Source organism: Pelecanus crispus, chromosome 3 (assembly GCF_030463565.1).
Source record: "Pelecanus crispus isolate bPelCri1 chromosome 3, bPelCri1.pri, whole genome shotgun sequence".
In the NCBI taxonomy this organism is placed as follows: Eukaryota; Metazoa; Chordata; class Aves; order Pelecaniformes; family Pelecanidae; genus Pelecanus; species Pelecanus crispus.
In genome coordinates, this window is record NC_134645.1 from 125,688,443 (window position 1) to 125,832,621 (window position 144,179).

Below are 144,179 nucleotides of genomic sequence, written 5' to 3' on the forward strand. Positions count from 1 at the left end.
TAGATCCCCATCTGAAAGCATTAATGCATTGCTACAAGAATGATTAGATTAATTAAAGCATTAAGATTCTGAATGGGTTTAGTATGAGCTGTGGATTGTCCCAGTCCTGATTACACTCAGCCTCATGTAACCAGCCACACAATCAGTAAAACATTTTGCCTTCTTTCCGAACAACTGCATCCAGACCAGGGAGCTACACAGGAGGACCAAAGTTACAAACCAGTTTCAGACTTTCTCCATGGCAAACGTATTTTTTCTCTCTAAAGAACAGACACCGAGTTTTCAGCAGCTCTACCTGTGACCATTTCTGCTGGTGCCCATAGTGCAGTACATCCAATGTTAAATTATGCACTCAGACTCCCCACGCATCTCCTCCACAGAAGATGCCAGCCTTAGAGCTATTCTTGGATACAACCATACATACTGATTTTAGAAAAGGAGGTTTCAGGCTTACATCCCCTTCACTTCTTGAGGTTGCCCATGAGAATTTACACAGTGGAAGAAATTAGGACTGACCGACAGCAGTTAATCTAATCTCTGTAGAGAGATGACTATTCTGTCACCAGATCAATTATGTTTTAGGCATATTTCAGCTGAAAGTCATGCTCATTTGGCTTACACAGCTTTCCTTAAAAATTTCTCGCTTCCCTGCAAACTAGTGTTCATAGAAAAGCTGGAAGCAACAACAGTGTTTCTCACTCAGCCAATCTCCTGTCTCCCCTCTGGCTCTAAACTTCCATTTTCATAAAGCACGTTTATTCTTAAGAACCTTGTAGTAGCTCAAGTGATCAGGAACACATGCCAGATCTTTATACAGCTCTATAATTCAAGTCATTTAGGACTTGTGGGGTTGCACAACTTAACAGGGAGCCGCACAACATCACATACTCTCTTGAAGCAGCCTGATGGCCAAAACCCTGCATCCACCTACAGTCTGGTTATCACAGCAGGTCCCTGATGGAGTTTCAAGGGCTGGTTGCTGAAGCACAAAGCCTCCCGTGAGCTAGTCAAAAAATCTAAAGATTTTTAGCTTTTTTTTTTTGCCAACATTGCAACTGAGTTGTCTCATACCTGTTTCAGATGTCAACGACTAATTTTTATGAATTTTATTCCAGTATTTGCAGCTTAAGTCTCAGTAACCAAAAATCTCATCTTGACTCTCCTTTTTTCTTGCAGGTTTTCACACACATTCATTAAAGGAAGAAGACCCAAATTCCTATTAGTTTAACACAACTTGTAACCTGAATGATCATAGAATCATAGAATAGTTTGGGATGGAAGGAACATCTAGTCCAACCCCCCTGCAATGAGCAAGGACATCTTCAACTAGATCAGGTTGCTCAAAGCTCCATCCAACCTGACCTTGAATGTTGCCAGGGATGGGGCCTCCACCACCTCTCTGGGCAACCTGTGCCAGTGCTTCACTACCCTCAGTGTAAAAAATTTCTTCCTTATGTCCAGTCTGAATCTACACTCTCAGTTTAAAACCATTACTCCTTGTCCTATCACTACAGGCCCTACTAAAAAGTCCATCCCCATCTTTCTCGTAAGCTCCCTTTAAGTATTGAACGGCCACAATAAGGTCTCCTCGCAGCCTTCTCTTCCCCAGGCTGAACAACCCCAACTCTCTCAGCCTGGCCTCAGAGCAGAGCTGCTCCAGCCCTCGGATCATTTTGGTGGCCTCCTCTGGACCCACTCCAGCAGGTTCATGTCCTTCTTGTGCTGAGAGCCCCAGAGCTGGGCGCAGGGCTCCAGGTGAGGTCTCACCAGAGCAGAGCAGAGGGGCAGAATCCCCTCCCTCGACCTGCTGGCCACGCTGCTTTTGATGCAGCCCAGGGTACGGTTGGCTTTCTGGGCTGCAAGCACACTTCTGGGCATCCTGGCTCATCTCCAGGATGCATTTGTGTACTAAATTAATTCTTCTGTCTGCTAGCAAAAATGGAAATCAATACAAATTCAATACTACAGGTCCTCTTCTGAAAGGAAAAAGACAGGTCAATCTATCTAGCTTGCCCAAAAGAAGGTTGAAAGGTGGTTTGATCACATTTGAGAGGAGGAGGCTCTGGTTAATCTCAACAGTTTCTTCTGTCCTAAAAAATAAAAGCTTAAAAAAAAAAAGTGTCAGTGAACATTTTCCCAAAAGCAGACATTTTCAAGACACTTACTGCTTGGCAGTTCATTTTAGAGTCAGTGGGAACTTTACTAATCATAGAATCATAGAATGCTTTGGGTTGGAAGGGACCTTGAGAGATCATCGAGCCCAACCACCCTGCAGTGAGCAGGGATTGAACCTGTGATCTTGGCATTATTAGCGCCATGTTCTAACCAACTGAGCTAACCCGGCTGGTCTAATCAGCACTCTTCAAAGTCAGCCTTCAAATTTTGTCTTCAACAGATCTTTTGGCAGATCCTGACACACATTATACTCTAGTAGCTTTACAGCTTATTGATAAAAAGGTCAAAATCCCCTATTGCACTGCCCTATTCTTGCTATGCCCAGCAGTGCCTATACTTGCAGTACAGGAGATAGAGAGAGGATTTCTGCTGTACATCTCCAGCTGGCTAGATGAATATCTTGGGCTCTCTGCAGCAAGCAGAGATTAAGATAACGTTTTGTAATAATGCAGAAGCTAAGCAAGAAATCCAGGATGCCCCAGAGCTCCCAAGCCAACTGTCCCAGCAATGTGGGAGATTTTCAGATACAACACGACAGAAAAAAAGATTGCATGAGTAAGTGTCATTACCCAGGAAAAATTAATCCCTTACTGTGTGTTGTGGTTTAACCCCAGCCGGCAACTAAGCACCACAGAGCTGCTTGCTCACTCTCCCCAGAGAGAATCAGAAGGGTAAAAGTGAGAAAACTCGTGGGTTGAGATGAAGACAGTTTAATAGGTAAAGCAAAAGCCATGCACACGAGCAAAGCAAAACAAGGGATTCATTCCCTGCTTCCCATGGGCAGGCAGGTGCTCAGCCAGCTCCAGGAAAGCAGGGCTCCAGCACGCCTAACGGTGACTTGGGAAGACAAACGCCATCACTCCGAACGTCCCCACCTTCCTTCTTCTTCCCCCAGCTTTATATGCTGAGCATGATGCCATATGGTGTGGGATATCCCTTGGGTCAGTTGGGGTCAGCTGTCCCGGCTGTGTCCCCTCCCAGCTCCCTGTGCACCCCCAGCCTGCTCGCTGGTGGGGTGGGGGGAGAGGCAGAAAAGGCCTCGACTCTGCGCAAGCACTGCTCAGCAGCAGTGAAAACATCCCTGTGTGATCAACACTGTTTCCAGCACAAATCCAAACCACAGCCCCATACTAGCTACTGTGAAGAAACCTAACTCTATCCCAGCCAAAACCAGCACACTGTGGAAATAGCAGTCGTTCAGTGAGACACACAGCAGTGTGATGAATCTGATGTGATTTAAATAGGCGAGTGGTACTCCAAGTCCAGTTCTGCTCTCTTGTACCACAAGAAGTCAGGATTAACCACTGACATCAAGAGAGTATTTCTGGAAGAAAAACACTCTTCCAAAGAGGGTCAAAGATACTACTAATGAATAGCAGGGTTTATTAAGAGGGTGGGCACCAATGCAAGTATACTGATGCACCTACCCCACCCTCCTTTTCCTTACAATTGCCATCAGAGAGCTCTGCCTGGGGTTGGCCACCTATAATACTTGAAATTCACATTTGGCTACTGATAGCAATATTGCAATGGAAGGAAAGGCCTGGGATAGTTATCGAGTTTTAAGGCCAGAAGGCACTATTTCACAGGCTGGAGAACTGCTTTCACACCAATGTACAGATCCCAATAATTAGTGTTTACTGAAAGCCTGATTTAGCAACACTAGAGAAAGAAAATCCCTCTGCTTCTCAAAATACTTAGTTCTACTACTAACTTATCCTTCTTAAGGAGCAGTATTTAAAGCTGAACAAATTCAAGCTAAATATAGCCTTGATTTTCCAATAGCCCGGTAATTGTAATAGTCTGCCTGTTCCCCGACCAGAGGCGCTGCAGCATGAATAAGTAGTAAATTATAAAACTCAACTTGCAGTCCTCAAGGGTCAGAATCCACTCTTTAACACTTCAAACAACCGAAATAGATGATTTATTACTAGTCTCAACCTGAAACAAAAGTACCCAAAGGGGACATGTACTTCTTTCATGTGGGTTGAAGAGCTATAATTAAACATTGATGCTTAAGCAAGCAAGAGAGCACTGGGCTCTTCAAGTTTAGCACCACTGAACAAATAAAAGTGCAATTCCATTTACTGGCTGCAGTTAAGTCAATAAATTGACCAAAGATGACATTTTCCAGTTGTGAAAAAGAACGACCTTAGCACGTGGCTGCAGTAATTAGTGACAGATGAACTATTTTTGTAAAATCAGAAGAGGCATGCACCTTTTCCCAAAGCTTGAACTAGCCTCAAGGCGTCTCTGAAGTCGGGCTGGATTTCAGATACAATGGGAATCCGAGGGCCCAAAGGTACACGGTGTCCAACCAAATTTGACCTGAAACGTAGATGGCATGTAAACACGTTTATAAACTTTACACCACTAGAAAGGTTTCTCTCTTACATCCGGATGAAAGCTGTTCAAGAAAAACACCTCCAACTACAGTGTTCAGAGCAAAAGCATGGAAAGATTTGATTACATCAAAAGATAACAGAAAAGTTAGAATTATATACAACTGTAATGGTGTTTGAAATTGATTATATCCCCCTTTGGAGAATGAAAACAAAAATATCTGTTTATAGTGCAGAATACATTAGAAATCGTAAACTAAGTCATCAGCATCACTCTGCCTACAGGACACAAATGGGACATCTGACCTGGGGGTCAGGGAGGGGGAATACTCTTGGTTTTATAATTTTCACCCGATCATGTTCACAGATGTGCTGAAAATACATTCTCATAGTACTATTAGTCTAAACAAAACCATTGAAACTGGATCCAGAGATGGAGGTAGTGCTCCTGGTGGGCTTTCTCCTGGGAGCACACCCACCAGAAATTTTAGGTGCATCTTCAGTGGGAGGGGGAAGAGGTGAAAAAGTGCTGCATATCCAAAACTGTGCTTTCCCCCCACTCCCTGACATGAGATTTAACTTTGGGAGGGACTTTACCCTACAAACTCTGCTTGTCCAGCAACATGTACCGTTAACACCTAAACCAAGCAGACTGACCACAAGGCATCACAACACATCTCAGCGAAGCAAACCAGAGAGCCAGACCTAGAACCACGCGATGCTTTTGTGAAGTACCACAGGTCAAGCACCCGCTGGCTCTTGGAGCCGCGGGCAGCAGGCTGGAAGCGTGCCTGGAGCCAGCAGAGCTGAGCCTTGCAGTGTAGGCGAGCATCAACCACAAGCAAATTTTATGGGGCAGCCCAGGAGTCTTGTTAACAGCCTGCCAAGACACTGCTGGTTTGGCATCTTCCTCTCTTTTGATTCACTGACTGTGAAAGAGATGCTTGCACTAGATAGAAAAAGAGGGGAAAAATTGCCTGGCTCTGGAAAGGCAATGTAAAACTTGAGGTATTTGAGGTAAATTAATGTTCTGCCCAAGAACTTGTTTTGGTGCCAAACTTGACACAAGAAAATTCAAATTTTACCTGCCTGGCCAAGGAGCTCTCAGATGTCTCCATACTTGGCCATGCAACCAACACTGTAAGTTTATGGAAAAAAGAAAAAATGGCTTGTTGCATTAATTGTGACATCTTGTAAAGAACAACACTTGGGGTTTTCAAGTCTCACCACTTTGGCAAGCAGGGTGGAACAAGCTCCTGCACATCAAGGGGTCTATCTGACCCATTCAATACTGACATTATTAAGCTGTTGTTACATTGATAATTTGGGAAACTGGCAGAATTCCAACTCTAGTGATTTTACTTTTTTTTTTTTTTTTCTTTTCCGCCCCTCTAGCTGCAATTAGAACTGGGCCATCAGCCCACCGCATTTAAAGAAACACCAGTTCACAACCTGTAGAGGACAGCTACAGCTTTCAGCTCTCAAAAACATCTATTCATTAAATGTTCCCAGTCAGTTTAATTTTGGGGTATTAAAAATAAAACTTCATTGCTCATCCTCACCCTGTACCATTAACTGGTTCTCTGTAAACCCCCAGTTATTTTTAAATAGGTAAATGATCATAAAACACAGGGTAAAACACTCTGCTGTGTGCCAGCTTCTGAAAATAACCACTGTACTTCAAACAGCCTTTGATAAACAGCTTAGATGCTTTTCTCAGCAAACTGCAGATGAAGCACATGCCTTTCACAGTGCTATTGCCTGGGAAAGACTTCTGCTGAATTTCTTGGGATTTTGGAGGGGGTGTGTATAGTACGGGAAGCCTCATCTGAGACTGTCTATAAATCCAGGGTTGTAATGGACTGTGGTTTCACATGCACGTGTGTGCACACCTGAGTGAAGGGTAAGGTGCTAGGTTGAGGCAAGTTTTCTTAAATTTTCAGGTGCTATCAAAAAATCCCATCATTTCATTAATACAATTTCACTGTTAGCAGTAGATCAAATGAACAAAAAATACCAGCTGAATTAAATGTGGTCCTGAAGAGTGGTGGGAAACAGAGGTCTCTTAAATATATTGCGGCAAATTCAGGTGCAAAGCAGCTGTTTTCTCCACGCTGCAAAGGGCACAATGTGGTCCCCTTCCTTCAGAGGTGACAGAGGTACTGTACAAGGGTTCATGGCTGCGAAGGGCACACGCTGAACACTGACCACCATCTTCACCTGACACTACACATCCCGTGTCAGTCTTTGACCTAGTCTTTAAGATACAGTAGCTGATTCATAAGTCAGGTGTAGAATACCACCACAATTAAATAAATCCCTCGAGTACCAGAGGTATGTAGCTCTGATACTACATTGAAAAAGGCCATGCAGGGACTTGGAGGAGATGCCATTGATGCTGAAAAAGGTTTAACACAGATGACTCCAATATACATTTAACTTACTAAGGGGGGAAAGGGAAGGAAAGAAAAAACCCTCTAAATGCTTCAAGGAGAGAAAGAAGGTAAAGCACAGAAGATGCTGCTTGACATTAAGAAGCAGACTTTGGGGTAATGGTCTGTTTAAATTTATGTTACAGCAACATGTAAATCAAATTTTATCTCCGTTTGATCAAAAGCTCTTCAACACGCAAATCCGCAGTATGAAAGGAGCAGGGATAGTCTCTTATAACAAGACTACAGTCTATGCACGGAGAAAATAGGAGAGGAAAACACAAGGAAGCAACAGAGTCCTGGGGACAAGAACCGATTCACAGCCCAGGCCAAAGCTCTGCCTTCCAGATCACCCCCTCCAGAGCTCCAGCTTCTCCCCGAGACATCTGGCTGTGCGTTTTTCCGTAGTACATATCACATATGCCCCACATCCCACAGTTCACCTGCCAGGGTATTTTTCTTCCTCTTCAGTAAAGGGGTGCTGATGACATAAACCAATATTATTTTGGTTATATCTTCTACATTTCAAACACCACAGGGGAATGAGTGATTTCTGACTTGAGTAATACCAGCTAATATTACAGGGCATTTATTTACTTTTTTGGGTAGAGGAGGATAAGGACCACTTATTAGAAACAATGACAAAAATTTCAACTTTATTTCTATTTGAAAGCATCAATTTGTCCTGACAAGAGCCAATAACATTTCTATTAAAGCTTTCATTAGAAAGGATTTCTCAGATGAAGGACTGATTTTCTAATGAAACCAGATACACCATCTCACATGGACAAACCATTTCCTTTGTTAGCACATTGCACGGGACATGGGAGATCTCCATCCACTTGATTCAACTTTGAAGCATATTCAAAGTTTGCTTTCCCACATCTAAAGAGGGAAACTAATTATTTGCAGAGTGCTTGCTCTTGTTTCTCTCTGTCGCCATCTTGCAGTACTGGAAAAAGAGTGAAAATTCTGTCCTGACAGACCAAAAAAGGACTTTGTACCATTCCTCTGCACACAAGTACTGAGATGTAGAGAACTAATGCTATGGAGAGAACAGCTGTAATGCAGAAATAGAGTTATGTTGTCCATCAGTCTGGGAGGACAGATGGAAATGATGAATGTGGTGTCACCTAACAGAACCACTCATGATAAAGGACAGACAAAACCAGCTAGATAACGCCCAATATTTGCACATCACATTAAAAATTAAATAATTTTAGAACAGTCCCACATACTGTACAGTTCCTTATTGCACTGACATGAAAAATAAAGAAATTGCAGCACTGAAATGGCAAACGAGGACAAAATCTCCTCACAGCAGTATTCACAAAGGTAAGAAACAACCTTTACGTATCAGTGTTTCCTCCAAGGGTTGCAGCAACACTGATGGTTTCCTGGTCCTGACAGCAAGTTCAGGGCCTTTTCTCTTCTGGTTTTCATGATGCTTCCCGTGGTTGTGCTCCAAGACGGTGCTGTCCACGCTCCGAGCTGCTCAGCCACTTCGGTTCATCTCAAACCAGGATTTCTGGGTAAGAAGTGCTCCTTTTCCTCTCACTGGTCAGATCCACTGAAGACAACTGTCCGCTGCTATGACTAGGAGAAAAGAAATCAGCAGGTCAGATTAGATATATCATCCATGTAGGTGGAGGTTCCATTTCAAACAGGAGGTGCCTCAGAGTCCCGAGAGAAATGCCACAAGATGGTCATATTAAAATTTGACCCAGAAGAAAGGCTCTTATGAGTCTGGAGAACATTTCCCTCCTCTCTGTTATGCAATGTTAAACACCTACATGTGGTGTCTTCCACCCAGGTGAGCGACAACACCAACACAAATTCTTGGGCACATGCAGCCATGGTTTCCACATCAAGTTTTGCCCAGTGTGATCCCTTAATACTTTCAGCAAACATTGCTATGTCATGGGATTTAGTGAAATTTCCACCTGTTTTTCCAGAATATGACATTGGTGGTGACTGGAGAGAATTTTAACTTTCAAAGTTTCAATCCTGACCTAAAAACTGATAAGAGGTTTCACATCTTCACTGTTAATTGGATCCTGGATCTGTAAAAGCAGGAATTGTAATCTCAGTTTATTAAATTTGTAGCAGTCTCAAGCATAGAATCATAGAATGCTTTGGGTTGGAAGGGACCTTGAGAGATCATCGAGCCCAACCCCCCTGCAGTGAGCAGGGATTGAACCTGTGAACTTGGCGTTATTAGCACCATGCTCTAACCAACTGAGCTAACCGCATCTCCTACTCTTCTTCCTTTGGTAGGCAGAAAACAGTTAATTTTAGCAGAAGTTTGGGGGTTGGTCTTTTTGTTTGTTATTGGGGTTTGCGGTTTGTTTGGTTTTGTTACTTGGTTTTGTTGGTTGGTTGGTTTTTTTTAAAGAGAGACCCTTCTGCACTGCATTTAAACTTAGCACGTAACAGCAGTGCTGGATGCAACTGAAGACTAAATTGGAGAGGAAGGATTCGGAGGAGTCAGAAGTTGCACAAACACGCAGCCTCTCTTGCGCCAAATGACCCAAAGCACACCAGGCAATGCTGCTAGCAGAAGGGGCGTATAGTTTCCCTAAACCCTCTATCTTTTCCTCATAAACCAAGTACATTTGGACACACTGTCACTGAAAGACACTCTGCAGCTTTCCTAGAATTAGGACTGGTTAATAAATAGACTGTAGAAAAGCAAGGAAATAACTTTATTTTTCCAAAGTCCAAACTGAACTGACAGAGTTTCTTTTGGTGGATAGCAGGAGCACTGCAGATGATTCTTGTGAGACAGATAAAGGGGATTCCCTTTTACAAATACAGCGTGAAGCCATTAAAGCATTGGTACCAAAAGAAATCTAACAAACAGCAGATAAAAGTTTTCCAGCAGAGGTAGGAACCACTAACCCAGTGATGTCAACACATGAATTCTGCCAACGTTTTCCTAGGAAGCTGCTGAAACACAGCAGTTGTTTCCTTAAGGTTTAAACATTTCCTTTTAATGAATTGCCCTGATATGTAAAAAAAGCCTCAAGCTCTTTTGAGTACACAACGTTAATTAGCACCAAACATACTGGCTGGGCTCTGAGTGGTTTCCATCGTCAGCTGACATTCAGCTGGGAGCAAAAAAATCCTCTGACATCCTAGAGCAGCCCCACTGTCATACGGATCCATATTTTTGTGAAGGCAGCACACAGGTTATTACAACGGGATTTTGGATTCCTAATCCTGTTCCTTACTTGTCAGTAACCTTAAAGTAGATCTATTTTACAGATGGGAAAAGTCATAGGCATTCTCTGTCTAAAGGGCTTTGATATCTACAGGTCAAGAGTTTAGATTAAAATACCATTTTTAAATTTTGTAACAACAGCAAATGTGGAGTTCATAAAAATCTACGGATTGCAGCTTCTAATATTCAGAAGCTTAAGCTCAACATACTTTTGAGATACCTGTATTCCCTTCAGCAAGCATGTGCCTTCGAAAAATGTTAAGCTAGGTAAGATCTAGTGGATAGTTCCATTCTCTCCATGTACAAATAAGAAGGTGTGTAAGTTGGTACAAATTTCAAATTAAGCCATTGGGGGGGGTGGGAATCTTTACCTTTGCTAGACTACACTTCTGCTTTGATGAAAGGCAGTTCATCCTTAAGGCTTCTCTTGTCTGTAGATTTAAAAAAAAATATTAAAGAGAACAGTTTCTCAAACTGTAGAAAATGTTCCTATGATCCAGAATAAGTGCTGAAGTGACCCAAGTACCTTTCTGTCCAGAAGTGTCCCAAACAACAGGATGAAGAATCCCTAAAAAAAATTGCAGAAACAGTTAACAAAACCAGCATAACCACGTTTCTTAAATGCTTCTACATGTTATTTCCTTAAGGATTGGTAAAATAATGTTTTTGTCAGTGTAACAGATCTCATCACCTATGACTCAGATAACAGCAATGCTTAAAATGAGTTTATCCACCCAGGTCATACCGGCTCTCTGAGCATGTCAAGAATGGATATATAACCCATGCTAATTCTCATTATGAACTGGACTGATGGGTTACATACCAAGACTTTCTCAACTCACTTAGTAGCAGCAGTAGCCAAGAAGAGCTAAGGCAGACCAGGTATACAACAGCATGCCAGGTAACATTAGATGTTTATACTGATGAGTTAAACAAAACCATCTTCGATGGCAAGTGAGAATTTTCTGTGTTTTTGTTAACTGATAAGGATGAGACATCTTTACAATTACTGGACATCAACCAGTGTATTTTGTTTAACATAAATTCATCATCTTAATTCTTCATCACACTTTACACCAACTAGTTTTTTCCATTATCCATCTGCATCTACTCTGTCAATGCAGGATACCTAGCGCACGCATTGTGTACAGTAGTTAAGCTGAAAGGAAAGCTTAGATCCAGTTTTTCATGCACAGCTCAAGCTGCCAGCCCCTCTTAGGTCTGCTACCTTTTCCCAAGTTCAGCAAAGTCTGAGTGCACACTATTCCCAGTCTTACAGGATTTACCTGGAAGGCGTTCAGTAGTGCAAATGTAATGTGGAAAGCCAGAGAGCAGCTGTCGACAATCGTTGCTAATCCAAACCCCCAGGTGAGACCCAGAAGAGGTGTCAGAAGGGCTACGTTTTTGCTAATTCGGATCATGTTGCTCAAATCTTGTGACTTGCAGCCTTCTCCAACAGAGGATCTCCCAGTCTTCACCACAACCACCACCACCACCACCATATTCACAACAATGATGCTCAGAGCAGGTACAACAAAGGCCAAAAGGGCTTTCGTCTCATACCAATTGAGCCAGCAGGCTCCACTCCTTAAATACCCATTTTTTGGTTCAGTAATAGCAACGGTGAGGATAGATATGACCAAGGGACATCCGTATCCAATGGAGAATGCTGTAACTATGAATACAGATCTTGTTATCTTAAAAAAAATCAGTAATAATCCATAGAGAATCAAGAGGCCCAGGGTAAACATCCAAAAAAACAAGGCAAGATAGAAAAAGTGAAGGAAAAAAGTGGCTGCCACACACAACTGGTAGTTTAAGGCTGTATTGTGCACAATAGCTGCCAAGATGAACAAAACGTCAGCAATGAGAAGCGATGTAGCAATGTTGACCAAACAAAAATGACGCATGTAGGTTATTTCAGTTTTTGTAACATGATGCCAGACAACAGTCTCGATGATAAGGCAGAGAACCAAGCTGAAGATGGAAAGGCCTAACCCTACACGTGTAATGTAATCCAGCACTGCATTTCGCAGCATGGTGGGGGACATCAGAATGGAGAAGGATCTGAAAGTCCGGTGGTGATGCTTGCAGATGCAAACAACACTGCTGATGTTGTCAGACTTCAGTGTGCATGCCCTGTTATCCCATCTCCTTTCAGTAGAGTGCCATGCAACACACTGAGCCTTGACGTTCTCCAGTTTATTCACCTTTTCGAAGGTGAGCAAAATATGCCGGAGCTCTTCTGGCAAAGACACCGATAACACCATTCCATTCACAAAACCAGGGTCCAAACGGCTGGTTTCTATAATGGCTCCAAGTGTTGGAAATGCAACGCTGATGGCTTTGGAAGTCTTGGGTAACTTCAAAAGCTCTTCTTCTGGAATGACTATGTGCCCAGTGATATTGCCTGTCTTATTGAACTCCATAGAAAAATCAAAGCTCTTCCCTGAAGTATTTTTATGTATGCTATAGCCTTTTGTAGAGATGAAGTGTTCCTGTATACTTTCCGACGCATTCCTTAGAAGAAGTTTCCCAGCAAATAAATTCACCGAGTCCAGTAATATCGAACTGGCATTTCTGTCCCTTACAAAAGCCCAGCTGGAAATGATGGAGCTGTTCAGAATATGGTTTGCTATCCTGCTGTAACTCTGAAACAAACAAGAAAAAGAAGTTAATTTTTACGCTAAAAGAAACCAACTGTTATTCCACTGGCAGAGCCTCCAGAAAGGCTCATGTAATTCAAGAGTGATTTCTATAAGGGGGATATTCTTCTTTCACAATAAACAGGTTCCCATGAGCCACCCCAGTCAAACACAAACATCTTGTTGGCATGAGTCACGAACAGAATTATCCTATCCTTTTCATATCATAGCTCAATAGGTGCTTGGAGAAGCAAGTATAAAGCAAAAATCAGGACACCTAAGTTCTATTTCAGACACTGACCCGCTATGCAGGTCTGCTTTACATCTCCCTCCCTACATTTCTTCCCCCGCCTCTCTGATTTCCGAGTTCATCAGGGGAAGATTTTAGTTTCCATTGTGCAACACATGACAACACAGCTGCGGGTCAGCATCTCCATGGCTACCTTCCCTACAATGTCATACTTTAAAAATTAATTCTTCCTTCTGCTGCTCTCCCATGTCTACAACAGCAGTTCCTGCAAACTTTTCATTTTAAAGAAAGCAAATTCCACTCCTGGGTGAAACAGAGGATTTCCACCACACAGACAGGTTAAACAGTTTCTCTGACAACAAATCATGGCCCTCTCTGGAAACTCTTTCCAGGTGATCTCCATGTGATTTGCAGCCACCACTTCATTGGACAGTGGCAATAAGGATACAACATTGTATGGATGCTCTGGCAAGCTCAGAAACACCTCTTGAAGCCCATAAAAGTAAATACCTGCATTTTTCTTCTATTGACATTCTCTGATAACAGCAGGGAAATCTTCTTTAGAAGTTCCACTATATCAGCAATGTTTCCTGGAATGGCTGGTGAAGACAGGATATCTGGGATGATGCATGAAAAATCAGTTTGGCAGCTACTACTCCCATGGTCATCAGCACCAAAATGTTTTGCTCCTTCTCCAGGCTTCCCATGTACTGGCTTTCCTTCCCCTATAAAAGGAAGGTGTTCTCCAGCAACACTAACATGTCCTCCAGAGCTTGGAATGAGCTTATGTTCAGAAATCCTCTGGAGGGAGGAAAATAAATTTGAGAAAATTAATGAACAGAATGGAAATGAAGCTACAGCTACCACCAGGCAAGAGGTACAGTGCTGGGGTGTGCAATGAATGTGCCAGATGGCCTGAAGCCCAGGACCAAAGCTCACTTGAGAAGAATGTCTTACTTAGAAAACACATGAAGGAAGGGCCCAGAACTACATACATTGCCTTATGGTTGAAGTGACTTGAATAAGGTTCTTTATTTTGTAGCTGAGGGAGAATGTACCATGAATCGATTGATTTACAGATATTTGTGTTGCTTTTTTCTAAGGTTCATCCTAGTGTATCATTGTCTTGGTTTAGATTCACATAAAGAACAAGTGAACAAGGCAATTTTATTTCTGAATTATGTTTCCACACAGGAATTTCCCAAATTCATTTCCCATCACTTGATTTAAGACGAAGTCAAAGCCTGTTACCAAAGTAATCTGTGTTTTAGGATCCCATCTTCTTCCCTTTGCTCAAATTTTAAAAGGTATGGAGGAAGGGGGTGTCCTTGCAAGAAATTATGAGCATAGGCTAAAGATGTGTAACGGTTACCTCACCTGAAAAAGGGACTGAACATCCAGGCTTGCACAGGTGTCCATGAACACTTGCCACTTTCCGTCTTCACAGACAAAGCTTGTCTCCCCATGGAAGGGGGGAGAACAAGGCTGAATACAAATAGCTCCGTTACCTTTGCAGGGAATGAGATTTATACACCCATCTGGAAAACAAGTCAAGCAGATATTATTATAAGGTATAAGACAGCATACCATGGTCCATGAGGTGAGTATCAGGGGTGTAAAGTATTGATAACTGAAAACATTTCACAAAGAATTAAAAATACGCATCGCTATTCACTGTACCTTGCTGATTACCAGTCTTTGATTCCTTACTGAGAACCTGAAAAATAAGGAAAAATGGAATGTAGATTGAATGTTAAGCAAGTAAAAGATGACTCCTTGGCAAAAAAACAGAAAGGTGTTTTCAAGGGCAAAATAGGCCTTTTGAGGTCCAGAAGTCTTTTCGAGGTCCAGAATGCAGAGCTCATGGCCCCGTGCTCATACAGACCCGTTCAGAACTCTCCACTAACAGTTTGTCTCTCTACATTAAGCCTTCAGCTGCACCCTTCTACTGAAGTGACATACTGAGCTAGTGGACAGGATCACGCACTCCTCCAGTAGCTATTCCTCAGTCAAAAAGCCTGTATTAGGCTTAAGTTCTCCAGTATTTTCATGTTGATGAGACTATGTGACTTGTTGATGAGACTACGTGATCTACATGACTTTTACCGTAAGATAAAGCTGTAGCTGTGCAAATACCAATAGCCACTTTGTTCCTCTCCCGATTGGGAAGCGACCCCAAGGCAGGCACTCTGGGCTCCTGCAGGCAGGACCACTTGCTGGGACTGCGTGTTGTACAGCCAGGAGCAATCCAGAACAGATTCCATCACTGCTTGGCCAAATGGTCTGTCATCGACAGCCAAGCAAACGCTGTCAGTCTGGAAGCAAAGTCTGACCACACGATGCCTTGCAAATCGCACTGGGTAGAGCAGGCTGAAGAGCAGATTTCTAACACTCCAAGAGTTGTGCTGGAGGTTGCTTGGCATATCGAACATATTAAATACTTTTAAGTATTTTCTCCTGTAGTAACAGGAGAAGGGGCAGTGGTTTTAAACTGAAAGAAAGTAGATTTAGATTGGATAAGAGGAAGAAATTTTTTATGATGAGGTTGGTGAGACACTGGAACAGGTTGCCCAGAGAAGTTGTGGATGCCCCATCCCTGGAAGTATTCAAGGTCAGGCGGGATGGGGATTTGAGCAACCTGGCCTAGTGAAACTTACCCTGAGAGGAGCGCGCGGCGCGGCCGGGAAGAAGTGCACAGCCCAAAGGAGCAGGCAGTGGGCTACCCTCACATCCATCGCCTCGCATTTACTGCTTTCCTCCTGGAAGAAAGATATGTTAAAGAAGTTTAGACATCTCTGTTTTCACTTTCAAACACAGTTCAGTTCCTAGTAAGCGAGCAGCTAAACCCATGCCAAAGACTGTCCTTACTGGGCTTGCAAGTTGATTTTCAGACATTTATCAATTTTTTTACTGAGAATAATTTACAAACCTTTTCTTTAAAAACCCCAACAAATAAAATCTGTCCAACACTGGAAGTTACTGCATTGATAATTTACTGTAAACTGTGAGGTGGAGAGCTTATAAAAGCAGTTCAGCCTGTGGATCCCTTTTGAAGTGATTTAAGACAGCCTCGTCTCCGCTGGGTTCAACGCTGCTACTCTCACTCCTCGGGCAGTTCCTGATGAGACCTGACGTGAGGTAGAAAACTCGGGCCCTCAGGGCTCAGATATTAACATCTGAGAATCAAGGACCAGACTGAAGCAAAGTGCTATTTGCAGAAGGATGCAGGCCTCTGCCCCTCCATGAAGTTTCCCCTGGTCCTTGGTAAAAGCTTAATATCCTGGGATGCCACTTGTTACAGGCATATTTGCTGGAGGAAAATAACCCAGTAAAGCGAATGAAGGAAAAATAATGCATTACATCAAATCCAATTTTTAGATGCCATACATGTCCAAAGCAAAAGCAACAGCTGCTGTGGATTCAAAAGAATTGAGACACTGATCTTCTATCATTGGGCGTATAAGTAGATTGAGCCACGTACTAAAAAAATAAAATCCATAAAATGAATGCCAGGTGACAAAGCAGGCTGATGGCTGATTTTCAGAAAATGCACACTGGAGAAGGGTCATCAAATCACCATGCCTTGATAGGAGCCACTGAATCTTCCCCCGATATGTACTGATCAGCACAGACGATGCTGAAACAGAAGGGGTCCTGCACTGACGGAGCAGAGATGTGTTTTCCTATCCAGGAAACTCCACAATTTGACAGCATCAAAGGACCAGGCAGACAGCTGGCTGCCCCTTTCATCTGTGACATTTGCTCGCCTTACTGTATTTTTAGACCATAGGTTTATTACTTAATCATGAAAAGGACATAAAAGGAAGAGCTAGATTTATGTGCTGAATTTTTAAGATAGCTCTAAAGGAGAACGTCGTGCCAGCCTCTTGAACTCAACTGGCGTTAGTAGAAGCATTTTCTGGGTTTAAAGCTGGTAATCATTAGTTCTTGTAAGGAATTAAAATGGATAAAGAGAAGTGAACTCAGATCAATATTGCCAAAGAACTGGAGGTGGCTGGGAAACACCTACAGGTTGAGGCAAAGGATTGTATTGAATTCTTTTCCAATTTCTGCAGTCATTAAATGCTTATTGTATGCTTGTAGCCCTAATTCCATTTCACACCTGGGAATCCTTGTGCTCATCATGTTTGATCATTAGTAAGTTCATATTCATTTTGTATTTAACCACTGATGTAACTCCACCTAGGGCTGTTACCTTTAAGTGAGGTAGAAATCTGGGACAGCTCCAGACTCACCGAGACACTGGCCCACGTTACCAGTGAAACACTCATCTCGCTCAGTTGCATCGCTTGACTCATCACGGAAACTACCCAGTCTCACCACTGCAAGAACGAGCCAAGGTAACTAGTATGGAGCAACAGAAACTTAGAGCAAAACAAGCAACGCATCAGCAAGTCACTGTCACTTCAGGGAAAAAACATGGATATACTGACATAAACCCATGTGAAAGCATATACAGCTATTCCTCTCCCTCCAAAGCATCCAATTACGCTACTTTAGATAGAGGATGATCTATATCTAATCATAAACTATCTACTGCCATTAATAGGAACACACAGTGTGAATGCAGGGTATAAGACAGCGATCTCCTGGTCCAAACCCAGGCAACACACTTTTTCATAGAATCATAGAATCGTTTGGGTTGGAAAAGACCTTTAAGATCATCCAGTCCAACCATTAACCCACAGTACCAAGTCCACACTAAACCAATCAAGGGTAGACTAGACTAAACCATGTCCCAAAGTGCCACATCTACCCGTTTTTTGAACGCTTCCAGGGATGGGGACTCCACCACCTCTCTGGGCAGCCTTAACTGGGCTTAAACTTAAAAGGGCTTAACTACCCTTTCCGTGAAGAAATTTTTCCTAATATCCAATCTAAACCTCCCCTGGCGCAGCTTGAGCCCATTTCCTCTCGTCCTGTCGCTAACTACGTGGGACAAGAGACCAACACCCACATTCATTTTGGAGAAAGGTCCATAAGGAGCAACTGAGCTGTTAATCCAAGACACCACCGTTAGAAACTTGACACTTTTTGAAAGTCATCCCCGGGATGAAGAACATCTTGCCCCTCCATGAACCCATCCTTGCTGGGATTCATTCACATGTGAAGGGTAATGGCAGGAGCACTAGGTTATTAACTTCGCCTCCTTTTTCAAGAAGCTGTAAACATGTTACTCCTCTCTTTCAGAAGTTTCTGCTCCGTCAGGGCACAGGCAGACAAGCAGCTAAGTTGTCAAAACCCTCTCACGTGGAAGGGACTTTCTAGTAAGAAGACACTTCCATATCCTCAGGTATCTCCCACCCAACTCAGGAGACTGTTGCCTGCTGCTGATCCTCCTTTGCCAGCTCATTTCATTTGGTCACAGCACCCCAGGGGAGGCAAAGCCCTCAACAAGAGGGAAAGAGTGATGAGAGAATGGCTAGACAGTGGTTACAAGAGAGGAAAGAACCTCTTAAAACAGTAAAAAAGTATAAAATAATCATGCATTTGAAAAGTAATCCATATGTTGGTTAATGTATCATAGCCTTAAATTCAAAGCCCTTACTCTGCTACTTTTGTTGATTCAAAATCAAAACATTTTGTAAAATCCTGCAAAACTACCCCTCCTTCCTCTACCCCAAGCACTCTCTTGGTTTTCATTCCTGGCAGGATGCATTGCAAAGGAGTCCGGTCCCGTGTGGTCACAGCTACAAGAGGGCTGAGCCCAAGCAGGGACAACTGTGGGATCTACACTCCCGGGCTGGTGGACCCAAGGTCTCTGGCCAAAGGGTTCTCCATCACCTTGGGGTTACAGCTTTCCCCTCTCCACTAGTCCAGAAGAAAAACTATAGTTAAGCTTATGAGGAAGGGCATCCTGCACAGAAATTACAAGCACATATTGTACAAAATACAAATTTACACTGGGCTTGCCATATTAGCTAGACAGATATATTTCCTCCAACACTCACTGCAATCTTGCACTGTGTGTATTTAACATTTTTAAAAAATATTAAATCCTTTGTTACGGAACCTAATTTATTATTTTTAGGACTTGAATAGCCACATGGCTAGCTTAAAACCCAAACAGTTCATAAACCACCATGATGTGATCACATGCCACTGCTACTTGTTAAAGGCTGCATCAGGAGCCTTAAGAGCCTTCAATGTGGCCATCCAAGGATAAAAATTAAAGCTCTTAATTATACAGAATGGTATTAGCTGTATTTTTAAAGGGATCACACTTGGAAAATGTGAATTTAACTTTCTTTAAAAGTTCTGAGAGAAGTTTTTACAGTAACTTTAGCTATAAGAAAATTTCAGATTTTCTTGAAAGTGACAATACTGTGAATTAGAGACCAATTACAAAACTACAAGCAAAAAGATAAGAGGATAATTAAGATGTCTAAGTATTTCCACAGATGTAAGGAGAATATAAAACTGAGGAAATACGCACAAAGTAAATACAGCCTAAGCACTTAGGTGCATTTTAGATTATGAATGAACCAATTTCACAGACTGGTGATAATTTCTAAGCAGCTCTGGAAAAATGTTTTGTGATAGTACTCACTGTTTTCAGAAGTCTGGGTTCTACTGTAAGCAAAACTAACACAGCCAGAGATCCTCAAGAAATCACAGGGGAGCATCTAAACCATTCATCTGCTGCCATTGTGCCCCAGTCTCACTCTTAGAGTCTTACCCAGCGCTGCTTGGGTGCTGTGATTCATTTGGAGTTTTCCCATAAAGAAATAACCTTGGGCACCAGCCCGCTTCTTTTCTTGTCGGACTGGATTAACGTTGAGGAACCTGCAGATGATGATAAAGGTATTGCCCTGCAAAATGACAAAACAAGTTACAAACACACCCACAAAACTGCCAGATTGCCACCTTTGCCAGGAGTCCACACAGATGAATCACGCCTGCGTGGTTTGTACCCTTCCTCCTGGTGGAGGAGGTATCTTCTGCTCTTCTGTATTTAACAAATCTTCTAGACTTGAAAGAAAAAAAACCTCATGATCAAAACCTGGTCAGGTTAATGCATTACCCTTCATAAATCAAAGATAACGCTACTGACAATATCTTGTGCAGGTAAAAAGCAATGAGCAAGTAACAGTATCTTCTTCAAGGGCTGCCCCCATGGTAAGGGGTGAGAGTTGTCTCATCTTGTGCCATGTTCAGTGTTGGCTCTCTTAATACTGGCTCAGCTCCATTCCTTCTTTTTTGACAATTTCCAGAAGCCAGTAATTTACAGCAAGTAGTTTATCATAACAGAAGAGCAATTCCTAATGCTTTCTTACTCATGGGGCTGCTTTGGAAGAACTTTGGTCACTAATTTTTTCCACAGTCCTGCAATGTTTGTCATGAGCTTATAGGGTTTCCTGAAGTAATGTCGTTTTGTCTGCTACCATAACTTCAGTCGATCCTGAGCCACAAGGTAGGTCTCCAGTTTTAGCCTCAAGATAGGTATTATTTACTGTTCTGTATTGATATAGCCAGCCTTGCATCTCACATTGGTATCAAGTAGGAATTAAGCCAAGCACAATTAGACATAGCCAACACAACTCACCTGGGAAGGTTAAATGACTTGCTCTTGATACAGTACCAGGTAGAGATGAATTAAAAGGTGACACCCTAGCAACTTTTTAAGTCAGAAAAGGGCCAAAGACCAGATCATGTCAGTATATGACACCTGTTTTAAAAGACTTTTTCCCCTAGGCACTTGGAGTTGTGCTTCTACATGCACACCCCCCGCCCCGAACCTCTGCTATGATGGCAAGACTGAATACCCCTCAATCTTCAAACACCTCCTCAACCTAAGCAATAGCCTCTGAAGGACACAAAGGCTGGCACACTCCAGACACATGCACATGCTTCTCCCAGAAGGAAGAGGTGCAATCTGCGCTTCGAAAGATGTCCAAACCATGGCTTCCAACAAGCATGGAGGGCACTCCAAACCGTGAACCAGCAGCATCAGTCTCACACTTTACAAGCCAGCCATAGCCGTTTGCATTCTTCGAGCTGGGAGATATGCGCCTAGGCACCCAAAAGGGAGTGGTCTGTCTTTCCAGCTCTTGCAAAATCCAATTACCCAAGATATATGAGCAGCTGCTTTGACACTGCTCTGAGAAAGCAAACAGTCAGCAATCAGGAACATCTCAGAGACCTTTAACAGCAGCCAAAAGTAAGGCAGCTGTGAAAACCTGTTCTTACCATTTCCTTTGGAAAGAGTTAACAAGACTTACACTAATTTATTACTTTAATGAATACAAGGTATTTATTTAAAAGTTCAACAGATACTTTGCTACACAACTCAAAGTCAAACCTTGCAATGCATTACAGGTTTTCATCAGAAACTTCATTCCCCTGAAGCAGTATTAATGAAAAACGTTATCTACATGGTGATTTCTAAATAAATTAAAGAAAATAAGACCTGGGGTTTTTTTAAAAAAAAAAAACCCTATACCTTGTATGCAAACAAAAGCTTTTTAGAGAATGTTATGAAGACTGAATAAAAACCTTACAGTTTAAAAAAAGCCCTTCTGTTGTTCTGTTCTTCATTTGCTTTTTCCCTCACCCATATCCCTTTTAAACATGCCATACCCTCAGTCCTCAGTTCTTCAGTATATATTTAAGAAGTGATTCAAACATGCATTTATCCATGTGACTGGGTGGCAAGAGGGATCTTAAAAAAAGGCTCTAAAGATGCACAGTAAGGTCAGTTCAATATGCACCAACAGGAAAAAAAAAAAGGTAATAAAGAGATACTGAGAAGTTAAGACTCCCACTCACACTTGCAAAGAAAACCAGTAAGCTTTCCCACTGTTTGGATCCTAAGCCATCCTGAGAATCAGGAACCAGAGCATTCCAGTGAGTAAATTAAAATCTGAAAGCCTCAAAGGGGGACTATATAAATAACAACACACTTTGCTCCCACCCCCCAAACTCCTCCTGCAAAGAATTTAATGGCATACAGAACATTCCTGAACAGAACTGAGCAGACATTTCAACAGGTTTTTAAACTTATTTTATTTGCTGAGTTTGGATAGCATGCATCATTTTACAGCACCGGTAAACAAGTCAGTGAAGCATACTGCTTTTAGGAACGTGTACTGTGGAATGTCTTCAAAACCATTACCCTCTCCCCCTCCACTCTAGTACATAACACTAGCTGAAGACAAGACAGACATGTATCAGGACAACTTCCTTATGGCTAAAAATACTCATAGCAGCGACTTTTAAAGGAGGGTTTTACTAAATCAAGTCATTGCACTTGGGTCATTTATTGCTATAGCGAACAAAGGCCATTAACAACGAACACCTTTCATTTGTGGTTTTAACTGATTGTCTTGTTCTGTTCATCTGCTACAAGTTTACATGCAGACACGATTTCTGTAGAGCACTCCATTCTAAGATTTGTTTCATACTCTGATCACAGTGAAGAGCTTGTATAACAAAATTGGCTATTCCATTAGGCTCAATTCTTGCTTTTCATCACCTGACTTAGAGGCATGAATTCTAAGCAAGAGTTTAGTGTCTGACAAGAAGTATTACTCAGCACATTATTCCTCAATATAAAGATCTGGCTCAAGTCTTCATTTGTGATGCATCTAGGCAATTAAAACTTAAAAGCATTAATATTGAATCAGCTTATTAGCAATGTGACTAGCAAATGTTACCTAATACTTGCATAGTATATTAATCAAATTTTATGAACAGTTTAAATCAGCAGCTGACAAACATCCTCCAATTGACTTTGATGTTTATATTTTATGATGCATCAACTGTGGAAAAAGTATACTCTCAAGAAGTAACACTTCCATGTCACTTGCTCAAGCGACATACTAAAGAATTACTAGATTTATGACTATTCCCATGAATAGAAACTTAAATAGTTCTCTTACCGGAGAAGTTGCCAAACTATGTGGCATATTTTTGTCATTTAAATTCTACTAGACCAAAAGGAGATAAAGTGATTATTAACAGAAGTAATGCATTTGACTGGCTTCTAAAGCTGTATGTTTTTTAATTCTTTAATCAAATGAATAAATATCATTGCTCCCATCAGTTTGCGTATGATTTGTAGATTATTCTGGTGCACTGTGTTGAGCTCAGGGGTTAAAGATAATGGCAATCCACAAGATTTTAACCAACAGCACAATGCTGTCAAAGCAACTGTTCCAATCACTCATTAAAATACAAAGATGTTATTAAATTTAGAGGTACACAATATACTGATAAAGTTTATGGCATAAATATATAAATATTGAGACCTTTTGAGACTATCAAAGTTCCAAAGGGATTTATTTGGAGACATATTATAAACAAAACCTGACTATTGTAAAAACAGATCAAGATGCAAATTTAACCACTAGAAAGACTGACAAGTTCAGTTTAGATACACAGAAGCACAGACGTTGTGACTTACGGTTTACTTTTTCATGCTGTAATATTTTAGGCACAACAGGTTGAGTTAAGACTGGATTCTAGTCTTATTTCTGTATTTCTTGCATTTTGTGGTTTTAAAAGCTAATTTTGTCATAACTTCATGATTCAGTCCTAAATCCCCTTTTAATCCAATAGTGCAAGTGACAAAATGTTCTGCTAAACAACCCAGATTAGATCATTCATTCTTACTACAATGCATAGGAGTTCCACCTGCTTCATTGCATTAACAAATTCCTATCTCATTACTCAACTTATAAACAGCATATTATTAATATTCTCACTGCAGACAGGCACAACAGCATAACCCTGGGTAAGACTGCCAAAATTATACAAATATCCTTTATTCCCTTTTGTGTGTAGGGGAAAAGTAGCAACCACAATTATGATACAGTTATTCCATCCTTCCCAATAGACTATTTTACAGATTAATTGTAAAGATAGATCACCCTATTTATAGTATAGATCTCTTTAAAAATTAAGCTACAGGTATTCAGTAAAAATCTATTAAGAATTCCCTCTCCTTTCTATACAGATTCAGTAGTATTTTCAAGCAAACCAAAAAATAAGGTCTGCAATTCCAGCACAGTAAGAAATAAGGCCTCTTTTATATTGGCAAAAAAATTACACCATTATTCTTGTTTTCTTATCTCTCTGAATAAAAGACTATATTCCTTTTTTTTCTATATTTTTTTTCTTTAAGACTGTAGAACACCAGCATCCATTATTATGAAATAAGAGTCAGTTCTCCTTGTGTTCAGCTTTGAATTCCTGGCGAATTAAAAACATTGAGTCCAGAGCTGTTTCATGTAGACATCACTGCTTTCTTCAATTTTTCTATTTCAAGCTGGAAAATGCACATTTTGAAAAGAAAAAGAGTCAGTATTAAAGTATTAAAGTAGCAATAGTCTTCAGAACTTTCATCAAAATTCTAACCTTTATATTTCAAAGACACTTAAGTGAATAAAATCAGAACACAGAAGCACTTGACAGCTCAATATTTACAGCTGATTTTATACTACTATATTGCTAACAAACAAGAATTTAAAATCACTAAAAAACCCGCCTATAGTTCTGGTACATCTTATTGGAGAAATCCACTCCGAATAAAGCAGTCAAAGCTGGGTTGTGGAATCACTTGACATGTCCCCACATAATGCTGCACCATCACCTCAGACTAACCTCCTAAAGCAGCCTTCATGCAAAAACCATGCCATGATTAATTTGTGTTTCTTCAAATAGATTTAGAGGGTACATGGAAGTTACCTCCTCTTCATCCCCAGTGCATATTTAAGGCAACTTCATTGATTGCTTTAGAGATGTATTAAAAAAGAGGACTCATGAGAAGTTCTTCTTAAGTTTCAAAAGTAGCTTTGTAGTCAATAAGAAGTACTATTTCACAAATAAAATGCCCTTTTGTACCAGAATGAAATATTTTTCTACAATGAGCTCATCCTATTACTTGCATTACGATATGATGCCATTAAGTAATTAGCTTTCTCCATCAATAAATTAAGGAGTGGCATTCATTCATAAGGAAATTTTTCAGATACATTCTGTTCTTTCAGCAAATTATCCGCTTAAATATTTAAACAGTTCATCAAAAATTTAGGAAAGTTTACTTTACATAATCAAAAGAAAAACCGGGCAAAAGTAAATTTGTCCAGTCTTACAAAAGCAAAGTATTAACCTTCTCTCTTGGAATGTGTCCAGTTGGACATATTTCTAGCAAGGAGCAGAATCTAGCAACACTAAACTGAACTCACGTCCCAACACCCACCCATATTGTTAAAAGTAATTTTCCAGATAAAGAAAGCTAAACTCAGATGAACTGTGAATCTTCTATATACATCCAACTGCCTCATGAGGCATTCATTCAACCACACAGTAACACAGCAATAAAAAACCCAAACAGTTGAGCAGGTTCATTAACACTTTCCTGTGGCATCAAATTCCAGAACACTGCCTACATACTTATAAACTTCACCCCCCTCAAATTGCTAATATTACCTCCAGATTATACCGCAACAGCTTCTCTTCTTCCAACTCCTTCTTTAGTTTTTCCAGTTCTCTCCTAATAGTAGTTAAGATATCAGAAATACAGGTTAGAAGGGGAAAAATAATTCACATTACTTGGAGAGTTGAATTTAAACCAAAATAACCTGACAAATTCTACATAAAGAACAGAAATTCTTTAGAATAGAAAGTTCCTACAACATGCTTTATTTCATAACTATGTTGAGGCAAGAAAGTGCTAAAGAATTGTCATCAAGTCACTGAAGAACTAGTTCAATAATCTCCAGAACACATTATTTACTAGTTTGCTTTGGAGACCAACTAATCCTGACGCTTTATAACCTCTCAAGAGGTCACTCTAAAAGCCAGTTTGGTTAGCGCTAGTCATCATTTAAAGAGTGCCAAAATGAACGTCTGTGCTGTAAAACTAAAACCAGGAAAGGTCAATTTCCCGCAGATTGGTCTTTACTATGTGTACTCAAACACCACTTACATTTTCCTTCTACAACATTCCCAAACACAACCCTACCCACATGCACACAGGTCATGGGGTGACCACGATCACCAATTTGAGAAGCTCAGTAATATCTTTCCTTACTAGCAGTCATGTCAATGCTGCAGTTACTTGTGTGCAGTGTTACACAAGGCCAGCACGTGTACTTATGTTAAATACCATGCAGAGAGGGAATTAGAAAGGCAGAAGTCCAGCTAGAACTCAACCTGGCCACTGTTTTAAGAGATAATAAAAAAATGTTTCTACAAATACATTAAAAACAAAAAGAAAGACAAGGAGAATCTCCATCCTTTATTGGATGCGGGGGGGGAACATCGCCACCCAGGATGAGGAAAAGGCTGAGGTACTTAATGCCTTCTTTGCTTTTGTCTTTAATAGCCAGACCAGTCATCCCCAGGGTACTCAGGCCCCTGAGCTAGAAGACAGGGACGGGGAGCAGAATGGAGCCCCCATAACCCAGGAGGAAGCAGTTAACGACCTGTTATGCCACCTGGACACTCACAAGTCTATGGGGCCAGATGGGATCCACCTGAGAGTACTGAGGGAGCTGGCAGAGGAGCTCGCCAAGCCACTGTCCATCATCTATCAGCAGTCCTGGTTAACCGGGGAGGTCCCTGATGACTGGAGGCTTGCCAGTGTGATGCCCATTTACAAGAAGGGCCAGAAGGAGGACCCGGGAAACTACAGGCTTGTCAGGCTGACCTCGATGCTGGGAAAGATTATGGAGAGGTTCATCTGAGTACACTCAACAGGCAAGTGCAGGTCAACCAGGGGATCATGTGCAGCCAGCATGGGTTCATGAAAGGCAGGTCCTGCTTGACCAACCTGATCTCCTTCTGTGACCTGGTGACCCGCCCAGTGGATGAGGGAAAGGCTGTGGACGTCATCTACCTGGACTTCAGTAAAACCTTTGACGCAGTCTCCTACAGCATTCTACTAAGGAAGCTGGCAGCTCATGGCTTGGACGGGCGTAGTCTTCACTAGGTAAAAAACTGGTTCGGTGGCCGAGCCCAGAGAGTAGTGGTAAATGGAGTTAAATCCAGTTGGCGACTGGTCACAAGCGGTGTTCCCCAGGGCTCCGTTTTGGGGCCAGTCTTGTTTAACATCCTTATCAACAATCTGGATGAGGGGATAGAGTGCACCCTCAGGAAGTTTGCAGATGACACCAAGTTGGGTGGGAGTGTCGATCTGCTGGAGGGTAGGATGGCCCTGCAGAGGGACCTGGACAGGCTGGACCGATGGGCCGTGGCCAACTGTACGAGGTTTAACAAGGCCAAGTGCCGGGTCCTACACTTGCGTCACAACAACCCCATGCAACGCTACAGGCTTGGGGAAGAGTGGCTGGAAAGCTGCCTGGCCGAAAAGGACCTGGGGGTGTTGGTAGACAGCCAGCTGAACATGAGCCAGCAGTGTGCCCAGATGGCCAAGAAGGCCAACAGCATCCTGGCTTGTATCAGGAATAGTGTGGCCAGCAGGAGCAGGGAGGTGATTGTCCCCCTGTACTCGGCGCTGGTGAGGCCGCACCTGGAATACTGTGTCCAGTTTTGGGCCCCTCAATACAAGAAAGACATTGAGGTGCTGGAGCATGTTCAGAGAAGGGCAACAAGGCTGGAGAAGGGTCTGGAGCACAGGCCTTATGAGGAGCGGCTGAGGGAACTGGGCTTGTTTAGCCTGGAGAAGAGGAGGCTGAGGGGAGACCTTATTGCTCTCTACAACTACCTGAAAGGAGGGTGTAGTGAGGTGGGTGTTGGTCTCTTCTCCCAAGTGGTCAGCGACAGGATGAGAGGAATGGCCTCACGCTGCGTCAGGGGAGGTTTAGGTTGGATGTTAGGAAAAATTTCTTCACGGAAAGGGTAGTCAAGCATTGGAACAGGCTGCCCAGAGAGGTGGTGGAGTCACCATCCCTGGAGGTGTACAAAAAACAGGTAGATGTGGCACTCTGGGACATGGTTTAGTAGGCATGGTGGTGTTGGGTTGATGATTGCACTGATGATCTTAGAGGTCCTTTCCAACCTTAATGATTCCTATTTTTACTTTCATTAAAAAATAATCCAGCCACCAAGCCAGGAAATATGAAATTAATGCTTACTCTACCCTTAATTGGTTTAGTGGTGGACTTGGTAATGTTAGGTTAATGGTTAGACTGGATGATCTTAAAGGTCTTCTCCAACCTAAATGATTCTATGATTTTACCACAAAGATTATCCACTTTTGTTCCCCTGTACTCGGCGCTGGTGAGGCCGCACCTCGAATACTGTGTCCAGTTTTGGGCCCCTCAATACAAGAAAGACATTGAGGTGCTGGAGTGTGTTCAGAGAAGGGCAACAAGGCTGGTGAAGGGTCTGGAGCACAGGCCTTATGAGGAGCAGCTGAGGGAACTGGGCTTGTTTAGCCTGGAGAAGAGGAGGCTGAGGGGAGACCTTATTGCTCTCTACAACTACCTGAAAGCAGGTTGTACTGAGGTGGGTGTTGGTCTCTTGTCCCATGTAGTTAGCGATAGGACGAGAGGAAATGGGCTCAAGCTGCGCCAGGGGAGGTTTAGGTTGGAAATTAGGAAACATTTCTTTACGGAAAGGTAGGTCAAGCACTGGAACAGGCTGCCCAGAGAGGTGGTGGAGTCACCATCCCTGGAAGTGTTCAAAAAACGGGTAGATGTGGCACTTTGGGACATGGTTTAGTCTGGTCTACCCTTGATTGGTTTAGAGTGGACTTGGTAGTGTAGGTTAATGGTTGGACTGGATGATCTTAAAGGTCTTTTCCAAGTTAAACAATTCTATGATTCTATGATTCCTTACAATGAAAGGACTAACTGTCTAGGAAGTATTTTCAAAAAGCTGTAATGAATGCAGGAACACAAATTAGGAAGGAAAAACGTGTACAAATTCCAAAAATACTCTGACATCAGATTTGCACATATTTAGGACATCTAGTTGGATCAACTTCAAGAAAGAAATTCTGAATTAATATTTTAATATAGAATAGGTTTGTGTTTTTAAGAAGTTTGGCATTAAAGATATTGGAAGATGTCTATATATCCTTTTGAAGACTGAGAAGGAAAATATTTACCCATGTTCTTTCTTCAGTGCATCTACTCGACACATCAAATCATTCATCTGAGTCCTGAGCTCTTCCACAGAAGTTTTTTCATCATCCGTTTCTTCTTTAAGTTGTATGTCTCCAGGAAAAAATACAGCAGAACTTGGTCTCTGAGATGAAGATGGAATTGGTGGACTGAATGCAGATGGCTGAAATAATAAATCAGTAGAAAGCTAAGAAATGAAACCTTTATGAACTCACCACTTACAGCATACATGTTTTACTGGTATGGGAGCTACATGCACACAAGTTTCCTTAATTTTCTATCCAAAAGATAAAAAACAATGTCCAGTTCAAATGGACTAGTATTTTCCTGAGGTTCTTGTAGTCACGAAAAAAAAGCACTCACACTGCAGCTCTCTACACTTTAAAAAAAAAAAAAAAAAACAAACCACCGTGATTTAGTGGAGCCCGTTACTTCATTACAAACAATCTTTTGTGCACCTTTCTGATCTTCTCAGTTGTTTTGTGTGTCAGGAGACTAAAGGCCAAGCAGACATGAAGCTTATTGGGGAAATACAACCATAGTTTCATGCTACCTGATACAATACTTCTCATCAGAACTGACACACTTTTATACTAAAGTATAAATGAACTTTATACTAAATAACATGGCTCACTTGCATTTAAATACAATCATTTGTGTTTAGATGGTTGCATCAATTTAAACCGGCAATACAAGCAAGATGAACAGAACACCTAGCTGCCCAGTACTTCTCGAGCTCCTTGGTATCATACCTTTTTTGTTTCAACTGGCTTTGGTTTGGCACTTTCGTCTTCTTTCTGCACCTTCAAATTTTTTTCTGGACTCACACTTTGACTTGCCTGGTGAACCATTTTTTCAGAGTTCAAAAAAAAAAAAGTAAAAAAGTAAATAAAAAAGAACTGTCACATGTTTTTAAAGATGCAATAAATATTAGTAAGTAAAATAAGTAAATAGAAAGTAAAGTAAAAAGAAAAATAACCAAACTTAAATTGCTAGACTACCATAGTTTTCTTTCCCTGCCAGTCAGAACTTTCCTTCCCCCCAATACTCATTCAGCTATATTTAAATCAAACATAGGAATCTTGGGCAGGATTTTCAAGCATCTCTGCAGTACTTAAGAAGTTCTTGACGCTTTTGGGAGCCTGTAGGTGCTTCTGTGGAACACAAACATTAACAGGCAGTAACTGTAGATAGTAACTGGCATGACTGAGCTATACAACATCTGATGATATAATTTCATTTCAAGGACTCTGCAACACCTGGTTCTCATGGTCTGACAACCTCATGTCTTAGCAAATGAGATCACAACTCCTGCATTACAGCAACATTAAATTACAAATTTGTTGTGGCCAAAGACTATATATTGTTAGGCTTGTAAGGCTCTGAAGACACTTTCAGAGTTGCGTGTATGCACAACACCTATTTCATCATCAGCGACGCCAGAAGAGCTGGGTACTTACTGCAGTAATACCCCACAGACCAGAAAGACTCCTTCAGCTGCAATGCAGTCACACTGTTTCTCTTACGTACACTTCCCTCCTGGGAATGGATATTCCTGTAGACAAAGTCTATAGGAACTGAACCTCTGTGGCATTTTGCATTTCACTCTTAGGTAAATGGTTCATGCCACTGTTTACCAGTTCAACCCTGTTTCCTGGGAAGCTAGTTCTTAGTTCAGTACTAGGAAAACACACCCAATATACTCACAGGACTACTGTTAATGAAACGTGTAGGCAGCCTCCTACCAGGCATCTTGGGTCGGTTTGCAGTAGGGTGCGATAGATTATCTGAGGTAGCTATTACATCATCAAAGCTTAACAGATCTAGAAAAAGATGAAAACACAGACCACCGTCAAGACCAGAAGGTTTTGCTACATTCTTTTTTATCACTTTTTTCCTTAAGACAAAGAAAAAAAAAAAAAGAAAAGAAAGAATTTATCAGATTTCTTATTGTTTCAAAGATTTTCAGCATATACAACACATGAGCCGTATGAAACAACTACATGACTGTGGCATATCTGGAAAACCACATTTTCCCCCTTGAAAACAATTAAAGAGTTAATTCAACTAGCATTTAAATTCAAGTCCTCAACAGAAGTGCTGTACTCACATGGCAGCATAAACCACACCTAACAAGTATATGGAGGAAAATATATTTATGACTCTTTTTTTGAGAGGAGCCATATTCAGCTATTCAAGAAAGCATATTTTCTTCTTGCTAAACTTGCATGAAAAGCATGAAAATCCAAGTTTAGCAACTAAGACAAAAATAAAAGCAACATGGTAAAGTACATGTCCACAGGTTGGTGAAAGTTAAGTTAACAAGACATTAACTGCAAATAATTCTGTACAGGGTATTTTTTTCCTGCACAGTACTTTGTCTAAGGAAAATACATGACTTCATAAAAGTCTGTAATAAAACATTTCAAAACTCTATTCTCATACTTTATTAAATCATGCAGATCTCTCTGCTTATTAGTCTCTTTATGCTTATAGCTCTAGGTAAACTCTCTCTTAGATCAGTAGAAATTCTTTACATCCTATGGGAAAAGACAACCTTAGGGAAAAAAACTATTAATAGGAAGAACAGAACATGTCTAATCTAATAATATAAGTAGTTCACCTAGCTAACAACTCTACTTCTTAACCACTTCTCCACAAAAATAGTAATACTACTTACCTGCCAACAGATGTGCAATGAGATAGGTTTTTTTTATTTAAGCATCGACATAAGATTATGGGTATTTTATATATATGGGTTTATACAACACAAATTTATTAGACTTATTCTAGAGACTCTAAACGTTTAACTAAAACACCATACAGCATCTACTATGGGCACCAAAAGTAGCATTCAAGGTTTGGGGTTTGTTGTGTGGGGTTTTGGGTTTTTTGGTTTGGTTTTTTTGAGGAGGGGTGGGGGGGGTGTTGGGGCTTTTTTGGCAACCTCTGATTTTTACATGACATTATGATTTATCAAACAGAAGCTATGATACTTCTTTCCCTATTTTCTTGTTCATTTTGAAGCTGTAGCAAGAGGTCAGGTAAGAAAAAAAGCCCTAAGAACACTGAGCCAGAGCATTCATACCACTTCAGTGTTCGGATGACTTAAAAGCATCTGAGTAATCCAAGTTTTACTCACGCATTGTGAAAACTAATTTATACCTGTAGGAACTTATCAACTATCCTTGAAGTCCTTAAAATATTCACATCTTTTGGACATCCCTGAATGTATCTACTTCATCATCCGTTGCTTTCTTGAAATGCAAGCTTTTATAACACTGTTACCAATCAGTTTTGCTGCTTTTTAATTTTACTAAAGAGAATGCAAAGACAGTCTTTTGTAAACATGTAATCATATGTACAATTTAAAAAAGCAGGAAAGAGAAACAATGAAGGAAGAAACAGAAGCGTGATGAATGGCAAGCTGCTGATGGAAAAGAGGATGAGGGAGAAATAAATAACTACAAAGGTATTTCTGTTGTAGTCCGTGCCAATAAAATATTTAACTTACTAGAAGTCAAGCAACAGTGACCAAGGGGTATATGTCATGTTCTTTACTCAATGGTCAGTAGTCCCAGAGCACTAACCCATACCAAATGTAAATCAGGATTTATGTTAGTTAGGTGTTAATAAAAAGGTAACAAGAAGGCAGGAAAAAACTATATATGCCCTTTCCCCCATCTCAGTAATTTTTGCCTTTAAATGATCCTCCTTTTGTCATTCTGCAGAAATGACAAATCATTTGGCAGTAAATTTAAGTAAGAATTGTAAACTGAGTTTCTAATTATGATTGTAAAACCAGCCCTGTCTCCACAAAGTAAACATCAGGCACACTAAGAATAATGTGTACTTCTGAAAAAAAAAAAAAACCCACCCAGTATTTGACAAGGCTTGAAGATGAAGACTGCTACAGTCTTGAATTGTATATGACTTAAATACAGATGGTAGGATGACACTAAAGCCAGGGGCTTTCTGCCCTGCCCCCCCCCCCCCCCTTTTGTAAGAGCTTTAAAGGAAATTGCTACACCTGAGACAATTGCTCAGCATTAAAATATTACCAGCACATTACAGTCACAGGGAATTCTGACTGCACTTGCATTTTCCTTTTTACCTTTCCATTTTGTTGCTTTGGTATAGGGAAGAAATTAAACACAGGCTGGTGGGGATTTGGGTTTGTGGTTTTGGTGGTGGTTTTGTTTGTTCTGTTGTGGTTTTGGGGGGTTTGTTTGTTTGTTTCTAAACAGCATTCTTAATTATCTTAGGAGAAAGCTTGGCCCCACTGACACCAATAGAGACATCAGTGAAACCCTCTGAAAGTTCACAATTTACACCCATTTCGATCAATAAAGCGATTTATCGATCAACTTTCTTACAGACAGCCTGTGAGTAATCGTTAAAAGGAATCCCATCATAGTGCCAAATGAGCAATACCATACAACTGGGGATAATTTGAGTCAAAAAATTATTTTAAAGCTGAGTGAGAGCACTTTTCCTTCTAGAAAGATGAGTTAATTTAAGCAGTTACTTAGGATAGACAATTAGAAACGCCTCTTCTGCAAGCTTAACATGGACCCATACATAACTGCTAGAAGCTTAACAGATACAATTAGGTGAGAAGTTTTTGTTAAGATTTGTGAATGCTTCAAGTGCATTCATACCAGTTTGTCTTAAAAAGCCTTCACAAAAAGAAGCAAAGCTGAAGGGGCGTCTAAAGAAATTATGGTTCCAAGATCTCATGCGGCTGGGGTTTAAAAACCCATGACAGAAGTGGAACATATCCAGTATTTTAGAAGACAAGACCTCACAGTAATCTGCAGAGTAAAAGAAGATGGCAGTCCTTTCTCTTATTACTCATCTTGCTGATATTGCACCCCCAAAATTTAGGGGACAGATACAAGCTTTAGAATATTAAAATTTGCAATTGATCAATAGTAAGGTATTTGCTACAATTAAGCATGTGCCTAATACACAACTTTCACAAATACTGTTTTACAAGACTCGGGATACTACGCAACTATGAAGTCTATGGCTAATATGCACTACAGAAAGATAAGGCCATTCAACCTAAATATACCACAAGTCCTATAGGTGTTGAACACATTTCACTGTAAACACTGTTTGGCTTACCAATAGCTGAACTGTAAAGTTTTTCTTGGGTTTGTGGTTTGGTTTTTTTTTTTTCTCCCCCCACCTCTACAAGTTCCTAATTGAAAAGTATACTTAAAGTAACTTCTTGTTTAACAGCTAAGGCAAACAGGCATTCAAAGAAACACAAAAGCATTTTAAATTGAAACCCCAAAATTTTAGTATCAATAACTGCAACTGAAAATTACGCTTATGACGTTAAGAAGAGGCTATGTGTATGGCATAAAGCATTTGGATTTCCTTATAGATTGTTATCTTACCAAAATGGAGAAGGGTAGGGTAATTTCCTGACACGTAAGAAGGGAAACATGGCAAACAGGATAGGAAACAAAATCTGGAAAGAAAAGTCAAGGAGAGGAATGTCTAGAAAAAGATTCTGAACAAAAAAAATTATTTTACAAAGCAGGAAAAAGAAACATTTGTAGAAGAAACAGAATCGCTTTACATGTTCAGCATGCTAGTATTACAGCTTTAGTCTTTTACAGTACTTTAATTCTAACCGAACAGAGAAACATTTACGCAATTTTTCAAATAAAGCTTTAAGAGGAGGTACTTCAACACGATCAATGTTTCTGAATTTTTTTTGTCCTTATCTGATGGCTGAGGGCCTAATTTTGGTCTGGGTTGGGTTGGGTTTTCCTATAGATACAAAATATTTACAGCTTTTCCTCAGGCTAAACTGAAAGTGGCTGAACCTACACCACACTCCATGGACAAACAAAGTTGAAAAAAAAAATAAACCTATACTTAAAGAAATTGGTTTTCTAAAAATTAATTCACTTCAGGATCTCAAGCTAAAAAAAGAGAAGGAGGAAGGAGGGAAAAGGAGGAAGGAGGGAAAAAACCCAAAGAAAAAAGAGAAGTGGAAAAAAAAAGAGACCCTGGTAATGGAGTTGCCAACCCCAGCCATACATTTCTCCCCATGTTTTAGTATCTAATCTAGTTCTTGTAATATTTAACAATCTTAAACTTTTATATAAGGACCCAGCATTTTTGGAGCTTTATATAGCATTAGCTGCTGCATGGAGTATTACATCTTTAGCAGCAGAATGCATAGAGACATAAAGCATGAGATTCGTTAGATTTTACTGGCAGGAGTTTGGACTAGACCCCTTTTACAAAAGCAGTAAAACTACAAGTGACTTATGCAGATAGTTTTAAACAAGGGCAATTTCACACAACAGAGGACTTGAAACTTTCCTCAAAGAGCAGCTCCTTGACACCGTCAGTGCTGCACCTGCACGTGGGCTGCCTGAGCCTCCTTGGCGTGCTCTGCACCAAACAAGGACCACCGAACACACCCCACCCACTTGCTGGTTCCCCACTCCCACCCCCTGCCCCCCACCATCAGATTTCTCTGAGACTGTAAAATCTTATGTCAGCAAATAGGAATTAATAGATTTTTAAAAAAAAAACAAATTGTATTAAATTAGGTTTCTCATATATATATATATATATATCTCCCCGAATATCTGATACCACAGCTACTATGCTGGTACTCTGGTTATTAAACATGTCAAGATAATTGCACCTAAAGAAAAAGTTCCATCTCTTCATGGGGAGCTTTTTCCTGGGGATAAACGATACTATGCTATACAGTAACACATCTAGCACAACCCTAGAGATAAACATCCCAGTAGTAGGACAAGGCTTACATTTTTAAGGCTAGGTTGTGCATCGCTATCTCATCTCTTGGCTTACTTTGTCTTGAAAGTGTTTGTTCTGCTCCCTCACTCAAACTCATCTTTAAATAGAAGCAATAGTTAAACTTCCAATTCAAAACCTTTAAAACAAGGCATATCACACAATATGCATAGATTTTACTGGGGAATAAAAAAAGAACTTATAAATACTTTAGGGCATTTATAAGTAACACTGATAGTATTTGTAATATTTCCAGGATATTTTAATACCTACTGAAGTCCAGCTTTTTGTGGTTCAGAAAGATGTAACTTCTGTATTAAAAACACACATGAACTAACCTTTCCTCATACAAAGTGTTTGAGTTTAGAAGCACATTTTAAAATTCCTAATAGAAAAAATCAGCACTCCTTCCTATTCATATACTGCTTCAGGTTTTTACTGTGTTATTTTTATCTTGCAGGTGAATTTATTACACTTTAGGATCAACTATTCTACAATATGAATATTGTGACTGGCCTTAAAAAAAAATGAAGTTATGCTACAATTTCAAAATGTGTTATTACTAAAACCTCTTCCAAGATGAAAGGTTGCATTTGAGATACGCAAGCCAAACACTGCAGGTACAATTCACTACAGCTTTTTCTGCAGCGGTTAGTCACACAATAAAACCAATTTAGAGTTTAAAAAAAAATACGCCCACAGCAGATGATCTCTGCCTAAGGGGCACACGGCGGACTGAAATCAGTTGCACTGTCAAGTGAAGGATGAAATGTAACTATATTATAGCTCAGAGAGCCTGATAATCAATGTGGGTGCTTTAACCAGTATCAAGGTTTTTACCGGACAAATTCAGATTTAAAGAGACGCCAGGTATGGCTCAAGCTGCATTAAGCAAAGCCATAAGCATGAAATTGAAATGTCCAATATAGCATGCTGGCCCAAATTTAAGGTATGATAAAGTCATAATCTAGAACAGCTATGAACTTAATCAAAAAACACTGAAGGTAATGGTACTACTAAAAAATATACAAGTTAGCTCGAAAGCAAAAGTTATCTGAAATGCAAGAGCAGAACAAACGGAACCAGTCAGCAAGGAAAACAATTTCATAAAAAAGCAAGATAAAAGTGGAAGCAAAATAACATGCTTTCAAATTAGAAGAACAAACCACTACCTATGTTTCTCCCTTCCTGTCATCTGTTACAACACAGACCTCATCAACTACCTCCAAATAGCCTACTGACATCTGTTCATCACTTGCTGACTTGTACCTTCAGCTACCTACAGCAGTTCTTAAAAAAAAAAAAAAGAAAAAACACCAACAAAAAAAAAACACCCGAAAAACTTTCTACTGAACAGGCATAATTGCACTTCATGGCATGGTATTTTGAGTAAATCACTTAAACAGCTTATTCTAACCTTGAAAAATAATGCAATCCAAACAGAAAAACCTAAAAGAACTTTTTTTTTTCTTTTCTTACCTGATTCTTTAGAGCTCTTTATCACAAGTGAATCTACCTCTACTGATTTTGGTCTAAGTGGTAATGGTTCAGAGTCTAACTTTGGTTTTGCTACTGGCTCAATTTCTGATTTTGGTCGAAGAGAAACAACTTCTCCATTAGATCTGTAGTAAGAAAAAAAAACGACAAGAGTGAAGAGATTAAACAGTTTACAACTAGAACAAACCAAGAATTAGAAGTAAATGGAAAATTTTCAGTAGATTTTATTGTTTTCTAAAGCCTTGCTTAAAATCAAGTCTTTCAGAGAGCAATTCTACTCCTATAAAAGCCAATTCTTCTGTTCCAGCTCTCGCAGAGTTGTCAAACATGTACAATCCCCTTGTAAAAATAATCCAAGACTTTTACTGCACAGCACATTTTGGCACTTTAAATCTAAAATATTACACTTCTGTGCAACAGAAAACAAGAAAGCTGAATAGCACCTTCAGTAATATCTCTTGAAATATTCAGAAACACTCAGACTCCTTGACATCAAAATCTTCCTGTAAAGAAAAAAGCTGCCAAAACCAAGTTATTTCTTTCTGGGTATAGAATAAAGTACCTTGTATATATGGCTTTTATTCTACCATCTATTCTTTGTATGTCTGATCACATCATCCAGGGACAAAAAAAAAAATCCACCAAAACAAACAAACAAAGGAACAGATTACATTTTCCTTTACAATTCTTGCCATCATTTATGCCACAGCATAAAAACAAAGTATATAAATGGACTAGTTGTTAGCTTCAGTGTGTCCCTGTCATTAACTCCTCTCCAATATCCTTTATTTGGAAGTTTTATTGCAGCAGAAAAAGAGACAGCAGCCTTATCTTCCTAGAGCACTGTTAAACTTTCAGATATTTAAACGTATTTAAATACCCCTAAAATTTAGCATCTTCAATTATTAAAGGACCACAGTTTACTACAGACCTCTATCTGCACACGTGTATCCCTTTATATCCATAATTATTTTCTAAAATGAGGGAGGGGAACATGACTTGTGGTTTTTTTTAAAAAAAAAAAAAAAAAAAAAAAACAAAAACAAAAACCAAAAAATCTTTTCTCAGGAAACTCTCCAAAATACCAAGTGATATAACACAATTACATACTGAAACCTTAAACAGAAGTGGCAATGGTCTCACTCTTCAGTCAGGCATCCAGTGCTCGCAGGGCTGCGCAGGGTGGGACCAGAGGCAGCTCTGCCTAGGCTGTCCTCTGTTGGAGTCAACTGTCCAAAGTACGTGCCTTGCCCACGCTCCCTCTCCTCACTGCCCTCCCTCCTCAGCGTTTTCTCCCTTTAGATATTCTTCCTTTTGATTCAGCTATACAGGAGATAAACCTTGACAAACTCTTGCTGCCACCCTGTATCTTTGCAGGTATTTAAGGTGCAAGTTCTTTGATGTAGCAGCTGTCTGCTCCTTTATTTGTACAAGGCTAAGTGCATCATGACCTTATTTTCTCATGGTTCTTTCAAGTCGACTAAACATCCCAAAGGGACAGTTACCCGTCAGCAGTTTATTTACAGTTTTGGGTAAGGACCTAGCAAATACTTTGATGGGGACAGAAAAGGAAACAAGGGAAACTGTGTGGGTGGGATTGTATTGATGCAAAATTAGTCTGAGTGAAACACCACAAATAATTGTTTCAAACTCATGAGAAAAAATTTTTTAAAAGCAGATCTGAAAGAAATAGTGAGCGATTACTTGCTATTACACCCCCTATTTGTTCCAGTTAACTGAGGATACTCAAGACAAGAGTATAGAGACTGGGTGTGGTTCTGTATTAAGTGCTTTCTTCCCCAGAAGAGCACATGAGCAACACTGAGTACCTTAAGCACAGGTACTAACTGCACTCAACCCTTCCTTTCCATCTAAGTGCTGAAACATTGAACACTGATGCAGCTCAAATCTTCAGGTTTTATCCAACACAGTAATAATTCTCAAGTATCATGTCCGCAGACTCTTTTACACCATGCCACTATTGTAGCTACAACTTCTTCATTACTGGGCAGGCTTAAAGCAAAGCAGCCCACAGATTGTAACTTCATCTGCCCCATGGTTAGTAATGCTGTAATATTTACTCTGAGATGGATTCAATGTCTCAAAAAATTAGAAAATTGTAAGTTCACACTGATAAAGACTTGGAGAACCAAGACACTGGTGGGTGTAGGGCAAAACTTATTCTTGCATCCTTTTCACCCTGAAAACATGTTTCTTCCCATGTCATCCACGAAGGAAGATCGAACAACAAACCAAATAAAATATACTGGGTGTACACAATTTAAGTTATACTGACTTGGATACAGGTGATGGAAAAACAGGTTTATCTGGACGTTTTGGGTGCAGAAGCCCCGCTCTCAGTAAGCTGTTAGTCTTGCTTGGAGGAATAGGCTTCTTGGGTGGTACTTGAGGAGCCTGTGGCTTCAAAGGCTTCTGATCCAAAGCTCCTTTTTCATCTGACAAAATAAGTCACCATAACATTTTAAAAACCCATGTTGTCTAGAATTCTTACAATGCTAACCAATTAGAAAGCAACTGCTGTCAGAAATATTTTCTTTGAAGATCAAAGTGAAAAACACACATGCAAGTGTCTTAAGCAATACCTTATCAAAACACACAAACTACTTACCTAAACTTAAAAAACATTACGTTAAAGTAAGCAAAACCATCTTTCTACCAACATGAAAGAGTAGTAAAAAAATTATGGATTCACATTATTGCACTGCAAATGACAGCTAAGAATGAAGAATCTCTCTGTATTGCTACTGCTTTCTCTTTTCTATGAATTCACCTTATCTTCTCTTAAAAAGGTAGGGGTTTTTTTTTATTATTTTTTTGTTTTGTTGTAACTGGACTTCTTCCATACACAAAAGCAGCATAATTTATCTATGGAAAAAAGGGGGGGAAAACAATTATCTGAATAACTGAATTTATTTTTTGATAAAGTCTATCTTCCCACAAATTCAAGATACTAATTAAGTATGGATAAACAAACAAACAAACAAAATTATTGTTCAATGACTGCATGACCTAATTGAATACCATCCAGAGGAGCTGACATATAACATATGGGACACTGAAAAATTCAAGCTGCTTCACAAACGTTAGTTGAGTAGTCTTCAACCCACATTCCCTAATCACACCCTGTGGGATATCCAGAGCATACCTTCTACTTTTCCTTGTAAAACTATGCTACGGCTCAATGAGGCATGCATAAAGTACTGAGGATTTAAAAGATCATTGTTAGGTTACAGTAAGGAGTTCCAGTCCTTTACAGTTACTGCCCTTAACAAGGCATTAAATCAGTAAACTGCGATGGAGAGACTGACCTGCAGCTTTGATTCTCCCTATCCTCCCTTCCTATGACTTTGCCTTCAACCAAGTATTGGTCTAATGTAAAATGTTTACACACGCTATGGATTTGGGGGTAGAGTTGGAAATTTGCTTCAGCTCCATCCTAGCTAAGTGCCTGAACTGCCAGGTCTATGACTGACTGACTTTGGACAAGTCCTGCAGCTGTTGAGTGTCAGCCCTCCAACCGTACAACGGGAAAACACTGATTTTCTTTCATAGGAATACTTGGAAGTAAACAGATCATAGAGATACTTCTGCAAGAAAGCATTATCCAGGGCTGAATTGTCTTCCTGCTTTGGGACATCTGAACATTAGGAGGAGATATGAACAAAAAACCTAAACTGGTTGGCATCCCCTTCCAGTCTCTCTTAGTATCGAGTTAAAAAATAAAATACTGAAGTAGTGGAAGGGTTTTGCCACATGATGGTGCTGACTGTCCTGTGTAAACCAGCCTGCTACCAGTGCTAAGCCACTCCCGCCTACGGATCCTATACGCGAGATTTACATGGCCAATAGCAGTATTACTGAAGATCATCAATTAGCTTTATTTTAGCTATACTGAACGCAAGTTGAGAATTATGCCTTTTGTTTTTGAGAATACGTGAATTCATAAACAGAGCAGGAAAAATGCCATCATCAAATTGTATTCCTGACTTATCATCTGTCAGTTTTCCCTTCAATTACTCCCACTCAAAATCTGAATCTAAAAACAGTCCACAGCTAAGTGGGAAAAGTTAATACCAAAGGTTGAGATTCACCATGAGCACAGAAATCGGACAATTTTGCTGGACAAAATGGCATGCCTCTTTTTTGGATTTTGCTCTGCCATGAAATAGATAAGGCTTGGCTAAAAATGAGTAATTTAATAATAGAAATAAAAATACTAATCTGAAGAGATTTACACTGGACAAAATTTTCTACAAGATACCACTAAGCATCATCCACTCTAAATACAGAAATGTTTACAGGACTGTTGCCTTTCATTTTTGATCAATTTTTGATCACAATTAAAGGCAGATTTATTATTCTCCCAGTAGGCATTAAAAAAAATTACATGGTCTGATAGATTGTGATTAGAGCTGCTCAATTAATATTTTTTTGAAAACTAATTACAGTACATTTTCATACTTAATGAACTTAATCACTCCTTTCAACGTGGTTATTTTTCCACAAGTAAAACTGCACTGATAAAGCGGCATTTCTTCTAGTAAAATACTACTGCTATCTAAGTAAGCAGCTTTTTTAAGACCTGACCTTCAACTGAATACAAGACAGACTTTTCCTCCATCATTTCCTGTACCACAGTAAAGGACAGTTCTCTACCTTTTTTAATTTTTCAGAAGCTTTCATGTTCCTAAGCATTTTGGATGGTGTCACTCTTTTTTTTTTTTCTCTGTATTACTCCACAAACAGTTGAACTCAACTATGCAAAAGGTAACACCATAGTACAAAAAGAACCCATCTAAAATTAAACTTACTTCAGTTTAAATAAACTTAAAACTTATAAAGAGCCACGTGATCAAAATTTCTAGAATAATACAGTTATCTCAACTGACACCTGACTGTTCCAACAGATAAAAGTAATTTGTGTGCTCACATGCAGAGGAAAAATAGCTGAGTTTAACAAGTATTCTCCATATGAAACACCTGAGAACATGCTTTGTTTAAAACATGAGTTATAAAAACTGCCCAAGGAAGCCAAGAAACCCATTGAGCAGGCTTACTTGTCAAAATGCTGTTTAGCCATGGTCAGGCACAGCTCACTGTTCACAGAACGGAGTATGTTTTTGTAATATGGTTAAGCTGCGGTAATATCAGAACTTTTTCTTTAAGACCCAACCGACAACATGTTTTTTTAAGCTTCTGACTTTTAAACGCAGTCAAAACATTTTCTCAGTTTGACTTGGCAAGTTTTTCAAATATGAAAAGCAACCTTTTAGAAATATGCTTGGGTGATAATAGTAGCTTTTCTTCTGCAAAGAAGGTGTCCTTTAAATTTTAAGAATAAAGTGGTAAACATCTCCAAATTCTGTGGGACTGGAAAACATGGAATATAGCAAGAATTAACAGGACAAGAAATCTCAATTTCTGAGCATCGTGACTGTCAGAGACTGATTTTGGCCAAAACATTCAGAAGCAGCAGCAAACTGTTTTCATTTCTAATAACTTACTATTGCTATTCAAAACTACAGTCACTATCATAGAACTATACTTAAATGAATTCAATAGTAACTATGTTATTATGCAGTGCAATCAACATTTCTCAGAATGTGATGCAGTAATAAGAAATACACATTTCATAGAAGTGTAGTTCTTCTAATCACCCTAAAGACATTTCCATAACATCACAGACACGACAGCTTCAGTAGATGGTATCACAACAATCCGTATGACGTCTTCCAAACAGGCACCTATTGCACAGAGCAGCCAAGCTAAAAATTGTAGCTCATTTACAAGAGCATAGTCTGAAATTCACTATGAAGAAAACTGGTCTCACCTTTTTCTTCAGGCCTCAAAGAAGGGAATTTCTTCTCTCCAGTTGGTAATTCAGGCTTTGGAGCTGAATGCAAAAACAAACCATAGACATTTCTCAAAAGAGCTTTAATTATCTTAGTCACTAACTAAAAATATGACATACACCACTTTGTGTTTATATTTTCTCCTTTGCAAGGAGTGTAATACCATAATACCATTTATAAACACTCGAGTCCAGCAAACTGTAGGCTTGCATTAAAATGTTTCCAAAGTAGGCTCCATCATAATTTTGAAAAATATATAGCAGCAGCATAATACATAAAGCATAAAAAGTAACCTCAAACTGTGACTATGGGTGGCTGCATTACTAGGAAATACAAAGCTACTTCTGAATTTTCTTTTGAAGTCATGCACTGCTGCTGAAATTTAGTATTTCCTCAGACACGTATCACCACACATATACTACGTACCTGGAGTTTTAACTGGAGGTGGAGGTTTCTTTGGCTTCTGCAAAATGGGGGGAGGGGGGGAAGAAAAAAAAGGTCAAATAAATAAACAAACAGATATTATCTATAGAAGACACTCTTATTTGTGTTTTGTTTTGCATACTGTAATGTCTAACTTGTTTATGAGCCGATTTCAAAGTATTTCACAAAGGAGGCAATCAATTCACAGGCAGGAAACACAGAGAACTGGAGTAATGCCTCTGACAGCTCCCAGACAACCAGTTTGCAAAAACAGGAACAAAATGCAGGTTTCTTCAAATCAGATCAGTATTTCAGCAATGTGCCTAAGCACTAGAGGTACAAAGAACTAAAACCTAAGAATTGCATCTTTTCTAGTCCAAAGAACTGCTCTGATCGCACCCATTGTAATTTCAATATGTAAACCTCAATCTGGGTTAGTACAATGCAAGTGTAAAGGAGTAAATCAGGCAAATTTTTGAACCCCAAATGGTCACTTTCACTGAAAAAGAGAAAAAAAAAAAAGCTTTAAATTAAGTTTCAGAAGAACTATTTTAATTGACTTCTAAATTACAACAGTGTAAAAAAAAAAGTTAGCAGCATTTGCAACATAAACACTGCAGTTACGTGAAAAACATTGTTTTGAGCTTCCTTATCACTGTATATTTAAGTGAGGAAAGGTGCACAAACTACTCTAGCCATTAAAAATTTACAAAGTATTATGCTGCCACAGTTTGTACATTGAAAAGAACTCTATTTTAAAAGGCGGTCACTCATCACTTTCCTTAGACTGCTAAAGTTGGATTTGATTCTCTCTCCTGTTGAAGGAGTACTGGCACCTCTCAGGACAGACATCTCGAGCCACCTCATCCTCAGAATCTGATTCATGAAAGTGCTCTAGAAGAGGTGTCTTTGTGGTTGTACTAAGGACAAGACTCACTGATTAAAATGATCACAAAAGCCTACAAAAACACTTGTTCTTTATACAAACACTGCTGAAACCGTATGGGCTCAGTCTAATACAGCCCCTCCAAAAAATGACTTGTAGTGTGTATTTTTGAAACAGTTGCTATGGATGGATTTCATGTCTGTGTCCCTACCACTACTGAATAAGCTGCTCTTAATGCATAAAGATTTTATTCTGACAAGTGAAATGTCATTAAGCAAGCATGAAAACCCATATTACATTTCTTTCTCTAGTTCCAGAGAACACAAAAGCTAGTGAACTTAAGTAACAAGACCATATTGTCTGTCTTTCCCCCAAAAGCAAATACATTATCCAGCTCTGCAGCACTGCTATCTGTATCAAAAACAATTACACTGAAAGTTCAGCATCAACTTGCCATTATACAATTCTGATCTGTGTTTTTATTAAGTCAGTATCAACTAGCTGATTACAATAATCAGCCATCCAATGCCTTGAACTTCAAAGCTGCTCAGTGCAAGGTGAATCCCTGCACTGAGACACACTACACAAAGCAGAATAAAGGATCAAAGCAAGGTCTGTCTATAGGAAACATTGTTTATGGTAAAAGAATATTTTTTTCTCTCTCTCAAGGGAGCAATTCTGTATTGCAAAAGAGCAGTACTACCCACCCACCCCCTCAAATCAAGTCAGCTGTACGTTACGGCATTTATGCCATCCTTGCAAAGCTGAGAATCAGTTTGAAAAGAAAATGCTGACTTGGAGCAACTGAACTTCCTGTGTGTGTTAGGTAACTGAGGTTAAATGCTAAGTTAATAACTGTCAGGTTGCATCTAGCAATCCTCTGTGAATGTCCAATTCCAGACCAGATGGCACTAAGTTACCACGAAACTCTGAAACTATGTTCTGCTGAGATACAGGCTTCAACATTTAGATGTCCTGATCTGGAGCTGAATCCACCCCAGCTGGGGATGATGCACATTTGTGAATTAACACAGCCATCTTTGCTACACAAAACTTGTCAGAACCAAAACGTCATACTAAACTGAACAAAAAAATTACAAAATAAAAACCAAAATTAAAAGACAAATGAGTACCACATGAAAATATGGATTTCTATAAGTCAGTACATGAGATGGTGAAAAAATATTTCTAGATCCCACTCAAAGATCATCCCTCATGCACTGCAACTTCCTGGCAAGTCTTAACATGGAAAAATCCTAGTAGGTCCCACAGGGGTCATTCAACATTTTGCAATTATAGTTACTTACAGGACTACAGATGCAAGAGACCAACTGCTTATCTCCTTTCAAAACAGTAAGGGGTTAATTCAGTAATCAGTTACACATAACACCATGTTATCAGAACTACATCCTTTTCTATATGACGTAACCATCCTCAGTAATTACAGTTAATCTCGAAAAGCATGTCTCAGTTTAATACTTAAGGAAAAGTTAGCACAGACATAAACCTTTAAATCTTTCTTCGATACAGCTCATACAAGGTAAAGACTGCCACAACTGTATTAATATTTTAAGCAGCATAATGTGCTGTGAAGTCTTTTATTCCTTGCATTTCCATCAATACTTTTTTGTGATACTAAACCATACACATAAGAACTTACAGGGAAGTCTTTATCAGACTCTTGTATTTGAACAGCAAAGTTATCTGGGAAGACTCCTTCTTTACCATTGAGTTCCCCTCTCCACCAGCCCGGCTCTCCAGTGTCCTAAAACAAACAACAGAACATTTCAATCAATATTTACTTCTTCCCCAGAACAGATACAGTTACAAGAACAATGTTTTTGTTTTTACCCACAGTATAAAATAGTCATTTGCCTGAAATATCATGTTTATAAGAGGAATATTTTAGACACCTTAGCAAGGGGAAACAGCTACAGATCAGATGAGGTTTCGGTCTCTTTCTGTTTGTGGTCTAAAAAGCAGGGTGAAATTATATTACATCATATATAAGATAAGGGTGTAAAGATAAGACCTGCAAAGGAAAGGAAAGCACATAAACCCAGTTATGACCCAATGCATGACATTCAATATTCTCAACTTCCTTGACCAGCAACTTACTCAGTAAATACTTCAAGTGTCATTGGACTAACACACAATTCTACTAAATAGAAGTAATTCTGATGTGATTGATCAGGTCCACTGGTCTGAAAAGGGTGAAGCAGCAAGAGGATATACCCTACCCGGGGGGGGAACAACCCAACAACACACCACATTAAGACTGGGGCGGGGGGAAGGAAAAAAAAAGGAGAATTAATTTAGTGGCACAAAAATCCATTACATGATCTTACTGGATCAAGGCCTTAGTTTGTCCATAGCAGAAAGTATGACGTTATTTGAATATTTCAGCAGAATAAATAACAGCATTCCTCTTTGCTTGAGATCCAAAATACTGCAGATGTCACTCCTTCATACAAATCCAAGTGCATTACTGCCGACATGTGCCACTGTTAGCGGCACCAAGTATTTCACCCCAAAGTTCAGTCAAAGTTCAGTACACAACAAGGACAATTCAGCACTCACTCAGATAAGACACTGAACAGGTAAAAGAGAGGGGGAAAAATAAAATAACTATTAAAAAAAATCCACCCCATATTAAACTAAAGGAGGAATTGGCAGGAAAAAGACCTGAATAGGTGCTTAGTGCTAAAAGTTTTCTTTCATTTCTCCCTCTGTCGCCCTTTCAATTAAGTACTGTAGAGTCCAATTTCTGAACAGTGTGCAGTCATGAATAGGATAAGGCATCTATTGCTAAACTTCACTCAGACAGTGCTGAGGTCTGCTAGAAAGTCAGAGACAACTCCATGGAAAATGATCATAGGCAGAACAAACAGAAAAGGAATGGCCAAGGGGGACAGGCTTTGCACAAAGTGTACATGCTAGAAGAAAAATACCTTAACACTTGGCAAGACCAAAACCCTGGACTGAGGCAGACACCTGACATTTACATCAATATACTCAGACTTCAGAAGATAAGTTTTGGAGGGAGAGCTCTGCTCTGGATAACTCTTCTTCACTCCAGTTTGGACCGGCATATGCTTTGGATAAATTGGTTTAAAAACAACAGAGAGGCAAGAGATTCAGTGAAGATGGGGCAAGGGCTGTCACATTTACAAAAGTGCCTTCCATAACTACTCTTTTCCACTGTAATTACAGTCAATAATACTGATACCAATTTTCTTGTTAAGTGGCCATCTTTTCCATAAACTTTAAATCCTCCTGAAGAAAAAAGAAGTGTTACTTTTCTTCTATAACTGTGTGAAAGCTGAAAACAAAAAAAGAAACTTCCTACTTTTTTTAGGCAAGTCCTTATTCCTTAATATAGCAGCATATAAACTAACAAAAGACTGCAGAGTACTGCGGGGAAATTAAGTATGGGTAGGTTCATTTCTTGTTTAAAACCATCTCTGCAACAAGATGACCTTTCAAAAAGGTGTTTTCAATATTCAACACAAATAAGAACATTCAACCAAATAATCATGTTTCTCTAAATATCCAGACAGTATCATTGATTTCTGTATGGTTATTCTGAAACACCAAGTATCTCTAACACCTGGACTTCATTCTCCTACTGAAAACATTTGCTCAGTTTTTTTCATAATACCTAGATCAAAATCAGTATGCGCAGATCTTAATTTCTCACCTTTTGACACAATAATACTTTCCAACCATCACCTAGGTCAGCCCAATATACCACCACAGAAAAAGTACAAGTTCTGAAGGTAAAAGGGCTATTTGCAAAGCTTTTCCAATCTTCTCACTGAAAAGGCATTTCGTACTGGGTGTCCACTGATCCAACTGGTCTTTGAGGAATCTAAGATAACTTCCCACTCTGGAACGATCTTTAAGGACATCTGTGTCTCCAGTGAGTGCAGAAGCAAAGAGCTGACGCTCACATGAAATGTATCAGTCTACAGGAATATCGACTCCAACAGACTCTCCTGCTTTCACATTTTAAACATTACCTACCTGTACGAAATCCACAAAACCTATATAAGTGGTTAAAGCAGAGTGAACATCTTACCTTACTGATTGTTTGAATGACCTCGCCTTCTTTAAAGCGGAGTTCATCATTTGAACCTTCATTGGAAGCTACTGTCCTGCAATATTCCTTGGCTGAAACAAAGCAGCACAATTAACTACATTTGCATACCATGAGTAGTAACATACATATACCAGCTCACTTATGCTGTCTGAAAGGAGAGCTCAGAAATGAACACTATAATCATACTTCCCTTCTAGACCAGCCATCTGAGACTGCTTTACAAATATTCTCTATGTCATTCATATCACAAGAAAAGTAAGACTATATATTTACAGAGCAACAGAGATAAATCTTTGTGAAATCAGTAGTTTAAGCTCTAAAATATTTTTTCCACAACAGCAACTTAATTCAAGTACTCTGACTTTGGAGGGAGAAGAGAGGAGCCTACTCAGTTAAAATTGTAACAGCCTATCTAACCCTCCCCATAGCATTATATACTTAATTTTGAGCTACTTTAGACAAAATGGTTTCAAGCTCTTTATTGAGAGTTTATATGATATTTTCTCAAAATTGATCTACATTTCAGATTTGCAATCCTAATTAAATATGTGCAATTGTTTCAAGGTGACATCCTTCACTAACGCGTACAATTACAGAAACTTCAAATACCCAAGCAGCGCATTTGCTGAAATTCTGCAATGAAATCAAGTAACTGAAGCAAAGGAATTCCTTGGCTAAGCATCTGAAACCAGAGCTCATCTGAGTGATCAACTCAGACAGTCACAGCCTCTTCTGCAAAAGCAGAAAGAATAATTCAATTTTTTCCATTTGGTAAAGTTCAATAACTAATCCATTTTAAACTGTGATAATGATTTCAGGTGAAAAAGCAGGAGGATTTGTTTTCCTTTCCCCCACGCTAGAACAAAAACAACATGAGAAACGCCAAAATACATTAATACAGAAAGATGTGATTGCAAAGCATGTTTTGCACCTTTTTTAACCCCAGCACACATAAAATAATTTACCAAATTGTCCTGGTTTCAGCTGGGATGGAGTTAACTTCCTTCCTAGTAGCTGGTATAGTGCTGTGTTTTGGATTTAGTAGGAGAATAATGCTGGTAACACACTGATGGTTTAGTTGTTGCTCAGTAGTGCTGACACCAGTCAAGGACTTTTCAGCTTCCCATGCTCTGCCAGGTGCGCGAGAAACTGCGAGGGGGCACAGGCAGAATAGTTGATCCCAACTGCCCAAAGGGCTATTCCATACCATATGGCGTCATGCTCAGTATAGAAACTGGGGGGGGTTGGCCGGGGAGCAGCGATCGCTGCTCAGGGACTGGCTGGGCATCGGTCGGCGGGTGGTGAGCAATTGCAGTGTGCATCACTTGCTTTGGATATTATTATTACTATTATTATTATATTGTTATTATTATTATTTTACTTTATTTCAGTTATTAAACTGTTCTTATCTCACCCCAGGAGTGTTTCTCACTCTTACTCCTCCGATTCTCTCCCCATCCCATCGGGGCAGGGGAGTGAGCGAGCGGCTGCGTGGTGCTGAGTTGCTGGCTGGGGCTAAACCACGACGCAAACAAAAAGGCTGGATTTCTATATCTGACAGATTAAGGAACGGGAAGCAAACAAAAAGGACTCTAATGCGCTGCCATAACCTATCAGGTATTCGGCACTGACAACACACACAGGTGAGCAGCTGCGTCAACCCCCAGCCGGAGAGCAGCACAGCACCAAGGCATCGTCCGGATCGTCTGCAAGTCTTAATGAGTGCCTTTTGCTGCATGGTAAGAAAATAACCGAGTGAGTTGCAGTTGAATCTTTGTTGTTGTTGTGTTTTGTTTAATCAAGATACAAATCTTTAGTTAAAAAAATGCACAAATTGTATTCTTAAATAAAAGTCTACCTTGGTCAGCGACAACCACTACGTTAAAATGCAAAAGTAGGCCAAGCTTAAGAGATAGATATATACAGATAACTATATAGATATACATAGATATGTAACCACATGAGTAATCCTAGGTACAAGAACTTGCGTTATTTTACTGCCTTATCTAGTGATCAAAAACACTCAACTATACATTGATAATATTGTGGTTTGTGAAGAATTATAGAAACATAAGCAGAACCATGTTAGAGAGATGAATATTTAAATCGAGGTTAAAAAAAACCCAAACCACACTGACTAAAAAGACAATTCAACAGGCACACTACAAATACCTATCAAATTCAGGGATTTTATTCATTAGCAATGAGTAAGTGTAACCCAAGTGTAATACATTTCCATAGGTCCTGGTTCTGTAAAAAAACGTGCATTTCCTTACTGCCTGCCTGGGGATTTGGCCCGTACAGCTGAACTATACAATCCTTCCCTCCCCTCCTCACATAGAATCATAGAATCGTCTAGGTTGGAAAAGACCTTTAAGATCACCCAGTCCAACCATTAACCTACACTGCCAAGCCCACCTAAACCAATCAAGGGCAGACTAGACTAAACCATATCCCGAAGTGCCACATACACCGAGTCCCACGACAGCAAACCGTGCCAAAGGGAACCTCGCGCTCTGCTCCGGCTGCCAGGAAGGCTGGAGACGGGGAGCCCGGCACCCCGCCGGCTGCCAGGGCCCCGCACGTGCCGGGCTGCGAACCCCAGCGGTCAGCAGCACCCCCGAAAGCAGGCCACCTTCCTTAGCAGCACCTACAATTTGTCACCCCGGCATCTCGTTTCGTGAGCCCGATATTCTGCCAGTAGTTAAGATGAAGAAAGAGTCCAGTTTAACTCTCCAGCGCTACATGTAAGATGGTATTTACAAACCAGTAAATCTGAACTTCAGGAAATATTTTTAATAAAAGCTAGTTTAAAACCAAATCTTTCCCAAAGACTCAGGACGAACTAAACGGTAGCAGGAATCACAGATGTTGTACTCTAACATAATGAGGGGAAAAAGGGGTCATATTGTGATTATTTTGTTTTTTAAACAAAATATTTTTGCATACTTGCACCAGATGCCAAAACAAGCTTCCCAGAAATAGCAGAGCCACACCGCAAAATAAGCCACACTAGTCTAAACAATTTAGAGATCTCTGTTTATTTGCTAACATATTGAACACAGTTTATTTTAAACTTGCTTTCTCAAAACTGAGGATGATATACATAAAATATACTAAGGTCTGTATTAAAATAAAAACACTACGGAAGAAAATCAAGCTCTCCTCCAAAGGTTGTAAGATGTTCTTAAATGGTGTCTCTTACCTACTGGTACTCTCCTACAGCATCTTTTACTCCCATCTTTAAGTTCCTCTCTGATGTATTCATTTCTCTGGGGAGCAGAGACTCAGCATGGCTACTGGATTAGTCCAATTCCTATGCTTTTAGCATGAGATGCACCCGAAATTATGAAGACAGCTAAATACTCAATGTTCTGAGTGTTCAGTACTGAATGTTCAGATTTTTTAAGCAGACTTGGGTTAATTTTTTACGCAAAGTTTTAGACAAGTCAAATTTCACAACGCTCAGGGCTGCCCATTGTCTTGCTGGCTCTTACAGCAATAGCACTGGAATGAGATAAAAGCAAGACCCCAAGTCTATCCCAGTTCTGAAGTTTAGTAAAGATTTCAAAGTTGCAAGTAAGCATCAACTTCTGTCAAATGCATCATACACAAACTTTTGATATATGCTTTGCACTGGCAAAACTTAAGTATTAACTACTCTTAAGCCATTACATCAAACAATTCTTGACAGTAATCAGCTGTTTGTAGACATGGTAATGCTATTTATAGCTATCCAATTCAATAAAGCCAAAATATGGCTATAAACTAGGGCTCTGACTAACAAACCTGCCATTTCAAATGCCCTGTTGCACTAGATTACACAACTCCTGAACGCAGGCAAAAAGTCAATTGTTTGTTGTAGGTTTTTTTTTTATTTCTGCAAATTATGCATTCCATGTAAAACAACCCACTTACGCCAAAATAAGGTATTTCCGCATAAAACAAAAATATACTTGAAATTACAATACAGAAGTCAAAAAAAGTCTGCTCTGGAACTGGGCGAAATAAGCTGTCTACACATCACATAACTGAGGTTAATTTTTTATATGGGGTTGGCACTCCCGCAAGATGTTTTGGGTTGACTTAAAAATATCTTTCTAGATAAACTATGCAATTTTGTAGTTAAATGAAGTCATAAAATTCTTAGAGATAATAAAAAAGAAAAATAAAAAAGAAGTTGTTATAAACAGAACTGCAATGGAGCTGGGTTATCTAGGGAACAGACTTCAGCAATACATGAGCACCAACCTTCTGATGCAAGAAACTTTGCATACAGTTATGACAACACACTAGCAGCTCCGCAGTAAATCCTGAGCCGAGAGTCACTTCTATAGCTTAGGGACAGAAACTGAGTTAGGAGACTGTTCCATAGCAATAGATTTCCAGCATCCCAGCTGAACACTAAAAGTTAGGCAGAAAGTAAGTCAGTTTGAGCTCATCAACGTAGCAAATTAATGCAAAGGGGCTGCTGCATTAAAACCCCAGCCTTATTTTGTTCTGGGAGATAACCCCACAAGTGCCTTTGATTCATTTTTCACACAAATGCAAGCAAAAACTCCTTCAGACTCTTTTGCATTTGCATAACTCCGCAAAGGTACAGAACATTACACAAAAACCCAGTATACACAAAAGTTTAAGAATGTAACACAAAAAAAAGTGACAACCAAATACTTCTCTAGAGAGGACTACCAAGTAATAGATGCAAAATTCTATCAGCCTTACCTTTTGGTTTACTTTCAGCTTCTGATTTTACTACTTCTGATGAGTTTTCAATTTTTATTGTACTGGGAAAATGAATTAGCTTTGTTCCAGTGGGATGGTTAGGTGATGGCTATGTGAAAGAAAGAGAACTGTGTTAACAAAAATTCATTGAGTTTTACTTTTCATTAGGCTACAGGACATACTCAGGTTTCCATTAGCTGAGATGATGAGAATGACCATCTCCAAGAGATTCAATGAGCTTTCCCATTAAATACTTAACTTACTGTAGTTACTTCATTACGGCCACTGCAATTAGAATTTTGTCTACCGATTAAAGACACAGCACAGCTTTCAACCTGGAAACTGATATCAGGATACTGCCAGATATACTTTTGTGATCGTATTTGGGCAGTTCCAAGTGTTACTGTTCCATTACTCTGAAAATTGCCTCCTCCAGCACGGAACAGAAACGGTTATTTAACAGTTCTGCTGAAAGTAACTCACTGACCACGCTTACTTTGCGCTGGAATAAAGCAGGAATATTCAGTAGCCATACACCACCTCAGCAGAAGAGGCAATCAGGTTTTAACTACTCAGACAAATGCAAAAGCACATGAAAGCCCATCCCAGCTTCTCTTCACTCTTAGCAATTCGTACAGAACCAGAACAGATAAATGTCACTAGAGATTTCTGAACCAAAAAAACCACAGAGGCATTGCAAGCGGTAACAAGTTTCAGAGTTAACATCTAACCAAAATAAATGATCCAGTATTATCTTTTTTCCCCCGGAGAGTTACTCAGCTACCAGGAAGATTCAGCCAGCTTCAGCTGCAGCACTTCTTCAGAGCTCTATAAGCTACACATAGAATATGATCTTACAGTCATTACTTACCTGAACAGCCCTAATAATGTTACTGACATGAAAAATCCCATTGCCTTTAGTTACCCTGTTCATTTTCATTTACAGTTAAACTTTGCAGACTTTCTACTGCCAGAGAAACTAGATTTACTCTCCTTAAAACCAGATGATGCCTGTGGGCTGGTGTTTGGTACCTCTGACATACCATAGAGGAAGCCACGGTCACTTGGGATGTTCTTGGAGTACCTATGCAATTTAACTTGCTCCAGAACACTATATGAAGGAAGCACTAAAATAACCCACCTATGAGATTAAACAAGTTCATCCAACATGGAAATAGCTCTCTACATTTCCCCCTTCCAAAACAAGATGCAATTAGAAGTGCGAGAGGAAGTTTAGGCAGACGGGGTATAAATAGCATGAGCCCAGGCAGAATGCTGGGACCAGCTGAATCCTATCTATCTCCTGCAGGAGCATATATATTCTTGAGCACTTCAGATGTATCAGTGCTCAGCCTTCCTGTGCCAAACAGTCTCCAAATTCCCCAAGGGAAAAAAGCCCTCTCTGCTCTAGAGTTTTCTGATGACAGCTTTTTTTCTTTACTGGCTTAAAGACTGAGAATGCCCTTCCAGCACCCCTCCATCTAACTCCAAAGTGAGTTGACCACAAATCCAAAGAAGCCATCCATTTTCACAAGACCTTCGTGAGAATTATCTCCCTAAGGGCTCTCCAGGTTGTTCTGTAAGTCTGTCTGCCTTTGGGATGACTTCGTCAACAAGCGTAAGTGGAATATTAAGTGCCAAACTAAACTGTTTATTTCATTATCTTTAGGCTACGCAAAACTGTTTTCTCACTTCATTTCTGATCTTGCTGAGAAACAGCCTACAACAACTTTCCAGACAAGCCAACTAAAAAAACCAGAATGCCAACATATTTTAGTGTTTATACACAGTCAAATAACACAATTCGAAATATCTGAGGAGACTTCACATGAATTGAACATAATTTAGATAGGCCCTTTATACACCAAAGTTACAAGGTAGAAAGTAGGCAAACACACTTTTGAACTCTCAATCTCATAACAAGAAAGCAAACTGAAAGCTAGGTCCTGAAACCCTAGCCTAACAGCATTCACACAAAGATATAGAGTTTCCACAGACTCCTACTTCAAGGGACAAAGCCTGGAAAAAAACAAAGAAAATCAACATGCCTTCATAGAATCACAGAATGGTTTGGGTTGGAAGGGACATTCAACGATCACCCAGTCCAACCCTCCTGCCATGGGCAGGGACATCTTTCACTAGACCAGGTTGCTCAAAGCCCCGTCCAACCTGGCCTTGAACACATCCAACAATGGGGCATCCACAACTTCTCTGGGTAACCTGTTCTAGTCTCATAAATAAAGAGTTTCTTCCTTATGTCCAATCTAAATTTACCCTCTTACAGTTGAAAAGCATTGCCCTTTGTCTTGTCCCTATAGGCCTCGGTAAAAAGTCTCTCCATCTTTCTTATAAGCCCCCTTTATATGCTGAAAGGACGCACTGAAGTCTCCCCAGAGCCTTGTCTTCTCCAGGCTGAACATCATCTTCCTTAGGAGATAACATTCCCTGAGCCTTAAACAGAAGGCAATACTCTTGTAATTCATTTTCTAAATCATCTAATGTTTTGACCAGACCAGAAACAAAGAGGACACACACCATGGCTATAGGTGGATGAGCACTGCTCTTAGCACTGCTACAGAGGGAAAACACATTCAAGGAAGTCTCTGTCCCTACCCTCTTTCCAGGGTCTCGCCCTACCTTTTGCCCTACACCATTACAATTATTTCCATAGCACCAAAGGAAATCAAACAGCGAAACAGCATTAATGACCATAACTCACAGACAAAAAATTGACACTGGACAAAGCTTTTAAAAGCTCTCTTGAATTGATCACCCAAGTAAAAACTGAAACACTGGATTATCTCAGCTGCCTTTAATTTATCAAAAGCTGAAAATCCATACATAGCTCTTGGGTTCAGACCAAAATAAAACTTGAACTAAAGCAATTTTGCTATCATCACATTATCTACTCTCTCCTGAGCTTTAAGTTCGATATCAAAAATAAAAGCGCTCATTTTCCCACTCACTCATAAAAAAAGGGGGAAAAGAAAATGAAAGAGGATGCAAAATTGTAGAACAGTATTTTTCAGGATTACACATTTGTATTACATTATGAGCTACAGTTTATGTAGCTCATTAACTTAAGACATCACCAAAGCCAAAAGCTTGGAAGCATTCACTGAAGGACATTTACATTGGTAATGACAGCTGACACCTAGAATGGCAATCTCAACATCCACCAAAACTTGGAAAAAAAACCCAAACCAAAAACTAAAGAAATTGCAAAATATTCCTTGTTTTAAAGGCCAAGTTTAACTTGTATAGGAAGACTTAATAGTCTTGTCCCAGACTGTATACAAAGTCTGTTACAAAGAGAACTACAAGAGACTTTGTACTGTAGACGTGTTTGAGAAGTTATTACTTACACCACATGGCTTTAAAATTACAATTTTTCTATCAGCTTGGTTTTCCCTCTCTAATATTTTAAATACCAAGACATTTCAATAGACCTTTTGGAATCAATGTTGAATATAACTTACTATGGAAGAAGTTCAAGGGGGTTTGTTTTGTTTTATAAGCAAGAGCCCTGTGAGATGATTATGGTCTGATTATGGAATAATATTGACAAATTTTAAAGTGGCCAGTGTGTTCAGCATCTGTAAGATATTATGTCTTCAGATTCCATGTCTTTTAAATTACTTTTACAGGAAACCCCAAAATAACAATATGAACCACTACAAACCTTATCTTGCTTTTTATCTTCCGATTCATTACTGGATAATCTTGTCTTAAGTTTCACTGAGCCTTCTTTAAAGATATCTCCAAACCCAACACCTCGGATTTTCTTTGGCTGTGCTGGTCCAGATCCAGGTTCACTCCCATTTCCTGGAGAGACCACAGGTGAGGTAGGACCACTGAAAACAGACTCTAAAAGTAAAAAAAGAAAGAAAAAGTTGGTTTAATATCTGAAATTATTTATCTTCTCTTCTGGGGAAAAAAGTGGAAGTAACACAGCTGGGTGCTAAACAGCCTTTCCAGGAATATTATTGCAGCTGTAACACCGCACATTTGTTCTAGTTGTATATTTAACATAAGACCATTTGAAATGACACCAGTATTGCATTGAATACTCTGGCAACTAAGTCATTAGATCACTAATATTTCTTGGTATTTCAGCTGTCACTCAGGCTCCACAGTCTGTCAACATCAATGTTACATTTTCCATTTCCATGTTTCAACAGCCACAGGAAAAACCAGTGTTTCAGCAGCAGAGTGATGCCTCTCGAGGCACCTAAATGAAACTTTCCTGTTTCTCAAAATGCACTATCAAAAATACCTGAAAAGAGTCCCTTGCAAATTTATTTAAATAGCTTTTTAACCTGATAACACTTAAAACCTATTTTAAATAAGTTAAACATTCAAATTCAATATAGTTGTTTGGGATTAATCACTATAATCACTAGTAGGTAACAAGTATGTAAGATTCTTTTAATCTTTCAGTTTTAAGAGACAACATTTATCCACCCCTGAAAAAGGTAGTTCAGAGAAGAACTTGAGGTGTTAGGAGCTTTTAAAGACTACTTTTTTTTTTTTTTTTTTTTTTTTTTACAGTTACAGTCAAATCTGTTAAAACCCACAAACTAGTATTCATGGGCAAACTACTTCCAAGTACAGAATTCCAGGAGATAGTCATGTGAAAATAGACAGCTTTTATAAACCAAATTCAAAATAGCCTCCACATCTTTTAGCTTTTCAGTTAAGTTCTTCCCAGCATATGCATGCGTGGGAATTGCAGTAAAGATCAAAGCCTCTTCCCTCAACCATAACTTAAGGGGTTTTGATAATACCACAAAGCCTTTTGACTTCAGTTTCTCACCTCTCCTCAAGTGAGTTACTCTTCACTTACCCCTCTTAGATATCTAGAAGAACAACTAGAAATTTCATGGATGAGAAAAGTCCAGGTTGCATGTTTGAAAGACCACAACTCAGTGAATGGGGCATTTACTGTTTCCCAGGAATGAGGAAAGAACAAGCAGATACTTGAGATCCTGCCTGTGAAAGCACTGAGCATTAAATATAACCCCTGGGGGTGTGAGGGGCCAATAATCATAACTTCTTAGTTACTGACAGAAAATACTTAAAATTACTGTTCAGTCCCACTGATCTCAGTATTCAGGAATTAAGACCAACACATACCCATTTGTAAATTCATCTCACCAGACCCCACTAAACTTGGTGAACTTGACCTCCAAGGGGACAACCACTGAGCTATATGGGACTGCTCGAGTCAAACAACTCTTGTTTTACACTATTGCAATTATTTCCACAATTTACCAAAAAAATCCAAGCCAGACTTTTCTTTCCTATCTCTGAGCAAACCCTTGTTAGAAACAATCAATACAGAACATCTTGTAAATGAGGGTGCACATAACTACAAGGGCCGGGGGGAATACCACTTTTTCCCTTGAACATTACACAGCTGTCTTAATGTGAGTTAATCAATGCTTAAAGATGTTGTTCCCAAAGAACACTCCCATTCCAGCAGTATCATATCACAAGTTCCCAGTCGTCAAACAGGTCTTCACAGACAGAATGCCTCTAAAGCGCAGTTTCAAGGGAACAAAGTAATTGCCTGTGAAGCGTGCACCTGCCTGGCACCACTCAGCACTCAACTACTGTTCAGCCACAGACTGTCTGCACTATACAGTCCTAGCCACAAACGAATGGCTAAATGTAAATACTGGCTTAAAAACATTTTATTGTTAGGTTAAAACATAATAAAGAACCAGGGCCCTCTTCCCAGGATTAATTTGAAGTTCAGGCTCTCTATACTGTTTTGATCCAATTCAAGTTTTAATTCTCAACTGACGTGGTTGAACGCTTAAGTTTTCCATGTTAGAGAACTCATGTCTGTGAGAATAAGACTGAAAATAAGCTATTGAAATGGAAGAATAATTTTATATCCCATACTGAAAAAAAAACCTCAACGCTGAATATGATAAAATTTCTAGCGGTAAAACGCAGACTATACATTTGCAAGATCAAGACCTTGACTACAATTTTATTAGAAGTATATTGGGAGCAAGACAGGTTTCATACTCAGGATCAGTATTTTCTAGAATGACATTAAGTACTTACCATTCTTAAGAAGCTTGAATTCTTTACAAGTTTTGTTGTACTACAACCATAATACTCCAAATTACACCTGAGATCGAAAATGACTTTGCTAAGGGTTTGCAACAAACAGAATACCACCTGTGTCATCCAGAACGTCCTGTGTTTCTCCATCATCCATCAATTCCAATTCTTTCACAAAGTTTGAAGGAAACAACCCTGCCTTGCCGTTCAGTGTTCCACTCCACCAGCCTTCTTCTACCTGTACAGGAATATTTTGCACTTTACCAATAAAGCAAAAGGAAATTCCTATCAATTCCATCCATACTTCACTTACAAAACTCTACGAACAACTTTGAGAAAGTTCAAATGACTATGATTTCTCTTTAGAGAAACCAAAGATGTAGAAACAGTAGGAAAAAAGAAGAGCAAGAAAATAATTTACTGTCACTTCTATCACCACAGCTATGATCCTGAAACACAAGACTAGCCCTATGCCAATTAATCCAGAAGAGCAGCAAAATGTTCATCAACTTTGCTCAAGGTAAGACAGAACAACAGGCATTACACATCTAACAAGAAGAAAATATTAAACTGTTTATTGAATAAAGGTGCAACTTTTAACCTGGCTAAGGAAATTGTTATGTATTCTTGCTGTCCATCTGTCTTTTCCTCTGTCTTGTCCAGTCCCCACCAGTCCCATTCCCACTGGCCTCGTATCTACTGAACAGCTTCAAACAAGTTTGATCAAAAGACACAAGCTTCAAAGATATAATTTCTATATCTAATGTTGGGTAGAACAGAGAAAAGTCCTTAAGGACATCACAGACTAATGGAAAACTAAGCTGTCCATTCCTTCTAGCAGGAATCAACTGGCTGAACAGCACACGCCTAGCTCTCGACATGTCAGAAGGTACAGATACTTTCCCATCAGAGCTGGCCAGACAACGAAGGTAGCAGAGACACACGAGGATTTTGTGGTGGAATTTGTGCTGTGTGGAAGGACACAGCAGTCCTAAGGACAGAAATCTGTTGGATGCCAAATTTTGTTGGCTTTGCTATTCACAAACCAACTCATTTTTGTACTGGAAATAAACCTGTTCAGGAATTAGGGAACATAATGACTCTAACAGTTAATATGCTTGGATTCCTGGTGTGTCATTTACACTGCAATACTCCAAAATTTAATGCAATGTTTATCAGGAATACCTCACAGTCCAAAGCAGAACAAGCAAAAGCTGGGCATGCATAGGGGACAGTGTAAAACAATGCCAGAAGACTAAGAATTGTGCTCTTCAAATTTATGAACAGTATTCAAAATATCTTAAATAAATCAAATGTATTTGCCTAATAAGCACTATTTAAAAACTATAATTAAGATAAATTTTCAAACTGTTTCGTTTCAATTGCTCTGTTTTGGGGCTGGAAAGCTTTTTTTAGATAAAGAAAAGCAACGGGGGCGAGGGGGCGGGGGGGGGGGGTGGGGGTGGGCAGAACACACAAACCCAGCAGTTGTTGACATTTATCTTTTTTTAGCCTTGTTTTGTAGGTCACTACGCCTGACATACAGGCATAGTTTTTAAATGCTAGGCTACCTCCAGGCAAGCAGAACGCATGCAAAACCTGGCAGCTACAGAGACAAAAAGAGCATTGTTATTTTTAAAGACATCCTGGTGCTCAAATATAGGTTTGTTGTGGATGGTTCAAATTCAGAGTCTGGTCCTCTGAAACAAATTTTAAGGATACATTACTGACAAGTGCTGACCAGGCTCCGGCGCCTCGTGCTTTACATAATACATTACAGAAAACTAAAATTCAAATGCCTTGACTCACCCATACTACACCCAAGAGACATGAGAAAGGGACTTTTAATACTTACAATACAGAAAGCGACTTGAGCATGCATTTATTCTTCTGTCGAGAAATAAGGTCAAAGCACTTTACAGACTTGCAAGGCAAAGTGATGCCAGTTCAGAGAGAGTCAGGAATAAACCAAAAATTTCTTCAGCGTACTTGCTTCAGCCTCCTCACCACACTGTCTTCAAAAAAAACCCCTCACTATATACAAACTGTATTACCAGGAAAGGTATCTTTAATCAACATCAAAAAATGGGTTTAAAAATTTCTGAATGCTTTGGTGGAGAGCATCTGTGCCTCTCTGGGTGCTGGCAACACAGATGACAATTTCACAACTCTTATTTTCCATTTCAAAATCTTACCACATGATACAATTTCCACAAGAGGGAGTTACAGCTCTGGTACGCACATCAGTACTTTTTTTGAGTGTGAATTCCACCAACTTATTTCTATAAGATGATGAAAACGCAGACTTTTAAAACAAAGCTGGGGAAAAAGGCTGAAACAAGCAGTTTTGCCATTCTCCTTTTTCCCCTTCCCCCTCCTACCCCCAAATAAAGACTTCACTAATGGAGTCATATGAATTTTGGTTATGCTTGATAACACAGCACGCAAATACTACAAATATAATACTACAAAAATAAATCTGTGATTTAGTGCTGCATCTGACAGGAGCGGGGGAAAGATATAAAGGAGAAACAATAGTTTTACAGCAGTGATCCAGTGATCACGTATGCTTTGTGCATGTATTTTGCATGCAAAACCCACACGTTCTGTAAACAAAAAACCCTGCAGATTCAGCCAGCACATAGCACAAGCGCCTTCTTCCCTAAAAGCTACTTCTGACCCTTGTAGCCTGCTCTCTTCAATATTAGCCATTTAATTTCTGAACCCATCTGCCTCCACCTTTGCTTTCACGATCAGTAGTGTCAGTTGTAACTACTCAATTTATGAAAACAATTGCAAGGGCTACATACTAAATTATTCTCAGGTAACTGGTAGAACTGATGCCCTCAGGGAGCTGATTTTACCTTATTTTCCCCATTTTAAAAAGTGACCAAATGATCATTCCTTGAAGTAACAGTTATGAGTTATCTGCATATACATAAATAGCACCTTTTATATATAAATGGAAGTGAAGCGTTTCACAGTAGTGAAGACAAGTTACTTAAGACAAGTTATCCCAGCATATTGCTCAACCAATGGATAGTTTCTACCATTCTTTGCATTTCTGGTCCATCAGTATAGTTTTGTGAAGCAGACCTAGCCTACACCTGTCAGGTCTATTCTACACCATCACAAAAATGGTGTGCAAACAGCTCTATGCTAATGCTGCAATATTTTTCTACCTGGTAGCATTCGCCTAAAAATTTGACTAACAGTTTTTCTCAGAAGTAGCAAAGACTGGGTACTACAAATACCTATTTTCAAATCAGTAGGAAAGGAAGAAGCATGGGGACTGAGCCCCCAAAAATTATAATAATAAAATAAAATCCATGTTTCCTTAAGAAACCAGATGAGGAAATGCTTTGATCTTTTTATTCCATTTGGCTACTTGGTCATCTCCAATACACCACACTGAACACCCCTCCCAGAATAATTCCAGATGTTGACATGTGCAACCTGAAACGGCAGCTTCCGCAACAGTTCACTGCACATGCTATCTCTTGTAAATGCTTACGTTGGACCATTCAAAGTCATGACTGCTGTGTACAGGCACTATCCACAAACTAAACTGGTGAGGTTATCCAGAAGCACTTCTTTACAAAACACCCACACACAAGGGTATTTATGAAACTGTGATTTTAGTGAGCAGGTTTTACAAGTCACTTGCTCTGTTTATTCAAAGAGAACAAATTCTAGAAGTCATTAGTGCTAATGCATCTACAAGCATAACTTTCTCCTTGCTAGGAGAAGGGAAAAGCCCTTCCTGGCAACTGTCTGGATCCTGGAGAGTTAGCACTCTCTTCAAAAGAGGTCATGCACGTGAAAAACAATCTCACAAAGCTACTTAAAAAGCACCAGACACCCATGTGTCCATGGCTAGGAAGAAAAGTTCAGTCGTCTTCCTCAGACCTGCAGGGAGGTAGGGAGAACACATGGCACCAGTGAAGGTCAGGTATGCTGCACAGAAGTTTTCCACCTAGTTCCGAAAAGGTTCCTTCCACAATCACTCTGACCTTTTTCGCAGGTTCCCCGACAGATTTCACTCTTGTAAGAGACACTCTTCGCACATATTCAAGCCTCCCACAACACAAGTTGCTACTGAACGGAACAGATACCAAGGAAGCACGTAGGTAGGAAAAGATAAGAAACCCCCACCCCAAACCCCCACTCAAACACGTAAGGCCATTGCCATTAAAGTCTGAACATCAAGACATATCTTTAACTGTATTTCCTACCCAGTGGAAAAGGAAGGCAATTGGAAAAATAACATGTTGTTGAGCGCATTTGTATGCTCCATATTTTTGTGCAAGTGGGTTGAAGTATATTGTACTACAGGTACAGGCTTCTGTGCTGAATACAGTTACTATTAGTTCAAAGCTTCAATGAGTTTGCAAGAAAGCATGAAACTGGAAAATCAGATAAAATAGTATTTTCCACCTAAGCCAAGTTAGGGTATGTCAACTTAAAGGCAACTGGTCAGTTTTTGCAAAAGCATCCAAAAAACAAGGATCGCAGACAGGACCAAAGTACTGTAAAAGTCTTTCAAAAAAGGAATCTGTGTAACAAACAGATCACAGTTTATTGCTGCAATGATCAAATACTTCCCCTACACTACAAACCTAGGGGGTTAGGATTAGATCCTGAGAGAAAGAACTCCTAAACTATTAGCTTTAGCTTCAAATACGCTACTTCCTATGCTGTTTTTTCAACATCCTTGTAATTCAAGTATTCAGGGAAAAAAAAAAATTTGAATTCTGTCCCCGTGAAGAGATGATCAGCTCTGTAAAACAGCTTACCTCTTCACTGATGTCGATCACATCCCCCAGCTTGAGTTCCAGCTCATCCTCGTTCTGTGGGATGTATTCAAAGAGCACTTTGCACTGCCGCTTCTTGGACCCTGATTCAAGAGAAATGGCAAAAGTAAGAACACTTGCAAAGTAAAACTAGTTTTTCCTCCACTCAGCTCCTGAGGATCAAATCTGACCAGAACACCCATAAATCATCCCAAAAAGCTACATAGCATTTGCTTCTGGTTTTCCTGTTTGCTTGTGCCACTTTAGGCTAGCGAGCTGTATCTTAGAGCTTGAAAACCATCGAGCTTCACAGATCGCCGATTACAAACAAACACTACACTGCCAATTACCAACATGCTATAAAAAACGTGTTGGCACAAGCAAGCCTGATAAGTCCCCAGTACAATGATTTTCAAGCTATTTCCTGACAGAAATCTGCAAGAATGACAACCGCTGCCAGTTGCAGTGTTAGTACTTGCTTGGAAGAGAATGTGGAAGTTGAGCCTCGAGTCTTTAAGGGATCCTGAAAGAAACAACAAATGTTTTGTTCTACACAACACTGAAGTGCTGATAGCCTTTCTGCCCTCTAACAAAGACCTTGCCAACTACAGGTCTGAGGTAATGCTAACATGTGCTCAGCTCGTATTTCAAAATCCAAACTCATTTTAATCTGTGAATGCAAAACACCTCCCTTTTCTCAGTGCCAGTATGGAGTCGAGACATTGAACCTAGGCATTGTTTAATTAGCATTGTTTGACAAAGGCAAAAGTAAAGTGCAGTCTTTAGATGTTTGCCATATATCATTAAAGCTCTGCTTCTTTTTAAAAGACAAAATGACATCCTAAGAGGGGAGAGCATTGAAGTGGCTTCCAACAACCCCTCCAGCCAGCGCGGTGTGAACCTATGACTGCCCAATTAGCCTGCGCATATCCTGGAGTGATGCTACTGCTGAACCTAGGGAGTTTAGGCATTTCTCCTTCAAACAAGAGGCCATGCCTTCAGACCTTTTCCACAACAGAGCAGCCAGCACGCTTTTGAAGGCAATTGTCATCCTGAGCTACAACCCACACACACTCCCTACCCTCCTCAAAAAGAATCTGCCACAGATTAAGTGAAAATATGAATCAAAAGCTTGAAGTGGTAAAGCTTAAGCTTGTAGGAGCCATATAATTTCCATACTCTCTTATACTTTGCACTCCTTCCATACTCAAGCTTCTGCAATTAACTGGGTAAAACCATTGCAAAACACAGATACTGCCTCCAAGATTGATCCTTGTCTTATTACATCAGTGTTAAAAGTTCAAAGTCAGATGTTTAGAAGACCGCCACACCTAGCATCCTCAGTGCAAAACACACCAGGCATCTGAGTAATAGTCAGCATCTAAAATTTCTGAGAGGGCTCACCAAATCAAGAATTTTGTAGATGCTGGTATACGGTCTATGCTCTAAAGAGCTTAAAAGGGGCAGAAAACAAATAAACCAGAAGTATGAAGCTCTACGGGTTATTTGTAATAACACGTAATTGCCCACATAATACACCCTTCCTTTAACTCCACTGAAACTCATACATCAGCCAAGAGGGATTGTTAGGTTAACAGTAATTGCAATAAACGGTTCACTGGCCTTTACTACCTCCTACAGTGCTTTCAGGGCTCCTCCTTTGTATGAGACTAACCGATACCAAAAAAAGGCAAATTAAAGAGTCATGGCCATTTGGTATAAATCTGATCTCAGCATTCCTTTTCCTCTTGTAACTCCCTCTAAATGGGGAAGAGAGGGAGAAAACAAACCCACAGATGCATTTCACATCCAGAACTCTCTCACCTGAGGTCTGTTTTCAGTGATACCCCGTTTAGGAAGCACTGCCTTCCAGTTGTGAAAATCCCTAAGTTAACCTAGGAAACTAACCAATCCACTCGGAAAACAACACTCCAGCTTCATGTGGTGCTGCAGGACTGCTGGGCTGGCAGCCCTCAGGCAATTCTGTCCATTTCCAAAACAACTTGTCTGGCTTCAGGTTTTATTTGTTTTGTACAGAGTAAACCAAATTTAGCCCTTTGTTGCCATAATTCAGCACACCTTCTGTATTTTCCTTTTCCTGAATAAAGGCAGCCATCTAACTGATGGGAATACTGCCTGCAGCTTACTACTCACCCGAGCTAAAATATTTGCCTGAATTCAGCGAGAGCTGCACATGAGAACACCACAAGGGACTTCCCAGGGAGAGACAACCTACCTCACTGCACATTGGAAACTGGCTATTAAAGCAGCTTAAGTTTGGGTTTAACATTGTAAACCTCATTTTACCAGGTTAGAAAACAGAAGCGGGAAGACGACTAAGCACTAGAAACCTTTTGAAGGGAGTGAGTGATTGCCCAGGCACAGAGCAAACAGGATCTGCAAGAGCTGTTTAAACAGTCTTCCAGGAAAGAGGGAACAGCAAGCAAAATCGAAATGCAGAGATTGTCATTGTGCCAAGTAAACAGTCGTGTGCTTAACAGGAGGTGCTTGAACAACATTTTCTTCAAGGAGGATGAGACTAGGCAGAGCACCACAAAGTTTGAGACCAAGTTGTACTGCCCTGGCCACGGCCACACAGCCACCAGCATGAGGACAGGACATGCTGAATATGGGATCGTTCCAAGGTTAGAGAGACCAGAATGAGTAGCCGACACCTGAACTGGTATCAGATCATGTTCACAGAATCAGAGAATCCTAGAATATCTCGAGTTGGAAGGACCCATAAGGATCATGCTGATTCCCTTTCAGAGCCTGGTTGCATTAATCTAGGAACAGCGTTCATCTTTCAGGCTACATTTTCAAAAGCCTGCTGATGCAAACATCTAACAGGCACATAGGTGCTGTTGCCAATATGCATAATACAGATCAGATTCACTAAAAAGTAATTTTGAAGGTAACAATCCTTAGTTGGCTAGCAGCAGCTTTCAACAAATTTGTAAATCTGGTGGTCCCATTTCAGGGCTTTAAAAGATGACTAGTGGCTCTTCTCCTTTTATGGGCAAAACTCGAAGCACAAACCTGCCAGAAACAGTAAGTTCTGAATTCTTTCTTTTAAAAAAAGCAAGCTTAAATCCTAAGTGCCTGCAATCTCTTACAAGAGAGAGGTAGCTAGAATAGTTTACAGCACTGGCTCTTGTAAGACTGAAGTGTCCAAATACAAATCACAAGTCAATTTTCTGGATGCAGGGAACGCTAAGTTTTCTCCTCTACATTTTAGTCACCTTGATTTAAATACTGGCATTAAAACATAGAAACCACAGATATGGAGGCACCAAGCCTGCACTCCTGGCCATCCTGGGGGCTGCAGTTACAATCAAAGGACCACTGCTTTTTCTTAGACACCACCAACTCCAACTTATTTCACACTAGAAGCAAACCTACCAAACAGGGGGAACCTGAACTACAGAGTGCTTCCTTGTCACAAAGCCTTGAATTTGTAGCAAAACTTCTGTTTAGAAGAAATGACCACAGGAAGGGTTTTGATTACAGGCCTGCAGTTCTCATTCAGGTACCTGACAATACAAGCAGAGCTCACATGAAGTTACAGAACAACTCTCTGGAATCTGGAAGGCGTCTAATTCCTGGTCCCAGGAAAATTCATCCCTACTGCTGCTCTTAAGAACTACATATAAGCTTTCTGCCCATGTATCCAGGAGCAGAATTTGGCTTAGAATCAAAGTTTTTTCTCTAATGTCTCTAAGTTTTAAGGTTGTACAGAAAACAAGTCATACATTAAATAATTCATGTTTATTTAAAAAATACGTCAGTGGCTTACACAACTGAAGGAATTGGAAAAACTACGTACTCTTCTTGAAGCTTTTGGACGGGGGATGAGGCTGAAATCCTCCTGCTGGAAGCCCATAGCTGCTCATACGCTGCACAAGACTGGCTACATTGCCAGATTTCTCCCTCCTGAGTGGTACAGCATCATCCTTAGGCTCTACATCCTTCTTAACTTCCTGAAACAAGAGATTTAAAAGACTGAGAGGCCATTTAAATTACCCAAGAGGTCCGTGGTTTTAGACAGGTGCTCCATAGGCTAACAGATTTCAGGTACTTACCATTTGGTAATGATGTATTATACTCAAAAATCATGGCATCCTGCACCTACACACACTAAAGGCCTTAATAAACTTTACCCTTCCGTATAATTATGTTAGTAAGAGGTAAGCTGATGTGCTGAAAAAAATTCAGAAACAGGGGCAGTATTTTAGCCATCTACTTCAACCCTAAGAAAAGTAGCTTTGAGCCCAGAAGTGCCATATTACAACTCTTAAAGTCACAGCTCATATTTGAAAACATTTTAAAAAATATAAATATTACTTCAATGACAGACCCATAGGGCAGGTCACTAAATAAAATATTTTAGCATATAAAACTGCATTAGGTGATCATCTCTGCCTCAGAAAGCTTAAAGGTTGTTTACAGACAAGATGCCATTGTACTGCTGAAAGACACCAGTGGAAAAGAAAGTGAGATACAAGAAATAGAGGGGGAGGAAGTGAGGGGAAATGTGTAGGAGGAAAGTAACAGAGACATTATTTTTTCTGGTAATTGTCTCCCACCTTCATATCTTTCTAAATTAAGGTGTTAGCATTGGAATTGAATGTGCCAATCAAGACTAAGAAGCCCATAAACAAGACAGCATCAGTTTTTGACAGAAAAGGCCATGTATGCAGCAGTTACTCTACTGCATCAGCTCATTAAATGATATTCCACCGGAGAACAGATACTCTGAAAGAAGGAAATCATCACTTTGCACAGGAAGATATCCATTAGGTCAGATCAATGGCCCATCTAGTGCAGAACACGGCTCCCAGCAGCCACAATCCCAGACGCTCTTTAGAGAGTGCCAGCCTGCAACCCAGATCCTCCCACATTCCCAGAGCACCCATAAGGGTTTCATCAGGGAGATACATCCCCTTCTCTCTCCCTTTCACGTCTGCAGATGAAGCTGCCTAGTCCCTTTCTGCACCTGTGGTCCCGTCTGCTTCCACAGCTTCCTTGCGGATAGACACCAGATAGTCAATCCCTGCTACATAAAGAAGCTCCTCTCTCTCATCTGTTTTAAGCTGACACCTTACTAGTCCCAGTGTCTGCTCCCCACCACTGCATGCAGTGTATCACTACCTCCACCACTGTGTAAACCTTGCTCATATCCCCCCCTTGACTTTATCCTCTCAAATGAAGAGTCCCAGCCTTGCCAGCCCCCATCTCACCCGGCAGCTGCTCCATCCCCTTAAACATCTAGCCGCCTGTCCCTATCCTGGTCTCGGCAGATCTGATGACACATGGCAATGGCATCCTGCCGGTGTTTTGGGCTGCCACTGTACCAGAGCTGAGGATTTCAGAGAACTGAAAGCAGCACCACCAGATACTCATCAGCTGATGCTCAACTCTTAACTGGCAGTTCCATGTAGGCATGGCATGGATTACCTGTTCTTATATACATTACTTGGCATTTACGTACCTTCAAGCTCATCTGCCACCCTTTTTGCCTGCTCAGCTCCTTGCCGTCAGCATGGCATTAGACTACATAAGAGTTTAACAGCACTCACAAAATGGGAGTGTCTGCTGTTAAATCCCTCTCCGGATGACTGGAGATGCTGAACAAAGCTGGTACCACAACTGGCTCCTGGGGGATCCCACCACCGACTCTCCTCTATCCCGACAAGTCACTGGTAAGACCTTTGCTGCTTATTCTTTAAGCAACTTCCAATCCATAGAAGATTTTTTCCTTCAGTCTCAGAGCAACTTCAGTCCTTCACTAACTTGATGGAAAACTTTATCATAAAGACTTTCTGAAAACCCAAGTGCATTACATCCACTGAATCTCATGCGCCTGTGTGCTTAGCAAGACCCTCAAAGCCCGTCAGCTTTCCCACCACCGCAATACAATGTCTTGAGGAAAGCAAACACCCATAAATACTTTGCAGCTTTTTGTGATCCACTTCAGAACAATTCTTGCATCCACCACCAGTAGCCACTGGTTAACAACTCCACTACTTATTTCAACTACAGCTGCAATAAAATATTTAATAATATTTGAAACCAATATTGGCTATATATACACACACTCTCTCTCTCTCATTAATGTTGTGTGAACACTTAAATGTGAGCTTTAAGACAACAAAACCCATGCATTGGTGAAATGCCAAAAAATTAGAAGCGTATTCAACAGGACCTCTCTGGTGCTTTCTGGAACATTAAAACCCAGGCTACTTACTGCAGCTGTCCAGCTGGAAAACTCAGCAGGTCTGGAAAGCTACTGATGCTTTCAAACAAACTACGAACCTCAAGTCAAACAGTCCAAAGCACCTCCCTACTTCCCAAAAGAGCAGAGCAAGTCAAATAAGCAAGACTACAGACAGCGCAATTTTTCCTCCCACTCATCTACATTACATAAAGAAGCTTTTCAGACAACAGGCAAGTAGTTCCTGCTAAGCTCCAGGATAGCACAGCATCATGTCTACCTCCCATTTGAGTAGACACTTCCCATTTGAAAGACTTCGCCATTCTCAGTCTTATAGCTGTTTTTTGGCCAGTTACTTGCAAGTCTGATAAACCATGAGGAGTTAAATTTGGCTACAGCTGAAAATTTGCCACCTGCAAAACACCTTTCTAGCTGCTTTACTGAAAAGGCCATTCTGCTCAACTGAAAAACACACTGGCATTTGAAAACTTGCCTAGAGTGGATCTGTCCCTGGATTTTTTAAATTATAATCTTTTTTATGCAATTTATACAGCCTCCAAAAGCTTCCAGCTGCTCCAGGAACTAAAGCTTCCCCAGTTAACCGGTTTCTCAATCATAACACTTTCCAGTGAGGAGTCAGCTCCAGGCTCCTTCCCCAGGTCTGCACTTCACTCAAGACTTCAGAAGTGGCTGCTGCAGTAATTTTGTGAAAAGCAGAGATGCAGAAGAGAAATGGGGAAGACATACACAGATGGCCTGGTCAAAAACATGATCTAATAAATTGGGGGGGGGGGGACGACCCACAAACCACTTGCAAATGCTAGACTAGGCTGCAAGGTAAGCATCACCTTTAGAAGTATATTGCCCATTTACTACAAATTACTGATAAGTCCAGCAGTAGTATCAAAGGCAGCAAAGTAATTGATAGGTTACAAACAACAGGAAACGATCTGAGACAAAAGCAGTGACCACAACAAAAGACCAAGGACCCAAAAATGAAAGGGGGAATGCTTGAGTGACTGCCTTGCCTGGCTTGAGTCAGTCACTGAAGTGGTGACAGGTAGGAAATACTCAAAAGTCTAAAACAAGACTAGCAATGGCAAATAGAAAATATAGTGGAATTAGATTAAAAGATACGAGATCTAAAATAATTCTGTGAGCAACAGTTACATGAAGAAAATCTTGCAGATAGATTCAAAGGCTAAAGATTTATTGATGAAGAATTTCATCAGCAGAAACCAGAAAGAACAACTGGACACCAGGAGAGACTGGTACCACCAGACCTTCCTAATACAGCTGAAATATAGAAGTCAAATACTTCAGTACACAGGTAAAATAAACCTTCCTAATCTAAGACATACAAAAGGAAAGAGGATGCAAGGAAGAGATCAAGAGGCCTATGTGAGAAAAACAGGCGCAGGGAGCTCCAAATAATCAGAAAAGATTTGCAATAAATAGACGTGGGTAAAGAACTGATGCCAGCCACACCTGAATCAGAGAGCGGATGGTGATGTTTTACTTCATGTATCAGAAAGCACACTGTGACCGTAGCATCAAGTGAGGCTGCTTTGCAACAAGGGGAAGAAAAATAACCACAAGAGTCTACCACTACAGCAACCAGTGATAAATCTAGTTTTGACAAAGAACTACAGAAGAAGGGGTTAGTAAGCAGCACATGGATAAGCCAACAACTGCTTTCTGCATATTTAACCTACTAATCTTTAGAACACCCTTGTAAAGTAAGGACTTTTTTTTTTTTTATTCTTGTTAAAGAGGAACTGCAGCATTAATCATCCTTCCTCAGGGCATTAAAAACCACATTAAATCCAAAACAAGTTAAAGCAAATTCAGGAATCCCTGGTCTCCACACTCGCAAACTACTCGGTCCACTACACCACAAACCTGTATTTCACATCAGTCTTAACAGGACAAAACTGCTCTAAGATTCGTTTTAAAAAGCACGCATCAGGATCCTCTGACATACGTACCCACCACCACTGCCAGCAATTTCATCCTGAGCATCATCATTATGACTCTCTGACCTTTTGGACATGTTAAGATTTTACAAAGGGAGTAATCTCTAATCCAGACACAGATCAGTTTGGATCTCTGAAAACTGACACTAATCGATGCAAACATCAATACATGCCCCATTAATAATGTTAGTAAGAGTCTGCAATTAACGTTAAATGTTAATAAGAGTCTACAATTCTTACATCTTTGCCCGAACAGCTGGCCTGAATGTCAGTGCTTGGAAAGCGACAGTGCCCACGGGTCTCATCTCCCAAGCACCACTGTATCCAACCTGAACATGCCCAAGACTCCTATTCATTCGCTTCACAAGTAAGGCAGGCATTTTTCTGTCTTTGTTTTTTAAGTCAGCCTCGCATATCCAAACTAGCAGAGAGTCTGTGCTGTGACAATACCAACAAAAGACCTCCAGAACACTTCAGCTTGTTTGGAGATGAGGCCACCACCAGCTGCCAGCCAGCAAAAATGAAATGAAAATCTGACATTAACTGCAGCTGGAAATTTTAGTATTTTTATTATGCCAGTCCGCTGCAGTTCAAGGTTTGTCAGTGTTTCCATTAGCAACACAGATTTTATGTATTTACGACTTGGCAGTAGAAGGTCAATACAGACTGTCTTGTCTCTTGGCATAAAACACACTCAGCTGGGAAGCAACCACCCACTCTTTCTGTTGCAAACTACAGCACCAGTCATAAAGGTCTGAAGTTTTCATAATCTCCACTAAATGCGTATTTCATAACACTTACAAGATTTGCCGAAATCACTACAGGCTGATTTGTAAAAATGCATATGAATCGAACTTAATAGCGAAAAAAGGTTGGGGTGATCTTAAGGGGCTTTTGTTTTAATTGCACCTGTCACAGTTTAACAATTCCTCAGGGAAATGTATGTATTTATATATAAAATCTCAAAATCATTTAGGTACAGCAACATGCGAAACAAGAATTATTGTTATCTACACAGACAAAAATCTAACACATCTGAATTCACCTATAGCCTCATGATGCCCATTAAAATAAACAAATAAGCAAATAAGCAGGTGGTCCTGACCTACTTTTTAAGCAAGCAAGCAGGCTTCCCACCATCAGCTGCTTGCCCACGCATCGCTCCAGCGAGGACAGCGGGATCCTCCCCACTTCCCTCGCCAGAAGCAAGGAGCACGAAAATCAGCGGGGCACTGGAGATAGAGAAAGCAAGTCCGATCATCTGAAAGGACATGAGGAACGGATAGTTATAAATACAAAGTCAGTTCCGGAATTACAGGGCACAGGGAAGTTCATTATCTAACAAACCCAAATCCTTAGCTAGATTCTTCAAGCACAAATATTAAGACTTTAGCTGCCCACCTCCTTCCATATATGTCATTATACCAAGAACAAACATCTTCAGACTTTTTACATTATTTCCACTGCAAGCCACAAAACATCAGCTTGTACAAAAGCGATGTGCCTTTCTGTTATCAGCCGAGGACATTTTAAAGCAAGATCTCAAGCAGCAGAAAATAGTCTCAAAAAGGCTGAGATGAAGAACACACAATGTAAATGTCTGAGCCTCCACATACAATCCTCATCTCTTTTCTTCCCCATCAGAACAGCCATAAAGAACCTACGGACTGGCAAAATAAGTTGATGATTCATATTTTACTGGGCAGAAAATAAGGTAGTCAGAATTGAACCTCTCACTTATTTTAGGGGAGAGGGATGAATTGGAAGCTGGTGATAAATCTACAGGTGATATTTTTGTTTATACAAGTTTATCTCTTCTTATAGCCTGCAAAACCCCGTCACTGAAAAATGACGCATATGTATGTGTGAGTGTATATAAATACATATAAAACCATATAAAAATTTGATTAGCTGCATACATACGAGAGAGTCAGACATAATCTGTTCAAGCGCAATGAAACACTGTGTTCCTGGAACACGAAAATCTTCACATACCTAATTATTTAAGCACCCATTCCCTCCCGCATTTACAACCGTAGTTACAGCAGCAGACAGGCAGGCACAGGGCAGCTTTAACAGCCCCGGTCTCGTAGATTTAAGATAACCCATGTCCTTGCATTTTGCCAGTGCCTCCTCCTTGAATAGAACATATGCTCTCTCATCCTCAATGCAGGCACACACAGAGATTAAATATTTAATAAAGGCAAAGAAAGAAAGATTCGTAATTTGCAGCTATTCCTGTCTGTCCCATTGCTTTGCCGCACTTGCCATGAACTAAAGGGACAGATCAAGACAATTTATGAACCAAAATAGCTGAGAAGCTCCCGAGCTCTTTCCCTGGAGCATTCGGAGGTCAGAGCAGGTTCCACCTCCCGACAGAACTGCTCGGCTGGGAGAGGTCTCCTGCTCCCCAGAGCATTAAACGTTATTATTGAAAATAGAAACAAATCACTAAGAGATGAAAGCAGTTACCATCTGAAGAATGGGCAAACTTGATAACCTTTGTTTTGCAAGACAAATTACCTCCTGGGCAATTTAGCATGTGTCATGGGCTGATTTTTTTTTTTTTTTTTTGGCCTAATTTATGGCTGAAGTAGGGACTGTTTAACAGCAAGTCACTGGGTTAATTTTTTAAGTGCTGACCCACGATCAGGCTGAACCAACAGTAAGGCAGCATCACTCCTCATCTTTGCCTCTTGCAAAACTGAAATTGCTTCATATTCTGAATTCTGTACGCCCCGGTCAAAGGCATTTCTGTTCAAGACTAAGGTTAGAAAAAAGCTTTCAGCTGACACGAATCCCTCGCAGTTTTCACAGGAACTAGGAACACATACTGCTCTGGGAGCGACTGTCGCTCCTGAACACAGCACACCACTCACTCAAAGGCCATTACTGGCTGAGTATGGCTTTGGAAATTCCCCTAAATGTTTCTTATAAGAGTTTTACGCAGAGCTATCCATTTACATCTAAAGTTTTCACTTGTTTAAAACATGAGAGTACAGTAAGCAAGGATGCAAAGTCCTGGTAAATAAACTTATGCACCATCAAGCGATGCCAGAAGACACCTGTGGACTCTCTGTGCATAGCAGAGTTTCGTAAATGGCTGGAGAAATATTTTCAGGAAGTTGAATAATTAATATATGTGCCTGCTGCAGATTCAAATCACAATTTCTAATTTTCTCCCCCAAGCATAAAATACAATTAGCTACACAAGAAGTGACTTGAGCCAGACTCACACTTCTCCAGTTTGCAGAAAGTTTGTGTATTAAATCACACCCACGTCACATCACTCAGCATGAAGTTTAACAAGTTACCAATATTTTTACATGTGTTATAATCTATGCTAAATATAGATCATATAATCATACTGCCTCCCTGTTAGGAAGAAAGGCATCATCAGTCAGGCAAGGTATTGCTTCTTTCTCACAATACATAACACATGGAATAAGCACGATCTCTGGGAAGCATAAAAAAAAAAATTACTGAGTCACTTCAGACTTACAGATTAAAACTTGAGCCATTGAATAAATGTAATATTTGAAGGTGAAGAACAGGCAAACAACTGGGCTTTCCTAAATAAGGAAAACTCATCTCTACAGAGGAATGTAGAAGCAGGCTTGGAATTTCAGATCTTGATACAGATTTTACATATATATGTTTATTATTATACATGCATATATTTTATTTTTATATATATATATGTAAATACATATTAAAAAGAATTAATTTCTATTGTGGAGAACTGGATACCTATAGAGCTTGTGCCAAACAAGTGTCAAAACAGATTCTGATCTGAGGTCTTGCTAATGTTTGCAAACTACAAGAGACCTAAAAATGTGTTAATGTCTTAGCATCCCAAGAAGCTTCTGCCGATGTTAAAAAGACTCTTTCCATCTGCTTTCAACAAGGACCAAAGCCCAGATGCAGAAAAGCACAGCAGTCAGATCACCAGGCCCACCAACAGTGGAGCAAAGAATCCTAAATTAACAGGAGTAACTAAAGGAAGCACAGAAGTTTACATCAGTGTTTCCTAACCATTTAATTAAGAAAAAAAGTTAGTCTTAAAATACTTCTAAAAATAATACCTAAATAATATTTTATCTGGCTGTGAATGTGGCAGCACCATAAAGACATCTTAAAATGTTAGCTGCATTTCTTTTCTATTCTACTTGCTTACATATATGAAAATGTAATTATATTGCTTGTAATTGTTTTATGGACTAACAGTTAATGTCCTGTCAACCACCAGCCACAAAAATAGTGCTTTAGGTCAATGAAACCAAGAATCGCACGTGGCAGAGGGCAAGACAGAGATCCAGCTCCCACAGCACGTGGTGTTTTATCAAGCTTCCCCCACAAGGGAAGGCAGGAAGACACATTCCTTTCCCTTCTCCCAGTTAAGTGCCACTGTTGCTGGTCCAGAGAAATGTGTGATCCATTAACAACTACAGGTCCAATTTAATGTTTAACTCATAACATCCCTTGTTCCTTCTCACCATCATCCTGGCTTCCTGCATCCGCTGTCGTACTCAGCTTTCTTCTTCCCTGCATCCCTTTTCCAGGGCACCCATCTCTCTCCATTCCCTGTAAAACCTCCAGCACTCGTGGCCACCTCTGCACAAAGGTTAAAGCAAGTTAAAACACTGCCACATCTACCTCTCTTCACAACTCTTGCCTAAGACGCAAAATTAAATGCTTATGAGATTTGCTGAATCAGGGCTAAAAATATAAACCTCAAAATCTCACTGAAGACTAAAAGAGGTCTGAAGATTACATTTTATCCAAGATTCACATATTAACTAACATTTTTAACTAAAAACACATCTTGCTTTCTGCTGCTGTTTCATAAGCAGAGAGAGGTGACAGGGCCCCTGCCCACCATCATGGTCAGTTTCTAACAGTCTGAAAGCTTACTACACCAAGTCCAAAGCTAATAAACTTACATATATACACTAAAGTAACATTTTTAGGAATTGAAAAGTATGCAAAAAGCTTATTAAGCCTACCAAACATTTACCACATCTAACTTTGACATCAGTTCGTTTTAATAGATAGAACTTAAGTGTTCAAGAAAGGAAAACATACATTCAAAAATAAATTTAATACTGAAAACACTACAGTAGAGGAGAGCTAACTTCCCCCCTCCAAAACGATGACCCATCCGAATAAAAAATTCACAAGTGGTGCAAATGTTACGAAATGACAGGCCAGATGAGCTAGCCTCACACAAGCTTAAGTTTCAAGTTCACAAGTAGATTACTTCATTCAACCTCATGAAAAAAAAAAGCAAAAGAACAGATTTAATATTAACTGTGTTGGGTGTACACACATGTTGATTTATTAGACGTATGGCAAAGTACTAAAAATACAGCGCTGGAACACATGCCCAGAGCCTCCCAGGATGTAACAAACATTACATATTACATTACCTGGATAACTGACCTTTTTTAGTCTTTATTACATATGCTAATTCCAGAGTACACATTTATGGCTGTATTTTAGACTTCTGTATACAGTAAGGTCTAAATTTACTTTTAAGTTTTCTGCACGTGCCCAGTCAATCATTGCTGACCAAGATGCTGGCGATGCTTTGTGGAGTTTACTCAGTAAGGGCTGCAAATGCCATCTGATGCAACACACCCTTGTTCGCAAGCTCCCAGCCAGAGAACAGTTACCTTTCTCCGGTGCTCGGAGAGGAAGTTATAAATTATACACAAATCAAGTGTAAAAACAAAATAAGGAAGGGCAAAAGAGCAGGCTGTTTCATGTGGTTAAAGGAGAAACTGCTTGTATGTACCTGCTGTCCCTTCCAGACTAGCTTGTGCTACAAACCATTACACCCCGGCTGAGCAGCACGACGAGCATCCAGGAGCGTGCAGTTACAACAGAGTAACATCGCAAATGCATACGCCATTTAGCAAAGCAAGAGGCGCATGTACAGTCAAGAAACTCAGATTACTCAAATCAGAGAGAATAATTAGCATACTAAGCAGGATGCACACAAGTCGTTAATCACGTTTTATCCTGCTGTCCTTCAGAACAGTACCTCAAGTTGCCTTTGGTACCAGTCCTGCCACTCAGGCGAAAATTTAGGAGCTCTTTCCATTTCTCCCATGCTCCTGGCAACACAGTATTTTAAAACAGGGAATATATAAATATATTTCGAAATACAAAATATTAAAAGAAGCACCCGTGTCTTCTTCATTCTGTATTCACATTTGGCCACAGAAAACTTCACGATGCTACAGATTTTTACTCATACAGTGAAACAACAATTTTCAAACGCAAACCAAAGACTTCTTGACAGCTGATTTTTTTTAGAGATTTTAAAGCACAGATACTCATCTAGAACAGGGAAAGGGCCACATCATTTCACCAAATTTTCTGCACTTAAATAGTTAACTTTTGAGGAAAGCATTTGTGACATTTCAGATCTAATAGTCCATCAAGATAATTCATTATAGCCACATAACCTTCTCATGCCATATCTTTACAATCAGCATACCTGAACTGCCTTGGAATATGAAATAATTCACACATCTCCAAGCATCACTGATACAGCAATAAAATCCCAATGTAGACACGGTGATGATAGGAAAAGATAACCTGGCACGCAGGTGCCCACAAGCGGCTGTGCTGGCATAGCTGTGTCAGCAACGGCAGCTCTATGGTTCAAAGTCTCAGACCATCTGCAAACTCAATCCAGTCTCAAGTCTGCCTTTTCCCCTCTTCATGCCAGATACAGTCAGTTTACAGGGGGAACTCACAGGGTCGGGGCCCACGTGGTATAAACCCAAGCAGTCAACCCAGTGATTCTACTGCAAAAGTCACAGGAGTAAGAACAATCCATGATGAGCTCTGAATCCCAGTGAAAACTCTTACATATGACTATATATCAGTGCCACTGGCTATACCTGCCAATGTTTTCAGCTGTTTGGGTTTGTTTTTAATCTTATTTTTAGAAACAATGGTTCCCCCATCATAAGCAAGGGTCACCCAAGCCATTTATCCTGATGTTCCAGTTGGAAGAAACCTGTTTCCTTGTTTATTCAGGCCAAAATAGCTGGCTAGTAGAGACCCATCTCTCACCGCACAAGCACAGGAATCATTACCACCATTCTCACAAATCCCAGACACACGCCGATGGATGGGGTTAATGGGAGCGGCTCAGGCAAACCCACATGGCAGCCCCGGTAACACGCTCTCCAGTGACATTATTTTCTCCAAAAGCCAGGAGGAAAAAAAAAAAAAAAATCAGCAGGAATGATGGATCACACCATCGTATCGGCAACAGTTCTTAAAGCACCAGCCAGAACTCTCAGCTTCACGCCTTGCCAGGAGACAGTCAGATTACACCCATAGTTTCTCTTATACACTGAGCACTGAAACCAAAATTACTTAATATGGCTTTCAATCTTGCATGTTATCTTTGTTTCTGAAAAACAAGAACTGCCAGCTTCAAAGCAAGCATCGCCTTCTTACCAGCAGGGCTGCCTACCTCTCCCTGGGAAGCTAGTAACACCTCCGAGCTCATCAGTCTCACCTCCCTCCACAGCCCACTGCGATGACAGTTCCCTCAAGACAACAGTAAAGCAAAGGAAAAAGCTGTATAAACTGAAATATCATTTGACCAACAGGATTGATAAATTACTGCATATCTAGGTTTCTCCAAGACTTACTTGCACACAAAGAATTGGGGCAGAACACCTAGCAGAGGAGCAAACCCCAAAAGTCTAGAAATAGAGACATGTTTTATTCCATTCTATAAAGACATTCTAATTACTTCAAACTAGATGCACATGGCTTATCCTATATACATTGTTTAAAAGCTTACAGTTATTAATCTGGGTTTTTTTTAATTAATGTTACTTAATTGTAACTACTTAATTGTGCCTACGTTAGAATTAAGAACAACCCAGAAGAGAGTGACACTGTCTTGCCCATGATCCCTCCCAACTACACGATTCCTGTTTAAAGTTCTGGGCGAGGTCAGTTATCTATTTTCAAAAAGGAATTACGGAAGACGTTACGCTTGGAGTTTTCAGCACAAACTTCTCTCACCAGTTTACAGCACGCTCGGTGCTTAACAGCATCCCACCAGCGAGAACATAGGAAGGATGCAGCAAAGACACAGCCTTAAGAAAGTGGGTCAGCTAATACTCTAAAGTTTTGGTCTAGGGGGGCTTTTAAGGGAAGGAAAAGGGCTTGGGTTTTGTTTTGTTTACATGGACAAACACATAGACCGGGAAGTTAAAGAAGAAAGTAACCCCTAAAAAGAAATCACCCTTTTTAAAAGAAACTCCTCATGCAAGCACTATGGTTATCTGCAGTTCCTAAGCGTCTCTATACACTACAGAAGGGGGGTTAAGATAAACCAAACACAAGTAATTTTATTACACAAACAACTCTAACGCCAAGAATTTACACTATATATTAAATAAAATCTAAAAATTATATTGCAACCACAACTTTTAAATTTGTGCTGCTATTCACGTTCGTTACCCCAAAATGCAAAGTCTGTTTACAATATTTGATGTTAAGAACATACGGAAAATAAAGCAAGCTTACCGCTTCCAAGGACATATTTGCTCAAACACACCCAGTGTTGCAGGTTTTTTTATTTAGGGGGAGGAAGAAAAATGTCACAGTGAGCAAAGTTCACGTGTTAACTTGAAAAGGATCCAGGCTCGGCGCTAAGCTAAGTGGGAGCAGCTGCACACACCTGCGCAGGCAAAAATTTTTCTCCAAACCAGCTCTGTCACAGACACGTCCTCTGCTCAGCAGGCAGCTGAGGTGGTGCATATCCCAACCATGCTTGTAGAAGTGTCCAGCTTGCTCACCAGAATGCCCCCAAAGTCTACCAGGAAACTTTTCTACCTTAACTATGAAAGCTACTAATGAATCTATCCACTGCTCCTCCCTCATTTGCGTTACTGCCTTGAGCTTACGATCGAACTGGTTTTACTACCATGAAAATCTCTATTACTCACAATATAACCAGTTACAAAATTACGATAGCAATAAATGAAATAAAACAAGGAACTTGAGCTCTTAACAACCTTCTCAGCTACGTACAAAAGCCTTCAAAAATGAGCAGAAGGATGAACAACAAATGATCGCTTCCAGCTTATCAACACAATAGTTGGCTGGAGAGTGTATAGAGCTACTTAAAATAAACAAACAAACAACAAAATACAAACAAACAAAAAACTTCCAACTCAAAACCAAAAAGCCTTCCACATCCCACACACTTTAACATCTCCGAAAACCTCACACATTCAACCTAACAGCGTTACTGCAGTGCTCTAGCCCATACTGGAGATGAATGCATATATGCACATTTTGCACCGTGATGCATGCTAGAAAGGAAAAGCCACTCTCAAAGAAAACAATAAAAGCCTGCTAGGTTTCCACTGCTAATTCCTTTCAGGAATTTATGAAGTTGTTTATTTGAAATTGCCCATACAGGAAGAGGGAGAAAAATGGCAATAACAATGTCAGGAAGAATGTCAATGTCAAGAACTCCAATTCAAATATTTCAACCCCACCAGAAGTGCATATGCACACAGTTCAAACAGGAATTTCAAATCAGGTTTTGTTAATAAAATTGGAAATTTATGCACTCCAAAATCCAGCACTGCAATACAGGCAGAAAATCTTTAAAAAGGCCTAGTACTGAAAAGTAAATTCAAGGAAGTTAGCTTCACAAGTGGGCAGTGTAATTGCTTGTACTTTTTTTTTTTTTTTTTTAACCTATTTGTTCTCAACTATCCAAGCTTTACTGCAGGCTTCTCCCCCTCCTGGGGCTCTGGTTCCAGGACTGCTTTGGACATCCCATCCCCTGACTTCCCTCCCACCCTTTACAATACCTCCTGCTCTCCATCCAATGCAGTGACACTGTCACACTAGTACCTGAGGATGTTTTGAAGCCTTTATGGGGTTACCTGTTCTCTTTCTTTTAATGCAAAACAACACAACTGGAAGTCAGCACCAAGAACTGCACCCAAGAGTACTGAGGGAGCTGGCGGAGGAGCTCGCCAAGCCACTCTCCATCATCTATCAGCAGTCCTCGTTAACCGGGGAGGTCCCTGATGACTGGAGGCTTGCCAATGTGACGCCCATCTACAAGAAGGGCCGGAAGGAGGACCCGGGGAACTACAGGCCTGTCAGCCTGACCTCGGTGCCGGGGAAGATTATGGAGAGGTTCATCTTGAGCGAACTCCACAGGCAAGTGCAGGTCAACCAGGGGATCAGACCCAGCCAGCATGGGTTCACGAAAGGCAGGTCCTGCTTGACCAACCTGATCTCCTTCTATGACCTGGTGACCCGCCTGGTAGATGATGGAAAGGCTGTGGATGTCATTTACCTGGACTTTAGCAAAGCTTTTGACACAGTCTCGCATAATATCCTCCTCGGGAAGCTGGCAGCTCACGGCTTGGACAGGCATACTCTTCACTGGGTAAAGAACTGGTTGGGTGGCCGAGCCCAGAGAGTTGTGGTAAATGGTGTTAACTCCAGTTGGCAGCCGGTCACGAGCGGTGTTCCCCAGGGCTCTGTTTTAGGGCCAGCCTTGTTCAATATCTTTATCAATGATCTGGATGAGGGGATCGAGTGCGCCCTCAGTAAGTTTGCAGGTGACACCAAACTGGGTGGGAGTGTCGATCTGCTCGAGGGTAGGATGGCCCTGCAGAGGGACCTGGACAGGCTGGACCGATGGGCCCAGGCCAACTGTATGAGGTTTAACAAGGCCGAATTCTGGGTCCTACACTTCGGTCACAACAACCCCATACAACGCTACAGGCTTGGGGAGGAGTGGCTGGAAAGCTGCCTGGCCGAAAAGGATCTGGGGGTGTTGGTAGATAGCCGGATGAACATGAGCCAGCAGTGTGCCCAGGTGGCCAAGAAGGCCAACAGCATCCTGGCTTGTATCAGGAATAGTGTGGCCAGCAGGAGCAGGGAGGTGATTGTCCCCCTGTACTCGGCGCTGGTGAGGCCGCACCTGGAATACTGTGTCCAGTTTTGGGCCCCTCAATACAAGAAAGACATTGAGATGCTGGAGCGTGTTCAGAGACGGGCAACAAGGCTGGTGAAGGGTCTGGAGCACAGGCCTTATGAGGAGCGGCTGAGGGAACTGGGGTTGTTTAGCCTGGAGAAGAGGAGGCTGAGGGGAGACCTTATCGCTCTCTACAACTACCTGAAAGGAGGGTGTAGTGAGGTGGGTGTTGGTCTCTTCTCCCAAGTAGCTAGCGATAGGACGAGAGGAAATGGGCTCAAGCTGCGCCAGGGGAGGTTTAGGTTGGAAATTAGGAAAAATTTCTTTACAGAAAGGGTGGTCAAGCATTGGAACAGGCTGCCCAGAGAGGTGGTGGAGTCACCATCCCTGGAAGTGTTCAAAAAACGGGTAGATGTGGCACTTCGGGATATGGTTTAGTCTAGTCTACCCTTGATTGGTTTAGGTGGGCTTGGTAGTGTAGGTTAATGGTTGGACTGGATGATCTTAAAGGTCTTTTCCAACCTAGACAATTCTATGATTCTATGATTTTGGGACAGACCATCTCTGACTGCTGGTTAACCCATCAAGTGATGAGCTCACAGAAAATCATAGAATCACAGAATGGTTTGGGTTGGAAGGGACCTTCAGAGGCCACCCAGCCCAACCCCTGCAGTGAGCAGGGACAGCTTTAACCAGACCAGGTTGCTCAGAGCCCCGGCCAACCTGGCCTGGGATGTTTCTAGGGATGGGGCCTCCACTGCTTCTGTGGGCAACCTGTTCCAGTGCTTCACCACACTCACTGTAAAAAATTTTCTTTCTTATATCCAGTCTAAATCTATTCTTCTTTAGTTTAAAACTATTATTCCTTGTCCTGTCATGACAAGCCTTGCTAAAAAGATTCTCCCCATCCTTCCTATAGGCCCCCTTTAAGTACTGGAAGGCTGCAATAAGGTCTCCTCGCAGCCTTTTCCTCTCCAGGCTGAACAACCCCAACTCTCTCAGCCTGGCCTCAGAGCAGAGGCGCTCCAGCCCTCAGATCATTTTTGCCGCCTCCCCTGGACCCGCTCCAGCAGGTCCATGTCCTTCTTGTGCTGAGGGCCCCCGAGCTGGGCGCAGGGCTCCAGGTGAGGTCTCACCAGAGCAGAGCAGAGGGGCAGAATCCCCCCCCTCGCCCCGCTGGCCACGCTGCTTTTGATGCAGCCCAGGGTACGGTTGGCTTTCTGGGCTGCAAGCGCACATTGCCGGCTCATGTCCAGAATGCCCAGGTCCCAAATGGCACAAGGAACCAGGCACCATCAACCTCGGATCCTTCTTCAGGATCTCACCGTCAATGGGCAAAAAGTTTGGGAAGAAGCCAAAAAAACCCAACCAAAAAGTTACCAGCAGATGTTACAAGGTACCAAGCATCAGCAGCACATCAGTATCCACAGGAAACTTCCATACATTCTCTTCTGCATGCGAGCATTTCTAAGTCATATAATGCTTAGCTCACCAGCTTTGTACAACAAATTAACCCATCTGAAAACACAACGTCAGCTTCCTTTGCTGCACTTCTGACAGCAAAGACCCAGTCGCTACTACTACATGAAACAAACCCACTACCACTACATAAAACTATTTTGCAGTACTTAGAAGACTTGAGAAAAAAGGGAAGACTTAATCAAAAAGCTATTTCCTGCACGACTTTAACAACTCAAAATGAAGTTGACAGCACTTGGTCATACTTCAAACAAAAAAAATGCATTTGTCAAAGCATGGAAGAGTCAAAGTATGAGGAGTGGTGTAAAACATCAGTAAATCCTATGTATTAGCGGAGCCCAAAAGGAGGGAACAGAAGGGGACTGATCTGCTTCAGCAGTGACGATACAGTCCAAATCTGGGGCATCCAGCACATCCAGGCTGCATGCCGCCATAATCCTCCTGTCGACATTTTGGTTGTCCTTCAAACAGGCAAAAAGCAGCCGCATGGTGCCTGACAGGCAAGGACAGTTTGCAGCTGCCACCAAGGCAACAAGGTCTCTTCCTGCCCTTGGACAGTATGAAGAATGGACACTTACAAAATGGGCAAAAACCAAACTAGGTGGAATTAGTGCCTCCCCCCCACTTCTCCTGCAAGTGCCTGATAAAAATCAAGGGCTTCTTTTAAAGAACTCACTTATCTTTAAAAAAATCTAACATTTGAAAAAGAAAACATGTCCATCTTCACTGTCATATATTTATTATGTTTTTAAATGTTTTATACATGAAGAGGCTAGGCAAATCTAGTGGATAACACGTGCACTTAGCTTCAAATGCTAATCTTTTTCAGATCAGCACAGATTATAATTTACCATCCAAATTCTGCACGGAGAGGTTATACCCTGGCCTCAGTTCAATTCTTAACAAACCAGCATGTATATCACAAACCACCATCCCCCCCGCCCCCCAAATTTATCCATATAATGAGTTCAGGCCAGATCCCTAACACATGAAATTACACTCATAACAGGAGAATAAGAAGATCCTTTCAGGAAGGAATAAATATTCAAGCACAGTCCCAGAATTTTGCATCTTAAACGTGTAAAACTTGGTGCAACCCCTGGTCCTGTCCACACAGATTTGCTCTCTCTGGTCACATTTCTACTGACCTGACCTGGGAGATCCACCCCATGTCCCCAAGGTCCCCCCAGCCCTCCCAACCTAGTGTCCTTCCAGCTGTTTGCTCCTCACTGCATCATTCAGACTTTCAGCCTCCCTTCCCTTTCGTGTCGGTCATGAGAAGTTAGCAGTATTTGTCTCTCTGCAGCATCCTTGTTGTCATTACCCCTCCCAATCAACTTGCTACACTTGTCTACTCTCAACCCTAAACCCCCTTGCAGGAGCTGTAGGGAGGCCCCCGCTTAGAGCAGTAAGACACCCCTTCCCATAAAAAGCTCAGAGGACACAGAGGCCACCACCATGAGGTGGTGGTGAGCTACTGAGCAAAGCAGCAAATGAGTTCATCCATTTCTCAAGGGAACTTCCTTGTTCACAAGGCCAAAGTACAACCCTGCTTCAGCTTGTTTTCGCCTCCCTCCTGCAGTCCACCCACGCCTTGCAGGTGTTAACACTGAACCAGACCAACCTGGAGCATCTGAGTTTAGTTGTTGAGGCTTGGTATTTGCAGTGGTCTGATCATAGTAGCGTTTCATAGATCGTGCACTATCAACAAGCTACTGCAGCAGCAAATGAGAACAGTTGGGGGGGGGCAAAAAAAACTTGCTTCCCGCTCTGGGAAAGCAACAGCTTTCCCAGAAATAGTCTCTCAAACCTGTAAATTAACTTCTAAGAAGAAACTATAATCAAATTGGCCATGAAGAAAACCATGACTTTCACTTCCCTAACAATTAACGCTTTCCCATCATCTCATCACTGCATGAGTCTTCTTCCAACCTATGCATACCATCTTAAAAGAAAAAGTTCCCAAGATCAGCCTCATAACTGCACTCAGCTCCGGCACCAAGGCAGCATGTTATCCCCTGTTGTCATGAAACCAAAGAGATAATTTTCTTCTACACAACTTCCTTTCTACTTCTCCAAATCCCTACGCCTTCTAGAAAACTGACTGTCCTCTATAATTCAGGACATCCGACTGTGCCACGCTCATACTGAAGAGCTGTATAGTTAAAAATACCTGGAGCTGAGATGCATAAAGATTTTTCAGGATGGAAATAATTTAAAATGAAGTTTATAAAAGCCACAGCTGCAGAAGGGCAAGAAAACAACCAACAAGTTTAGTTTTTAACATAGAAACAAGCCACATCTGACCCCTTTTTGCTGTTCAGCAGAAAGACGGTCTTCATGACACAAGAGGCGTGTCTGATGCTTTCTTCCTATATGGTGCTTGAGTGCCAATTAAGTACATCAACACAGTAATCATCAAAACACCACTTAAGGTAAAATTAAGTTACTATTTACACAGGACTCAAAACCCAAAATGGATTTTGAACTAAACTACACACAACTTAAAAATACTGCACAAGTGAAAGGCTTCAAACTTTTCCTTGGTAAAAGGCCCTCTCCAACTGGATTATTCCCATCAGTTTTAAAAAGGTAGATACTTAAACCCCTCCGCAGTAAATCAAAAACCAAGTAATTTTGCTTTTTCAGTAAACTGAACTGAAAAATTGTCAAATTTAGTGTAAGCAAGTGTAAAGAAGTGTTTACAGCACTGGACAAATTTCCCCTTAGGTTTAACGATACGGAAGTATCACAGTAAGATATATTACATAATTCTGTTTTGCAAAGAACTAATTTAACTTCAAAAGAGACAGGAATATCTAAATTATCTTTGATTATACTTTACGGAAGTTACACTAAGGAATCCTTGGAAGTTACTAGCAAGGTTAGAAAGCATAAAGAAGCAAAGCATAACATCTCCGTAACACTTGTGTAATTTAGATGAGAAAACTGCAGCTCAGCAGACTGAATTTCAGAAGTTACACATGCAATAGCACACCTAGCTGCTTTGCCGACTTCTTCATTGCAAGTAACTAGCAAATGGGTGCATACTCAATATAACATTTAGAAAATTTGCAAAGAAAACAGGAAAAATGTGGAAGGTGCAAACAAGAACTTCAATTAAAATTAGGACACAAACACAGAATAAATATAAAAGGCTAAATAAAAGGTTTGAGAAGCAATATCTCACAGCAGAAGACAACTACTGCAAGCCAGTCGCACAGCACCAAGCGAGACAGAGATCCCAGAGAAGAGGATCATATTTAGAAAGATGACTAATCCAAAGACACGACAGTGCTGCAGCCCAGTGGGAGCACTTACCTCACACCCTTCCTGTTTCAGATATTTGCTGCTGACAAATGGGGAGCCCAGTCAGGAAACCAAACAAGCTGAAAGCCAACCTGATTTCAGAGTTACCTTTTAGCTGGACACGTTCCATGCCCCATCCCTTTGCACGGTCACAAAAAAGGCAGTGCCAGCAGCGGGGAGTCCAGGGCAGGGCAGATTTGCTCCTTCAAACAAAGCCGCTTAATCCAGGCTGAAGCACCCACACAACCACAGCCCAAGGATGTAGCATTTCATTATAGCTGAGCTGACTGAGCTGTGACCCCACTTTCCCAACTCGCTCATGACTTGATGTCTTCTGTAGGGGTAGGTTTGGGAGTTTTTTGTGGTTTTGGTTTTTTAATCAGTTCATCTCACTAAAGCAGGTCACCACGGCTACAGACGACAGTACACTGCAGTAGTAGGAGGGAGGCAGAACATACAGCACAAGGGTACAGACCAAAAGAAATGCTAAAAGCGAGTAAGAACAGACAGCAGAACTTACTCAAACAAAAGAAGCCTTCAAAAGCATACTAAAAAAAATGTAATCATCTCAAAAGTCTTCCACTTAAGAAAATCATCTTGTTACAAATACAACTGATGTGTATTCTAACAATTTCAATAATTAGCCTACAGTACGACCACAGTGAAACCAACTCAATGCAGAAAACTCACCTTCACAAAATTGTCAGGGAACATACCCCTTCTGCCATTTAGCTCCCCTTCTAACCATCCTTCTTCTTCCAGTTTTTTCACATTCCTGATGATTTCCCCAACTCTGATGGTTAACTCATCATCATGCACTGCATCATAGTCATATTCCACGATATAGTCCACTAAAAAGAAAAAAGAACAAAACAAAACAACAAACCACAGTGAATGGAACTCAGATGTAGCAATGCTACTTGATAGCCATGCACGTACAAAAAGGCAGACCTAATGACAAATGCTAAGAACAAGTGTTTCCGTTACAGCAACACTCATTTGTGAATTACACTGTTCCCAACCATTTTGGAGAAGGGGAAAAAACTGGACAGTCACCTATTAGAATAAAGTAAATTTAGGAATATGACACCAGGTCGGTTTTTTGGTGGTGGGTAGGTTTCTGTGCACATGTGGTGGAGGGAATTGCTGGCAGTGGGTTTTCTTCCCCTGCCCTGCCAAGCCCCAGCCCAAGATTTACCAATTATGAATCACTGCCCGCAGGGCAAGTGTTCGTTACTCAACCCATATTTGGTGCCAAGGAGGAAGAAAGGTTCAAATTGTGCATGTATGATATGCACTCCAATGCTTTGTTAATTCTCATACTTGCATCTGCTATTATATCTGCAAAACATTGATTGCTGCACACGCGGTGTTTCTGCAGCTTTGGTCCAAGAAATGTAATACAGCCAGAAGGTGTACGACTGACAGTACCATACAACTTAATTTGCACAGACATGGAAAAGGCACCCTCCTTCATATTCATCTGGTTTTCTATGAAGAATAAGAAGCAAGCAAGCTTTAATTTTGATATAATTAAGTTTACTCAGAGGAGCATAGCAATGTATTTACAGACTAGCCCATCTGTTGCACAAGACCCATGAGAGTTGCTTACTGACAGCTTAAAGTCTTGTTTGGCAATAAAAACTCATTTGTTCATCAAGAAATTCTGTTTATGCCAGAAATTTCCACAAACCTGCAGCAATCAAATAACCCTCCCTCTCACTCAAATCCAGTCATGACACCCAGGCACTACCAAATGTATCACTGTTGTCACCGAAACCTCCCTGTCCCCCGCAGATCACAACAAACACGCACAAAGATTGAGTATTAGGAAAAATTTCTTCACGGAAAGGGTGGTCAAGCATTGGAACAGGCTGCCCAGAGAGGTGGTGGAGTCACCATCCCTGGAGGGGTTCAAAAAACAGGTAGATGTGGCACTTTGGGACATGGTTTAGTGGGCATGGTGGTGTTGGGTTGATGGTTGGACTGATGATCTTAGAGGTCCTTTCCAACCTTAATGATTCCTAGTTTTGCTTTCATTAAAAAACAATCCAGACACCAAGCCAGGAAACATGAAATTAATTCTTACTCTGCCCTTAATTGGTTTAGTGATGGACTTGGTAAGTTGTCGTGGTTTAGCCCAAAACCAGGACATAAGTGTTAGGTTAATGGTTGGACTTGATGATCTTAAAGGTCTTTTCCAACCTAAATGATTCTATAACTCTATAAAGACAAGAGCACAACAGGGTTAAAAGACAGAAATCCTGAATGGCTGTAAGAGTTTTTTTCCCAGAGTACTCCTTACATTATCAGTGCATGATAATATCCAAAAATTAATTCACAAATTAAGGAATCAAATGGGATGAATTATTTTTTCCTGGTACTGAACTTACAGCTTCATTAAATCAATGTATAATTCTGATCTGTGGACAGTTTTGCTCAAAAGTGATGCTGTGAGCATGTTGCAGTGCAGCCTTTATCCCTCTGCTGCCTATAGACAAAGTCAGAAAACCTTTGGTAAAATACAGAACTACATGATGGTGCCATAAATACAAAAGAAGCTACAGTGATCTGTCTGGTGAATTACTTTCTGAATACACCCATTAACAAAGGACCCTATTGAATATAAACATGAAGACTTAGTTTTGCTTTTTTTCCTTTAAGAACGAATTTTTGTTTTCTTCCTTATGAACAGAAGTCATCACCAGAGTTATCTACTCGTGATACACACACTGGAACCCCTAGCATATGCTTTTTGTACCGTATACATTTATTTTTGCCAAACGTATTCTCTAAGCTTGCTTCAAAGCATCATATTTCCCCATTACTGCCTGCAGCAAGCATAGTAGTTTTGTCTTGCTTCCGCACTGAATTGTTTTTTGAGTGGCTGACATGAAATATTGCCCAACAGATAGGAAATTCTGGCAGCCACAGATCATAAAGACAACTGCCATTCATCACCTACAGTCTGGAAATAAAAATGTCATCCTCCAACCAACTCAACCCAGCCATTTTGGAAACCTGCAAATGCATAAAAATGTAAAAAATATCTGTGTTACATATTTCTCTCATGATAAACTCAGTTTTTGAGCACATTAGCAGGTATTATATTTCAATATAAACACTCTAGGACAGTTTTACGAAGTTAAACATGGAAAATGGATCAGAATGCAGCGTCAGTCATGGTAAATGCTTACAGCATTGCAGACTACAACTCGAACTGCCAAACACCTGGTCCTTTTTCCACAGAAGTAGTAGGTAATCATAGCCGCACTATGTCAACATGAACTAATTATTTTAAAAGCTTCTTTATTTCCTTGGGGGAATATTTCTGTATTTGTGCTTGAAATGCACAACATGTTCGCTTTGGTCACCTTTCCAGACTGTAAAACATGGGCTTAGTCATGCCAACAAGTGAAGGAGGATCTCAAGAACTTCCCAGTCATCACCCATGAGTCTGTGTTCCGAAGACAAATAGCAGCAAATGAATATCAGCTTCTTATTTTTGAGATTTACGTGCTAAGTTTCCTCGTGTTTGTCAGTGATGCTCAATACCACTCTCATTCTCACGGATACATATACAAAACAGATCTAAACTCTGTTCTCTCACCTGGAAAGTGAGAGAGGTCATGGGGAATGTCAAGATAAGTTTCATCCCACACATTTTTTCATGTGATGACACAGAAACAGCAAGAAGCTGCACATCTCTCTACTGCTTGGTCCTCAAGAGGAACACTTACTGGTTTTGCTTTTCAACATTAGCAAGTAGCAGTAGATGAACCGTCCAGGTAATTACAACTGCAGCATGATGGGCAAGAAACCATTCTACTGCCAAAACAGTCCAGATTAAATAAGCCTCTGAAAGGTCTTCAAGTACAATATTTACCTAAGCAAAACCAGTGTTCAGTGGTGACAGAAAGTGTTTTTAAGGAATCACAGCTCCTTACAATAACAATAATTAGGAGTCATTTCAGTCATTCATACCTCTGAACGCTTGAAGTAGTTCTGAACACTTCTGAATTATACTTCTGAATGCTTCAAGTTCTCACTTAAAAGCTTAACTCAAGAACAGATGTGATACTAAAACAAGCCAGCAATAAGTTGGACTGCAGTAATATAAGCTGGTCAAAACTTTCAAAAGCCAGAAAGTCTCAACTGGTAGAAGGTGCAGCGGAACACCTCAGCAACACAAACTACCAAAAATACCTATCTTACCTCCCCTCTGCTTTTTACACAGCTTTCTCAATTTCAAACCCAACTCAAATCAATTATCTGTAGTTTAAAAGTCCATAATGACAAAGTCTTGGGTGAAAAATAGTCTTCTCAAGCTTGAGCATGAACACTGTGAGGTAAACGGTGCTTTTCTTACACATCCAGCAGGACCAAAGCTCACTTCAGAGGGAGACAACATTCTCCTGAGTTTTCACAAGCAGAATGGGCCATCACAAACCACCTCCTACACTGTGTGCAAAGAAGATGGCTTTATCCTAGATCTCTAACAAGTAAGTGGCAATCTTGTTTTGGCAAGAATTCAAATGTAAACATAAGACATCACTTGGCATATGCCTCCAACCAAGGAAAGAGGGAAGGAAACAAAAACATGACAGGCCAAATCAGAGTCAGGTTGATTAGGGTATTATAGAAAGCAAATTATAACAGACTGTAAGAACTGACAGAACACATTTAGAAACACAGGACTACGTTCACTGCCCTGGCAGCAGTCGAGGGCTGGAAGCTCTGTTCAATGAAGCATCAGAGGCAGCTCAGCCAGCGCCACCCAAGAGCACCAGGGTGGTGATAGTGGGAATCAGCCAAGATGTATGAAGAGGAAATCATGCCTGACCAACCTGACAGCCTTCCACGATGAAATGACTGCTTCACTGGATGATGGGAAAGCAGTGGACACTGTCTCCCATAACATCCTCACACACAAACTGATGGAGTACAGGCCAGATGAGTGTAAAATGAAATGGACTGAAAACTGTCCAAAATGCCAGGCTCAAAGGGTTGTGACCAATGACACACAGTCCAGCTGGAGGAGAGTCACCAGTGGTGTGCCCCAGGAATCAATGCTGAGTTGTTCAGTATCCTTATTAATGACCTGGATGATGGGACTGAATGCACCCTCAGCAAGTCTGAAGGTGATACAAAACCATAAGGAGTGGCTGACAGACCAGATGGGTGTGCAGCTATTCAGAGAGACCTCAACAGGCTGAGGAAATGGGCCAACATGAACCTCATGAAGTTCAAAGGGAAATGCCCAGTCCTGCCCCTGGTGAGGAACAACCCCATGCACCAGTATAGGCTGGGGACTTCTTGGCTGGAAAGCAGCTTGGCAGAGGAGGATGTGGTGGACACCAAGTTGGAATGAGCCAGTAACGCACCCTTGCAGCAAAAGAAGGCCAACAGTATCTTGGGCTGCATTAGGAGTATTGCCAGCAGGTCGAGGGAGGTGATCCTCCCCCTCTGCTCAGCATTGGTGAGACCCATCTGGAGTGCTGGGTCCTGTTCTGGGCTCCCCAGTACAAGCCAGACATGAATGTACTGGAGCGAGCCCAAAGGGCCACAAAGATGATTAAGGCACTGGAGTATCTTAATACAAGGAAAGGCTGCAAAAGCTGGGAGAAGGCTCAGGGAGATCTTATTGATGAGGGTGTGGAGAAGACTGAGCCCAGTGAAAGAACGAGAGGCAGTGGGCACAAACTGAACAGAACAAATTCTACTTAAACATATATATACACACACATACATATACATACACACACACTGCAAGAACGATCAAAAAACGGAACAGTTTGTCTTGAGGGGCTGTGTAGTCTCCTTAGAGATGCTCAAAACCCAACTGGACATGATCCTGAGCAACCTGCTGTAGCTGACCCTGCTCTGAGCAGGAAACTTAGGCCAGATGATCTCCAAAGGTGCCTTCCAGCCTCAGTGATTCTGTGACTGATTCGAGCCAAAGATATACTTTAGGTGGCAGCTTTCTCTCATCCAGCCATGACAGCTTTCCAACATAATTAGAGAACTTCCCAGACAGTGCTTTCTGAAGGTTTTGACCCATTTTCAGGGGCAAGGGATCAATTAAATCAACAGTGCTAAGTAAAAAAATATTGACTGGACATCTTCGGCGGAAAGATGGTTATAGCAGGCCTTATGGGAGTGGTCTGTTCAGCTCTTGGTTTCAAGATGACAACCTGACTAACAATAAAATAGACCAAACACGTCAAAGCCAGTCAGCCCCATCAACAACTACAGGCTACACTGTTCCCCATGGCAAAAATGAAAAGTGTCCTATCTCACAGCACTGCCTCTTTGACAGAGCAGCTCATGCTGTTAGCCAACATAGCAACGCTGCCTGCACAGGGCATTCAGTCACTGCTGGCACAGGTGGACTCTGCACTTCTCCAAAACTTACACAACCGGCTCTTCTGGCAACCACATCCCAGTGCCAAAGCAGAAGGCAAGCCTTCTGATAAGCACGGCCACGTAACACCCAACTTCACTGATTTTAAACAAAGGAAGTCTTCAGCTACTCAAACTCTTTCTGAAGCTGGCTATTATAGGTAACTAAGGCCCTCTGGGAGCCCTACCAAAAAAAAAAAAAAAAAAAAAAAAAAAGACCCCAAAACCCCACCACCCACACCATAAATAAGCCAAGGAAAGGAGTGGAAAGTCTACTGAAATTCTAGCATGCCTGTGTCTTCAATAGGAATAACCAAGTGTCAGACACTCGTCCAAAGAGCACATTTCACATTCTTGGTATTTTGCTTAGGATATTACAATACTGTCAGAAGCCAGTGACATTTCTGTAGTAGCCAGAAAAAGACATAAACCAGACAGAAAATAAATCCCACGAAAAACACATTTAATAGCTTATAAAGTGAAAAAAAAAAAAATTCATGGGGCAACTGAAATCCTTGCATATAACTCTCGAGCTACTCAGGAAGCCTTGCTGAAATTTGCAGCAGACCTGGAGGGACAGAGTCCAACATCAAGCAGCAAGAGGAGCTGGAGTTGCGTGCCATGCTCCATAAAGGTCTCTTCAGGCAGGTTTTAGGGTTTTAGGTCAATTCAGATTAAAAGTCATTTATTGGAACGTGAACCCTGGAAAGTTGTGTGGCCTCCAGAAGCGTCTTGCCAGCAGAACTGCAGTTACGCTAGAAACTGAGATTTTGCTTTTCCAATTTATCATAACAGACAGTTGCTAGATGCCTAAAACAAACTTTATTAGTAGTTATTTCCACTTGTACATCTATCACAAAAACCCAAAGTTTAGTCTCCTAGAAAACCAAGCTAACATTTTTGTCATTACGTATGAATACACGCACACAGTTACAAAGGTATTTAGCTTTATAGCAGACAGCAGGCTTGCACTAGAGACAAAAGATGACAGAAGACAGAATCTTATCCTTTTAACTATCATACTTCCCTTCACAACTATCTCAAAATCAGGTGTTGGACTGAAGGAGAAAGCTCCCTCCAATTGCTTTCCCCCAGAAACATTCCTACAATTTGTGAGATTTAATAGTTCTAGCTGTTTTAATAGCAATACCATAGTATACGTTTGGCCACTGAAGACAGATCTTAACACTAAAAAAGTAGTTCAGGTGTTTAAACACAGAACAATGAAAACACCTCTGTAAGTATTAAACATAACCAGTGATTATAAGAATGTTTTTTTTCCACTTCAACACCACATAATTCCCTGTTAGCCTGACCTGAGTCACTGATGACAACCCACGTGCTCAAATGAAGAGACCTGGTGAACTCCCCATTGCCCTTAAAATTCTAGCCCCTGCTTCCAAAGCCATGTGAGTTTTGTCCTACAAAGCTCTCCTGGTAAGACACATGCACAAGGTGAGCACCAGGGTTTGGCAACCAAAGACAAATCCCTCCTGGCCAAGAGCCTCCACTGCTCTACAGCCAGGCTCCTCCTCCTGCGTTCTGCACCTGCTCCCGGGATTCACTCTCCTGTTTACACAATGACCCACAATGACAGTAACAACTAGTTCCCCAAAGATAAAAGTATTCTTTTGGGGTACGGATGTGGGTTTGGTCTTTCTCACACTGAGTAAGAAAGTGCCTCACATTTCCCACTATTGGGGAAACCACTCTGACCACTGGTCCTGTGCAAAAAAGTACTCCCCTTCCTTTCACACCCTGACAGCCATCAGGAAACAGCCTAGGGACTTAACCTTGGACAGATGGAAACATACGGTATTTCCTTCTTTCCTTCTCATGGTGCCCAAGACAGCTACATCACTAATGGAAATCAGGAAGCCTGCAAAGCTGTACTTCCAAGACATCTTAACCCGGGGATACTGTGATCCCATCCTCTCTTCTGCCTGCATTCACATGGTCCCTTCCCCCTGCTCTGCACTTAAATCAGTACTTATTTATACTACTGGTGAATCAGATGAAGAGAAAACAGCCCAGGAGAAAACTAGTGTCAACTTTCCGCAAGTTTATCTCCCCAAGATGGCTCACTGCAGGGTCACAGGAGCAGGACTGCACCAAACCCAACTTAGATTAACAGCTACATCGCTGCTAACAGTCCAGACCAGGAGTATGCTTCTCAGCGAAGCTCCAAACCATCCTAATTTATCGTCCTTCAGTTCACAATGTGGAGCACTTTCACTGAAACTAAGTCAAAGATACGCAGCCCAGGATTAATGCATGCTAATCTTTAATAGGCATTAAGTCCATGGGATGAGACTAGAACTAGCATGACATAAAAATGTCCAAAACACGCAATGTGAACGTCAGGTCCCTAACACCAGCAGTTTCCCCCTACAGATCCACTCACCTTGCCCCTCACCACTTGCTGCTTTGCACATAGCCGAAACCTGCCATGAAACCACATCCTAACATAATGCATAAACCATGTGAGGCCACTGGATTCCTGTCAGCTCTGATGGTAGGGATGCAGGTCCAAGCTATTAAGAAATTGAACAAGAGTATATTTAACTAATGGAGACCATGCAGTCTAGACATATTTTACAGTACAGTTCAACACAGCCTTCAATAAGTCAATAGGTTTAAGCCACGCTATACAGGACAGCAGATGCTTAACCGAGCTGCACCATGTGGGGCCATCACGTTCATGCTCCACGTGGAGGACTTGCAAAACAGTTGCATCACAAGGACTACTGAAAGCGTCACAAGTGAGATGTTCTACCTTCATAGCAGCTCAAAAGGAGGTCGGGCACCTCCTGTACGGCCTCGGAAACAGCAGTGACACACAGCAGAGCCATTTCTACCTGTGCCTACTCCCAAGTGAGCCATACCAGTCGTGCCAGCTCCAGTCCTGGTAAACAGCTCTCCACTGAAGCAGTCATATTGCTTCCTGCTCCTAAAGCTTTGATCCTCTATATGCCAGCCAAGCAAACTTCTGCTGCCACACGGAAGGGATGGAGCAGAGGAAGCACTCTGCAGTTTAAGATAATGCCAACCTCATATATTCAAATACTGACTTCAGGTCTTGTTTTAAGCAAAGTGCCCTAAGCGACCATGATTCTTTCATTAGTTTATAATAAAACAGAATGCCAATGGAACTGAAAGATTTTCATGCCATTCTATGTACCTTTTCTTTTAAGCATATACAATTAATTCCCAATTTGCAGTAAACTGATTATTCCAGTAGTGGATTATTTCAAAGACACAGAACCTAAATCTGTAGCATTTATTAGCTCAGGTGCTGGGCAAACAAACATTGCTTTCAAGCAATAAAGACACCTTCAATACAAACAAATACACACTGTTGGAACCAAGCTCATTCTACATAAAAGCAGCTCAGCTGTGTCCACCCAAACTCTGGGAGCACCACCAACACCCTGCTGCCACCCAGCAGGGACTCAGTTTGGATCCCAACAGGATTTGCTCCATTTGAAGCAACAGCCTTCATACTCACTCCAACACACCCCACATCTCAGAAGGCTCATTAGGTCCGATGCTGCATTAGATGAGCCATGGCATGCAGCCACCACATTGCAGAGTCAGGCCAAATTCCCAACAAGCCCTCTTTCCACTTCCGCAGCATAAGCGCTGATCAGACAGAGCATCATCCCCGCCTGAGCTCACAGTCACGCAGCGCTGTGCTGGGGCAGCTCAGTCTTCCAGCCCCAGCCTCCCTTCCTCTCTAAGATTAAAAAAAAAAAAAAAAAAAAAATTTTTTAGAAGGGAATTTAAAAATCAAAGTCTTTCCAATCAAAGACCATAGCACTGATTATCAAGAAAACACATCATTCTTCTGGAATACAGTGTATCTTTTCTATCACAAGTCGCCACCAAAAAGGTACCTGACATATGTGATGGTTTAGAAGATCAGTTAGAAATTTAATGAGTACTCTAGATGCTTACAGTAAGGGTATTTTATACTGTTATAAATATAGCTTTTAGGAAAAAAAAAAAATGAAGTCAGAATAAACACCCGGGGGCGGCGGGGGAACAAACACACAGCAACAAAAGAACTTTCAAACATCCTGTTTAAGTCTCGCAATATCCAATACCACATTTGGGCCTCTGCTTGCCCAAACTTGAACATCAGCAGCCCAGCTACTGTCAGCTTCCTGTTTTGATTAAATACTACGAGCTTCAAGGGGAAAAAGATTACAATTGGAAGAGGGGAAGGAACAAGCTGGTCCTGTTATTTTCCTAAAGTATGGGGTTCCACTGCATTTTATACTTTCTAATGATAATGGAGACCTTATTGTATCCTTTCAGTATATGAAGGGGGCTTATAAGAAAGACGGAGAGAGACTTTTTACTGAGGTCTGTAGTGACAGGACAAGGGGCAGTGGTTTTAAACGGAAAGAGGGTAGGTTTAGGTTCATATAAGGAAGCAATTCTTTATGATGAGGTTGGTGAGACACTGGAACAGGTTGCCCAGAGAAGCTGTAGATGCCCCATCATTGGGGAGGTCCAAAATCAGGTTGGACAGGACTTTGAGCAATCTGATCCAGTGAAAGATGTCCCTGCCCATAGCAGGAGGGTTGGACTGGATGATCTTTAAAGAGCCTTTCCAACCTAAACCATTCTGTGATTCAGACACAAAAATCTTTTCCATGAGATTTTACCTAGGTGTTAGATATACCATACAAATAAAATAATGTATCAGTAACTGGCTTTAGCATGTTCTCTTTCAGAGGCATCCTGTGACTTTCGCAGACTTGTGATCCACAAGACCTGTCATACCCCTCACTGAAGCTTCTCACACTTCCGATTTTACATCTGCAGCTGACAGGCAATTCTGCAGAAGTTGGCCAATTAATTTCAGCCACTGAACAGTCCTCCCAAAAGTACCTTCGCGCTGCTATGCCACTGACATCCTAATCATGAACTCTCGGACATACTGATCCCCAGCCAGTTCCTGTCGCTGCCAAAGCCAGTGATAAGGCTACCTGAGTAAAGTTTTGCTTTTTTCTTTCTTTCCACCCTGCAGTGTCTGCTACTTTTCCTTACTCCTTTTATAATTTGCTCTACGCTGCATCACCCTGTTCTAGCGCAAACATTTTCTGCTCAGAGCAACAACCCTTTACAGCAATAGCTTGCCTAAAAAAAAAGGAAAATAAAACCAAAAATAGCAGTCTACCCATGACACAGTTGAAAACCAGGAGCCTTGGTTCTGTCAGCACAGAACTGGTCCATCTGGAAGCCACCCTGGATCCGCCTGGCATTTTTAGATTGGGCAAATCAATGGTGCATTCTCCAAGCAATGACTCACCACACATTTTTAATAAAAGATTATGTCTAAATTTACAGTCCAGTAATGGCTGAAGTAATTAAGAAAATGAGCAACTGAAAACTGTAAAAAACCATACGCTTTTCCTCCCAAACTATTTCAAGTAATGAGAAACTCATTGCATTCTAACAGTAACCATCTCAAACACCAGCTTCTGGAGCTGGCTCTGGTACAATTAGCAAGATACTTTGTGATGGAAATTAAACAGTACAGCAGAAATCCTGCCCAGCAGCCTGCCCTGAAGCATTAAAGACACAAACCACGCTTGCCTCATTTTCCTACTCCAGGCTCCCGTAATTTTCTAGAGTGCATTCTAGTGCTTACCACTGTGTATCACAGAAGACACTTAAAAAAATTAAGCTTGTCAATTTTCACTTCACTAGAGCAAATAATTCCCACATATCCTCATAATTCTACAACTTTATCCTGTAGATTATAAGTCATCATTACCAGCCAGCCACAAAAAAAGCATTTTAGTGATACATTCCTTACTGCAGGTTCATTAAACTGACTCTAGAAGAAGCATCCAATCATGTCTTCTCCAATATTATCAGAAATACTTGTCTTAATCTCGGTCACAAACTTAATAAATGCTGGAATTGTGCATTTGCTTTTACCCCCTCGCTTCTACGAGTGGGAATTGCCAGACTCCTCCCTTCATAGCAAGAGAAGACATGAATTAGGAAGTATTACAGTAAAATCTCTCCCACATACAGGTATTTGAGACTACCTTGTAAGGACAGAAGGGGTCAAAGTGTTTCACCTGGGAAGTTACGTTAAGCAGAAAGTGATGTTTTGTGCTACTTGCTATTTCCTTCACTCCGAGCAGAGCTCACTGCAAGAAACCGGCCTGGAAGTGAGAGGTGACACCAGCAGGAAAGGTAGCAAGTGTCTTCACAAGCAGAGGTGAAAAACTGCTATTAATTTAATATGTGGAGAAAACCAGGGATCTTAGAGGGCACAGGGGAATGTACTTTAAAAAAGCACACCACATTTTCTTAAGTCATGACTCAGACACTGTTCCATATATAGATTTACACCTCTTCCTCTGTTCCTTCCCTTAGGTTAATTTTATAACATTTATTTGGCAAAACATTCGAGTCACAAAACACCAAATTACAGAAGCTGCTAAAACAAAGCCATGCCAAAAAGCCCTGAAGAACAAAAAGATCATACCTCACTTAGATTTAGTTCAAATCCAAAGCACCAAATGAGCAGTAAAAGTACCACCGGGTCATTATTTACAGCTTTGTCCCTTAAAACCTCCACTAGATAATTAGCTCATAAAAATACATTTGAAGCTGAAGACTCTGTTGCTTATCTTAGTTAGAATTCTTTTTACAAAGTCATCCCCATCCCGCTCCTTAAAAAAAAAAAAAAAAAAAAAAAAAACCACCCAAACAAAAAACCCCCTGTATTTGAATTTTATAAGTTTCCTTCAATATCAGGACCCTGTGTTACTACAAAACCTTCAGCTCCTCCTGCAGATTCTTTTTCAGGACTATTCTAGCCAAAAAAGACAGCATGATCATAGCTCCAGGTTATGAATTCATGAATTACAAATACAAGAATGTCTCTGAAAGTTTTGGATTTAAACCAAAAGAAAACTCCTTTCACACTCTTAAAAAAAAAAAAAAAAGCTTTGAGAGATGGCCTACAATTTGGCACATATTGAATTCAGAATGACAATTAGTATTTCTGCAAACATGGCAAGAATCTGGCTTTGAAATAAATTTATGGAAACTTAAAAGCATCATTCGGAGCATGCACAATGTGTTCCCTTCATCTTTAAAAACAGGCATGATGCAATAGTCTGAATGGTCCCAGATTGGGATCTTGCAAAAACCACAAAATATGCTTAGCATTAAAACAGGACAAGTGTTCCTATCTGACTTCATGCTGTCAGGACGATCCATACTAAATATAGCATTCATGAAGTTAATTTACTTTTTACTGTGGACATTTTGGTCCATACAAAAAACTGAAAACTTGATTGGAAAGCACAGAGAGAAATCCTTATGCAATGGATTTTTACAAAAGCCAGTCAAAACCACAAATGCTCAAGGGCACCCTACAATCTCAGATAGTTTTTAAAGGAGATAAAATTGCTTCATTAACTCGATTATGTTCTAAAAGTTAGGAGATCAAGTCCTTTAAACATCCATTTGTAACCTGAATTTAGAAGGATTTAAGCATATCTTATTAAGACCATGATTTAAACCTGCATGGCTTGCAATACTTCCAGTCACAGAAAAACAAGGTTTCAAAGGACCTCTGGACGTTGCTTGCTCCAAACCGGTCAGAGCAAGGCTAACCTCAAAGTCAAATCAGGTCACTCAAGGCACTGTCCAGCTAAATTTTGAAAGTCTTTTGAAAGTCACTCTGGGCACCTTTTCCAGCATTCAATTCTCACAGTAGTTTTTCCACTTCATACCCAATAAGAATTACCATTGTCCAAACTTGTAGCCATTGATTTACAATTTTTCACTGCGCCTCCAAGGAGGGCATGGCTTTCCCTTCTCCAGTCTAGACCAGCTTCTTGCACACTACATGCACTAGCCTCCTAACCATAGTCAACTCTCCAGTTTGTTGGCATCCTCCTCGCATTCGAGGGGAAAGAGGAGCAAAACTGGGCATGGTATTTTAGAGGCAGCCTCACGAGTGCCAGGTAGTGGGGAACAACCACCCCTTATGATCTGCTAGCTGCTGTCCTGCTTGTGCCACCAGTAGACAGCGAGCTTGTCCCCTCTGAGGTGCTGGATTATGCATTTGTCTTTTTGGAACCGCAGGGGGTTCCTGTTGCCCATTGCACCAGTACTACTGCAGCACATCAACCATCCCCTCCTTGTTCACTGTGGGTTTTTTCAGGTATCTGAACATAATCCTGAGCACTTGAAGAAACCACCAGCGCTTGCATGAGCATCCCTATCAGCCCATCCTCCTGCTTCACTCCCAGTAATTCTTCCCCTGTAGATCTATTTGGTTGCAACATGCCAGAAGAGTAGCGTCTCAAAAATAAGTACTTTTTTTTTTTTTTTTTTTTCCCCTCAGAGTCAGCGCTGAAGCACCCAAATCACAGTCCTCCCTGAGGAAAAGTCTTCAGGACTGCCCCAGCAGTCCTGCTCTTTTAACCTGATGGTTGGCTAATCACCAAATATGCAGCTTGGAAGCAGCTACAGCATGTGCTGTGTCTTGCACAGCTAATTGATAATAACACAGAACGATTGGTATTTGAAGAATTTGGGGAGGGAGCAGAGGCATTATGGGAGGTTATGAAAAGCTGTCTGGGGCAAGGGATACTGGTCACTGCGGTCAGGAGACAGAGCACCCGGATGCAAGTTTGTAGAAAGCCAACCCACACCTCCACCGTTCTCAACACATTTGCTTGAAGTACTAGTTTGGATTCCAGAAACACAAAGGGAATCCTTTTGACTGTCCCTGTGTATTTCACAACTACCAGGCACAACCCTGGTGACCCAACTATACACAAAAAAGTAAAATCAAGAGTAGAGAAAAATCAGCAATATAACCTCATCTTTAAAAAAAAACCCCACAGGTCAGGATTTACCACTTCAATCACTGCTCAGAACTGCAAAAGTGTGACACAGCAGCATACATCAAAATCCGGCAACTCTGTCTTGATAGGAAATCAACTACGGTCTTCTTACTGCATGGAGATGGCAGGCTGTGTCTTACTTTACTGACAGCATCTCTCAATTTCATAAACAGCTTTATTTCATCTGCTATTCATCAAGCCAGAGGCTTCCTGTTAACAGGGCAGGTTTTCTTCTACTATCTACACATTAGAAGCCATTTATATTATAATCCATATATGTATTTAATGATTCTCTCTCAGTAAGGATGCAGCATTAAGATTGAAAAAGCAAACCCTCTTCCCACAAAATAAGCATCTAGTAAGAACAACACAGGAAGATTAAAGGAGACAATTTTATGCACTCTCAGTTGTGCTTTTACTTGAGAACAACCACACTGTTAATTTACATACAGCCTTACAGCACATACAGCTACAAGCAATGCCTTCAAGCTCTCCTCAAGCTGCAAAGGGTTTCCAAGCTGAGACGGTTTCCAATTTCCCCGCTTCCCTGCGCCACATTCTTACACAGATACTGGTATGCAGTAAAAGCAGATCCTGGTATTCTTAGGCTTCTCATAAAAACATTACATTAACATTTTCACATTAACTACCATCTTGCACTTCACAGACAAACTCTCCTTCCCTGTCCTGAAGGACAAGGTATCTTTTCGGTACCACGCATAGCTCGAGTCAGGCAAACAAAGCACCATATTTGATTTTCAAGAGCAAAACAACAGTTTATAATAGCTTATGCTTAATAAAAGGACTTTATTCTGTGGTTGCACTTTTCTGAAAGATCTGCTGTCTCCTTATCTACCATACCTGTGATAGCATGGGATTAAGATATTTGCTTTTATCCTCATGCCTACAAAAGACTTACTCCCTTTCGCACTTCTACTGCCCCAATTTCAGAACGGCATCTCATTCTACCTGGCTGCAGAATGGCACTAACTCAAACACAAAAAGAAGTGTTGTTTGGGACACTGAGGTTTCAAACAAACAGCCCATGGCCCACTCTTCAGACAGTCATGTGAAACTGCCGACACTCCCAGGCAGCTTGCAAATCTAGCTAAATTTGTGAAGTCTTGTACTAAAAGCTCTGAACAAAAGAATATTCTTCACTTAACCACTTCGGAAACCAAACAGATGGGCTCTGCTTTTCAGGAACAGTTGCTTTAGTCATTTTACGGAGAATACAGTTTCTTACGCTTAATCCAACAATCTGAGGATGAAGGAGTGACCCTGCATGCTCTCCCTACTCGTTCCCATACCGCTGTCTCTTCCCTTGTGCTGGTCTCGCAGTTGTGCTGCTCCAGGGTGTGCCGGCTTAGTTTGCTGCCAAATCAGCCAGCTGGTTCTCTTCCAGTTGGATTCAACTCTGGCCAGTGTCTTGAACTAGATCATCCCATGGACACATGATCACTAAATCTGCCAAAAGGGAAGATTAAAGAATGCACTGGTACGGACATCATCCAGGGGATGGACCATATCAAGAAACAATGGATCTAGCACTTTCCTTGCCAATTTGTTCTGGTAGTTAACATCTGAATGTTTCTATTGGGGAAGTTATTAAAATGAGTGCAAACAGCAGTATAATTTACCTTAAGTTTCAGGCAGGATTATTCTAGTTAATCTTGCATTTATTGATTTATGACAGCACTGAATAAGCCAAACTCTATAAAAGCATTTAAGTGATGGGAACATTAAAGTCCAGCCCATCTGTGGAAAATCAGGATATAGAAGGGCAGAGGCTTTTTTTTTTTTCTTTTTTAAACATACTCTGCTCAGTCATCTTCTCAGAACATACACACTACTGAGAACAACTAAAACCAAAATCCACAGAAATACAAAAAGCACCTCAATAAGAAGTTCTAGCTGTTTAGGAACTATCTTCTCTTTAAAGGTATTATTAAGCCAATAAAAAAAAAGAATGCAAGTTAGAGGCACAGTTTAAAAATGGCACTTGGCTGGCTTAAAGTGGATGGGGGAGCATGACAAGAAGTTTAAAAAAAGGCATTTTAAAGATCAGGAACAAGGAAGCTGTGAAATAATCAGTTTGCTGGATCATGAACACTTGGGGAGAACAATTAATATGAACACTCAGAAGAAGCTTACGAAATTTCAGCTTGGATCTAGTGCAAAGTAACTGCAGGCCAAAATGGAAAAAGAGAAACACTCTCCCTTCCCTGGCTCCTGAAATACAGTCGCATCTACTTTCTTGCACAGGAGCTAACGACTGTGCCATCAGAGTAAGGCCATTCAGCTTGCTGACATGATGGCAAAGCTGGCACAAGAGTTTCTTCCACACCAGCCAGCTTAAGAGCTCACACTGCAGACTCACAACCGCTAGAGCCATGGCAAGCCAGAAAGAGGCATCGCAAAGCTCTGGCCCTTTTTGGCAGCAGCCTGAAGTTATCTCTGCTGGAGCACAGCGTGAAACTGCACCCACAGGATGAGTTCAGGAGGAGATAACATGCAAAGTAGCCTTCAAACAAATCCTTTCATAACTAAAGATACAAGTGCAGAGTTAAGTGATGTGATTTTCCTTTACTAGAGAGTGAAGACGTCATGAAACTAGCGGTTTCACTTCTTCAAGCAGCAAAGATGGAGACTTTTCTCCCCCCAGTCCCAAAGATGTATTGAGCGGAACCATTCTGAGAAGCTTACTTAATTGTTCTGCTTTTGTATTTTTCCTGAAAAATGGAGAAATAATGTAGCTTGGGAAAAAAAAAAGAAAAAACCTACGTGGAATTAAGGTAAACCAGTATGTTTCCAATAAATCCACAACTGAACTAAAGACCTAAAATTGGAAGACAATAATTTCTATCAGGCATGATTTTGATGACTGCTGTAAATGTGCTGCAGCTGACACAGCTGTAGGCAGCATCCTCACCCTCCTCTGCTTCCATTCACTCTTTTTGCAACCATGAGCTTAGTCTCGGTTTCTGGAGAGCCAGCCTGGATGAAAGCTAATCCAGGAAGACAGGGAAGTTTCAGAAGACTCGGCTCATACAAGCAAGGGAAGAGGACAATACTCATTAGCCAGAGGTAAGTGAAGGCTAAGACTTTATTTCAGTGCCAGCTCAAAAGCTCAAGCTACATATACAGTCAAAAACATTTGACTAAGACTGACCACTCAGTAATTTTACCCAAGAGGTAGAAACTGATGGCTTAAGAGTCTTCTTTAAGTGGTAAGTCAGGCAAGTTTCCAGGAACTTGGGCAAAACTGCCTTCTTAAAAGTAAAATAAAAATCATTAATAATTCCAATCCACAAAAATCTATTCAGAGCAGCTGAGACTCGGCTGCTGCAGAAGCGAAATACTTAACAAGAGAAAAAAAAAAGAGATTACCTAATACTGCTTAATTCCAGAGCCATATATGTATTCCTCTACTGTCTAAAAGTTATCATGTTCATGGCAATTTAGGTACTGTTAAGAAAACAGTATGAGCTTAAGCCATTTAAATAATTTAAAATAATACTTTATCTGGTTGAAGCAATAAAGGTGATAAAATTCATTTTGAGCTTCTTAACAATAATGTCAAATTTAAACTCAAAGTTTACAATCACAAGGCTCTTCAGTACTAAGGCACCCAAGCAGACAGATCCCACTTCCTTCTCCAGAGTTCAGCGGAGAGCTCCAACTGAAACCCTCTCCTGTAACATTTTAAGTCAGCACTGTCCAAACTGCTCAAATTAAAGGAAAATGGTTCATTGTTTTTTAATAATTCATAATATTAAGATTCTAATTTATTCCACTAAAAGCAATCCTGCCTGATACCTTGAGCCTGTTATAGGCAATATATGTTCCTTTAAGAAAAGTTAACTCAATATTCTAAATGACCTCGTATTATATTCTCTCCAGTGTACATCACCCCAAAAGTGGAAAGATTTAACTCATCTGGCAGACAGATACATACTGTGATTTCTCCTTCAGTCTGATTTAGGACTCTGGCAGTGGCAGGTCTTAAATTTTTCAGGAAATGCAGATATACTGTTAAAAAAATATCTGCAATGCTTTGTTTTCTTCATTCAAGATTTCTGAAAAAGCAACATTTCATACTGATTTCATATATAAAGAAAGTCAATTCGGCATATGGCTAGAGCAATAAAACATAAACCCTCCCAACAATACTTGTTGCCATTAGTCAGAGAAAGTAAATAGCTGTGCTGGTGTCACATTATTCAAATGAACTGAAGTTTACACTAAAAAACACAGAATAATGAAGGGCGAGAGGAACCTATAGAGGCCATCTAGGCGAATCCTGCTCAAAGCAAAGCTAGCATCAAAATGAAATCTTCGGTACGCTTTTATTTAACATAGCAAGGGATCACTCTAGGAAAGAGGTGACTGAAGAGGCAGTTTGAGTACTTCAGCCCTGCTAACAACCAGTGTGACCGGACAGCCGAGGGCGATGCACAAGCAGGGTTACGCTCACAGCGACAAAGTTATGTATTTCTCATCACTGCACACCCAAGAAGATAAGGGACAGCAAAGGCACAGGCGTCCCCTTCGCAGAGAGCGGGGCACATTGCAGATTGTTAGCAAATTCACAATTCAGAAGTGACGTTCATGGAAAGGAAGAGTGTCAGGGAAGACAAAATTGAACGTAATTTAACTACACCACAAAATATAGGGAGCCAGTTTGAAAAAGAAAACCAAAAACAAACCAAAAAACCCACCCCCAAAACTTTAAAAGGAACAGCAGAAAAGGGCTAAACCCCTGTAGTGGACCAGAGACACATTTTAAGGGCCCAGGTGTTAATCACGGGTTGGACTAGCTGCTAGAAATCGCTACACCCCAGACCCACTAGCAACAAACTTCACCTGATCGACTTACCCACTTCTATCAAGATGATCTAAGTCACTTTAAGCACTTTCATTGATGCTCTTTCCTAACAAATCATTTTTACAAAACTGGGTTAGGGAAATACTGGACCAGCAGTCATATGTGACAGCATCTCCAAGGAAGCCAAAATGGACAGGAAGAGCAGAGCGATGACAGCCACAGCGGGACAGACCGGGCAGCCGCCTCACTTAGCCCCAGACAGCACAGCATGCCCAACCACGTTTCCTGTGTTTATGCAACAAAAAACAACTAAGGGACCAAAAAACCCTAACAGAGGCGGACAACAGAGTGAAGAAGGCGCGTGAAGGTGAAGAGACTTCAAAGGGAAGACCCTACCTAGCTGAAACAAAAACTCTAAGAACTGTTAGGAAAGCAAAAGAAACCAAGACAAGAAGTATAATTACATCCCTGCATGGAGTTAAGTCTTGAATAACACATACCTGGTCCTGAACAGCTCTCTACAACAAGATGAAAGTGCTATCAAAATTAAAATAACCGTCCAGTAAAGGTGATCAGCACCCAGAATGGCTGGGACACAGGGAGAGTAGATGTAGAAAGACTTCTCAGTCTGAAGCCACCAAACAATCATCCACCATTTCTCAAAAATACAAAGGAGTCAGGCAGAACAAGGAGCAGGTTGAGGGAAAAAACCTCATGCTGAAAGGACCTATTTCCCACACACGCCCCCATTCATGCTAAACAGGGACTACCACTGCCGTAGGCAGCTGTGGCAGACAAGGGCCACGTCTTCCTCTTTGTCCCCTGCTTTGTACAAGCCCCTGACGGTCCCTCCCTATCTATAAAAAGGGTCCAGTGAAACTACAAACACCTTTGAGCAAGTCCATAAATTACTAATTACCAGACCACATTTTTTTAATAAACAAAATAAAGAACTTTCCATGATGGACCTGCTTTTCCTCCCTACCTGCCCCACTGGCAGGACTCTCAGCACAGCAGCTCTTACATTCTTGGAAAAACAAAAAAAAAGGCAAGAGCTAAGCTGACAGAATCTCTAGCCCCTTTTGATGGCATTTCTCCTCTACCTTGAGCCAAACCCAGTATCCATCAACTCTTCCCAGTTATTGTAGTTTGGTTTCCCTGTAGCTTAGGCACCTCTCTTTCAGAGGTGAACTTTCCATCATCTTCCCTTATAGTTTTGTCTAGAATAAAGAAAATGATAATTAGAAAGCACTCTGCTCAACATTGCCAGTACAAGTACAGTCGGTCTGTCAACATTAGGCTTGTCGAGTACCCTAGCACAGAAGGGCTGCAATAACTTGTACTTCTGATTAAGTCATCTTATTCTTCAGTAGTTTACTGTGAATAAAGTTCAACTGTGCATTGCATCTTGGTAAAAATACCAGCTTGAAGGACTCTTGGTTTGTCCTACTGCTTTGTTGTTTTTCAGTTGGTTGTTTTTAAAATTAGTAGAGAACAAACCTTGAAGTAATGTTTTAATTGGTTCGTGCAATACTACTAGTGAATACTGAAACAATCTGTTACTGTCCCTGTGATAATATGTTAAAAGTATTCAGTCTGCTTACAAAAACCTTCAGGATTTTTTTCTGTTGCCAACATGAAGGTGAAGAAAGCAAAAGGCTTCACACAAGTTTAACGGTCAATGAACTTACTAAATAGTTTCTGTAGACCAAATATATTTACGTATATTTATACTCGTTCTGTTAGCAATGAAGTAGTATGTCAGGCTTCTTAAAGTATTCCAAAGTTACAAAATTTCTGAAGATGAAGTGCACAAAATTCAAATGTACTAACTCGTGGGAAACACAAATCAAAGCTTGCACAAATTTTTTGGAAACAAAAAAAAAAAAGGGGGGTGGGGAATGCATATAGCTAAGAAGATACCGACAGAAGTCCAGCAGGTTTCAGCGTACCACTGTGGCAATTTATCGACTTGCTGGAATATTTCATTCTTAGTTGTGAAGCCATACAAAAATTAGTTGGACATTGCAAATTTAGCTCAACCTTCCTGTTAATGTGCAAGTTGTATAGTCAAACCATTTCTCGACTGTAATTGGGAAAATTCTGTTATTGAGCCATAGAAGTAAACCAGACAGATGTTACAATGCACCAATACATGGAACTCTACCTCCCTCTAAGTGGGTATCAACCCAAGACAGCAAAAAGATAATTCAATCAAAGTTTTTTCCCCAGAACACCTGAATATATTTTCTCCTTTAATTAATCTATTTGTCTATCTATTTGCAGAGCCATATATTGAATCCACATCATTAATCTAGTACAGAGGGCAAAGAATTATACTGACGGAGCGTAAGCGTGTAACTGGGCATTACTAGTAACTTTATATAGAGTCGTGTTTGTCACCTCTGATAACATCCTCCTCCCCATCTTTCAAGCGCCTGAATGACACATGCTCTTGCAACATTAATTTCCTACTACAAAAACAGAAAAGAACCTGTTCCAAGGCATTTTATATTTCTGCCCTTCTCCTTTTGGTTCCTCCAGAGTCATACGGCGCCATTCTTACTTCTCCATAAATCCCAGAAACCCTTGATTTTGTCAGATACCTCAACAGTCCCCTCCAAGCCACCTCTCACATGTAAAATCTCTTTCATAAGCTGACATAAAAGACAAACAATCCCGTATCAAGAGCTGGCGTGACGTATTATAATAAAATAATCAAATAAGGACTTCTCAAGGTAAATGTGAGGCCATCACTAAACATAGCGACCGCAGTGCAAACTACCGTTAGTTCTTTTTACACTGTTATTTTTAGAGATGTTCTGCTGCACATTCCTCCCCACTTTCGGTCACAAGAGAGTAACACTTGAAAATCTGAATAAAGGGTGACACCCTCATAGAAAATCTGTTTAAAAAGCCTTTGCAATCATTCTGCAGTCATTTATAGAGGTTTGCCAGCATTCTGGCAGAAACACTTCCTTAATTGCCCATGCACACAAATTGTTATGGTTATAACAACCCATGCAGTAACAATACTTGACACGGAGTGTACGCACCCACTCAATTCAGTTGCCTCTGGAGCAGTAATAATATGCTCACTGCTGTAATCAGAAGAGGCAGAGAAAGAAGTCACACTTAAGGAAAGGTAAGGAAAAAAACCACAGTGTCATATAGTCATCATTGATCATAAATTGGACTCAGCCCTTTATTAACAGTCTTACATGGTATTCCTAACTGCATACTAATAATTTTAATAACCCAGACCTCCCATATGTAAATCCTCAGGTATTTCATGTTACAGCATTACACAGCCTGAGTTCAAAATGTTTAATTAGTATACTAAACCTTTATGCTATAGGAACTACCATCACAGGCCACCGCAATGACCTGGGTAGGCAATTCTCACTTGCAAGTAAGATAATGCAGCCCAAAAAGAAAGGAACAGGAATTCTTACCTATTCTGAACAATCACAAGAAGCATAAAAAAAGCAAGTTCTTTAGAGTTTGGTTTGGTTCAGAACCTAAAACACCAATTTCACTTTATATTTTCAGGCTTCACGTGGTCAAAGCACGCTTAAAATAAGTCAGCTTTCCTTAAAATGAAAACACTGAGATCACGTCAGGATTTCAGGAGGAACACAAGTCAGGAGGAGTGCGTATTGCTTCACCAACTGCACGGCTGATCTGCACACCATGCCCTTCTTCCTCTCTCTTTCTGCACAAGGGAGAGGAAGCAAAGCTATACAAAGCCCAGGTACGTTTCCACTTGAAAAGCTTAAACTGCACTCATCAAACGTGGCACGGCTGCACACAGCAGTGGAAGCACACACACGCCTCTTCACACAACACACGAAAGCCACCGTCACACGCACCCTTGCACGCACCCCTCCAGGAGTACATTAAGCAGCTGATGTTACGCAGGACGGCGAAGCAAGGGATGCAACACGAGTGGAGGTAACAGAGACAGCCAAAATGGTCAATGGACCATTGTGGACCCCAGTGGGGGAACTGTGAATAAGGAAAGAGGGCTCTGAAGAGTGGTGTTTAAGTCATAGCTTCATACTACCCTATACAGATGCTCTTACATTAAAACTTAGACCCAGCACAACTGATTGTTTTGAGCGTAAACCCGAGCTGGCACCCTGTGAAAACAGGCATGCTTTGAGCCGTTATACGCTTGCTTGTTGTAAGCCTCGGTGGAGAGGTGGGTGAAGGCACAGCTCCACCTGAAGCTAGGTAAAAAAGATCCGAGAGGGCTGGATTTAATCAGGACAACTTCCACTGTTCACCAAGCCACTCCAACCCAGCTCCCTCCAGCCAGCACCGCAGCAGGGTTCGCCACCCGGCTTTAAACCCCGCTCTCCCCCCCGAAAACCGCGTAACCCCCGGCGCTGCCCCCCGCCTGCTCCCGCCCCGGGCCGCCGCCGCTGCCCCCCGGCCGGGCCGGGCAGGAGGGAGCGGCCCCGGCCTCTGCCAGCCCCTCGCCCGGCCGAGGAGGCAGCGCGTACCGAGCACCTGCGGGCACCTGCGGGCACCTGCCGCCGCCAGCTCCCGCCCGCGGGCCCGGGCCCCCCCGGCCCCCACCTTCTGGGACGGCGCCGGGGGCCAGCCACGCTCCCTCCCCGGGGGGCTTCGGGGGCTGCCCCGCAGCGCCGGCGCTTCCCGGGCACCCCCGCTCGGCGCCCTCCCCCTCAGACAAAGGGCGGCGGAGGCGGCCCCGGGGGAGCGGGAAGAAGGGGCCGGCCCCGCCGCCCCGCCGCCGCCGCAGCCCTTCCCCGCCGTGCTCACCCATGCTGCGCCCGCCCGCCCGCCCGGGCTCGGCGGAGCGGCTCCGGGTCCCGCCGAGGCGCTCAAGCCGGGCACGGCGGCTCCATCCGTGCCGCTACGGGCGCGAAAGGGGCTGCTCCGAGCCGCCGGCGGCCCGGGGCACAGGCGGCCGCAGACCGTCCCGTCCCGTCCCGTCCCGTCCCGTCCCGTCCCGTCCCGTCCCGTCCCGTCCCGTCGCTCCCCGCCGCCGCCGCCGCCCGCCTCGCCTCGCCTCAGGCGAGCTCCGGCACCGGCGGCACCGGCCCCGCCCGCCGCGGGGGTCCCAGATCCCGCGAGAGCCGAGCGCCACCGCCCCCACGCCGCGCCGCCGTTGCCAGGCGGGATGACGTCACCCTCCCCGCCTCCTCCGTCACCCACACCTCCTCCCTCGTCACCTACGCCGCCTGCCTCCCTCCCCGCCCGCTCGCCCGGCGCGGGGCCGCCTCCGCCGGCCGGAGGGGCGACCTGCCCCCCCCCCCCCCCCCCCCCCCCGGACCCCCGGCGGCTGCTCTGCCGCTCGCCCCGCGGGCTCCTCCCGCCAGAGCCCCCTGAGCGCAGCCCCCCGCGCCGCCTCAGCGCGGCGATGCCCCCTTCCCCTTCCCCTTCCCCTTCCCCTTCCCCTTCCCCTTCCCCTTCCCCTTCCCTTCCCCTTCCCCTTCCCCTCGCAGGCCGGGCCCTGCCCTCGGCCGCGCACCCACCGCGGCCCCGCGGGCCGGCGCTGCCTCACGGCCCCTCGGCGCAGCCCCCCCGAGGCCCTCGGCTGCCCCGGGAGCCCGGGGCGTCCCCGCCTTCTCCCCCAGCAGCCTCCCGGCCCTCTGGCCCGTACCCAAAACCACCCGCCCGGGGATCGGTTTTCGGGAAGCCCCTTTTTGGCAGAGGTTGGGGGCCGGTTCTGGCTGCAGGGGCCAGGCCCGCTGGGCGGGGGGGGCTGGTGCGTGGCTCTGGGGAGCTCATGGCGTAGGGGCACTGTTCGTTGGTTTTCTTTTTTCTTTACTTCAGAAAGTAGGGAAGTGTTCAAAGCTGTATCGGGCTGCCCCTCTTTAGGATTTTGTGGGAAACTCGGGAATGAGTGAAAACTGCTGCTTAGAACTCGACTGACTGAAAGAAAAAAGCGACCCTGAGGCCAAAAGGACAAGTAAACATGGTCTGGTTTTGATGAAAATCGGGGAATATAACGCAGCAGGCCTCTCTGAAATGAAAATACTCTGTCTTCCCTGCTGCAGACATCCTTTTATGAGTGGTTCAAAATGAGCCATTTCAGCCAAGCTCAGGACAAAATTAGCCTAAAAAGAATGACAAGTATTTCCAGGAGTCAGCTTTTGCTTAGCATCTTTCTCCTGGCATATAAACAGAAACTGAGTCAGATAACGAGTGCTGAAGACAAAATGTGAAGACTGAGGGGGTAAACAAGCATATACCATATTGCAGTATGATACTTTATCTCCTTCGCTGTATTTGAGGCAGACTGTGCTTCCATTTCTTCCGACAGCAGAACTGGAAACGTACAAGTGACAGAATTTCCTTGAAGCAGGTATGGCATTTAACGCTGATAAATGGCCCCACGATACTCCCCTTAAAAGGAGAAGTTATTTTTTATACAAATATAACCTCCCCGCACCCCCAGATTTACAGAAGATAATAGCAAGAGGAGATTTGGGACAGAAAGGAAACATCATCCTTCGAGTTTGAAGTCACTCCTGACAAAAATTCAGAAAATAACTTCCACGAGGATGAATTATCCTCATCTGTCTTCTCTAGTTTTTTTCCACTTCCTCTGAAGAGTGCATGCTAAAAAAAGGATAAAGGATGAGAGGAATTACGAATTTGATCTGATGTAGCAATTTTTACCTTTTTAAGCCCTGCCACAAGGCAAGTACGCGTGTCTAAGAGGTGAGAAATAAAATACTCGTGTACGTCCTTACAGAGAGTTGAAGGAGCTCCATGTAGCCTTCTTTCAGGAAGCTGGTCTGAACAAGGGCAAAAGCTCATTCCAGTTTATTTAAGCATCATTACTAACTTTGGATCAGCCCTGAACACACATGCTGACATAAAGTTAACTTTGCCCTCCTCTCTTCACTCTAGAGCGTGCTGGAGAGCAAAGCGACGGTTCTCGGTTCTTGCTCTGTGGACTAGCAAGATGCTGGCTTTTTTAACCTTCTCTCTATTTTTACATGTCTTGGTAACTGTGGCCGGGGCTGGCTCAAAGCCTTTTAGCAGTCTGAGTACAAAAACTGAATTTTATTCAGAGCCCATCTGCTCTGATGGTAGTGCACCAGCATCCAGCCGGTCCTGTGCTTTAGCCTCCGTCTCCTTTTCGGTACCAGTGAGGCAGAAACGGGATGGTTCCTGAGGGAGCCCCTGTGGCTGCTGAGCCCAAAAGTCTTTGCTGTCTGGACGGCTGGCTGCGATGCGGCTGAATCCATCATCTGCAGCCCTGTACAATTTTCTGGTTTGCCCGTGTCTGAAGCTGGTTCTCCTTTGGGACTTTGCTCCGTGAGTGATGTGGCGCTGAACGGTTGCGTCTGCCTCGTGCTTCGCTGGGTTTGACAAGACTTCGCTGCAGTGAGTTTTGCAAAAATGCGAGAGTCTGCTCATGTGTAACTCAAAGCAGCATAGGGATCTGTATTTAGCATTCTTATATGAGTTGGCAATTATACATATAAGGCAAATATGTCTGTGCTAGGCTATTAACTATTACGGCTCAACCGTTAAGCCATGTGACTACTTCGTTTCTTTTCTATATGCTCTATGTCTGACGCCATGTGCTAAATGCTTATTCACCAATAATTATCTTCTAAATCACCTACGATGAGCTCCTTCCTCACTTTCCGCTTCAATAAAAGCTGAAAACATTTAATTAGCCATTTTCACTTGGATATTATGCAATGATGGCTATTTATTCAGTCCTTTGAAAAGATAGTCTTGCTGTTATACTGACAGATATACAGGGAACGCTGGGCCTTGCTTTTTATTCAATCATTTCTTTCAGTTCAAGCAGAATATAGAGCATCGATATTCTGACTCTATGGAATTATAAAAGTGTGTATTTGTTTCAGAGTATTTTCAAATCCAATTACATTCCCCAAAATAACTGTGATTATTTTCTCCCGAGGTGGAGTTTGTTCAACAAAACTTTTAAAAATGAGAGAGTAGCATTTTTAATGCTTTATGATTGAGCTTGATGGAATATCTGAATTTATTGCTTGCTTTTGAGAGAGAAAGAGTTGCGACGTGTTCACAGGTCAAGAAAATATTCACTGTTAACATCAGTAACTGCTATCATTTTATTTTAAAAGATCATTGTATAGAGCCTGGTATGTAGGTTTATAATATAAAATAAGAATGATACAATTTGGCACAACTGGAGATGCTTTTTTTTCTCTGACAAAAAAAAACTAGGAATAATGATAGACTCTTTTCCTAGTAGTGCTACAGTGAACATTTCACTTGAACATTTTTGCCGCTGTGGTAATCTTAAAATTACTCCATTACTTCCAAATAAAGAAACCTAAACCCAGAACTTTCAAAACTTCTCCCTAGAGCGCAAAAAAATAAAGGAAGTGAATTTTTTTTCAAGTAAAAATTGTGCCAGCTCTTACCAAGTTACAGTTTCATGCACATTTGAGTGGCACATGTGCTGCAGTAATTGTACATTCCACTTTGCTCCCAAACATTCCAGCTGAGTCTATTTTTCATGCTTTTAATACTCTACTGCGTTTTTCACAACAGCAACTTCTTGCACAATAATACCCGTAGAAATTGACTGGAAGCATACAGCCTCTAGCACTAAGGAGTTAAACAGTCTCGGTTGTAAAATTTCACCTTTTGCTTTCAGTAGCAGTTCCTACTAGGTAACACAACATTACTAAAAAGAAGACAGGTTTGTGTTTCAGAAGTCAAAATATTATTTAGATGAGAAAACTCCCTCTGCTGGTTTGAAGAAGCAGCAGATATATTTCATTTAAAAAAATACAAACTGTGGGAAAATATTCATTCAGCACGCACAGTATTTTTCCCTTCACTGCATACTCAGTGGAGAGTCAATCTGCTTATTCCACAGAATGAGGCAGGACTCTTTAAAAAAAAAAAAAAAGAAAGAGAAAATATAAAAACATAGAGTAGTTGTTTTGTAAATAAAAACTGTATAAAAATGTAGATTTTCAAGGAGGGGGCAAATTAAGCTTGCACACTAACATTTAATCCTATTATTTCTTTTAACTGTTGGGGGGGGGGGGGGGTTTGCATTATTTTAAGAAGCAAAACCAATTTTGTATTTCTTTTCTTCCTACCCTCCTACAGACTCTCCATTATGCGGCATCGTAACAGCTATGCAGGGCTCTTGGAAAGGCTTTGCAACTACAGCACGGTTCCCTCCATCCGGGTAAAGAGCAACTAGTCATGGTCTTGCGGCTTATTGCTGAAGGAGGATGAAACACTGTGTCACTACAGACAGCTGGTGATACTAAGGAATTTGGGGTGCCAGTTTTCAGGTTATCAAAAGAATCATGCACTAGTGCCATATTTTTCAAACAGTGGAGTGTGGATCAGTGGTGATCTATGAGAACTCAGGAGCTGGTCTGCAAAATAATTGAAAATGGCTTTATAAACCAACTACACTTCCATTCTCACACATCAACCAAGCAAGCAACCAAAATGGGGGAAATAATATGGACACGGGAAGTTTATCCTAATTTTTTTTTTTAACTGGAAATTGTTGTGGCAACACCACAAAAATGGTTTGTTGTTTATTGATCAAGTTCTTGGTTGAAAAGGTTGAGGAACATCAGCCAGCGGAAACAAATTCCTCCGTCCTTTGTTTCAAGTTTAACCACTCTTGATCTATTTCCTCCCTTATTATCAACCTCTTTAGTCAATCCTATTCTCTTCTCTGTAATCAGTTCTAGCCTTGACTAGCAAGTATTGTTTTTTCCCTTTTCTTACTCCTTTGCCTCATGCCAAAAACTCCTATGCCTTACTCCATTTTGCTGGGCTGAGCACAAGACAGGGAGCCAGGACAAGCTGTGGCCTCATTTTATTGTATAAAAATACTTCCTTCAGATAGGAGCCAATGTTGATTAAAAACATTATTAGAGATAACAGCTTGTCCAGTACTAAATACTTTTAAAGTCCTGAATAAAGTATTAGAAATGTCACTTATGTTGCACAGGCATGAAATAAAGGACTTGTAATTGTTGAATCTTGAAATAAAAGAATTGGGGGAGATGGGGGTGTATCTGAAATTCAGGCTAAGTATAGGCAACAATTAATCATGTTTCTGCCATGAGGCCGTTATAACAGTAATTGAAAGAGTAGTTACCTAACCTGATGACAGCTATTCCAATTTTTCTTTGACATCTCTTCTGAGGATTCAGTTCATTTATACTGGGCTATTACAACTAATTAATACAAAGCTGCAGAGAGCAGGGAGTTTGTGGAGAAGCTCCGTCTGCGTCATGCTGATAAAAGCCCTTTCATGTGGACATGTAGTCCTTAATGGTATAACCATATGTGTAACCATATGTGTAGTTTCAAATATTGATTTGATTTAAATACAGGAGAGTTTTTATCTCCACAGGTTAGTTGCAGAACATCACACTGTACTTAAAACAAGAAAAAGTAGAAAAAAGCGAACTGTACTTTTCGCTGGCATATTTTTTTTTTCTCTAATGAGCAACCACCTTCCTCCTTCCCTTTTAGGAGTTTGGCATTCTGTGTTTGTATTAAGTCCCTTTGGCAGCCACTGCTTGGGATTTCCTTATATTAACATCTAGCACAAAGAAATCTCATCTTCAGGGTCCAATGGGCTAATGGTTTCCTTCAGCATCTGAATAAAACAACAGCTGTGGCCTTCAGCTATTTTGCCTTACCAAAATAAAAGTAAAGGAAAAACTGCTTGTTGCTGTAACAATTCTCACACGTGCTCCGAGAGGGGGATAAGGAGCCTTTTCTCTGCAGAGACAACTTCACACAAAACGTACAGTATTAGCAATGTAATTTTTCCCTCACTCCATCAGTAACAGCCATGTGGTCCTAATTACAATGATCCAAGGGTATAAAGTTTGCTCAGAAGGTAGTAAGTTTTAGTAAAGCATTTGATAAATCATCATCAATATGTGTATCACTGGAATGTGCGCACGTTATGTATTAGGGTGCATTTTTGTGCCACAGGTAAGACGATGGTGTCAACTAAAAGTGCTCTTATATTCAAATGGCAGTCGCTGATACCTGTACAGCCCCTTTGTGCTATAAGCGTGGTGCCAAAAGCAGCTGAGTCACTGCCACTGCAATTGGGAAGTGTCGATCTTTGACGCTGAACTTCTGTTTCTAGCTATCTCGCTCTTGTGCTAGATCTAGTGCTCATCTGATGGTTTTGCTCAGTCAGTTCAGCTTCCAAATCCAGCAGGAAACTTTTAAAGTGTGGAATTGTTGTCTTCAGAGCAGTTTGGGCTTGCAATTAAACTATGTTCGACTGTAATTTTTAAAATTCCAAATAAAACCAGTCTATTGCCAAAAAGACTGATTGGGTGCAGAAACTCTGTACGTATTACTTGCACTCAGGGAACTATTTTGAGTATGATTGCCCTGGGGGTTTTTTTGTGGTTTTGTTGTGGTGTTTGGTTTTTTTTTTAATGGAAGTACAGCAAAGCCACACCCTGCAAGCTCCAGGACATGAAGACACAATATTCTCTATAGTAATGTGCTATAGGGGACTCTGGGGAGCGTGTTGGAGAAAAGGATGTGGAGTTACCTGTATGTTTACATTTTCCTGTATTGATTTTTCTAAGCTGACAATGCAATAAGTAGTGCATTTTCATCAATATCACAGTCTTCAATAGAGAGCTCAAGACAAAGGAGTGCAAATGTACTTGTCTGTTGCTTCATGCTTTAAGCTTAACACAATGCCTCTTCTCTCTTCATTCTCAATGTAAGATTGTCATGAATTTTCTTGAAAGTGGCAGCCGTTTTGTGAGTGCTGTTCAGCCGCTGCTGAGTTTATAAATAGCATTCCCAAGGGGCAGTCTGTACATTTGTGGAATAAGCAGAGTTGACCAAATACCCACTGCTTAGAAAATTCTATAATAAAATATTACTTCCCCTGACAATTACATGCCCTCACCTTCAGTTATACTAACTGAACTCTAGGAAGTGTTGCTATAATCAGTAGATGGTTCTGTAAGGTGTATAACTATTTCCAGTAAGCTACTAAATTTTACAAAATAGTTGGTTTCCTGCATTTTCAGTTCTGAGATCTATCAAGTAAATTACAGCTGACAAAACCATTAGGCATTACTGCAGGGAGAACATTGCCCAGATCAAGAAAGGAACCGCATTTCTCCCTCCCCTTCCCCAGACAAAACAAAACCTACCAATTTGGTTTTTTAAAAAAGTCAGAATTGTGCTTGGATCTAATAAATATGAAATATTTTCAAGTAGAAGAGTTAGCTTTCCTCTTAGTAAGGTACTTGTGGCTGTGAAGAAGGGCCCCTTGCCAGAGCTTTGGAGGCTTTCACTGATTATTTTTTGTTGTTGTCATGCAGAGTAAGAACTTAGATATTTATCTACATTCCTGCAGGCTTGTATATCCTCTCCCTCGGGGCATTGGTGCCTGCTGCCAACAATGCACATCAGGTTTTCTAGAGAGACAGCAAGCTCAGCCTAACAACAGACTGAGCACTTCAGAAGCACCTGATTGCTTTATATTTTCCCTCCTAAGAAGTTAAAGTATTGGGGATTATTCATTCTACCAGAGCATATTCCCACAAAAACAGCAGAAGATGAGTTTTCCATTTCACTCACTGGCTACAAGTGGAAATTTTGACTCTGTATTTCCACTTTAACAGTTATGAACATCTCAACCTGAAGGAGGAAAAGCAGCTCCTATTCTGCTTTCAGAGACAATGAAGTTAGAGAGGCAAACAGAAGGTTGGATTTATGTCTTGAGAAGTAAAATATTTTTCAGTTCCTTTTAGGTGGGACAGTGAACTGAGATTATTTCTACTTTTCCTCATTAAGGTGCAAAGAATTATAGGCTTTTTGTGTGCAGTCAGAGAAAAAGACCACAAAGAAATTAATTATATAGAATAGTTTGTTGCATTGTTTGGACTTGCATTTGCCCACCGGAAGGTGCAGAGGGGGATGTGTGACAGAAAAGGGGAATGTGCTCCAGCCACAGTACCCGAGTCACCAAAAGTGTATCACCAAATATTCTCACACACCTGCATGGTTTTTCTAAGGAAGTAATATTAACTGCTCAGCCGATTTGTGAGTTGATTACCCATAGATACGGGCATGGATAATTCACACTTTTCCTACCAAAAGTTGAATCCTTTAGCTGGCACCCTCCCAAAAGCCACCCACTCAGAGAACAGTTTGCAGACACGGTGTTTTCTATTCTTTTTCACTTCTCCATCTGTGTTATTTCCAGCCCAGACTACTTGAAAGTCAGCATCCCTTCTTGAATCTAATTAATCCTTATGACTTGGCCCTTCACATCCAATTCCTTCCTTTTTAGAAATTCCAGTTAATAATTGTTCCACACCTCCTGCTGTACTCAGGAACTCCCAATCTCTCTTCATGACCTTTTGTCACAAACAAGAGTGAAAACAATAGTTTTGTTTAGACACACTGGTCTGCTAAAAGACTGTATTTTTTTCAGAGTGAGCTCTTAGAAAAAAGGATCCATCTGATGTAAGGGCAGATGGTAACATAGGGTTGGTCAGAGGCAATTTCCCGTCTTAGCCATTTTGTACCCCTGTTGGAGCTCTCTCATGGGAAGTCAGAATTCCCAAACTTGTTCTTGTTCCAGTTTAAAATTACAGCAATTCTTGCAATAAACATTCTGGAAAACACTTGTTTCTGAAAAAAAAAAAAAAGTTTCAAACGTCCTATGTTTTTCTTTCAGTGTTTATATTTCTCTCATGACATGTCAATAGTGACTGGATTTAGGGAGTGCAGTTCTTTTACACAGTTCTCTGACATCCCAGGTGATTGCTCTGTGATCTGTTCTCTTCTCAGTGTGTGAAAAATCCAAGTGCCAAAACCTCAGTGGTTTTCATTCTTGCTGACTAGCCCTACTCCTGTGTTTTAGTGGAACTTTTAGTTACCCTAGAGCTAGTGGTCAAAAGGGACACAGGAACAGCCATGCGTGAAATCCACCCTTGTAATAATGTTCAAAAAAGTGCTAATGTCCACATGTAATTTTTAGAAAAGTGCAGCATGGCACTTCAGGTACTTCATGTACCCAGCCATTTCAGCCATTGACTGGAATATTCTTTTGAATTTTAAGATACACAATGAAGGGAGGCTCATTTCACCTGATTTTAGCTGCATGCTTCAGCTACTCCGCTGATGCAGATTCATTTGACAATCTGTGGAAAGGAAGAAGCAGGCACCGATAGGAAACAGTTCATCAGATCTAAAATAAGTGCCTAAAATATGAGTGATAAAAACCCTGGGGAGGTGCCAGCATCTTTCTGGTAGCTGTAGAGGGAAACCACGCAACTAGCTTAGACTTCAAAGTTTGATAAAGCAAATGCCATCATTAGAGTAGATGGATACATACTCCTCTTGCAGCATCTCTGTATTATTTTTGCCTTTACATTCTGCTATTAAAATGTTTTCTTTGCAAAAAAAATCAACTGCATTTTGGACAATCTAGAGCTAGATTTAGTTCATGTTTCTGGAGATTGCTTCATATACGCAAAAGTGAGACAAGACCTAGACACAGCTGCTTAAAGAGGAAGTCTTGAAATGGAAAGAAAGTCATAAAATACTGGCCTAATCCAGATGCGCTCCTATTTTTAAGGCTCTTGGTGAGAAAGACAGTAGTTCAAAGTGCAAGGTCCTGCACTGGTCCTGTGTTTAAGCTGATGGTGAGAAGTTACTTCTTCGAAAAGATAGATGTTGAGAAGAAAAATCCGAGTAGTAATTGGTTGTACCCACTAACACGATGCAGCCACAAAAATGACAAATGAGGTTCTTCAGTTTACCAGGAGAGATGTTTCCATTATACAGGGAAATGTTGATGCCATCATTTAACTCATAAGACCTACTCTTGAAAAATGGGTGCAAAGACCACATTCAAAAAGAGTAAATTCAGCTTGGAATAGGTACAGAAAAGGGCCATTTGAACCATATTGGAGTGTGAGCAGTCTAAAAGAGTTTGTTTAGGCTCGCAAAACAAAGGCTGAGAAGGGAGGGATTTGCTTTCTGTAAATACATGCGTAGGCAGATCGGAGGGAGAAGAAATGGCTAAAGCTTACAAGCAGCATTGCTCAGAATCAATGGGCGCAATATGGCAGTGGATGTGCTTAGAGTGGAAATTAGAAGGGCAATATTACTGCAGAGCACAGCCATGATATTCGGGAACAACATTCACACGGGAGTTTGGAGGGAAGCGACATTAACAGTTGTCAGGATGAAGCTTCCTCATTTTATGTAATGGATTCTTACTATTGTGATTTGCGTTACTAGCAGGGAAAAGGACTTGATTACATTATTTCCTAAGTTCATGGGTGTATACACACACACACATATATATAATGTATGTTTGCGTGTATGCACACATGTGCTGTATATATATACATATATGTTTATTTTTTAGGAGTTCTATACACAAGGGTCAAGTTAATATCATTCCATGAGAAGCAGAGGGCACAGGCACCTACGTACATTTATAGGCTGATACAACACTGTGCATGGCATGCTCTTCACTATTACCATTTTGCCTTTGACAAATGAATCCAAATATTTAGGAGTGACTGCAGTATAGCACACAGATGCCAGAGCAAGCTCACCGTTACCAAATCTGGGTGCTGGTGGTGGCAGTGAGCTCCGTCACTCTGCTGTCTCCAGCAGGTTATCATGGTCCCACTTTCACCCTATTCCCCTCCTTTTCAAGGACAGTCTTCAGACTGTCAGAAGGGCATCCCTAAAGAGCTGGGTAGAGGTACAGACCTGCAGTAAGGAGTGCAACTATCTCTCCTTCCCTAAAAGGAAAAAAAACCCGACTGACATAAAGAACTGAAATCTTCTATCAGCTTTGGCTGTGCTCCCATGACATTAAGCAGGTGAGTTACCACCCCAGCCCAGAAGAAATGCTTGAACAGTGCTATTTGACAGCTGCTGATTAACTTGTGTGGTCTAGCAGCAAAGTGATAGGTGCCATAGAGAAGCCAGACACTTGAACTGTCACCATTTGTCCAAGCTGGTGGCCTGGCGTATCTGTTTCTGCGGGGCCGCCAATCCAGCATCTGTCGCTAGCGTCTAGTTCCTAGTGAGGAAACAAAGGGAAGTCCCAGGGACACATCTCCCAGCAATCCCAAAGAAGTGTCATAGGAAGGCAACAGAATGCCTCTTCTGTGATGAAAGAGTGGGTATTATTACAAGGTACATAAAATATGCACAGGGTTGAATTTTACCTCTACCAAAGACAGCAAACAGACACCGAACGTGTCTCACTGAAGGAAGCTCTGGAGTTTTGCTCTACAAGGCCCATGAAGAAAGCTGTAGTAGGGTAAGTGTCATGACTGTCTGTGATAACAGCATTGTAACTTCACTAGAAATGATGATGCATGAGATGGAGTAATCCCATTCTTCTGTGCTCCCAGGCTGTGTTTGCAGGGAGAGAGACAGAAAAAAACAAGAGCCATGATGTCATTTTTATATGGCAACTTCTTGACTTAGAATAGAAGATCCTTGTTCCTTCCATTTACTTACTTTTGTAAGTACAACAGCACTGCCCTATGCATTCCTCTGTCTCCTATTCCTCTACTTTGTCTCCTTTCATGTGTATTTAGGTTTTTTTTGAAAATGGAGCTTATTCTCCCTTGGCCCATAACAATTTTTCTTCTCCTCCTCACCTCCACACACACTATTTATTTTTGTTTAAATTGTGTATCCATTTTATTTAATTCTGTAAAACTATTTGCAAAAGAGATGGTATTTAATCCACAGGTTTATTCTGTGTATCTTCCGTATTTGTCAGGGATGCTGATAGTCATCTTTGTAGTAGGCTTTAAGAAGGTACTTGGTTTTGGAGCACTAGTTATATACCTGTTGCCCTAAAAACCCACTCAAGTCATTTCCCCAAAGAGGTTATAACACTCACAAATATATTTTAGTTGCCTCTATTTTTGACTGCCTTACTGGTTATTTTATAAATCACCTGGTTTTCATATAGTAACTTCTGTAGCCGATTTCAGATAGTCCGGACATCGGAGCCCAGTCTGATCAAAGCAGCAGAGAGGCAGTACCAGAGCAGAAAAATAGGAAGTCAGTGGCCTGGGAAGCCAAAGGAGCTCCAGGCATGGAGGTGAACCTGGGAAAAGATGAAAAGACAGGAGCCTGAGGTCAGAGGGAGGAGAAGGCTGATAAGGAGTTGTAGCCTATAGAGCAAACACCGGCCAGGCAAACAAATGCCTTTTCCAGGAAGTGAGCACAAGTGTTCAAGAGGAAGCTTACCTCATACACAGTCTTTGTATCAGATAGATCTGGCCTAAGCCTCTAAGCGATTAGCCTGATGGTTGAGGTCTAAAGGAGAAGGGCAAACCCATCCAGAAAGCTCTAAAAGGATGGCAGCCTGGAAAGAGGGAGCAAACAGCTGGAGTCTGGTAGCACTGAAGGGCCCTAAGGAAGTGGATTAATGGGCATGTTTGAGGCAGGCGTCTGAAAGATGTTGGATCTTCGTTTAAGTTTTTCATATTTGGAGCATTTCTGTTAAAAAAAAAAAAGAAAAAAAACCAGGCATGTGAAAGCGGAGGAAATTATACAGATACTGTAACACAAGAAAAACCTGAGCCAATCAACCAAGCCAAAACAGGCCTGGAGTGACTGGTCTGTCTCATCTTTCACATAGCTTGTAGCTTTAGGGCATGAAAGTACATATTAAAAAAAAGAGAAGGAACCGTAGTTAAGAGGATCATTTGGGAAAATTGGGTCTTGGGGTAGAAATCACTGAAGAAGAGGAATAATGGTCAAAAAGGGACAGCTTGCTAGAGGAGCCAGAAGAGAGAAGGAGCTCAGGTTGGCTGAAGGGCAGTTCAGACTTCAGGCATCAGCTTTTTTATCCTGGGAGGAGAGATGGGGCTCACAGGCTGCCCATGGGGTGTTAGTACTGGAGACACAACCAGCCTGCAGTTTGCTTGCCATGAAATTATAGAGGAAGACTTCAAATGGTTTTACTTTTTTTGTTGTTTGACTTTGGGAAAAGTGCACCCGGTCATTACACGCTCTTCTGTTTATCTTTTCTTCTCCACTTTTAATAAGCTACTATAATTTTAAACCCTGTGATTCATTATTGTGAAGGGATTGGGATTCTTCACGATGAGGGTGGTGAGGCACTGGAACAGGTTGCCCAGAGAAGCTGTGGATGCCCCCTCCCTGGAAGCGTTCAAGGCCAGGTTGGACGGGGCTTTGAGCGACCTGGTCTAGTGGAAGGTGTCCCTGCCCATGGCAAGGGGGGGTTGACTGAATGATCTTTAAGGTCCCTTCCAACCCGAACCATTCTATGATTCTATGAAAGGAAATTTTCCCAGGTGTCTGGGCTGGGGCTCAAACCAATCTTCACAACAGACCTTCAGAGATAATCAAAGCCAACCCTTAGGGCTGCCAACCAGGGCCTTCCAGAAGTATTGCAGAAAAGCTGGTAGTACTTTTATGTTGGCAAAAGGCTGCAGCTGTACTAAATGCTGTGAAAGCAACACCAGTCTCCAAAAACCTTTGAGTCCAAATTCTGGGAAATGACGTATGGGGCCACAATTCTGCCTAGGACCAAACTTTATTCCAAGAAATACAAGAAAACACTGCTAATTCAGCCCAGGTAGAGAACCGAAAGGACTTCTTCAAACAAGAAGGATCCAGCCACAGGCAGATTTTAGAAAAGCAGAGTTTAGCCCAGTAGGATCTGGAGGCTGTAGGTTCCTCCTTCAAAATATAAACCAACAGCCTGAAAGTGTAGTTCTTCTTGCAAAGTCTAGTAACATTATTTCCCTACGACAGTGTATCGTTGTTTTTCTGACAAAGCTTTTTTTGTGTCCCTGTGTTTTTTCTACAACAGATATTTATAGAATTTGTAGTCACAAAGCTGCCAAAAGCACTTCCTGTAAATTACATAATGTGTCTGTCTCCCTTCCAGTGTCACGAGGACCTATTCACAAGCTTCTCATTACTTTTGAGACCTTTATTTTACAAGATAGAAGAGCTCTGACTGTTACCATACGCTGTGCATGTGCTCAAAGAAAACACTGCCAATGGAAGAGGACTGAGGCAGACAGTAACAGGCAGAGAGTAACTGGAGTAGTGACTGTGAGTGGTTCATGTTGTCAAGGGTGGTGTTGGGTTTTTTTCAGACCTTTAAAATGTTTTCTTGAGCGGATTTTTCTTCTGAAGACATTTAATCAGATTCCCCAGCATACTGTGTGTTGTGCTGTTGATTCGTCCCAGGGCAGAAGTGCCTGTGGCCTGTCTTTAGTATCTGCCAACATGGTGTACGTTCCCACCTCACCCAATATTTTCACGGTAAATTAGCTGTGCAGTTTTCCCATTTAGATCTGGGATATATTCACCTTTATGGATGAGAAGACGCTGGTGCATTCCCAGCAAAATTAGATAGCTTAGAATACACAACATTCTGAAATAAAGATAATTTGCCTGGGTTAATTTTGTATCCAACCAAGCATAAAATGGTTGATTATAGTGTCAAGAGGAAAACATGAGATTAATGAATTCATCCAATCTGCATTGTAGTTAGTAAGAAAACATCCACTTATTTTACTGGGAATGGGTTTGGGCCTAAACGTGCACGTTGTCTGGAGTTCAAAAGAAAATGAGATCCAAGTAAAAGGTATAAAAAATGTGGAGAGCACGTTACGTAGTAAACAGTCCCATGAGCTCATGCTGAGCCCTTTCTTTGCCTGCCTTTGATGTTGGAGCTCCCATTTTATTTGTACAGACTTGATCCTGTTGCCTTTGAATTTAGTGGGAAGACCTCTCACTGACCTCGTGCAAAAACTGGCTTTATATTCTTACATGGCTTTTTGGAGCAATGAAGCAGTTTTGTACTTTTATTGTGTGATAGGATCCTAAGTTCCCCCAGTGGAGGAAGAAAACAAAACCAGGGCTGTATTACTTGCACCGGCTTTCTGCTCCAGGCAGGCGCAGGGACGGGAGACGAGCTGCACCCCCATTTTCCATCTGCTGTCCTTTTTCCTCTCTTCACCAAAATGCCAAAGCAGACAAGAGCAATGGTGCAAGAAGGGATCGGTGGGGCTCCAAGCAGGGGAAGGAACAAAGGAAGGATGGAGAGGGCTGATACGGGGGTTGATATGAAACCATAGAATCACAGAATGGTTGGGTTGCAAGAGACCATTAAAAGTCATCGAGCCCAACCTCCCTGCAGTGAGCAGGAACATCTTCCACTGGATCGGGGTGCTCAGAGCCCCATCCAGCCTGGCCTGGGATGTGTCAGGGTGGTGCCAGGGAGGAGGTGGCTCTAACACTTCCCGCACGCAGCCAGCCCGCAGCCTGCGCTGGCTGGTCCTGCATCCCCTGCAGGAGAGCAGGTCGTCTGCAGAGGGTTAATGAAAGAGCGAGAGAAACCCCACACAGGCCCCGATCAGAACGATGCACAGGTTTAACAGTGTCACAGCGTGCAGTAATAGCACAATATTTTTGAGGGGGAAGGAGATAGCACCTCACAAAATTCAAACAGTATCACCCATTGTGGATATAAGGCAGCATCCTGCTGCTTCTCAAAGGTGTGGTATTACTTCTTGTGCAGATAGCCATCAACACAAGATGTGTGACACTACCTACATTTCATAATTGCTAGAGAAGGAATCTGACACCATGTTTCCCCCAGGAAAGGAAAAAAAAAATAACTGCATTCTGGAAAAAAATGGAAATAATCTACCTTGTCCAGCTTCCAAGCTTCCATGTTCCTCAGCTCTCTCATATTCAGAAAACTTCCCTTGAATTTGATTCTGACTCTGACTCAGACTCCTGCCAGCAGCCACTTGCAATGGCGACCTCCACCAAATGAGCAATCACTGTCATAAGAGCCTGGGGCAATGATTAACCGAGGACAAAAATCCTGCTGAGGCCACTCACAAAATCAGGCTAAGTGAGATTGGCCCTAGTCTGTGCAGCTCATTTTTGATTAAGATTTACAGTGCTATAGCAAGGATTAGAAAGTGCCAGTGGAGGCCAGCGCGCCCCAGCGCCGTGGCTGCTGCCATCGTTGTCCCACGGGAGCTGGGAAGCTCCTGGCTGCGGAGCGAGCAGGAGGCTGCAGGCACCGGGGGATGGAGACGAGAGCGGCAGGCACGCAGTGGGAGTGAGCATTACACAGCTCGTTATGGCTTTGGGACACACTTCTGATTTCATTTGGAACCAAACACAGACTTCCCAACACAATTTTTTGCTCTTAAAACCTTTCCCTTAACTCTCCTTTTGTTAATTTATTAACAAATTAGGGTGTTTTCTGTAGCCGATGAAGCAACTTGCATTCACAACCGCACAACAGTGGTTTAAAAATAGTAACGAGAAATTTAATAGCTCAAATACAGGGTGCCTACTTGGAGAATAAACATGTCTCCAGTGTTAGCTCAGCTTTTGAAACAAACTAATAATTGCTTCCAGAGATAAAATATTTGCAAGCTATTATTACAGCACTCTTTCATTAAAGGGAAGGAAACACGGCTGTCTTTTTGGAGCAGGCAGACGGCAACAGAGAAAGTTGTGCTCCATAATTAGGCTTCAAGAACTGTCAGGTACCCGTACCTCTGACAGCTCGACATTAAAACCATATCAGCAGAGCATTCATCCATGCTGCTGTTTCCCAGGCCACCCAAAAGAGGTTGTGAATTTGTTAATTAATTTCTGAGAAACACCATGGTTCTGTCTCTGAAAGCAAATAGCCCAGGGGGATGTAAAATGTCTTGAATGGAGGACGCAAGCCTGCAAGTGATTTAAGGGTTTGAATATTGTGTATTCTTCAAAAGCAGTGGAAGAGGAGGCACTGTGTCAGCTAGCTCGTGTCCTTACACAAAGACATGTTTTTTCTTGAAAGTGGCTGTTTCATTTCAAAGCATCTGATCCTGCAGCTGCTAAAATTGTCAGCCAGTGGAGCTGCTGCTTCACACCAGGGCGGGCTGGATTGGGGACTGTCTGAAGATAATAGAGGTAACACATTGCTTTCTAGAGATTTCTTCATGGTTACGCAACACAACGTATCACTGGCTCTTGTTGTCTACAGAAACATCCCTCATACGCAGCAGCATTTCTGATCATGGTTTTAGTTCAGCTTCTGTTCTTAATTTGGAACGGTTTTGCACTAAAAATAACCTGGCAGGAAAAAATAGCCAAAACAAAGAACTCAAGCAAATCATAAATCTGCATTGTTTCCCTCCCAAAGGATAATAGTGTTGTGATATGGCAATAGGCCAGAGCAGTAAATTGCCCCATATCTGCACTGCACACATGCCACATCAGAGCGGCACATTTCTGTTCACAGGGGCACAACCTAAAATTAACTACCAGGAGCACCATGCTGTAGCAAAATTATGTTAAAAATCAGTTAAAATTATGATGTTTAAATAATGAAGAGCCTCGCTAGCACTGAGCGGGACATCTGAAGTACACAACCTGCTTCTGAGCTTTTATCGTTTTCAGTGGGAACCTGGTACATGTGAATCCCAGGATTACTCACATGTTTTACAAAAAACACTTGTCTGGATTAAACCTCTCCGGACCTAATTTTTGGCCAAGGGCTACTTAGAATTTAGAAATTAGGCACCCCTTGGCGGGGCTGATTCTCTCCGGCTGTGTAACATACACTACAATGTTGTGTTCCCCCATACGCAGCCGAAGGCAACGCCTGCCTTTTGTAAGAACCCCGCTGCCCAGATCTCTTGGCCAGGACAAAGACTTTATATTACAGCTGCAGTTTTTTCCTGAAATGCTCTGAATACCTTACCATACTCTAATTAACTAGATCATTTCAGCAGAGACTCCTCCTCCACCTCTGTTAAGGTAAGGCCCTTACGGGCCCATAAACATACCATGCATGCCACCAAAACACTTTTTCTGACTGGCGAGACTTTATTTGGGACTGGGGAGACTTAGGGAACTGCCTGCTGGCTTTTTACATGCATCTATAAAGCCACCATTTGGTAAAGAACAAAGAGACCTTCAGGCAGCTCTTATTCTCATCGTGAGCTTCCTGCTGGTGGTTACCATCCCGGCACTGATCTGGAAACTTCCCCATTTAGCACGCAGAGAATTTGGGCATTATGAATTCTGCTCCTGAAGCATCAGTTGCTACCACCCACCTTTGCAGACCTGTCTTAGGAACATGCTGTGGAAAGCAAGCCAAGATCTTTAGATTCCCAGACTACTACCTTACCCCTATTTCTGCCATCTTCTACCCTCTTCTGTGCAGGCTCAAAGAAAAGAGTTTTTTCACAGATGGTGGAGTGCTTGTAGGAAGATATTCTTCTACCAGCAGCAATACCGTATGGTTACCCTGGTTCTGTACCACTCTGTTATTCAGAAGGAGCCTCTATACAGAGGAGGGAAGTTTTAAAATGATTGTCTGCAAGGATTCCCAACAATCAGAACTCATGATCCACGGGGATTATTTGTAGTTTATTGTGAGCCGTGTCTCATTTGTCCTCCTAAAGAGGAAGCTTGGTGACTCACTGTTTGAGGTGTAACATAATGATTTTTGCCAGATGACTTCCAACAAAGGAGAGCATTTAGTGTAAACAGATCAGTTATTGTAGAGCAGGTCTTTCACTAGTTTGCAGTGAGAAAGAGGACAGAATTTATTACACTGAACACAAGCTGGAACGGTTCAGTCACTTGGGACTTCAAAACGTTAGTGAAAGTGTAATTTCTGTAATTCAAGCTGATTATTTTATGTCCCTTCGCAGTATACAGGAAGAACAGTTCTTTTCCTCTTTTCAGAAGTCTTTTTGTGTATATAAAGGTTGTTACAATCTTCTCCATCCATTCTCTTTTCTTCTCCATCCGTTCTCTTTTCTAGAATTGTCTACAAGTTTCTAGAAATGGATGAATTGTCTACATCTTTTCTGAAGTATTTTTCCCAAACCAAGCACACTTACTCCATGTGCAGCCTTAGCAATGCTATCTAGACTGGAAAGAGTATTTCAGCATCTTATATGCCATACATAGACTGGCTGAAGAAATTGATTCTTTTCAAATCTGCCTTGACTGTTATTAATTAGATGTTTTCTGCATTTTACAAACAGTATCAATATCTTTTCAGAAAATGCAGTCAGACTGATCAGTGATAATTCCTACATACCTCCTTTCCTTCCTTCTTTTTTGAAAATATTCACCATGCTTGCTCTTCTCAAGTGCCCTGGGACCTTATCTGTCCTCACCACCTTCTCAAGGATCATCACTAACATCTCATCCTCCTTACACCAGCTACTTAAGCATTTTAAATAAACTTCCTTTTTCTTAAGTGGCTACTGAAGGAAAAAAGGCATTAAACCTGTCACCCATTATTATTTCTCCTTTTCCATCACATGTTGGACTAACTCTTTCATATTTCATATCTTTGGAGAATGTCCTCATGTTACTCTTCATTCCATTTCCTTGTTGTATCTTATTCTGCTCTTCATTTTTGTCCTTATGACTGTACTAGTCATAGAAATTCAACCAGTATCTACATTATACCAAAATCCATTTGACACAGGACTTCTGTCACATAGGGCAGGAGCTTAGCTTTTGTTTGTTAGATAATAGTAAGCAAATACCATTTTTTCAATTTTTTGTGATGATATCACTTCTATATTCTTTTTCAAGGGGACAACTAGTCCAGTTCCCCTTGAGCTCCTGATGAAACTCCTCCTTACATCTAGGGAGGTGAAGGTGTTATCCTGAGCCTCAGTGAAATAAGACATGAGCATTTCTCTCTCACACAGTAAAATCACTGACCAAAGTCAGCAGGGAGATGCCAGGTAAGTGCAGTAAAAGGAGAAGGAATATTGCATCTACTGTGATGTGGTGGCAACTTAGTTGTTGAAAGAAAATATAAGACTCAGGGTTAATTGCCGATGGTGAAAGTAGTACTTTGCTCCAAGATTATTAATAAACATGTGAGAGAGGAACATTTTGACCATTTAAAACATATTTTTAGTCTGTTTGAATACCTGAAACCTAACAGTATGATTAAACAACTGCTCTGGTTAAGGTTGGATAAACCCAAACCCAAGTATTTTCTGAATGTTTGCCTGTTTCCCACACTAACCAGGAGACAGTATTTTGGCAGTTCTGAAGTATTTCCTTAATACTGTTTTTCTCTGTTATTTTTAACTTCTACTGTTTAAAATGTTTTTGCTTAAACAGAATTGAGGGTTTTGACAGTAATTTTTGTAACATTTCTCTAAGCATGATTCAAAACACAAAGTGAGCCTGTTCTAAAATATTTTTACTAAAGAGCAAAAATGTAAAAAGCCCAGATGCTTGGCTGCCTGTGTGAGCCGAGGGCAAAGTTTGAGTCACCTGGTATTTACCCACAACCAGTTTTAATACTGCACACTTCCCATCTTTGAAATCCTCTTCAATCATTAACTGATTTCTCACAGTTCAGCAATGCAGATAGATTTCTTTCTTTCTGTCTTGCAGACAATAAACCGAGACAAAGCGATACAGTGGGTTGAGGAGCCACAGAGGGAGTGCCCCCACTCAGAACATGATTTAATTAATCTTTACATGATGGTAAAAATGGCTGGTCTTCCCTTTCACTCAATATGTCACCCATCTCTTTCACATTTTCTCATCTATATTACACATCTTTCTCCCCTTGCTTTTTACAAAAGAAATTCTGTTTCTTTTTTCCATCTGCTTGGTCTCTTCTATCCCTGTGAAAGCTCTGGCCCAGGGGAAAGGATCCAGTGTCTTGCTTGTGGATAATCTCTTCATTTCTTGGCAGACAGTCAGGTAGAAAGCAAAGCAGAGAGCTTTGGCACAAGACAGAGGCTGAGTGTTTGGTTGTTTGGGAAATTTTTTTTATTGTTTCTAGGGGATTTTTTCCCCCATGTCTTCTTGGGAATGTTTCACTTAGGCTGCCCTTTAGTCCAGGGAGAGAATAGGAACCCATTATATTAAAGGCTGAGGTTTGATGTTACAGCTATTCACAGGAAAGCGGGGCTTTCCTTTTATTGTTCACAACAAACATTTTCCTTTATGAGAAGCATAATAGAAAGGCAGGTCTGAAGTTAGGGAAAAAGATATTTTTCCCAACTTTAATCAGAAACGAATTGCGTGTGAAGTTTCACAAGAAGTACATTGTTTGAGCTAAAGAACACCAGCTGGTACTTCCTTTTCTTTTTGGATGCATCACTACAAAATATATACGAGAAAAGATAAAGTGTAAGTATTCTTATGTTTCACAAAGAAAAATCCTGTTAAAAAATAACTAGTAATAACTTATGGTGCCGGGTCTCTGCTCGGGGGGGTCTGTTCCCGAGTCTGTAGCACCTCCGCGTGGGCTGAGCCAAGAACGGTGATTCCTCCGCTCGGGTGGCGGGATCCGCAGCTAGCCAGCAATCATTTCCCACCTGCTTGGCAGCTCTGGCATGAAACATCTTAGAGGCATCCACGCTAACTCTTTAACTGCCAGATTTCCATCATCTGATGGAAATAAATCCCTCTGCTTCTTGAAGTCAAAATATGACCCAGAACATTAAACTTTTAGTACTTTCCAAGCCGTGAGTGCTATTAATCACAGACAAAGGATGAGTCCCCATCCATGCAGTCTGTCCTCACATTCACCACAGAGAAGGATGGCTATTTCCTCATCCAGACAAAGTCAGCCTTGGTTGACACTGAGAACCTCCTGAGACAGAGAAATGATGCAGAAGGAGCAGGAAAATCTTGGTCTCCCCATGCCCCTACTCCGTTCTCTAGCTCGTTCTTCGCCCATGCTCCAAGGCAGCTCCTGAGAGTAGCTGAGCTTTATTTCCTAACTAAAGCTACTCAGTGTGGATCAGGATGACAAAACCAGTGTCTCTGGCTGGATGCAGCCCAGTCTTAGGGTAGATGGGTGGGATGCTCAGCGCCGTGGCTATTTTTCTGCCTCATGGGCAGCCACTGGGCTGTATTTGAATTATGTCTGCAAAGTAAACAGGCCTCATTTTAAGCAGTCAGCTTTAATATTTATTTTTTCCTAATCACATCCACATTCTTCTAGACTTCAGAAAGATTCTATGTTAAAGCTGTCCCTGCTCACTGCAGGGGGGTTGGGCTAGATGATCTCTAAAGGTCCCTTCCAACCCAAAGCATTCTATGATTCTATGATTCTATGATTCTATGATTCTATGATCAGTTGATGTTGTTAGCAGTTGTACTCATGGGAGGAGAAGGGCTATTCAGTCATGCTAACAATTGGTCTTCCATGTACAGGTACTTAAGTGTACACACACACACCACAGACACACTCTACGGGTGTTGTATGGAACTGTTCCTCCTTTCTGCTAGAAGCCATATCCCTGCATGATGCTCATACAGTGTGTGCAACAGTTGGAGTTTACAAGATTGCTGAGCTTCAGCCTGACTAATACAGAGTCCCGTGGCAACAGCTCTAGTCTGAGTAGTCTTTAAATTCTTGACTATTCAATTACCATTTCTGTAAAGTAGGTATTTTCTAAATTATACAAGGTAGATGTGCTCTGTTTTTCTACATCCCATGTCTGTATAATACATTTGTGAAGTGCAGGGCACAGTCTTTTCAGCAAATCTTGGGGTTTGTCTGCATACAAGCTTACTCTGAAATAATTACATCAATGCTCTTACACGTTCCTTATTACTTCAGGGAAAGTCCATGAATGAACTTGTTTCTTTCACAGTAAACTGACTTGTCAGTAAACAAAAGGAATAGCCTGTACGGGAATAATGCTAGAGGAGAAGAATAAAGCTGATCTAATTGTAGAAGATACAGAAAGGTAAAATTTGGAGGGGTGAAGAGCCATGCTAAAGCCTACATTCTTGGAAAGCCACCCTGTACTGGAGTTATACAACTAATGAATGAATGATGTGCTGCAGAAGGAAGAACTAATAAAGGACAAATTGACTCTCTGTGTGCATAGGGAAAATAAAACTAGTCAGTGTTCAGATTAAACCAGTTTTGAACTATGCTCACTTCAGCCCCCTGTGTTCTGGCAGGAGATGTTGGCAGGTGTGTATTCTGATTCATTGCAGCAGCATGGTTGAAATCACGAGTTTATTGCATAATTGCAAAGGAGAGAAAGTAATTTCCAAAAAATACATTGTATCAAACCTTGGCCTTTATTTTCCCCACTAAATGCCAAAGTGAAATTTCACGAGACTCATTCTTCATTTGAAATTTTTAACAAAATATGTGTCATATTTTGGAAAAAGTCTGCATGGATTGTTCTGCAGCCGCATATTTGATATTCTTGTCATAAGGGATAACACATTAATAAAATCTCTGGTTTAGGGATTAGATGATATAAAAAAATAAATATGTATTCTTCATACCATCTGCGCCTGCCAGTGGTGCAGAGTATTTGGGCTATGCTGACAGCTGACGGTAAAGTTTGCATAATACATGTTTTTAGTGTAAATGCTTGCATGTACAAAGGCACTTTTAGAAATTCCGTTTTACAAGTTCATGTCACTTTGAAATCTTCTTTCTAGTACATACATTCTGGTATAAGTCAGTCAAGTAAAATTGGAAGACTGAATCTCAAAAGAGCACGAAAAATGTTACAGGCTTTGTTTCTTTTCTCTTTCAATGATCGAAATATTTTTCCTTTTCAGAATGACTTAATAAACTCATACCAAAGATTAAAGTGCACGAAGAACATCACTTGTGAAATGAAACCTTTTTAGCTAATATCTAACAAAGAATAACTAATGCTGATGTGTACAACCCTTAATTAACCGTAGCATTTTTACAGAACCTGATATTTTCCATGGGAAATTTCAAGTAGGAATATTGAAGTTACTCTAATATAAGAAAGACCCTTTATTAAGGAAATGCATTAATAATTCGCTTTCCAGCATGGCTCTCTAGAGACACATGTCTCTCTCTGTGCATCCTTTCCTATGTGTAAATATTGGGAAAACTCTCCAAGCAAAACTGGATGCAGAGTTAGCCTTATGTCAAAATTTCTTTCGTTGTGATCACAACCCTTATTACAAAGATGCTTAGCCATTTTTGCACATCCATCAGACCCAACAGGAAGGTTGGTCCACAAAGCCCAGTCTGGTCATTGTCCAAGATGGTGTAATATTATTTCAAAAAACACATCGAAAACCAGGCCAAACTTAAGATGTCACAAGGACTCCCCTGAGGAAGGAAACATTTGGCAAAAAATCCCCCACATTTTTCCTTGGTCTCTTGGACATGGCACTCATTCAGAAAGGATTTTAGATGGAGAAGCTGCCGGGAATAAGATCTTTGAAAAATCAAAGGACTTGTATTTTCCATACCAAGGTTCACGCTAGCTCTTGAGCATGGAGCAGAGGTAGTCACAAGGAGCTTTCACATTTTTCATAATCCACACAGGCTTGTCGATACGATGAACCGAACAGAACATCCCCACAACTGACTTCCCCTTGAGCTCTGCATACTGCCTGTCCCACAGCGTCTATCCAAGTATGTGAAGCCAAGTGCTAAGCTCTTTTGGTTGGGTGAACTCTGTTACCTAACTGTAAACACTCTGGCCATGCAAGGTATCCCCAGAGATAAGGAGAGACCGTCTTCTTCAGGTGCCACCTAGCCCCACGGTGCCTCTGCTGAAGCATGGCCAAAGGCACCAGGTCCATCCCTCAGCCGTGCTCTTGTCATTGGACTGTCCTAAGGTACTTGCCGTGTACCTGTACGCGGCATTGCACATTATCAAAACCCACCTGCCTCAAGGCTGATGTGGCAAACCTGATGCATCCCACCATGCACAGCTGTCAAGTTTGGTTAAGGTCCACGTGCACAGCTCTGTGTAGACTATTGCTGGCTGATTTGTATGGCGTGGTGGGTTGGGGCCAAAAGGAATCTGATATTGCTCGCAGTTGTCTTGAAGTGCTGCAGCTTAATCGAGGGAGACTGAGTGAAGTTTACCAGGAAAACTGAAGGCTTGCTGTTCATGTAGGTCTAAGATGAAAGCTGAACAGGGCTGGCTGCAAATAAGCATGTGGGAGGGTGCTTGAAAAGATGTCCTGTGCTTCCCACACTGATTAATGCTTGTTTCTTGTATTCCTGGTGTTCTCCGCTGCAGTCTGGCAGAGCGACAGAGAAGACACAGGAGGCTGCAAGCTGATCGACAGCAAATACCACAGCAGCCTAAGATGACCCGGTTTGCAATGCTCTCTGCTTTTCCATGAATGCAGGAAGGTCTCAGCGGGGCTGAAGGGAAGCAGGTGGCCCTACCAAATGTTTGTCACCTGGTGTCTATGACATGCAGCAGTTCTGGGGGAAGGAGCTCAACTGAAAATTGAAAACAAGTCTGTATTTGCAATTCAGACCAAGCTGATGCAAAGCAGGTTAAGAAGAAAACTGGCCCAGCTCAAACTGATCTGCTGTCTGACTTCCTCCAGTATTTCTCTGATCCTAGTTCTTTACCAGCTACAGCTTCTCTTAGCCATTCAGGCCCTCCAAGAACAGGATTATGGACTGTTCTCATCAGCCAGCCGGGGAGGGTACCTTCTTACCTGCAGCATTATGTCCCTTTGGGTGTCTCCCACTGGGAGCAGGCTAAGAATAGCACTGTCACAGTGGGCCTGTTGTTAGATGGTGCTGCAGGATGTCCTGGCTGGTAGCTGGTCTTTAACGTAACACCAGATAAGACAAGAAAACCGTAGAGGGAACGTGGCACAAGAGAGAGAGACGTGTCACATCAGTCAGGCAAATAAGGCACTCCAGCGACAGCTGCCTTAACCAAAATGCTCCAGAGATACGACATTTCAGCCCAGACTTGCTATGGGACCATAAAACCCCCTCTACAAACAAACAAATAAAAAGTTATAAGTACGTAACCCTTACACAAAGGGCATTCTGCACACCTCAGTCTTGAAATGCAAAGATGTAAGCATACATAATGAAGGTGTGTTTCAATATGATGGGCAGAGTTAAGGCTCTTTTTGGAGTCTGTATTAGTATTTCACATGTGGTTGGTTTTTTGGAGAGAATTAGCATGTTCATTATTTATGTAATTATAGCACCTGGCCATTCCTCTCAGGGACCCCATATTTGCGCTGTACAAACACCAAACTGAAATATTTATTTGTTTTATATATGTCAGCCTCTGTCCATGGAAGTGTAGATGTGCTAGCATGAAAGCCAGTCTCAGCAGAAGAGGTCAGATGTCTGCTCTGTGCCATGGGGACCACCTTTACCAGGAGTGTCTTATTGCCTTTCACCCTTTCTGCATATTCCAATAAGCACACAGGCTCTTCCACCCTGCACTGCTCTGGGCAAGCCAAAAATAGCGCAAAGACTTAGCTCTCTCGGCCACCTTCCTTTTAAAAGCTTTCTTCTTCCCCACCCTGTTTTTCCTTGGGGAATGGCTATCATGACCATTAACTTTTTGAACCTGGTTACTATTTTCGCATCTTTACTTCTGACAGCATTTCACTTCCACCAAAGCATCACAAGCTGAATCCCCAGGGGTCCTCCAAATTGCAAAAGCAAGTCCAGGCCCTGGCAGGAGAGATGCTTGCAGGTGCAGGTAGATGCAGTGGATAAGGTAACTCAGGATCCACAGCCCTGCGGCCTCAGCACGCCTCTGTTCAGCTTGTCCCACTCGCTCCTCACGCTGCTGTGTCCTTGACCAACTTTTAGGCCTGCATCCACAGTATAATTTTACAGTATCATGATTTTCACGCAGTGCTCCTATTTGAGCAGGGGAACATCTGTCTCCTAATTTCCAGTAACTTTCATGTCTCCCTTCTTTGTCTTGCACCACAGATCCATATCTAAAGGTGGGGCAATATTGGAACATTTCTTATTGAGAAGAGCACATATCAGACAGGCAGAGTAAAAGAATTCATGTGCTGGGTTGTGTGCAGGAGCCAAACTATGCTGGCCATACTGCCCGTGGGGTGGACTTCAAGAAACCTCTCAATTGCACAAAGTTGAAAAAAACCTACACGTTAGTGGAAAAAAATAATTCCTTGTCCTGCATCCCTCTGTCAGTAGATGGCTCTGCAAGCCATGGTGTTGCGCCGTTAACCATTGCATCCTGGAGACAGCTGAGGCTCAAGGTGAGCGGGAGCCTGGCTGTGTGCCCTTGTGCGGTTCTTGCTTTCTGCCCGGCGAAATTTGAGGTGCCCCCAAACCTGCAAACCTTCTTCTTTTCTGACAAACATCCTTCCCATCCTGTCCTCTCTGAAGGTCTGGCCCACGATGAGGACACAGTCATTCAACCATACCTCATCGCAGCTGCGCTCCGATGTCTTTAGCTGAGCGCGGATGGCGTGAGCTGGGTGAGCACCTCAGTGCACAGCTCCTGCAGCCCCAGCCGGGCTGTGCAGGCAGCTCGCAGCCGCAGCTGCCTGCAGGCTCCTGCCTGCAGCGTCCAAGCCACCTCCCGTACCTTCAAGCACGCTGCATCGCACCTCTGCCTGCAGCGGACGTACGGCCGTTAGCTGTGGTGTACCGTCAGGCACCGAATAGGTTAAGTCAGCAACTGCCATCTAACATCCTGCAGAAAATATGCCTCGGAACAGAGTGGTTTATCATCTCTTTTCCATGCCTGATGCTGGAAGCCTCTAGAGGTCCAATCTCCTTGACTTTTTTTCTTTCTCTTGTGACCGTGCACTGTCAAAAACTGCATTTTATAGATAATACATTTAGATTAGGGATGCAAGCCAATTTAAAAAGCACTCTTATGGAAATCTGAACAGCACAGGCTTGGAACAGTCAGGGAAAAGGTGCATCCTTTCCAGATAGAGCCCTCTGCAGCAGATCGCTATGGAGATAGCAGGAAGATTTGTCATGGGCAGCAAGCCTGGGGAGCCTGGGGAGTTTAAATCATGTAAACAGATCATTACCTACACAGTAGCATCCAGGCTGGGCATAAGAGATTGCAGCTTTACCTGATATCTAAAAGGATGGGCTTGTTCTCTAAAATTCAGGTACTACACCTGTAACAGTGTTTTGTGTCCTCTCCCTTACCACATAGGGTATGATTAAAAAAGGTCTCAGGTAGTGGATGGCACCATTTCTACACTGCCATGTACTGAAGAGGCACGGAAAGTTTTTTCTCAGGAGGTTGAAATGTGTAGAACTGACCTGACGGAGGTTGCCTCTGAACTGGTAGCATGGTCACGTCATCGGATCCGGGCTGAAAAGAGCACCCTTCCCACGCTGAGCCCCTGGAGACACCTCCCCTCCCCAAGGGGCACATGTTGTTCTGCCTGTGCAGAGCATTTCCACAGCTGGGACCTCACCTTAAACTGATACTACAAGACTGTCATCAATATTTTGCTATTTTTTTTTTTTAATTTTGTTGCCTTCCCTCCCACTAGTTCCACTCTTCTATTTATTTTCCCTATGTCTGAGTGCTTGCATTTATGAAGATAAAAGCCATGGAGAAGTGAAGTGAGAAGCTTTCCCACTTGAATTTCCACAAATTAAAATCCTTACCCTTGAGGTGCCAGAGAAGATACTTGCGTGGTGGCAGGGTGCCAATCTTAATGATTCCTAGTTTTTACTTTCATTAAAAATAATCCATCCACCAAGCCAGGAAACATGAAATTGGTACTCTACCCTTAATTGGTTTAGTGGTGGACTTGGTAATAGAATCATAGAATCGTTTAGGTTGGAAAAGACCTTTAAGATCATCCAGTCCAACCATTAACCTACACTACCAAGTCCACTCTAAACCAATCAAGGGTAGACTAGACTAAACCATGTCCCAAAGTGCCACATCTACCCGTTTTTTGAACACTTCCAGGGATGGGGACTCCACCACCTCTCTGGGCAGCCTGTTCCAATGCTTGACCACCCTTTCCATGAAGAAATTTTTCCTAATATCCAACCTAAACCTCCCCTGGCGCAGCTTGAGCCCATTTCCTCTCGTCCTATCGCTAACTACATGGGAGAAGAGACCAACACCAACTTCACTACACCCTCCTTTCAGGTAGTTGTAGAGAGCGATAAGGTCTCCCCTCAGCCTTCTCTTCTAATGTTAGGTTAACGGTTGGACTGGATGATCTAAAAGGTCTTTTCCAACCTAAATGATTCTATGTACGAGTGCAATGTGCGGCCACTGGTGCTCCGTTGTCGGCGTGCTCATCTTGCTGGGACAGTCCTAGGCACAAATTTGGCCCCAGCTCTGCCCAGGCAATTCCCAGGGAGGATTCAGGACTTAACCCAACACAGGGACCATCCCTAGCTGCAAACTGGATGCACCCACCCCTTTAAAGGGTAAAAGTGTAATAGTATGGATGTGGCCTTATCATACCAGGCAACCTCAAGGGCAGAGAAAAGGCAAAGAAGAGTTTTATAAGACAAAAATGAAAGGGATGATGTTTCAAAATGGAAATCAAAATGTTCTCTCACTGTGCATTGGGTTTGTGTGGCAAGGTTTTGGTAGTGGGGGGGCTACAGGGGTGGCTTCTCTAAGAAGCTGCTAGAAATTTCCCGTATGTCCAATAGAGCCAATGCCAGCTGGCTCCAAGATGGACCCACTGCTGGCCAAGGATGAGCCCATCAGTGATGGTGGTAGCACCTCTGGGATAACATAGTTAAGAAGTAAAAAAAAAAAAAAAAAGACAAAACACCGGGGCACAAACTGCAGCTGGAGAGAGGAGTGAGAACATGTGAGAGGAAGGGCCCTGCAGACCCCCAGGTCAGTGCAGAAGGAGGGCAGGAGGGGCTCCAGGCACGGAGCAGAGATTCCCCTGCAGCCCTGGTGCAGCCCATGGCGAGGCAGCTGTGCCCCTGCACCCATGGGGGCCCACGGGGAGCAGAGATCCCCCTGCACCCGGGGAGGAGCCCACGCCGGAGCAGGGGATGTGCCCCAAGGAGGCTGGGACCCCGGGGGAAGCCCACGCTGGAGCAGGCTCCTGGCAGGAGCTGTGGCCCCGTGGGGAGAGGAGCCCAGGCTGGAGCAGGGTTGCTGGCAGGGCTGGGGACCCCGTGGGGGACCCACGCTGGAGCAGGCTGCTCCTGAGGGGCTGCACCCCGGGGAAGGGACCCACGCTGGAGCAGTTCATGAAGAACTGCAGCCCGTGGAAGGGACCCACGCTGGAGCAGTTCATGGAGGACTGTCTGCCGTGGGAGGGACCCCACGCTGGAGCAGGGGAGGCGTGTGAGGAGCCCTCCCCTGAGGAGGAAGGAGCGGCAGAGACAGCGTGTGATGGACTGACCGCAACCCCCATTCCCCATGCCCCTGCACCGCTGGGGCAGAGGAAGTAGAGAAAATCGGGAGTGAAGTTGAGGCCGGGAAGAAGGGAGGGAGGGAGGGGTGGGGGGAAGGTGCTCTTAAGATTTGGGTTTATTTCTCATTACCCTACTCTGTTTTGATTGGTAATAAATTAAACTGATTTTCCCCAAGTTGAGTCTGTTTTGCCCATGATGGTAACTGCCGAGTGATCTCCCAGCCAGCGTCAACCCACCACATGCAGCAATGCTGAGTTTTGGGTCCCTTGAAAAATTCCAGGTGAATCAAGGCGAGAGGGTGCTCATTTGGACCCAGTGCTTTCCCGGCCAAAAGCCATTCCTTCAGGGAAGCTGGCACAGCCTGCCCAGTGCACAGAACAAACCACGCTTTGGCTATTCCTACCTGCCCAACACAGCCCAGCATTCAGCAGGGTCAGCTTCTCCGGGGGCTGTCTCACAGGCACCGCGTAGCACAATTTGGAAGGGAAACATAAAGAGCTCCAGCTCACGTGTATTGAAAAAATACCTGCATCCATCTGCAGAGTCCTTGCCCTGCTTTTCAACTCAGTCCAGTGTCCTCACTGGAGCTGCAGCTCCCCAGACGGATCTGA

General features: G+C 41.6%; 2 protein-coding genes across 2 annotated transcripts; both read right to left on the bottom strand.

The window, feature by feature from the left end:
* Positions 1-10,178: 10,178 nt before the first annotated feature.
* ADGRF4 (adhesion G protein-coupled receptor F4) lies at positions 10,179-15,802 on the bottom strand. The gene is made up of 8 exons (XM_009484168.2): positions 15,725-15,802; positions 14,748-14,784; positions 14,445-14,605; positions 13,578-13,868; positions 11,459-12,823; positions 10,699-10,740; positions 10,544-10,603; positions 10,179-10,205 (listed from the first exon to the last, which is right to left on the bottom strand). Exons 1-8 carry the CDS (start codon positions 15,800-15,802, stop codon positions 10,179-10,181), a joined length of 2,061 nt encoding a protein of 686 aa, XP_009482443.2.
* An 8,513-nt stretch (positions 15,803-24,315) lies between these two features.
* Positions 24,316-97,099, bottom strand: CD2AP (CD2 associated protein). Its single transcript, XM_075707744.1, has 18 exons — positions 97,069-97,099; positions 88,953-89,113; positions 68,118-68,271; positions 64,295-64,395; positions 59,616-59,736; positions 57,103-57,287; positions 53,421-53,529; positions 48,675-48,766; positions 46,254-46,358; positions 43,711-43,747; positions 43,263-43,325; positions 39,708-39,867; positions 37,394-37,536; positions 30,830-30,945; positions 29,875-29,961; positions 29,107-29,285; positions 25,521-25,584; positions 24,316-24,357 (listed from the first exon to the last, which is right to left on the bottom strand). Exons 1-18 carry the CDS (start codon positions 97,097-97,099, stop codon positions 24,316-24,318), a joined length of 1,950 nt encoding a protein of 649 aa, XP_075563859.1.
* Between the last annotated feature and the right edge of the window lie 47,080 nt (positions 97,100-144,179).

Excerpts from the sequence above, each read along its gene's own strand:
- ADGRF4 (XM_009484168.2), bottom strand. The coding sequence starts at position 15,802 with ATGGATGTGAGGGTAGCCCACTGCCTGCTCCTTTGGGCTGTGCACTTC. Across the intron at positions 14,785-15,724 it reads CGCCGCGCGCTCCTCTCAGG|GTTCTCAGTAAGGAATCAAA; the intron begins GTAAGTTTCACT and ends CTTATTTTTCAG. Across the intron at positions 13,869-14,444 it reads ATGTTCAGTCCCTTTTTCAG|AGGATTTCTGAACATAAGCT; the intron begins GTGAGGTAACCG and ends TCCTCCCTCCAG.
- CD2AP (XM_075707744.1), bottom strand. The coding sequence starts at position 97,099 with ATGTGCAAAGCAGCAAGTGGTGAGGGGCAAG. Across the intron at positions 48,767-53,420 it reads AGCTGAAAGTAAACCAAAAG|CCAAGGAATATTGCAGGACA; the intron begins GTAAGGCTGATA and ends GCTTTGTTTCAG. Across the intron at positions 43,326-43,710 it reads ACCTCCAGTTAAAACTCCAG|CTCCAAAGCCTGAATTACCA; the intron begins GTACGTAGTATA and ends TTTTGCATTCAG.